At 49.8% G+C, this 143293-nt stretch overlaps 1 protein-coding gene and 1 non-coding gene across 4 annotated transcripts; one reads left to right on the forward strand and one right to left on the reverse strand.

Annotated features, from left to right (window-relative positions):
• Window positions 1–30775: 30775 nt before the first annotated feature.
• CD82 (CD82 molecule) lies at window positions 30776–89998 on the reverse strand. 3 transcript variants are annotated; one of them, XM_050757630.1, is made up of 11 exons: window positions 89870–89998; window positions 67333–67414; window positions 60614–60741; window positions 60162–60244; window positions 54225–54297; window positions 49245–49369; window positions 48999–49073; window positions 38784–38885; window positions 35758–35979; window positions 35404–35487; window positions 30776–35077 (listed from the first exon to the last, which is right to left on the reverse strand). In XM_050757630.1, exons 4-11 carry the CDS (start codon window positions 60222–60224, stop codon window positions 35000–35002), a joined length of 822 nt encoding a protein of 273 aa, XP_050613587.1. In that variant the 5' UTR covers window positions 60225–60244; window positions 60614–60741; window positions 67333–67414; window positions 89870–89998; the 3' UTR covers window positions 30776–34999. The 3 variants fall into 3 exon arrangements, with proteins under 3 accessions (XP_050613587.1, XP_050613586.1, XP_050613585.1); XM_050757629.1 differs by lacking the exon at window positions 60614–60741; XM_050757628.1 differs by lacking the exons at window positions 60614–60741; window positions 89870–89998 and adding an exon at window positions 89274–89518.
• Window positions 78962–79068, forward strand: LOC126936778 (U6 spliceosomal RNA). The gene has a single exon (XR_007719574.1). It is a non-coding gene; the product is annotated as a U6 spliceosomal RNA (small nuclear RNA).
• Window positions 89999–143293: the final 53295 nt, after the last annotated feature.

The raw sequence follows: 143293 nt of genomic DNA on the forward strand, positions 1-143293 counted from the left end.
CTGGCCAGGAGGGCAGTCCTGCATCAGCAAGGAAGGAGAAGTGGAGGGCTTCCTGGGGCAAGAGGAGGATGACCAACTCCCAGGGCTTAAAGGTTCCCAAGAGAGCCCTGGCTCCATCAGGAGCCCCCTGCCCTGAGACCTCCTTACCAAATGCTCTAAGTGGGAGTCATTGTCCCTCCCAGACCTTGGGTCCCAAGTTCCTTGATGGCAGTGACAGTCTTCTGTGGCCACCTTCCTGGAAAAGCAGGAACGAGTCAGGAACCTCTGGCTTGATTACCTTCATGTTCCCAAGGCCTGCCATAAATGGGTACCAGACAGTGTGCGCAACCCACGGCTTCCGGCTTTCATAAGTGGAAAAGCCGGAGAGGAGAGAACCAGCCAGAATGCCAGGGTGAGAGCGGGAGGGGAGCAGCAACAGGGAAGAGAGCGAAGAGCCCCCAACTTCCCAGGTTCTTCTTGGGGGCACAGAAACCTGACCTGACCCTGGAGACTCAGCCCCGTATTCCTGGCCTCCCCTATTCCATAGCCTCCAGGCTGATTCTGCCCCTTAGAGCTTGCAGGTGAAAAAAGACAGAGGGGAGCACAAGGCTGGCTGCAAACAGGCGTGTTTCTCTCCTTTCGTGCCTCCCGCACTTTGATCCAGGCAGGAGCAGAAAAGGCAAAGTCAGCAAAATCCACCCCATTCACTGCCCCCAGCCCTGCAGCTGCCTCCTCCCATCCCCTAGCACCCCAGGGCTGCCCACAGTTATGAGCTGGAAAGTGCTGGAAAAGCAGTGGCAAGGAGGCCACCCGCTGGGTGACAGGAAAGCCCAGCTCTTCATGGAGATTCCCGGTGTTGCTCCTCACCCGCCACTGTGCTCTGCGTTGGGGTGAGGGGGGCGAACCACTGTGTGGTTCAGAGCCACTGTGTGGCAAGTCATTTATGTCTCCATCTATCTTCACAATAACCTGTAGTAGGCGTCACTGCCCACCTTTTACAGATGAAAAGACTGAGGCTCCATGAGTTACACAGCTGGGGAGTGGCACAGTTGGGACCTCAGCTTAGATGTGTATTTCTTCAGGGTCTGCCCATCACGTCGGGGAGGTGGGGTGCAGGTTGCTCTCTATCATTTACTTTCCAAGTGCCACTGCTATTTGTTCTTGGTCGTCTAAGAGGAGAGCTCTTTGCCCAAGAGGGTCTGAGCGCATTTGCGGACCATCTTCACCATTTCCTGGAGAATGTCCATTTCACACCATCAGAGTGTTCTCACTGACAGTGCCTTCGGCCGCTGCCCACAATTCTCCGGGGGCATGGTTCTGTGTGGACAATGCAAGTGGCCTGAACAGAACTTCACAGCTTCAGCTCCCTCAGGCCTCATAACATGGGAGCGAACTCAGGGCCCATGGTCCCTGGCAGGTGGCTGCAGGGTCCCCATCCCCAGGACGCCCTGTGCTGATTGAACACCTGTGAAGGATGAGCAAGAAGATGCTGGTACTGTGAGAAGAAATGCACCAGAAGGTTGGTGTTAGATTCAGGAGACATGGTTCATAAAAGTTTTCTGCAGCTGTCCAAGAGAATTCATGCTGCTGTTTCCTGGAGAGGCGATTGGAGTCTGGGACTGGGGAGCCTTCACTTGGGGATCCCCACAATCTCCAGGCCCCATCACCACCCTTCAAACCTGTCTCCAGGAGAGACAGGGAGATGGGAGGTTCGGCTTCCCAAACATCCTCCAGCCTGGTAGCCCCTGTATCCTGTGCTGAGAAAGTATCCTTGGTACCTCCCAAGTTAACTTCAGCTTCTGACAGATTTACAATTTGGCGTGTTTTGTTTGGCTGGGTCTTCAGCCCGTCCTCCGTGGAACTCCAAGGCACAGTTCAGCTTGTATGCATGCGAGCCACCTACCCACAAAGCCACCTAGGAGAAAACACAAAACACCTTCCTTCCACAATCTGCCTGTGTGGGGACAGAAAATGCCCTCCGGTCCTAGAGCTCCATTAACGGACACTTCAACAGCCAGGACCCCAGGTAGAACAGGGTGTCAAAGCCAGGAAGCAGGGGAGGGGGAGAGGGGAAAGGGGGATGGCAGCCCCTGATCCACCCCAGCTGTTCAAACATCCAGGCCCCCTTCCTTCTTCCTTGCAAAATCCCCGGTCAGCACTCAGACTTGGCTCCTGGCCACCCTGGCTCCCTGGGTCCCTGCAGTAAACACCTTGCAGAGATTTCCTCCTGCAGACAGGAGGCTTCTCTCTAAACCTCAGAGGGCAGAAGGCCACCAGCTCTAGGGGAGCCACCAGGGCTGGGCAGAGCAGGGAGTGGAAGGCACAACTCCGCTGAGCTCAGAGGCAGACACAGTAAGGAGCGTGAGAGGAGGTCAGAGGCCACGGTGTTGCCATACCCAGGTCTCCTTGCCCGGCCCCTTCACCGGTGTGGCATCTGTGTGATGCCTGAAGTCCCGCCGTTAGTGACTTCCCCTTTCACCACACACAGTTCCACTCCATCCATGCTTGACTGCAGCCAACACCAATTCTCCTGCCCTAAACCCTCTCCATGCTTCCACTTCTAGCCATTGTCTACACTGTCCATAGAGTAGCCTTTAAGTTTTTTTTGAATGCCTACATTCTGCCCACTTTGAGGCCCCCAGTCAAGTGCTTCCAGATGGGAAGCAGCTCCTACCATTGTCTGCTCCTTCTGCCACCCCCTGTGTCTTTTCTCTTGTGACACTGGTCATTTTCTGCCTTATGTGGTAGATATTTGGGTGAGGATCATACTTGTCTTCCTGGAGCTCCAGAGGCCAAGGTGAGCTGAGTCCTGCCAAGTGGTCTCCAGAAGGTGCCTAAGCCAATGCCCAGGGAAAAAGGAGAGAAACTGACATTTGGTAACTTAGTAACTTTGCACTTGCTAGTTCTTGACTTACTTGTCTCACTTAATCCTCATGTAAATATGCTGAAGTAGGCACTGCTCCTCACATGCCACAGATGAGGCAACTATGGTCAACACTATCATTTTCTATTATTTACATTTTCTAATTGTTTGTATTGGGACCTAGAAATATCATGGATTTTTCCGTGTTGATTTTGTATCTAGCAACCTTGCTGAATTCTCCTTAATCCTAATAGTACATCTGTGAATTCCTTCCCGTTGTCTATGTAAACAGTTAACTGCACCATTTGCAAGTAGGTTTTTTCCCTTTCTTTTCGATCTTCATATCATTTAATTTTTAAAAAAATTACTTTATCTTATTTTTTCTTTTACTGTGCTGGACCGCCAACACAATCACATCTGGAAGTGGCATGAGCAGGCATCTTTGTCTTCTGCCTGATTTGATTTTTATTATTTCTAATGTTTATTTTTAAGAGGTAGAATCTCACTCTGTTACCCGGGCTGCAGTGCAGTGGCATGACCATGGCTCCCTGTAACCTTGAATTCCTGGGCTCAAGCCATCCTCCCCCATTAGTCTCCTGAGTAACTGGGACTTCAGGTGTGCACCACTACACCCAGCTAAGTTTTCTAAAATTGTTTTTTGTAGAGACAGGGGTCTCGCTCTGCTGCCCAGGCTGGTCTCAAAATCCTGGCCTCAAGCAACCCTCCCTCCTCAACCTCCCAAAGCACTGAGATTAGAGGTGTGAGCCACTGTGCCTTGCCTTGCTTGATTTAAAAGGGAATGTTTTCAATTCTTCTTCATGCTAACTGCTTGCTCCAAGGTTTCTGTTGGTACCACTTATTAGGTTAAATAAAATTTTCTTCTCTTTGCATTTTTCTGAGAGTTTTGTCATGAATGAATCTTGAAATTTGTTGTCCTCTTTTTCTGCACCTGTTGAGATTATTATGTAGCATCTGTCCTTTGACTTGTTTAATGTGAATTACATTAATCCATTTCCCAAAGTCAAACCAACTTTGCATTCTTGAGATAAATTGAACACGGACCTGATGTGTTGCAGTTTTCATTCATTACAATATTCTGTTTGCTAATACTCCGTCCAAAGTTTTGCATCCATGTTCAAGGGTAAGGAAGTGTCTTTTTCCATTGCATTGCATATAGTTTGGGTATCAAGGTTATACTAACCTCATAAAAATAAGCTACAAGGGCTGGACATGGTGGCTCATGCTTGCAATCCCAGCACTTTGGGAGGATACAGCAGGCAGGTCACTTGAGCCCAGGACTTGGAGACCAGCCTGGACAATATGGTGAAACCCCATCTCTACAAAAAATACAAAAATTAGGCCGGGTGCGGTGGCTCACGCCTGTAATCCCAGCACTTTGGGAGGCCGAGACGGGCAGATCACGAGGTCAGGAGATCGAGACCATCCTGGCTAACACAGTGAAACCCCGTCTCTACTAAAAAAATACAAAAAACTAGCCGGGCGTGGTGGCGGCGCCTGTAGTCCCAGCTACTCGGGAGGCTGAGGCAGGAGAATGGCGGGAACCCGGGAGGCGGAGCTTGCAGTGAGCCGAGATCCGGCCACTGCACTCCAGCCTTGGCGACAGAGCCAGACTCCGTCTCAAAAAAAAAAAAAAAAAACAAAAATTAGTTAGCCAGGGTTAAGGGCACACACCTGTCATCCCAACCACCCAGGAGGCTGAGGTTAAAAAAAAATGAGCTGAGGGGTATCCTCTCTTTTTCTGACCTCTGGAATGTTTTGTGTAGGATTAGAATTATATGAAACTTGAAATTTTTGTAGAACTTGCCTGTAAACCTGTCTGAGCCTGGTGTTCTCATTGAAGAAAATTTGAAACGTTGGGTTCAGTTTGAGAACTATTGAGATCAGTGGTCCCACACTGAGCCATTTTAGAGGACACTGTTTTACATCACATTTCTTTTGGCCTCAATTTTCAAGTTTTATTTTTATAATTCATTTATTGTTACATACTTAAAGAATGTATTTGGATTAAAGTTCATAATATGCTCTGATTATTTTAATAACTTAATTGAGAAATGATTGATATAAATTGACTTCACATATATAAAGCATACAATTTGATGAGTTTTAACACATATAATGGGATTCAGGACACACTACCCCAAAATATGGCACCTTGCCATTTGAGAAAACAGCAGAAACAAGGTAGTCTCTCTGACCTCCCACCCTTCTCCACTGAAGCAGATCATAAGACAATTCTCAAGCCATCCACTAAAGTCAGTCATGAGACCCTCATTCTAGAGAAGCACACACTATATCCAGAGAAAGGTAATCTCCTTCTCCTCAAAGACGCAGAGATGCCAAGAATCTGAACATATAAGGATCGCTAAGTTCCCCCCAGTTTGTTTCCACTAGATCATACCCCCTTTTGTCCGATCATATTTCTACATGACATCCATAAAAATACAGTTTTCTCTGTTTCTTTGGGTCTTCATTTCTGAAGTTATTTCTGCAATTTCATTCCTCAAGTCACATAAAACTTACATTAAATACAACTGCATGCTTTTCTCTTGTTAATCTGTCTTTTATTATAGGTGCTTTAGCCATGGACCTTGAGATAGATTCATGAGAAATCTTTCCTCCCCTATGTAAACACTAGTGAAACCGTCAATGCATTCAAGGTACTGAACATGCCCTCATGTGTCTTGATGCTTCCTCCCTGCTCCTCTCCCAACTTCCACCCAGGTCAGTATCGATCTGTTTTATGTCCCTATATATTTACTCACGTTTTCTAGAATTTTATGAAATGGAATAATACAACATGCACTGTATTTTGTCTGGCTTCTTTCACTCAGTGTCATTATTTTGAGGCTCAACTAAGTTCCCATGTGTATCAATAGTTCATTCCTTGTTAGGACTGAGTAATATTTTATTGTATAGATACACCATCATTTGTTTATTTTTCACCTTTCAATGGACATTTAGGTTGTTTTCGGATTTGACTACCGCCATCACTGCTGGTGTAGAAATTATTAAATGAACATATGCTTCTATTTCTACTTGGTTAAACAGAGGTTTATTGCCTGGGTCATATGGCAGATATATACTTAACTTTTAAAAAAACTGCCAAACTGTTTTTCAAAGTAGTTTCGCCATTTCACATTTCCACAAGCACTGTATGGCAGTTCTAATAGTTCCATAAGCTGTGTATGACAGTTCTAATCCTTGCTAACATCAGATATGGTCAGTCTTTTTAATTTTAGAGATTCTAATAGATGTGTAATTGTATCTCATTGTGGTTTTAATCTGCATTTGCTTATTTGCCTAGTGATGTTGAGCATCTTTTATGTGCTTAATTGACATTTGTACTGTACATCTTCCTTGGTGAAGTATTTGCTCAATATTTTTGTCCATTTCTAATTTTTATTTATTGAATTTTAAGAGTTCTTTAGGTATTTTGGATACAAGTCTTTTATCAGATATGTGATTCACAGTTTCTCCCTGTTTGTGACTTACTTTTGAGTCTCTTAATAATGTCTTTTGATACATGCGGCCAACAAACATATAAAAAAAGCTCAACATCACTGGTAATTAGAGAAATGCAAATGAGATTTGTTTTTTTAAGAGAATAAAAGACGATGTCTTTTGGAGAGCAGAAGTTTTTAATGCAACATCACTGATCATTAGAGAAATGCAAATGAGATAACACAAAAGAGGTATCTCAAACCACAATCAAATAGCAAAACCACAATGAGATACCATCTCATGCCAGTCAGAATGGCTATTATTAAGAAGTCTAAAAACAACAGATGCTGACGAGGTTGTGGAGAAAAAGAAATGCTTCTACGCTGTTGGTGGGAATGTAAATTAGTTCAACCATTATGGAAGACAGCATGGCCATTCCTCAAAGACCAAGAGGCAGAAATACCATTTGATCCAGGAATCTCATTACTGAGTATATACCTGAAGAAATTTACATCATTCTATTATAAAGAAACATGCACCTGAATGTTCATTGCGACACTATTCACAATAGCAAAGACATGGAATCAACCTAAATACCCATCAATAATACACTGGATAAAGAAAATGTGGTACATATACACAATGGAATACTATGCAGCCGTAAAAACGAATGAGATCATGTCATTTGCAGGGACATGGATGGAGTTGAAAGCCATTATCCTTGGCAAACTAATGCAGGAACAGAAAACCAAACACCACATGTTCTCACTTATAACTGGGAGCTAAATGATGAGAACACATGGACACATGGTGGGGAACGTCACACATTGGGGCCTGTTGTAGTCAGGGGTGGGAGAGCATCAGGAAGAATAGCTAATGGATGCTGGGCTTAATACCTGGATAATGGGATGATCTGTGCAGCAAACCATTGTGGCACACATCTATCTATGTAGCAAATCTGTACATCTTGCATATGTACCCCTGAATTTAAAAAAAGTTGAAAAAAGAAAAAAAAAAACAGTCTTTTGAGGAGCGGAAGTTCTTAATGTTGATGAAGTCCAGTTTTTCAATTTTTTAAAAAAATAGCTGAAGGTCAGAAATATCTTCCCTTATGTTGTCTTCCAGAAGTTTTATAATTGTAAGTTTTATGTTTAAGTCTATGACCCATTTGAGTTAATTTTATATGTGATGTGATATATGAATTGAAGTTATTTTTTAGTATGGATATCCAATTACGCAGCACCATATGTCCATGTGTCCACTGAATTGCCTTTGTACCTTTGTTCAAAATAAACTGACTATCTATAAGCGGGTCTAGCTACAGACACTTATTTGTGCCATTGTCTATTTTGATGCTAATATCACACTGTTTTGATTACTGTGACTTTGTATAAAGACTTGAAGTGAGATAGTGTAAGTCCTCTGACTCTGTATTTATTTATTTAATTTTTTCATCAAGACCGTTTTAGTTATTTTGGGTTCTTTGCATGTCCAAGTGAATTTTAGAATCAGCTTGTCACGTTTTTATTGGGGTAGAGTTGAATCTGTAGTTCAATCTGGGAAGAACTGACACTAACAATATTTGATCTTCCAATCCATTAATATGATATATCTCTCCATTTATTTTTAACTCCTCTCAGCAATATTTTCTGGTTTTTAATGTATAGGTTTTCATGTCTTTTGTCAGACTTATCCCTAAGTATTTTATGTTTTTGACATGTTTGTAAATGGTATTTTTTGTTTCAATTTCCTATTGTGACTAGTATATAGAAATACAACTGATTTTTACATATTGATCTTATATGCCACAACCATGCTTAATCCATTTATTAGTTATAACAGTATTTTTATAGATTCCATAAAATTTGTTGCATAGATCATCATGTCATCTGCAAAATAAAGACAACTTCAGTTTTAAAAAAAAATAATCTGGATGACTTTTATTTCTTTTTGTTACCTGAACGCACTGGCCAAAACTTCCAGTACTATGTTGAATGGAAGTGATGACAGCAGACATCCTTGCCTCGTTCCTCATCTTAGGGGAAAAGCATTCAGTCTTTCATCATTAAGTATAATGTTAGTCGTATGTTTTTTATAGTTACCCTTTATCAAATTGAGGAAGTTCCTCCCCTCCTCCCTTCTCTCCTCTCCTCTCCTCCTCTCCCCTCCTCTCCCCTCCCCTCCCCTCCCCTCTCCTCTCCTCTCCTCTTATTGCTGAGAGTTTTTGTAAGGAATAGTATTTGGATTTGACAAATACTTTTACTGCATTCATTCAGATGACCAGATGGCATTCCTTTTTTAGTCTGTTAATATAATGAATTATATCGATTGATTTTTGAATCTTAAGCTAAACTTATGTTTTTCTAGTAAAACTCCACTTGGTCATGATGCATTATAAATTTAATATATTGTGCTGCAGAAGGATGGTGTATTAAAAAATTAATATATTGTTATGCTTACTTCAATAACACTTTGGCTAATAATTTTTACACTTACATTCATGAGGGAGATTTATCTATGCCAAACACATAGTCTTCTATTTTTATAATGCCTTTATTTGGCTTTGGTAACAAAGCAATGCTGACCATATAATACGAGTTAAGAATATGTCACTTTTTAAGTTTTTGAAAGAATTTATGTAGAATTGGTATTGTTTTTTCCCATACAAGTTTGGTCGATTCCGCAGTGAAGCTGGACTTGGCATTTTCCTTGTTCGAGGTTTTGAACTACATATCCAATTTCTTGCTAGGAATACAGTTATTTAAGTTATTTTCTTCTTGAGTAAGCTTTGATAATTTGTGTCTTTGCAGGAATTTTTTTTTATCTAAGTTGTCAAATTTATTGACATAAAGCTCATAATATCCCTACATTTTCCTGTTAGTATCTGTAGAACCTCTAGTAATATGGCTTCTGTTATTCCTGATATTGGTAATCGAAGTTATATCTGTTTTTATCTCTACCAATCTGGCTGGAGGTTTATCAATTTTATCAATCTTCTCGATGAATCAGCTTTTGGTGTTATTGAATTTTCCTCTATTGCTTTTCTGTTTTATCATCTGATCTTCACTATCTTCTTTGGTTTAATTTTATTTTCTGTTTCTAGTTTCTTAAGATGAAAGCTGAGGTAATTTATTTCAGATGCTTCTTAATATATGTACTTAATAATGTAAATATCCCTCTAAATATTGCTTTACTGCATCCCTTAATTTTTAATATCGCATTTCCATTTTCATTTAATTCACAATAATTTCCTTTTGATTTCTTCTTTCACCAATGAGTTACCTAGAACTTTTCAAATATTAGTTTCCAAATTCTTCGAGATTTTCCAGGTGACTTCCTATTAATAATTTATAATTTAATTTCTTTATGGTCAAAAAACATACCTTGTTTGATTTGAATGCTGTAAAATGTATAGCAACTTGTTTTGTGGCCAAGAATATAGTCTATCTTGGTAAATTATCTATGTGTACTTTAGAAAAAGAATGTGTGTTCTTGTATTGTGAGTGGAGTGTTTTACAAATATTAGATTGAAGTGATAGACTTGTTCAAGTCATCAGTATACTTATTTAATTTCTGTTTTGTCTTAGTTGTCCTTGAGAGAAGACTGTTGAACTCTCCAACTGCAATTATGGATTTCTCTATTTCCCCTTGTAGTTCTGTCAATTTGGGCTTTGAAGCTCTTTTGTTAGGAGCATAAATATTTAGGATTGTTATTTTTTTTTTCCTTGATGAATTCACCTCTCTATCATTTTGAAATGACACTCATTATACTTGGGCATAGTCTGTGCTTTGAAATCTACGTTATTTAATATTAATATGCTTACTTCAGTTTTCTTTTGATTAGTGTTAGCCAGTGTAACTTTTTTTCATACTTTTAACCTATTTGTGTCTTTATATTTATAGGCATCATATAATTAAGTCTTGCTTGTCTATTCAATCTGACAATCTCTTCCTTTTAACTGGGGTGTTTAGACCATTCATATTAATGTGATTACTAACGGTTAAATTTAAATCTAGCATTTTGTTACTTATTTTCTCTGTGTCTCATATGTTCCTTGAAGATCCCAGTTTTCTCCTTTTTCTGCCTTCTTTTCAGTATTTTCATCTCGTTTTTTATCTTATTGCCTGTAATCCTTTGTTGTGTTATTTTAGTGTTTAGGTTTTATAGTATAGTATAACTATAAAACTTATAGTACGTAGTTATAGTATAACTATAAAACTTATAGTACATAGTTATAAATATAAAACTTATAGTACATAGTTATAGTATAACTATAAAACTTATTGGTTTACTTGCAAGTGATACAACACCACTTCATGAGTATAAAGTGTGTACAAGAGTATACTATTTCTCCTCTTCCTGTCTTTGTGCCATTTTTATCATACATTTTACTTCTACATGTACTATAAAATTCCACCACATTGCCATTTTTTTTTTGCTTTAAATGGTAAACTATATTTTAAAGATATTTAAATAATAATAAATACATTTTATACTCATATAGTTAACATTTTTGTGCCTTTTATTCGTTTGTGTAGATCCAGATTTTCATCTGGTATCATTTTTGTTCTTTTGAAGGACATTATTTAACATTTTCTATAGTGCAGGTTTGCTAGTCATGAAATGTGTCAGCTTTTGTATGTCAGAAAATATTTAATTTCACTTCTGTTTTTGAAAAACATTCCTGCCGAATAAAGAATTCTAGGTTGGCAAACATTTTTAATGCCCCTCTGCCTTCTGACTTGCATTATTTTCAACACAGAGTCTGCTGTCATTTTTATCTTCCTTCTTCTGTTCATAATGTGTCTTTTTTTTCTGGCTGCTTTTAAGATTTTGTCTTTATCAGTGATTTTAAATAACTTGATTATAATGGTGGCTTAGTGTCATTTTCTTCCTATTTTCTGTGTATATTTATATAATAAAATTTGGAAAAATTGTGGTCATTATTTCTGCAAATATTTTTTAGCCTCCCTTCCTTCCTTTGAAGATTCCATTTGCACATCTGTTAGGCTGCTTGAAGTTGTTCCCACATCTCACTGATACTATATTCATGGTTTTTAGTTTTTTTGGTTCCTTTTCTAGCCATGTTTCTTTTGGTTAATTTCTATTGCAATGACTTCAAGTTCACTTGCAGTGTTTAAGCTGCCATTAATCCCAGAATATTTTTATCTCAAGTGTTGTAGTTTTTATCTGCCTCCCTGGTAATTTTCAGTTGAATGGCAGACATTATGAATTGTATCTTGTTAGATGTAGCATATTTGAGAATTCCTATGACTATTCTTGAGCATTGTTTTGGAATTCAGTAAAGATGGTTGGAAACAGATGGATTCTTGTAGGTCTTGCTTTTAAACTTTATTAGGTGGGACCAGAGAAACATTGAGTCTTGGGCTAATTTTCCCTCAACACTGAGACAACTCTTTTGAATATTCCACCCATGATTCATAAATTATGACATTTTAAAAATCCTGACTGGTGCTAACAAGAACTATCCCCAGACCTGTGCGAGCTCTAATCTTGTCAAGTGGTTTTATACCCCCAGATTTGGGTATGTTCCTCACATGCATGCATGAATCAGTACTCATTTGAATATTCAAGGAGGATAGCCTACCTCCAGAATTCTCTCTCTGTACAGCTCTCTCTTTTCCAGGACTCTTCCCTGTGAACTTGACTTTTTGGCCTCTTGTAACTCCCAGTTCCATTACCTTAACTCAGGAAGCTGACAGGCTCCCCCAGGACTCCTCTTCCCTGTGTTATGGCCTGTAAACTCTCAATACAGTAAGTTGGAGACAATTAAAAATGTTCTAAAATTGTTGGTTGCACAAATCTGTGAATATACTAAAAACCATTCAGTTGTACACTTTAAATTGGTGAATTGTGTGGTAAATGAATTATATCTCAATAAAGCTGATATTTTAAAAAATATATAGGCCAGGCACAGTGGCTTATACTTTTAGTCCCACCACTTTGAGAAGCTGAGGTGGGAGGATCACTTGAGTCCAGGAGTTCGAGACCAGCGTGGAAAACACAGTGGGGCTGCCTTTTGTACAAAAAATAAAATAAATAAAAATAAAAATATATAAGCATGTAGTCTCAATGATAAAAATAAAATAACTAGCTTAGAGCTGGAATTTAATTTTTAATTTTGTCAGAAAAATTTATCTTTTCGTCAGAACACTGAGTCCATTTATATTGCTTGTGATTACTGATACGTTTGGGTGTGTTTCCATCATCTTATTTTGTGCTATGTGTACAGCTTTTTCAGTTTTTTTCTCTTTCTTGCCTCATTTTGAATTAAACGAATTTGATCCTCACTGAAAACATACAGTATGAACAACTAAAGGGAGAAAACTAACATTATGAACAAAAAGTAATGTTATCCACTAATGCCTAAAAACCCAGCACTCAAAATGTCTGTCTGTCTTTAGGTGAGTTTTGCCTTCTTTACGGGACTTAACCCATAAGTACAGCTCCTCTGTGATCTGCTTATCTGGTCAGTCATGATCAGGTCTAGTTTTGTATATGTGTTTAGTTCCATTTCCCCCTTACTAGTCAAGCAGTTTTATTTTCTCTATACAGTCATATGCCACTTAACGATGGGAATACATCCTGAGAAATTTGTCATTAGGTGATTTTGTCATTGTACAAACATCATAGATTATATTTAAACACTAAGTAGATGGTATAGCCTACTACATACTAAAGCTACATGGTATAGCTCATGGCTCCTAGACTACAAACCTCTACAGCATATTACTGTACTGAATACTGTAGGCAATTGTAACACAGTGATAAACATTTGTGTATCTAAACATACCTAAATGTAGGAAATATAATGCATTGTGCTACAATGTTATGATGGCTGATGCCTACGATATCACTAGGTGAGTAGGTGATCGGAATTTTTCAGCCCCATTATAATCTTACGGGATCTCCATTGTTTATGAGGTCTGTCGTTAACCAAAACATCATTATGTGAAACATGGCTGTATATCCTTATCCTTAACAGTTCAACATTCTTACTTAACATAACTAAGATAAAGTCAATATGATTTTACTCTCTTTCCAAACAATACAAAGATCTCATAACACTTTAATTCCTTTTATTCTCCTTCCACCTACCAGCTACTATTGTCCAATATTTTAGTTTTATTTTGTGAAATCAGCTCCCCACAATCAGACATTATATCTCGTGTACATGCAGTCATTATGTTTTGAGTTTAACCACACATGTATAATTATCTTTGCCCACCATTCTTTCTCGTATCTCAGAATTTCCAACTCTCAGATATTTTTCTTTCTGTCTAGGGTATATTTTTTAAAAAGCTTTATTGAGATATGGTTTGCATACCATAGAATTCATCCATTTAAATTGTGGAATTCAATGATTTTTAATATATTCACAGAGATTTGCAACCACCACCACAATCAACTTTAGGACATTTCCGTCATCCCAACGAGAAACTTTATAACCCTTGGTAATCACTCCACATTTTTCCTCAAATCTCCCAGCCCTAGGCAACCACTAATCTACTTTCTGTCTCTGTAGAGTTCCCTATTTTTGACATTTCGTGTAAATAGAATCATACAATATGTGGTCTTTTGTGGCTGACTTCTTTCACTTAGTATAATGTTTTCAAAACTCATTGTGTTACAGCATGTACTCCATGTTTTTTGTTCTCAAATAATAATCCATTGTATGAATATAACACATTTTACATATGCATTCATCCACAAAGTTATATTTAGGTTGTTTCCACTTTTTGGCTATTATGAATAATGCTCCTATGAGCATTTGTGTGTACATTTTTATGTAGATGTACGTTTTCAGTTTTCTTGGGTGTATATCTAGGAGTGAAATTGCTGGGTCATATGATTACTCTGTGTTTAAGATTTCGAAGAATCGTTGAACCGTTTGCTAAGGTGGCTGCACCATCTTACCTTCCCACCAGCAATGTGCAAGGGTTTCCATTCCTCAGCAGCCTTGCCAACACTTGATATTTTATTCTTTTTCTTTTCCTTTTTTTTTTTATATATTTTCCCTCCTTGTGTGTGTGAAGTGGTATTTCATTGTAGTTTTGATTTGCATTTTCCTGTTTTCATGTGCTGATAGGCCATTTGCATATATGCTTTTTTTTTTTTTCTTGAGATGGAGTTTTGCTCTTATTGCTCAGGCTAGAGTGCAGTGGTACGATCTCAGCTCACTGCAACCTCCACCTCCCGGGTGCAAGAGATTCTCCTGCCTCAGCCTCCTGAGTAGCTGGGATTACAGGGGCCCGCCACCACATCTGGCTAATTTTTGTATTTTTAGTAGAGACGGTGTTTCACCATCTTGGCCAGGCTGGTCTCAAACTCCTGACCTTGTGATTCACCTGCCTTGGCCTCCCAAAGTGCTGGGATTACAGGCGTGAGCCACTGTGCCTGGTCCATTTACATATATTCTTTGGAGAAATGTCTGTTCAAGTCCTTTGCCTATTTTTCAAATAGCTTATTATTTGTCCTTTTAATATTGAATTGTAAGAGTTCCTTATATATTCTGGATACTAGTCCTTTATCAGATATATGATCTCCACATATATTCTCCCATTCTATAGTTGTCTTTTCACTTTCTTCGTGATATCTTTTAAAGCACAAATGTTTTAATCTTAAATAAAGTCCAATTTATCTATTTTTTTCTTTTGCTGCCTGCGCTTTTGACATCATGGCTAAGAAGGTTTTGCCTAATCCTAGGTCACTAACATTGAAACCTATGTTCCTAAGTTTTATATATAAGAGTTTTATAGTTTTAGCTCTTTCATTTAGGTTTATGATCCATTGTAAGTTAATTTTAGTGCATGGTGTAAGGAAAGAATCCAACTTCATCCTTTTGCATATGGATATCCAGTTGTTCTAGCGCCATTTGTTGAAAAGAATATGTTTTCCCATTGAATTGTCTTGGCATCCACCCTTTTTCATAATGTATGATTTTATTTCTGGATTCTCAATTCTCTTCCATTGATCTCTATGTCAATCTTTTTGCCAGGACTACAGTCTTAATTACTTCAGCTTTGTAGTAAGTTTTAAAATCAGGAAGTGTGGGTCCTCCAACTTTGTTCTTTTTCAAGTCTGTTTTATCTATTCTTGGTCCTTTACATTTCCATATAAATTTTAGGATCAGCTCATCAATTTCTGTAAAACGGCCAGCTGGGATTTTGATAGGGGTGGCACTGAATCTGTAAATCAATTTGGGGTGCATTTCCATCTTAATAATATTAAATCTTCCAGTTCATGAACAGAAGCAATCTTTCCATTTATTTAGGTCTCCTTTAATTTATTTCAATCATATTTTACAGTTTTAAGGGTGCAAGCATTGTTCTTCTTTTGTTAAATGTATTCTTTAGTTTTAAAAAAATTTTTAATGCTATTGTAAGTGGAATTGTTTTTCTTACATCCATTTTTCTTGGATTATATATTACTAATGTATAGAAATACAATTATCTGTATACATTGATTGTGTATCCAGCAACCTTGCTAAACTTGTTTATTAGTCTAATAGTTCTTTAGTTGATTCGTTACCATTTCTATATAGAGGAACATATCATCTGCAAATAAAGATGGTTTTACTTCTTTAATTTTTTTCTTGCCTAATTTCCTGGCTACGACCTCCAGTACAATGTTAAATAGAATTGGTGACAGCAGACCTCCTTATCTGTTCTTGACCTTAGGAAGAATAAAGTACATTCTTTAGACTATCCTTTAGTGAGGTCCATTGTGGTAAACTCAGTTTTTTGTTTTTTTTTCCCCTCTTGAGATGGGGTCTCAATCTGTCACCCAGGCTGGAGCACAGTGGTGATCTCCCCACCTCAGCGTCCCAAGTAGCCGGGACTACAGGCATGCACCACCACACCCAACTAATTTTTGTATTTTTTGTAGAGATGGAGCGGGGATCTCACTATGCTGCTTAGGCTGGTGTTGAACTCTTGAGCTCGAGCAATCCACCCGCCTCTGCCTCCGGAAGTGCTGGAATTACAGGCACGAGCCACCATGCCCAGCCCCTACCAGTTATATTACATCTTTGTTCTTGAAATGTAGATTCACCAGATACAGACTTCTAGGTCAACAACTATTTTATTTTAGCAATATAATTTAAAATGCACTAAAAATATTATTCTACTGTCTTCTGAATTGAATTGTTGCCGCTGAGAAGTCAGCCACCTGTCTAAAGGCTGTTTCATGGAATTTTTTTTTTTTTTTTTGTCTTGCTGGCTGCTTTTATGATCTCTTTCTTTAAAGTATAATTTCTTTTTAACTGACACATAATCAGTCTACATATTTATGGGGAACAATGTGATGTTGTGATACATGTAAACATTGTGTAATGATCAAATCAGGGTAATTAACAAATCCATCACCATTTATCATTTCTTTGTGGTGAGAACATTCAAAATCCTCTCTTCTAGCTATTTTGAAATATACAATACATTATTGTTAACTATAGTCACCCTATTGTGCAAGAGAACGCTAGAACTTATTTCTCCTAACTGTAACTTTGTACCCATTGACCAATCTCTTCTCATTCATCCCTCCTCCCTACCCTCCCCAGCCTCTAATAACCACTATTCTACTCTACTTCTATAAGATCAACTTACTTAGAGTTCGCTTATGGGTGACAATCTCTCTTTCTTAATTCTGCTGCTTCACTGTAATGTGTATACTGGTGGATTTCCTTTTATTTTTAGTGCTTAAAAATTACGGAGTTTTCTGGGTCTAAGGTTGGATGTCTTTTGACAATTCTTGAAAACAGTCAGTTACCATCTCTTCAAATATTACCTCTTCCCCATACTTTCCCCCTTCTCTTTCTAGTATTCTGACTGAACATGTCAGATCTCTATCCTCCACATCTTTTACTTCTCTTTTCTACTTTCCAACTCTTTTTCGCTTTGGACTATATTCAGGATAATTTCTGCAGTTTCGTCTTATGTTTTACTAATTCTGTCTTCACAGGTATGTACTCTTATTTGACCCATACTTTGAATTCTGCCATTTCAGTGACTATATTTCCCATTTCTAGAAGTTTCATTTGGCCGGGTGCAGTGGCTCACGCCTGTAATCCCAGCACTTTGGGAGGCCGAGACGGTGGATCACCTGTGGTCAGGATTTTGAGACCAACCTGGCCAACATGGTGAAACCCCATCTCTACTAAAAATACAAACAAATTAGCCAAGCCTGGTGGCAGGCGCCTGTAATCTCAGCTACTCAGGAGGCTGAGGCTGGAGAATCGCTTGAGCCCTGGAGGCGGAAGTTGCGGTGAGCCAAGATGGTGCCATTGCACTCCAGCCTGGGCAGCAAAAGCAAAACTCCATCTAAAAAAAAAAAAAAAAAAAAAAAAAAAAAAAAAAAAAAATTTCATTTGATTAATTTCCAAATCTATTTTGTTGTGCAGACTCTGGTTACTTGTTCATATTTTCAAGCTTCTCTTATTTTTGAAACATCCTGTATTTTGCATCCAGTTTCAATGTCACTTGTCTTTTCTGATCTGATTCTCCTGTCTGTTGTTTATACTGACTCTTGTTCGTGGTATTTTGTTTCTTTGTGTGTTTTATAATTTTTCTACTGAGACCTCCTATTTCCTGGAACATTATCTGTAGGAGTCTTTACAATTACATCCCTCCAGAGAGAGTTTATATTTGATCCTGCGCATCACGTTTGAGCATTACGAACCTAGGGCCACATTAAACTGAAGTCTCTACTGGAAGTTTATTGATGCATATAGGTAGCACCAATTCAGGAGCAAAGCACATCAGGGCTGGCTTATGCTTCTGCATTCTCATTGTAGACGTTTTTCCTCTTCCACATGATGTCATGCTTAAGATGGATACATTTCCTTGCTTCCCGTCTGTGCAGTGGAGTTAGTTATTCTTTTTTATTTTTAAATGGAGTTTTGCTCTTGTCGCCCAGGCTGGAGTACAATAGCACGATCTCGACTCACTGCAACCTCCCTCCGGGGTTCAAGCAATTCTCCTGCCTCAGCTTCCCGAATAGCTGGGATTACAGGCACCCTCCCACCACACCCAGCCTTTTTTTTTTTTTTTTTTTGTATATTTAGTAGAGACGGGGTTTCACCTTGTTAATCAGGCTGGTCTCGAACTCCTGACCTCAGGTGATCCACCCACCTCAGCCTCCCAAAGTGCTGGGATTACAGGTGTGAGCCACCACACCTGGCTGGAGTTATTTATTCTTTACCCTTACACTAAGAATTGAGTTCTGTAGGATCCCAACTTCATGAAGAGTTCTCTTATAGACCCTCCACTTTGAGCAAGCCACATAACACTTACTATTATTATGTGATTTTTGGTGGTGGTGATGTGTGTAGGTGTGGATTTTGTCAAGCACCTGGCAAGACTAATGTTCTGAGGGACACCCTTGAAGTGTTGGTTCAATGGCACCTGCTGGGGCAGCCTGGGTGATCGTCCATCAGTCAGACAGGGATCTCGGGCAGGGCAGATCACAGCAGACCCTGTTGCCTTCTGATCTCCCTGGAGGAATGGGAGGAAGGTTTTCCCCCTCCCAATGCCAAGCCAACCAACCTTCAGCATTCTGAATCTTGGGGCTCCAGATCCCAGGTGCCAGGGGATAGATGGCCTGGTTCTATTTCAAGGTTGTTCCTGAATAAAACCTCCATCCAGGTATTTATTTGGGAAGAAGAGAGAAGAGAGCCAGTGTTGGGAGTTGGGACTGGGCCTTTGGCCACACTGAGGAGGGAAAATCCCTGCAACCAAAGTGAGGAGGAGTGCTTAGAATTTCCATGGGCAGCAAGGTCCAAGGCCTACTCCCAAGTGGCCCTCCACACTGCGGGACGGCTGCAGTGATCCCAGGAAATGGGTGTTGACCTCGTAGCTTGACAGCATTGGTGAAAAGTCCTTGTCGTTCAGCTAACACTGACAGCAAAGGACCAGCCATTTAGCTTTGAAATGGACCTTGAGGAATTAGGAGTGAGCGCCCCGCAGGCAACCAAGGCGGACTGAAGGTCCCCTTGTAAGTGGGGCAGGGGTTTGCGGTGCATGGTCTCATTGAAGCCTCACACCCGCACACTCGCCCCCAGAGGCAGGTCCTATTATCATCCGAGATGAAGCGGAAGGAGATAAAGTCCCTTATCCAGGGTCACCCTGGTGGTGAGGGGAAGAGCCTCAGTGTGCACTGGGGTAGGTCTGGTTCAGTCTCCAGGACTATAACTGCTGGAGCTGAGCAGCCTCCAGCTGGGGAAGCATCTGACCAGATCCCACCCACTGAGGAGCCTGGGTGGGGGAGGATCTTCACGTTGGTCCCAGGGCACAGCCCCTCCTCCACCCAGGATGTGTCATCCTCACAGGGGCAGCCAGGGGTGAAGGGTAAGCCGGCTGGGGGCGGGGTGGGACCAGGGAGGGTGACGTCACCGCTGGGCTTAGTAATGCTTTGGCAGAGCCTGAAGCACCCACCTTGGGAGGAAGGGGAAGGAGGAGGGGCAGCGCTGGAGCCAGCATCCAGGAGGCTGCCAAGTCGGCGATCAGAGATGGGCACCCTACCAGGAGCACCCCAGACCAGGCCTCTTGGGCAGGGGGCCTCTGGGAGAGGAGAGACACTCTTGGCGTGCTGGGAGGGGACCCTGCAAAGCGGTGTCTGTATCGGAGTGAGTGCCGAGTGATCCTCGGACTGTCTGTCCATCTGTCTGGCAAGGCTGGCGGCCAGCCGTCCCCTGATCAATGCCCGACTGTCTGACCGCCTGACCGTTGAGTCCTGTCGCTGGCAGATGGATTGCCTGACTGATTTATGTGACTGACACTTGGAGAAGCCATGAGGGATGGGCCAAATCTCTGTCCACATCCATGAGACCCTGGGCTACCCTCAGAACCTGATGCCACCTCTTATGAACACCCAGGGTCAGGCGAAAGAAGAGAGAAAATGAACATCTCCTGAGGTTTAGCAAATACCCAGCCTTGGGCCAGATGCTGGAGGGACACACCCAAATCTGACAGGGCCCCGCCCTCAGGAGCCCACATTCTAGCAGGGGAGACAGAGTCACCGCCGTAATGACAGAAACCAGTGCATCAGATAAGCAGACTCAGGGGAAAGGGAAAACAACTTTATTCTTGTCACCCAACATTTTTTTTCCCCACTTTTCACGGTTCCTTTGCAGGTGGAAGTTCGTCCCCCCGATTTCTGGATGAAAACTCAGGCAGCCCCACAAGTTTTCTGACCCCGGTTAGGCGATAAAAATTCTTAGGTCACTTTAAATTGCAAATACAGAGTCAGGTTGGCATTAAAAGTGTCTGGTCCAAGGTAGTAACCGCATCTTTGAACTTGGTTCAACGCTAACCCACCTTTCTGCCCTTGCTGCCCTCTGCCGGCAGCAAGCTGGAGAAGGGGCTTGGTTCTACTTTGCCCCTGCACATGCCCTTGCTCCGTGCCCCTCTTCCCCCATATTGCTACAGACTGAGCATCCCTAATTCGAAAATTCAAAATCTGAAATGCTCCCAAATTCAAACCTTTTTGAGTACCCATGACATGACACTACGAGTGTAGAATATTCCACCTAACCTCTGTTTTCTGATGGTTCAATATGCACAAACTTTGTTTCACGTACAAAGTTATTTCAAATAGTCTAGAAATTACCTCCAGACTATGTGTAGAAGATGCATATGAAACACAAATAAAGTTTGTGTTTAAGGCTTGGGTCCCATCCCCAAGATATCCCATCATGTATCTGTAAATATTCCCAAATCCAAAAATATCCCAAATCTTGGCCGGGCGCGGTGGCTCATGCCTGTAATTCCAGCACTTTGGGAGGCTGAGGCGGGTGGATCACTTGAGGCTAGGAGTTCAAGACCAGCCTGGCCAACATGGTGAAACCCCATCTTTACTAAAAAATACAAAAATTAGCCGAGCGTGGGGGCATATGTCTGTAATCCCAGCTACTTGGGAGGCTGAGGCTGGAGAATCGCTTGAACCTGGGAGGTGGAGGTTGCAGTGAGTTGAGAACCTGCCACTGCACTCCAGTCTGGGCAACAATAGCGACACTCTGTATTAAAAAAAAGTCCCAAATCTAAAACACTTCCGGTCCAGACATTTGGGGTCAGGGACACTTACCCTGTATTTGCAGTTCCAGGGGCTGCCAGGGGCGTAGCCCGGAAGGGAGAGGAGTCGGGAAGGAAAGGTTTTGTCTCACTGGTTCTGTCGTGGGATGGCTTCTGCTCACAGGGCACGGCAGAGGGCAGGGCTGACTCTATGGGTTCTTCTGGATGCCTCCTTCCTGTCCCGGGAACCTTTGGCTGCACTTCCCACACCGCAGGCCAAGGGCATCCTGCAGGTGGCTGCTGCCCGCTCTAACCCCGGCTTTCCACGTCCACCCCACACTCGTGCTGTGCTGTAACACTTCCCAGATTTACTTGTCCACATAATTCTGAAGAGGAGGAGGAGGAAGAGCTGTGTTTTGTGAAACTTCTTGGTAGACCAGGCCCATGTTTGGACCCCAGAAAATATTCCTGTTTTCTACCCTCTGGAGAACCCTGGGGAATCCCAGCCAGTCCCAACCTCAGATCCATCTCCTGCTTATCCCTAGCAGGCAGCAGCCTTTGCTGGCCGTTTTAGATTTTCCTGGTGGGAGCCAACTTTGTCTAGGCTTCTGCATCCCCAGCTCACTGGTGACACACGTTACCATCCTCTCACAATCCACTGGGAAGCTCTAACCAAGCCATGAGAGGGGCAGGCACTTCCAAAACAGCCCCTAATAGGGGCTAGAAATCTAAGCATCCCCAGATCTCCCTCCAAAGAAATCCTTTTGACAAACCATCTCCTTCTCTCTAGTCACTGGAGCTTTTATACCCTCAACAGTCAGGCCATTAGCCTGTTCTCGGCCCAAACTTCCAACATGGCTCTTATTCCATGATAGGACCCCGCATCTGTCCCCAGCTGCACTCCTTCCCCAGGGTCCCCAAGCCCAGGAAATAAGGCTTCAGCATACTCAGTTGCTCAAGCTGTATCTGTACCTTGCAGTCTAACTCCAGTGCGCCCTTTTGCTATGGACTTACCCATCTCACACCTCTCAGCCCTGGCACCTGCTGTGTCTCCTGCATTCTCTCTCCTCCAGGGCCTGGCGAATATGGCTCACCTTTGGCTGTCCAGGGTCGCTCTCGGTCTCCTGCCTGCAAATCCTTCTTGTCTCTCAAAACAGCCTGAACTCTTAAGGTTGTGCAAGTGCTGCCATCTCCGGAGCTCTGGGGAGGCTCCCCGGGTCCTACAGATCTGAGTTGCATCTGACAACACATATGTGGACACGCTGGAACTCACCCATTCATTTGCTGAGCACCTACTGCATGCCAGGCACTGTGCTAGGCACTCGGGATACAGTGGTAAAGAATCAATAACATCCCTGTACACACTCAGGAGCCCCGCAGCATACATGTGGACACACGCACACACACACGCACACATGCACACAGACATAAACAAACACCCCAGTTTACAACAGCTTTCCTGGGGTCTGGACTTCATGAGGCCTAAGTTCATAGTCAATATCTAACAATAAAATGTCCCTCTTGGCTGGGCACAGTGGCTCACGCCTGTAATCCTAGCACTTTGGGAGGCCGAGGTGGGCAGATCACCTGAGGTCGGGAGTTCAAGACCAGCTTGATCAACATGGAGAAACCTCGTCTCTACTAAAAATACAAAATTAGCTTGGCATGGTGGCGCACGCTTGTAATCTCAGCTACTCGGGAGGCTGAGGCAGGAGAATTGCTTAAACTTGGGAAGCGGAGGTTGTGGTGAGCCGAGATGGCGCCATTGCACTCCAGCCTGGGCAACAAGAGCGAAACTCCTTTTCAAATAAATAAATAAATAAATAAATAAATTAATTAATTAATTAATGTCCCTCTGGCTGCCTTCTCTCCTCCCCACCTGTGCTGGGCTGAAAACAGACTAATGGCGTGCCTGTGCTCAGGAGGTGGGAAGCAGTGAGGTGGGCATTTCATGTTCCAAACGTCCTCACCAAGTTCTAGTCCTAATGCCTGCCAGTGACTTCAGACTGGCCACCCCTCCTCCGGACCATGACAGAAATGGGAGATGCTGCCGACCATCACCAATCCCTCTTTCTTCTCCTTTCCCCAGCCCTTCTAGGCTGGGGCAGCTCTCCTTCCAGAGCCTAGGGTGCCACCTCCAGGAAAGGCCCACTGGGCTAATCCCAGGCCTGAGGTTTTGTCCTGACTAGGCCTCCTTTAGAAAGTGCTGCCCCCGATTTCCTCCTAAGTGGAGTGGACATAGGACATCATGCTCAGGGCGTCCTTTCCCCCAGGGGCATCCTGATTCATAGGACCCTGGACTTGTCACACGCTGGGACTGCAGCCACCTTCCTCCGACTTCTAGAGGTGGTCATTGTGAGGTTGGAGGCTGGTGCCCCATCCTTTTGGGACACTGGTGGCAACACCCCTTCACCTCTCCTCTTCCTTCCCTGGAAGACTGGCACCCATCCTCAACACTGCCTCCATGCCTCCTCCTTCAGGAAGCCCACCAGGTCCCTCTCCCTCTGCCTTCTATCTCAGACAGGAGGAACCCCAGGCCCAACCCTCTGAGACATGTAAGCAGTATATTCACTTTTCTCATCTCCAAGCTTTGCTCTAAGCCAGCATTTCTAAAACTGCCTGTGTATCTGAATCAACTGAGGTACTTTTAAAAGCCCAGATTTCCGGCCAGGTGTGGTGGGTTACGCCTGTAATCCCAGCACTTTGGGAGGCCAAGGTGGGTGGATCACCTGAGGTCAGGAGTTAGAGACCAGCCTGACTAACATGGAGAAACCCCGTCTCTACTAAAAAATACAAATTTAGCTTGGTGTGGTGATGCATGCGTGTAATCCCAGCTACTCAGGAGGCTGAGGCAGGAGAATCCCTTAAACCCAGGAGGCTGAGGTTGCAGTGAGCTGAGATGGCACCATTGCCCTCCAGCCTGGGCAAGAAGAGCGAAACTGTTTCAAACAAACAAACAAACAAAACAAAACAAAACAAAAACCAGCCCAGATTTCCAGAGCCCCCTCCTACCCAAAGAACCAGAATCTCCAGGGGTGGGGCCCCAGAATCTGGATTTCTAGCAGAAGGTGCAGGTGATTATCAGGTCACACAAGTATGGGACCCCACTCTAAAAGAACTCACCGTTGCCTGAGTTCTTTTCTGCATCACATTATTTCATTCTGCTACTGACAATGGGGCCCGTTATATTCATTCATTCATTTATCCAACAAATATGCATTAAATGCTCATTATGTGCCAGGCACAAGCTCCAAGCTGGGGACAGAGCAAGGAATGAACCAGAAGCCCTTGAGGAACTTAGGGTTCAGCGGAGAAGACACAGACTTCAAACAGCAATGATAACTGACTATCAGGAGAGCGCCTTTGGGGACGAAATGCCCATTGGGGCATGGCAAGCTTGCTCCACATCTGCAGAATTTCTTTCTTTTTTGTAATGACTCAAAAAGGCTTCATTTTTTTTTCTTTAGCTTTCTGAACTAAACACACTGTGCTTGTGCCTTCAACACTTTCCCAACAATTTCCTGCTCCTCCATGAGGAAAGCACATTGCCTCCTTTACCGGACACATTCAGCACGTGTGGGACCACCTTGGGCCTTGCTGATGTGTGTTTTCATTTTAGACAACCTCATAAGAACTGTGGGTTCTGCCTGGGCACACGCCACATGCAGATTTCGGTGCCTTTCGGACCGTCTTGGCATAAAAGTAAACAATTCTATTGCCAGGGACTCAGGACGCCGAGTTTTGTTGGAGGCTGTATCATAGGAAAGCCTACAATGGTGTGTCACACTCTGGGCCATGCTGAGTGCCTAAACTCTAGACATCTTTAAAAAACCTGACAGCTTTTCTAAGCCTGAACCTCTGCTAAATCACTTAGTCCTGGCAACAACCCTATGTGGTTGGGACCATTATTATGCTCATTTCCCAGAGGAGGGTCTAAAAGAGAGGGCAGAGTCTAGATTTGAACCTATGGGCCAGGCATTTGCACAGGGGAGGCCCTCCTCATAGAAAGGGTCGCGGAAGGGCAAGGCCACCTCTGTCACTGGGGCCATGCTCTGGGGAGTTCCCTGAAGGCGGATCTGAGGAAGGAGCAGGAGTTAGGTGGAAGAAATAAGGGAGATTGTTCCAGGAACCAAAGGAGCACAGCTCACTGATGATGGAGATATGGCAGAGGAGTTTAGGGCACTAGGAGACCCCGGCGGCCAGCAACTTCATCCAGGGCATCAAGCAAGCCAGTGTGAAGCATGACCTGACCTGCAGCTGGTGAATTGGGCAGGGCGTCTATACATTTGCAAGTACAACCCACCCTGAGAAGGGAGGCTGGTGGCCACGAGGCTGAACCCCTGGGCTGGGAGTCAGGGTGACTGAGTCCAAACCTTTTGTGGCCACTCACTCACCCAGACCCTGGGCAAGTTACTTAACCTCACTAAGAATTCAGGTCTTAGGATTGTTGTGGGAATAGCTAAGATCATGTGTGCAAAGTGCTGAACACTTAATTCATATTGCTGTCTGTGTGGTTATGTGGCTCTGAGAATATTTCTGTTCAGTTTCAAGATGAGGAGACGGAGGTCCAGAGAGGCAGGGTGATTGGTCTAAGGTTTCTCAGCCAGTCAGGGCCTCCAGGGCAGGGATATTTCCAGCACCCAAATTGCCCTAGGGGAAGGCAACCATGTGTGGTTGTGGGACAGTGGGTTGCCTCATTGCCTAGAAGACCCCCAGGCCTCTCAGCCTCTCACCTCTGTGTCCTCCTGTTCCCACACACAGGTGAAGGCTCCGTGCAGTTAGACTCTGGTCAGGACATCTGGGTGGGAGCCTGCTTCCAGTCTGAAGGAGGAACCCTGGGTCGGGGGTGGGCTCTGGGACCCTTGAGAGACCTGTGGCTAAGCCCCACCTCCAGGGAAGTGATGGCCCCGGGAGGAGAAGACAGCCTGGGCGGACTCTCCCTGAATTTCCCATTTGTAAACAGTGCAGCTGGGGAGGTGTAGGGCCCAGTGCCCAGTTTCTGGTGGTGGAAGATGGCAGCGGTCCAGCAGCTAAGCAGAGGGGTGGGTGGGGATGAGCGATGGCTGTGGCTGTCAGCTGCAGACACAAGGGAAGCAGGCTGGAGCCTGTGGCTATTTCTCCTCCCTCCAGGACATGTGACCTCCTGCTGTCCTCCTTGGCCAGCTCACAGCATTACCCAGAGCTTGAGCTTGAGCACCATGCCCAGCCCAGGAGCCAGCCACCTCTGAGAGTCAGTGGACATTTTCCAACAGCCCCACTAGCCTTTCTCCTCTCCACCTTCCAGCCCCTTACCTGCCATACACAGAACCCAGGGGAAGTTTCAAACTCCCTTTTTTAAAAAAGCCACAGCTGTGGTGATAAAGTAAGAAGAGACCCTGCCTGAATTCAGCCAAACCTGGAGTTGAATCTTGTTTTGGTCACTTACTAGTTAAGGGACCTCAAGGTGGCCACTTCGCCTCTCTGGAACCTCAGAGTTTTCTCAGCTGTAAAGTGGGGCTAATCCCAACGACCCTCAAGTTGCCATAAAGGCTACATGGGTGGAGTAAGAGCATGCCATAGGGAGCCAGAATATGTGTCATGAAAGAAAGAACACTCTGAAATAAGCACATAACAGGCCCTCTGTAAATATTTACTGATTAAATAGCAGGTGGAATCAAAGAGAAATAAATTATCCCGTCATCTGTGTCTTTTGTCTTTCTCTCCAGAAGCCTAAGGGAATTAGAGGCATTGACTAGGGGTGAGAGGAGAACAGGGTGAGACAGGGCATAATTCTTGGGGACGGAAGGCTGAGAACATTCTTAATGATGTCAGCTCCCGTGTGCAGAATACATTACACTCTCTCAAGTGATGCTGATTCTCTCTGACATTAAGGCTCTTCTGGAAGGGAGATTCAGACACCACACCCATGAAGACAGATTTTAGGTTCTCATCTGATCTCTGTCTCTTACTATTCAGCAGGCTTAGACCAGACTTATGTCTCCTCTGAGCCTCTGTTTTCTTATCTATAAAGTGTGCATCCTAATACCAACTCTCAGGGCTATTGTGAGGATTAAATGAGTCAGGGGACTCATGCAATGTATGTCAAGTGCTTAGTGCTGGGCCTGGTGTAAAACAGGCCTTCAGCAAATGGTAGCTGTCATTATGATTACCTATCCTATCAGTTAGCTATTGCTGTATAATAAACTACCCCCAAATTTAGGGCCCGAAACAACCACCATTTGTTTAGCTCATGATTCTGTGTGTCAGCCATTTAGGTTGGGCTCAGCTAGGTGGTTCATCTGGTCTTCTCCTGCGTCTGAAGTTGGCTGCAGGTAGGGTGGTGGTTCTGCTTCTGGGGGTAAGTTGGCTGTTGTCTGGGATGATGGAGTACTGACCCGGTTGCCTCTCATGCTCCAGCAGGCTAACTTGGGCTTCTTCATGAGGCAGTGGCAGGGTTTTGAGAGAGTGAGGCAATGAGACAGAAGAAGTGGGGACAAGTATGCAAAATTCCTTGAGACTTAGAATTGACACACTATGTTTTCCCCCACATTCCATTAGCCAAAGGAAGTCACACAACCAGCCATCAGAGAGGTGCTAGCTGCATAGTCATGTTGCAGAGAGCATAGATACAGGAAGGGGAATAAGTGTGACTATTTTTGCAAACAATGACCACATGCAACTAATTAGGGAACATCTGAGACAGAACCACGTCCCCTCAACTCCCAGTGCCATGACTTCCACCCTAGCTGCTCACTCTGCCCTGTGACACTGGCAGGAAAGCTGGTTGCTCTCCCACGAGGCTTCCCCACTATATTCTCTATTCCCCAGTCCGAGCCAGGCTGCCACCGTCACATTCCTTTTCCGAAGGAGATGGAAACCAGACTCCATATGGGACCAGGCACAGGTATCCTACACATGGAGTCATGGGGGTCTGATGACCTGCATCCCCCATAGACTGACGCAGGATGGAGTCCCTGCCCTGCTCAGTCCTCAGAGGAAGGAAATACACACAGCCCACCTGGACAACCCCTCTGCCCAGCTGTCTGCTAAATAAACTCATTAAGCAATTCCTGACGAGGCATTTTAGATCATCACAAGCTACAGATAGTTTCTGTTGACCTCTTGGAAAAGGTTTTCCTGACCACATAGACAGGAGGCGCAGATTAGTTCCCCTTGTGGGTAGGGGGTGCCTGGTTCTCATTTGTATTCACACTGTGATTGGTTCCCATGTATCCCCTTGAACTCTGGGCCAGTCAGCCCATAGGACTGGATTCATTCCTCCATGTCCTGGTGGAGTAGCAACCTCCACAATGCCCCGGGCAATGAGGACATCAAGGGACAACCACCAGCCTGGGGACCAGCTTGTCTTACCTTGTGCACTTCCTGGCAGGTAGAGACAGAGCCTTGATCACCTTTGCTGCCCTCTCTGTCCCTGACATGGGGCGCTTTTTCTGCTGTTTGTGTTTTTTCCCTGTGCCTCCCCTACAACTGGACTGTCAGCTCCACAAGCTTGTTTACCTTGGTGACTCCTGATTCCTTTCACAATGCCTGGCATAGAGTGGGTGCCTGATAAATTCTTATTGGATAGATTGATGGAGGAAAAGTTGGGTTTAACGGACTTGTACCTCCTTAGAAAAGGCCCACTCCTCTTCTCTTTTTATGAACCAGGGATCTTCATTCCCACTGGCCTTGAGAACTATTGGAAAGGATACGGAGTCACAGGCCCCAGGGGCCAACCCCAGTTTCTTCAGTCACTGTGACTCTGGATCTGAAGATAGATTTGTGAATCCAATGTGAATGACTCCTGGATTGTGTAGTGGGTCAGGGCTATGGCAAACAGCTTAGCTTTTCCAAGTTACGGTTTCCACACTCTAAAAGGGTGGGGGGAGCAAGTGTGGCTACACTGTTGGGGTGACAGGGTTAAAGCTTAACACTAAATCCATGGTGGCTGCTGTGACGATGATGATGATTTGGAAGGAGATAGGGTCCCATGGCTGCTGGGGTCCACCATGCCCTCTGCAGTGGCTGCCTGCACTCTCCTCTTGCTGCCCTGCTGCCTCTTTGCCTGCTGCGAGTCCCACCTCACCCCAAAGGGTCAGCCCTGCTCATCTTCCTAGCTCCCCCAGCTGGGGTCCTGCTTATAGCATTGTTCTCACTCCCACTCTCTGTTCCTCCCCTTTGTGGGCTCCCTTGGGTTTAGAGCCTGCCCCTCTGGGGAAGGCCTTGATTTGGTTTGGCTCTGTGTCCCCACCCAAATTTCATCTCGAATTGTACTCCCATAACTCCCATGTGTTGTGGGAGGGACCCAGTGCGAGACAAGTGAATCATAGGGTGGTTTCTCCCACACTATTCTCGTGGTAGTGAATATGTCTCAGGAGATCTGACGGTTTTATGAGGGGTAACCCCTTTTGCTTGGCTCTCCTTCTGTCTTCTCTCGTCTACCACCATGTGAGATGTGCCTTCTGCCTTCCTCCACGATTATGAGGCCTCTCCAGCTACGTGGAACTCCATTAAAACTCTTTCTTTTGTAAATTGCCCAGTCTTGGGTATGTCTTTATCAGCAGCACGAAAATGGACTAATACAGGCCTCTCTCCTTCCATTTAAGCAGACCCCCACCTACCCACTAAGTGGGTTCCCCGACAGCTTCCCCATGGAAAGAACTCAGACACCACCCCAAGTGCCTGAGTCCTCTATGAACCAGGACCAAGAGGATTGGGTGCTGGGATCACAGGGCCCCGTCACCCTGGAAGCCCCAAGCTGGGCTCACCCAGGTGTGTCATGCAAGGCAGGGCAGAGGATGGACCCCTCCACTCCTATCAGCTGCCATCAGCATCCCCTCCCACCCACACAGTCCTCCAAGAGGCTGCTGGGGACTCTCCAGCTCTCTCCTTCCACTCCCCACCTCCGCACAGCCCCTCTGCACTCCCAGCTGTTCCTGCTGGCCACCCCTCCGCCCCCAGCATCCTGCAGGAAGCCCACTCCTGTCCCAGGGGCTACTGCTTAAGGCATCTGAGGTCACTTGGGGAGAGGCACTTGGCTCTGGGCCTGACATTCCCCTTGCTCAGAAGGCAGGTGCTGGGGAAATGATGTCATAGGGGGCAGCTGGGGGCCGGGGTGCTCACAGCTCAAACGTCCCCTAATGGCCCTCCTACCTGCTCACCCTCCCACTAGGCAAGAGGCTGAGTACAGGTTCTTACCTGCCCCAGCCCCAGCCCCTTGGGCCAATCAACCATCCCTGCCCTGGAGGCACCAAGTCCTCAAGTCCTCCTGTGGGCCTCATTCCTGCTTAGAGAAGGTATCCCCAGGGGATGGGAAACCTCCCCTTGAAGGTGGTGCCAGTCCTGGAATGGGCGGCTTGGGGAACAAGCTCACTGTGTACGTGATAGCATTTGGCTCCCACAATAGCACTGGGAATGAAGAATAAGAGTCCCCATTTTCCAGATGAGACTAAGAGAGGTGAAGTCGCACAGCCCATCACATCCAGTGGCAGCTGCTCTGATTCTATTTGATTTCAGTTAGGAAGGGGATTGCCAGGGCAATGGCTGATTCCTGTACTGTGGCTGGAGGGGCCGGGGCTGAGCGGTGAACACTTCCTCCCACTTTCCTGTTTGTTCAGCGCACTGTTCACTCTACTTCCTTCCACAGGATGGGGCCTTGGATGGGCCCCAGGGATACCACAGCAACACTCGGCTTAGACTGTGCTGTCAGCAGTCGGCAGTGTGTGCTGGTATGTACCTGAGTACGTGTGGGAGGGTGTACTGTGTGCATGCATGTGCTGTGTGTGCACGTGTGTCCTGGTGCATCAGTTGTGTGCAAGAGTCTCTACACTCATCAGAATGCAGGTGCCATGTGGGCAGGGGTTTGTGTGTGTTCACTGCTGTGTTCCTAAGATCCTAGAACTGTGCTTCACAAATAGTCTGTGCCATTAAGTATTCATAGGATGAATGAATGAATAAATGGATAAACCTTAGCCTACAGCCCTAAAGACCCCAGAGAACAGCCAGACATTTGCCCCGAGGCAGCGTGGCAACTTGGGTCTCTGTCCCTCTGCAGAGGAGAAAGGCGATGGGAGCGCTGGCCCAGGAGATGCCTGGTGGCTAGATGCTCCAGCGTCACCAGTGTGCCCCTACATACGGCTCCTCTTAGCCTGCGGGACCTGCTCACCTGGAAGACCCAGGGCAGAGGCTGGAGGCAGCTCTGCTAGGAGACAGGATGGTGGTCAGTGGCAGAGGGGGCTCTGCAGTGTAGGCCCGGGAAAGCCAGGCAGGAAGACACTTGGGTCTCCCTGTTCACTACGGGCCACCCACAGCTTAGTCTCAGGGGAGAAGAGCTGGGGACCGAGCCCTCAGGGGTCTTCAGGGCCTTGAGTGTGTGCGTGTGAGAGACAGAGCGCATGCATGTATGTGCACATGTACCAGGCTGCCATTCAGCAGTACTCACCCAGTCAGCCATGCCAGTTATTATGAATAAAATGGTGAAATATTTCCATGCCAGTTGAAAATCCCCCCGCCAGTCCAACCTCTCAGAGCTCCAGCACCTCCTGCCAATCCACATATAAAGATCCTATTCCAGCTCAGGCCTGGCTTCCATTCCCATTGGTCAGTGGCCATGCCAATCAGTGCTCCCCAAAGTCCAGCTTCCTGGACACATCCTAGGCACTGCCTCTAACACCCTTTGCCCCAGCCATTCTTCCTGCCTGCCCCAGGGAGCTGTGGGTGGGCACTGCCAAGGAGCACCCTTGTACCCTCCTCCACACAGTACCCATGTACCAGTCCTCTGGGCCTGGCAGGGCCCTTGGCAGGACAGATGGCAGCCCACAGAGGGCCCAGGGAGGGCAGCTGGAAGGTGTGGAAGCCCCAGATGGGCGTGGGTGGATTAGCGGCTGCAGGGACGATTCCAGGTGTTAGATAGACATGGGTCTACGTTCCCTCTCTCCCAAAACCTCGCAGGTCAGAGGTAAGTGGGGTGCTAAAACTGGGTGCTCCCCAGGAGGTTGAAATGAGGAACCTAGCAGGCTCAGAGCTCACAGTGACCAGATTTCACAAAAGCGAGGGTCAGGGCCTCACAACACCACATGTCCTGAGGCTGTTCTGCGACATGAGAGGGCAGGAGCCAGTGGAGCCAGGAGGATGGTCTTTGAAGTCAGATACATGGGGTTCAAATCCTGGCTCCGGCCCCTTCCAGCTGTGAGCTCTGGGCAGGATGGACATGACAGAGGAAGCTTCGCTAACCTCTGACGTTTTCTCAGTCCTCTATTTTGTAAACAGCTTTGAGCCCACCCTCAGCCTGCCAGGCCCTGGGTCGCACAGGAAGATGGAGATGGAGCTGGACTCAAATTCAGGTCCCCTTGCTCCCAGTGAGAAAGCATTTATGAAAAGACACCCAATAGCTCTCTGCTACCCTTCCTGAGGGTGGAGGCTGTGGGGGGCCAGGGAAGTCAGGCCAGGTGGAACCATCAACATTTCCCTCTCCTCCCCCATCCCAGAGGGAGGCGGCCAAGGCCACAGGCGACCCCACTGCTGACACCTCCTCAGCTGCCACATGCGCTGGGAGGTCAGCACGTGGCTTGGGACAGACATTACTCCAGGTCTGAGAATCTTCCGGAATCACCGTGAAGGGGTGCAAATAGGCAGATTCCTTGTCGCCATCCCAGATCTGCAGTGCCAGAATCCTTGAGCCTTGGAATCTGCATTTTCACAAGTGCTTCCACTGGAGTGGGATGCCGGCAGGCCCGGGTTTGGTGAGACTGGGAGTAACCACGGAACCTTTGGGCTCTGCCGGGCTCCTAGGCTGAGGCTGCAGCGCCGCCTGGTGGTCCCCGCTGAGACACCACTCTAGCCGCCGCCCCGCCCGGCCCCACTGCAGGGAGACAAGAGTTCTGCTGCCGGCCGGCTCCTCCAGAAATGAGAGGAGAAGGCGGGGCAACTGCCCTCTGGGCTTCATGACGCTGGGCAAAGGGCATGCTGGGGCTCAGTCGTCAGAGCCGTGCGCAAGTAAGAACTAGCTTCTTTTTTCTTTTTTCTTTTCTCTCTCTGTCTGTTGTTTCTTTCTTTTTCTTCCTTTCTTTCTTTTTTTGACAGATTCTCGCTCTGTTGCCCAGGCTGAAGTGCAGTGGCACAATCTTGGCTCACTGCAACCTCCATCCCCCGGGTTCAAGCAGTTCTCCTTCCTGAGCCTCCTGAGTAGCTGGGATTACAGGCGTGCACCACCATACTCGGCTAATTTCTGTATTTTTTTGGAGAGATGGGGTTTCACCATGTTGGCCAGGATTGGACTCGAACTCCTGACCTTAAGTGATCCACCTGCCTCAACCTCCCAAAGTCTCACATTTCATCTTTAAAAAGTCCCCTGAATTCTGCACATCTTACTCTAACACATTTCTTTAGTATGAAAATGCTTCCTTCCACAAATCTTTGCAAAAATGATGCTCTAGAAAGCGAGACCAAGTTTATCCTGTGGCCCCTGTCCCCCATCACCAGCCCACATTTTGTGTACCTTCTGGGGGCATCCATACCCTAGTTTCAGAAGCGGGAATGGAGAGATACAATCTATACCTCTCTTAGCACCAAATCAAACTCCAGGCACCCCACCGTGCAGGCAGGCCCATCAGAGCCTGGCCCATCACCGTCCTAAGATTCAGGCTGCAGAGGCAGATGCCTGCGGGGAGGGCAGAGCCGTGAGGGGCCCAGCAGTCTCCAGCAGACCCAGCCACTCTGCTCACACCCTCTGCCCTGGGTCCTCCCCTGCCCCAGGAAGCAGCATCCCTACCATTCCAGACTAGACTGTTATAAATCTTCTTTAATAGTCTTAGAATCTTGAGTGTGTTTTACAGAATGGTGCACACAGAGCCCCCTCCCGTCTCCCCCCTACAAGGCACAGCCTCACCCACCCCACTCCCCAGGGGCCAGAGGACAGCTTGCCAAGAAAGGCCAGCCCACCTTCTCCCAGGAGAAGCCATCCTCCTCCTCCCTGTCCCTGGACAGCTCAGGGCCCTGGAAAACACAGGGCCAGCTCTGTGCCATGCCCCCAAGGACTCACCCGTCCCTAAGCAGCTCAGGGCCAAGCCAGATCTCGTTACCCAGGCAGACCCCCTCCGACCCAGCTCCCCTAAGCCCTGTCCCCAGGGCATGGCCCAGGCTAATCTGAGCTGTCTAGATGGACCTGCATCAGGCCTGGGGAAGGGGTGCTACCCCTTAATATCAGGTAAAACCCACCCTCTCCCACTGCCTTCAATATGATTGTGAAAAAACAAAGATATAAATGTCATAGTGGAAATAAGTTGACCCGCCCAGTAGGCAGTCTCCTGACAGCCCAGGGTGCCTTATCTAACGCCCCCCCTCCCAATTTTTAATACAGTTGCCCCCTATACAATATACACACACCCTTGAGGGCAGGTAGAAGTCCAGCCCACCTGCGCCACGGACGCTGCGGGGAGCGTTTTTCTCTGAGTTGCTAAGAGAACCCTGATGAGCGGTGAGCAGAGGAACCATAGAACAGCCAGGGCTCAAGGCTGACAGCGGATAGGCCAGGAGAGATCGCCAGGCCCCAGAAAGCCCCCTACTTTCAGTCAGGGTGGGCAAGGGGGTCTTTGAAGTGAGGTGGGAGGCGGGCCTGGAGGAGGGAGCCAGGGAGACCCCTGGGAGCCCTGAGGTCAGGGGCCGGGCAGGGAGATGTGGACAGCAGCTGCCTCAGTACTTGGGGACCTTGCTGTAGTCTTCGGAATGGACGTGCCGGCACAAGCAGATGGACAGGACCATCCCCAGGAGCTGTGGGGAGAGGCGGAGAGTCAGAGGGAGGCTGGGCTGTCCTGGTCTCAGATGCCCTAGCCCCGCCATCCAGGTTTAGATGGGGATTAAGTGGATCCTCAACTTGAGCCTCACAACCACCCTGTGATGCAGGCAGTAGAGGGAGGCCCAGAGAGGTGCAGTGCCTTGTCTGAGGTCACACAGCCAGACAGTGCTCAGGCCAGAGGGCCTCTGGAAGCTGATGGGGTGCTGGGGCCCTTGGCCACCACCTCCCCGAGGAGAAAAGCAGAGCAGAGACAACCCAGGAGGACCAGGGATGGAGAAGGGCTGGGGGAGGGGGCTCAGACCTCAATGACAGCCACGCCCACGCCCACGCCGAGGATGATGCCCAGGTTCTCCTGCAGCCACGCCTGCACCTTCTCCATGCAGCCCTGCAAGGGGAGAACACGGTCACACCACCCCACCCTGCACCATCCCGCCCCACCATGCAGAACCACCGAGAGCCCCCCAGTCCCAGTCTGGAAGGGTTCTGCCTGTTCCTTGAATGAATACATTAACAAAGAAGTAGATGAAGGTACAAATGACAGGTGAATCAAGGGAAGGAACTAAATGGAGGAAGGAAGAGCTGAGCAGTAGCCCAGACGGCCCCCAACACCCTCAGATCCCAGCCCCCAATCCGCAGCCCCCCGCCCACCGCACACCTCCTGGTACACAGGCCAGTCCTCAGGTTTGTTGCCACCCCGGGTCCTGTTGCCCGCAGTCTCGCAGAAGCCCTTCCTCATGGAAAGGCTGTTGTCCTCTTCCCCTTTGTCTTCGCAGGAACAGGGGTAGGTGACCTCAGTGCGATTCTTGAGCTCAGTGCGATTCTTGAGCTCAGCGCTGTCCGTCCAGTTGTAGAAGCTGGCCCAGCCGCAGCACTTCACCTGGGCGAGGCAGGGGACACACTGCTTATGCTCACTGCCCACCGCAGGCAGGCTGCCCTCCTGGCAGAGGCGGGGCCTCCCCAGGACAGAGACTCAGATATGCCACTTCCAGGCCCCTGGTCCCAGCTGAACCATCACAAACTACAAGTACAGCAGAAAAATCAAAACCAGGATCAGCAGAAATACAAAGCAGAGTAGGAAGGAAGTTCAAGTTGAAGGAGCGCAGCTGTGCAGCGCACAAGGAGAATGGACGGCAGACCGTTCACAGTGCAGGGTTTAAAGTCAGGCTACTGGGTTATAATCCCCGCCCTGCCACCTACCAGCTGAGCAACCTCCGTCAAGGAAATAGCCTCAGTTTCCTCATCTGTAAATGGGGATAATTAAAATTCCCAACTCGCAGGGCTATCACAAGGACTAAATGGGATGAGTCAGGCAAAGTGCCCAGCAGAGGTGTGGGGAGCACAATAAGCTTAGGAAAGGCTGTTTGACTTTAGAGCAGGAGTTGAGATTTGCCTCTGAGCTTCCTGGTGAAAAGGAGAAAAAGTGAAAAGTGAAAAAGGATACAGCGTCAATTCTGCTTTTTTTTTTTTTTTTTTCTTTTTTCTGAGGCAGAGTCTTGCTCTGTCACCCAGGCTGGAGTGCAGCGGCGTGATCTTGGCTCACTGCAACCTCCACCTCCCGGGTTCAAATGATTCTCCTGCTTCAGCCTCCTGAGTAGCTGGGATTACAGGCACTCACCATCCCGCCCGGTTAATGTTTGTATTTTTAGTAGAGATGGGGTTTCACCATGTTGGCCAGGCTGGTCTTGAACTCCTGACCTCAAGTGATCTGCCCGCCTTGGCCTCCCAAAGTGCTGGGATTACAGGTGTGAGCCAGCTCGCCCGACCGGTCAATTCTGCCACTTTAAAGGAGAAAATGCTCTAGTTCTAGAGAGAAGAAAGCCTTTCTGGGCTCTGTGTGCTAAAGGAGGTCTCTGTGTGCAAATCCCCACAATGCTGGGGGTTCCTGGGAGGATTCAGTGGGATAGCATTGGTCACAGCAGGGGTCAGTTCCTGGACCGCTTCCTTCCTATCTCCCGATGTTGCCCGACCAATAGCCAGTGGACAGCAGGGGGCGTACCAGGCACACCCAGAAATGCTCAGCTCCAGGCCATTTCTAATCCAGCTTTTACAGGCGCTTGTTCCAGCAGGCTGGCTGCCTCCTCTCTCGAACAAAAGGCTGGCACCTCTGAGGGGTGCACAGGTCTGCAAGCTGGGGCCACCCACAGGTCATCCTGCACCAGAGCAAAATAAGGCAGGTCTCCTTGGCCCGTCTATGGCAGAGCCTCCTTCCAAGCAACGCTTTGCCCTGACCCCGGCTGTACCTGTTCCCCAGCAGCACATGCCATCTCCGCCTGTGTCTCCACGGATGTGCATGGTGACTAAAACATCACCACCAACTTAGCACATAATAAATGCTGCCTAAGTGCTGGAGGCTTTAACAATGTATCTCACACGGCATGGGTCAGTAGCCCCATTGCATAAACAAGGAGGCAGGCTCAGCAAAAGTCTAGCGGCTGTGGCAGTGTTAGCACTCCAGGCCTTGGGAGTCTCACTTACCGCCAGCCCAAGCAGCATCTGACAGCATCGGAATCATCTAGAACCAGCCAATGACTTTCCAGGGTAGGATGCTCACCACCTCCCAAGGGACCCACTTCTCCTCCCAGGTCCCTTGTCAGGTGGCGCTGGTTTATGTCATTGGTGACATCAAGACTTTGCTAAAATTAGCAAAGTCTCAGCAATTGTGGGTCAAACTACATAGGCGACCAAAACATTTCCCTGTGTGAACCAAGCCTTCCAGCTGCCACGACCCCCACACCTGATCTCCTATGTCAGGGCCAGAGAACATCGCTCTCCCCTTCCTCCGCTCAGAAGATGGCCAAGTCCACGTCGCCTAGATGGAGTGTCCTATCTGCAAACTCTCCTGGTGCCCCAGAGTCAGGCTTTCTCCTGCTGCCCATGCCCCTTATACCCCACAGCCCTCCCCTGAGGTGTCAACACCTCAGGGACCTCCCCTGAGGCCCTACGTGATCACTGTGTCCTGCGCCCTCACAGGATTACAGATCAGAGACGGCAGGTTCCAGCCAAGGGCACACACAGCATCCGGGACCACAAGAAAGGAGAGCCAGGTGGTCACTGGATCACTGTGGAGACAGGCTGGGAACCTGGTCAGTCTATCTGTTGGTCAGTCGGGCAGTCCATCCATCCGTCCACCCACCCATCCACCCATCCATCCATCTCTCTCACTGTAACGGAGGTCTAATACACGTGAACTAATGGGCACACGTTCAGCTTGGTGCATTTTTACGTATGTGCACATACTGGTGAAACCAGTATCAAGATTTGGCTAGAATACTCCTTTCACCCTAGAAGGTTCCCTCAACACCTCCCCAGCTAGTGCCCCTCCCGGAGGCAGCCTCCACTGGGACTTCTCACTGCTACTTGGCATCCAGTTTCCTAAAACCCAGGGTGGAGCTCCCAACGCTCCCCAGTGTGGCTTGAGATAAGAGGGCTGACAACTGCCCCCGTGCTCTCTGCCACAAATGGGAGCACCGAGTTATGAAACTGTCTCTGAGTCTCTGGGCCCCCGAGCAGGGAGCTGCGGTGCTAACTGGGGTGCCCTGCCCCCATAGAAGCACACTCTCCTACAAACTGTCAGGCACACACGAGCACTGCAGATGCCAGTCCCAGACACGCGGGCGCGCAGAGCCCCAAATTCAGGGCCACCCAGGCGAAAGAGCCTCCCATAGCCGCGCCCCACCTCACCTGAGCTTGCACGTAGTCCCAGGCGTCCTGCAGGCTGTCCTCGCGACTGCTGTTGTAGTCTCGAATGAGCTCCATCACGATGCCGCCCATCTCCTGCTTCAGCTGCAGGACAAAGGTCAGGGTCAGATTTCCTGAAACGCGTGCCCACCTGTGGTCACCGCTACTTAAACTGCCTCCCCCCTGTTCCCTTCAGCAACCCTGTGACATGCTCATGGCTCCAACCACTTTCCTGGCGCTCCCAGGGTGCCCGATGCAGGCAGTGCCAACCACTCCTGCCCCACTGTCTCTTCTGCGATCGGCAGCAGCCTGGCCCTGTAAACATCAATATTCTCATGTCACTGCTGAGAACCCTGTAGGGGCCTCCCACCACCAAGGCAGTTCCCATCATCAGTGTCCTCGTAACAGCCTAGGAGGCCCTATGCCACTTGTCTGTCCTCCCTGGACCTTGTGTCCTCTGTTCTTGCTCCCTCTGCTTCAACTGTGTGGATTTCCAAGCTGTCTTTGTGCCAGGCACACTCCTGCCTCAGGGCCTTTGCACCTGCTGTTCCACCGCCTGGAATGCTCTTCCCCCAGACATTAACATGGCTCACCCTCTGCTTCCTTCAGGGCTCTGCTCCAATGTCACCTCCTCAGAAAGGCCTTACTAGACCACTCTACAAAATACCAGCCCTTCCCCATCCCCTCTCCCCCCACCAATCAAACCCCCCCTCCCCTGGCCTCCCTTATCCCACAAGGGAAAGCATGCTGTATTTTTCTTTAGAGCACTGACGTTACATGCTTGTTAGTTTTCAGGGCTTATCATCTCTCTCCACTAGCACATCAGCTCCATGGGGGCAGGGACCACATCTGGCACGCTCACTACAGGGTCCCCCATGGCCAGCGCCAAGCCTGGCACAGAATAGGTGTGCGGGGTACGTGAATGCTGAATGCACACCTAACCACTGCGGTCTGCCAGGCACCAGAGCCAGACCCATGCAACTTCTTGGTGAATCCTTATGCCTCCCACAGGGCAGCTGCAGGGAGAAGGAGGGACAGGGAGGAGAGCCCAGCTCAGCTTCCTTCTTCCAAGGACCAGAGTGCAGCCTCTCCAAACAGGGTCCCCAAGGGTAGATGCCTGGAGGGGGCCCCAAGACTAGGGGACCTGGAACTTCGGCATCAACTATGTGATCAAAAGATCCTCCCTCTATGCAGGCGTGGTGGCGGGTGCCCGTAGTCCCAGCTACTCAGGAGGCCGAGGCAGGAGAATCGCTTGAACCCAGGAGGTGGAGGTTGCAGAGTCTAGATCGCACCACTGCACTCCAGCCTGGGTGACAGAGTAAGAGTCCATCTCAAAACAAAACAAAACAGAAAAGATCCTCCCTCACCCCTTCCCAAGCCCTAAGCCAGCAGCGCCAGCCAGCCGGAGTGTGAGGTCAGTTGCTTTTCTGGCACCTGGCTGCTTGTCCCAGAGCTCCAAAAAAATCTCTTTTTTTTTTTTTTTTTAAAGACAGGGTCTCCCTGTCACCCAGGCTGGAGGGCAGTGGCAGGATCTCAGCTCACTGCAACTTCTACCTCCTGGAGTTAAGCAATCCTCTCACTTCAGCCTCCCAGGTAGCTGGAGCTACAGGCGCGTGTCACCACGCCTGGCTAATTTTTATATTTTTAGTGAAGACAGGGTCTTCCCACGTTGCCCCGGCTGGCCTCGAACTCCTGACCTCAAGTGATCCACCCACCTCGGCCTCCCAATGTGTTGGGATTACAGGCCTGAGACCCCAAGCCTGGCCCAAATCTACATCTTGCCTACACTGATCCTCACCCTGCTCAGGAATTGAGGGTCACTCTCCTTGTGGTGGAGAGCAGCACCTGCTCTCGGCTAACCCCACAGAGAAAACCCTCATGTACAAAGCAGGCAGAAGGGGGGTTTTGAAATAAGTCAGTTGTGCAAAGGGAGGCAAACCCAGAGCCAGCTGAGGGCAGGGCCTCCCTCCGCAATAAGCAGACCTGGGTGGGAGGGGGGCCTCCGAGAGCCAGCCCCTGCCTGGCTCCACCTCGCCTCTCAAACGGACCTTGCCCAGAGGCCTTCCAGGGCACATGCATGGATGGGCTGGTCATGGCAGTGGGAAGCCCCAGGGTGAGGGACTCTAGAAGGCAGGGATGCCAAGGAGAAGGCCACACACCTTCCCACCTTGGTTCCTGAGAAGGAAGAATTGGGAGAAACGGGATAGGTACTTCTAGATGGGGTTTTAGAGCCTGACTCCCAGGGAACCCTGTGGGTGGGGCTTCCTGCAGCTCCCCACAGGCAGCCCTCGAATGAACAGAAAACTCATATCCTGCAGATGGACCTGCAGCCCTGGCTCCTCACTCTTGGTTAAATTAATGCTGGGGCCAGGCATGGTGGCTCATGTCTGTAATCCCAGCACTTTGGGAGGCCGAGGTGGGCGGATCACGAGGTCAGAAGATCGAGACCATCCTGGCTAACATGGTGAAACCCCATCTCTACTAAAAAAAATTACAAAAAATTAGCTGGGCTTGATGGCAAGTGCCTGTAGTCCCAGCTACTTGGGAGGCTGAGACAGAAGAATGGCTTGAACCCGGGAGGTGGAGCTTGCACTGAGCTGAGATTGCACCACTGCACTCCAGCCTGGGTGACAGAGTGAAACTCTATCTCAAGAAAAAAAAAAAAAGAATGCTGAGAAACCAGCCTCCGATGATGCTCCCTGCCCTTCTCTCAATAAAGCTCTCAGCATGATACTTTAAAAAAAAAAAAAAAAAAAAAAAAAACACCTTATACAGAGTTCTGCAATTTACAAAGCTTTCTTGTCAGTAATTAATCACAACACTAATAGTAGTTAACTTTTATCAAATGTTTGTTATGTACCTGGTGCTGTGGTAAGCACTTTAAATGTATTATCTCAACTGCATCTTCACAGCAGACCTATGGCCTAGGTATTCACCCCATTCCCTCATTATAGAGACATAGAAAACAAACCCAGAGAGGTTAATTAACTTGCCCAAGGTCACACAGCCAACATGTGGAAGAAGTGACGTTTGTACCCAGGCTTGGCTGATTTCAGAACCCAGGTTTTTACCTATTAAGCTTTATTGGCATTTAAACCACATGGCCATACCCAGTTTTAACCAGGGCCCAGAAAAGCTAAGTGGTTTGCCTGCGTCACATAGCCTGGGCTGTCTGCCAGCCAATCTGACATCTCAGGTCCACCTCTCAACCCCAATGGGTGGGTGATCCCCATGGTGTGGAAAGGATGGGTTCTCCAGAAGCATCTGTGCAGAAAGCTGCCTCGCCCACATCCTCCCCACCCACCCAGCTTCCTCACGACATGTTGCACTGAGGCTCTGTTTAAACCCCAGCGTGGCTGTCACAGCAGCCTGGACTTCCCTGTTTCTCCCCCAGGCCCCCTGAAACGAGAAGGTGATGGAAGCTGGGTGGTTTCCACCTAGACAGGTGGTTTCCATGGAAACACCACAACATCTTTCAGTCCAGAATGTGGTTGAGGGACACACCTGGGCCACGAGGACCATGGCCACAGGGGCTGGTTCAGCTTGGAGCTGATGCCCTGGGACCCCAACGCTCAGGAGGCCTGTGCTGGGAGTACAGGGAAGTCACCCTGGCAACCAGGTAGCTACTGAGACCAAAAGGACATGGAGGTAGCAGGAGCAGACATTCATGATCTCCCTCCATCCACCCAGGGACCGCTCCACTGTTTCTGCCTGCCCTGCAGAAACCCACTGCTTGGGTGCAACCACCCTTCTATTTCTCCATGGAGCTGGGGAGGCCCCACTCCCTCAATGCCAGAGGCAGGCAAAAGACCTGGGCTGCCACTCAGTGCCATCCACATCGCAGGCACGGTGAGTGGTTCAGAGATGGGCTTGAGATCCACGCTCACACACCTAGCCCTCTTTCCATCCATGTGGTAGGATGAGGACCTGGGCTACCCTCAGGCTCCACGGGGGACAGCCTGCCCGAGAAGGGAGCCAACAGAGGAGGGCAGGGCTGAAGGGTGGAGAGGGACAGCAGCAGCCTTTGGGAACCTGGATACAGCTGAACCTTCTGCTGGCTCTAGCCACTTTCAGTTGAGTCACTGTCACGTGCCATAAAGAGTCCTGCCCAGGGTCAGCTGCATAATTTACACCTAGTGCAAAGTGAAAATGGAGAGCCCCTCGTTTAAAAATTATTAAGAATTTCAGCCGGGCGTGGTGGCTCACACCTGTAATCCCAACACTTTGGGATGTTGAGATGAGCAGATCACTTGAGGTCAGGAGTTTGAGACCAGCCTGGCCAACATGGTGAAACTGCATCTCTACTAAAAACACAAAAATTAGCTGGGCATGGTGGTACGTGCCTGTAGTCCCAGCTACTCGGGAGGCTGAAGCAGGAGGATCACCTGAGCCCAGAAAGTGAAGGTTGCAGTGGGCTAAGAACTCCAGCCTGGGCAACAGAGCGAGACTCTATCTCAAAAAGAAAAAAAAAAAAGAATTTCAATACAGCAACAGCAGAGCATCCTGTGCGATTGCATAGGTTGGATGCCGAGGAAGCCAGCCTTGTCTTCCCTGTCTCCCTCCTCCCCATTTCTCAGAAGAGAAAAGTGAGGCTCAGAATTGGAGCAACTTCCCAAGATCACACAGATAGAAAGCAGCGGAGACATGACCAGATCTTGATCTGTGCAGCTCCAGGGCCCCAGGATCTTAGCCTCGGCAAGCTGCCCGCCGCCTCCCCGTGACCCTGCTGTCCTCTGCGTGGCTCTACTCACGTCCCACCCAAATGCTGCGCTTTGACCTCCCCTTTTAGTGTGAATTTTCACAGTCAGAATTAGGAGAGACCTTTGAATCCAGAAAATCATCCAAATGTAAGAGTCACGCTTTTCTAGGCTCTGCTTAAATGCTCCCTGTGATGGGGAACTCAGTAACTCACACGAGAGCATGTTGCGGAGTTGGGAGGCTCTTGATACAATTTAAGTTCTGCTCAAATGACTTCTACCCACCTGTATTAGTTCACATCCTCCTCCTCTCCCAGCTACCTAAGTCCCAGCTGGGACCACAGGAATAAATCAAATCCCTCTCTTGAAGGACACATCTCATCGAGATACTTGAGACCAGACTACGTCTCCAGGGTAACTTTTCAGGCTTCTGTGCCCGCCTCTTGGGGTGCTGTGCAGACCTCTCACCATGCTCTTTAAGGTGTGAAATCACCCCTTATAATGAGGTACCAATGCATGAATTGGACCCACATCTTCCTGTCCTCTCCAGGTTTCCCACAGGAGATGCTGGCAAATGCTTTGCTAGAATACAGATACACCAGCTCAGAAGCTGCATCCCAGTACCCTGATAGGAAATGAGGGCCCTTGGCCATAAAGGGGGTGGTGGGAGCATTTAGTCTTTGTGACCACCTGTATCTTTCCTGCAAGTCCAGCTGCAAGCCCCATAACTAGCTACCCCAGAATTCGGAGCCAGTGACCAGCATGTGCTTCAGAGATTCTAGCCCAAGTGTCTTTCCATAATCCTTTTCCAGAGGAATGGCCTGGACTCCTCCATTCCCTTCTCAACAGGGAAGAGAAAGGTCACCTCTCCCTGTCCCCAGCTCCAGCTGCCCTTCCTCCCTCTGCCCCATCACAAGAGAACCCCAAGCCTGAGAATCAGGAAGTTCTAATTCAGCAAGCAGACAGCTCACAGAGAACCACACTGTCCCCTAGGAACCTGTCTCGCCACCTGCATCTCACACATGAGAGTATATGCGCACCAGCAATTTGGAGCTTTCAGGGTGAGAGCGAGGAGGACGAGAAGGAAATCACAGTTCCCCTGACCAACATCTCTGGGGAGCTGTCTGACCAGCCACTGCCACTGTTACAGCCCCCACCTCTGGCTCCCAGCCAGGCCAAGTGAGCCCCTTCCCCTCCAATGTCTTCTCCTTAAGCCTGATAGCTCTCAGAGCCTCAGGGGCCTCCCTGGCACAGGTAGGGCCAGCCAAGTGCATCCAGCTCAGCTCCCGCACACCACAGGAAAGGGCAAACTGCATCTGCTTCCTTCTCACCCCTCCCACCCCCACTGTCTAGAGAGAACAAGTCAGAATCCCTGATTGCCTGCACTGGGCATGGCCCAAGAGCTCACCTGTGGATCAGAGGGGCTGGGTAACTTTTCCAAAGCCACACAGCAATCAGCGGCAGAGCCCACACTAAAACATAGGGCCCCTGAATCCCAGAGCTGGGCTCTGCTCACCAGAGGCTGGATAAACAAGCAGATGAGGATCTTAGTGCCACGCCCAAATCCTGGTTCCCACAGCCCTTGCTCTGCTGACAACGAGGGCAGCAGGAACAGCTGCCACCTATTGAGCCCTTACCAGGCCCTCATGAAGTGAATAATGGCAGCAATAATAATAAACACTGGCAACGATGCCAGCAACATCGGCCTCCGGCTGGGCGCCGCACGACACCCTTCTCGTATGTTAGGGCTCTTCATCTCTCAAGTGCTGCGAGGCAGCCCCTGGGGGCTCCAGCTCCAGACAGGATCAGGTTTTAGAAAGGGCCTAGGGGGACAGATCACACCCACCAGTGGGGGCTGGGGTAGCAGCCTGCAATGACTCCCATTTCTATTTCCCCAGGGATGCCCTAATGGGGCAGGCAAAGCCCATACACAGCCTTGCTTCTGTTCAGGTTCAATTTTGCCATCAAATCAGTTGCAAATGCTACTTTTGGTTTTCTTTTTTTTTTTTTTTTTTTTTTGAGACGGAGTCTTGCTCTGTCTCCCAGGCTGTAGTGCAGTGGCGCGATCTCGGCTCACTGCAAGCTCCGCCTCCCGGGTTCACGCCATTCTCCTGCCTCAGCCTCCTGAGTAGCTGGGACTACAGGTGCCCACCACCGTGTCCGGCTAATTTTTTGTATTTTTAGTAGAGACGGGGTTTCACCGTGTTAGCCAGGATGGTCTTGATCTCTTGACCTCGTGATCCGCCCGCCTCGGTCTCCCAAAGTGCTGGGATTACAGGTGTGAGCCACCGCTCCCAGCCTACTTTTGGTTTTCAAAGTGCTTTTCTGGATTTCAGAATTGCAGAGAAGGGACAGTGAGCGGGCCTATATTGTTACTAGTTTGACAAATGAGGAAACTGAGGCACAGGGAGGCTGAGTAGCATGCCCAGAATGTCAGAGCAGTGGTTCCATAGTCGAGACCCTTGGATACCACTCTGCATGTTCATAGAAGTATCACAGTCTGTGTTCACTCCAGCCTGGGTGCTAGGGCAGGGAGAGGCAGGTTTATTCTCAATTTATAGAAGCAGAACCCAAGGCTCCAGAGGTGACATGCCATGCCAAGGTCCCCAACCTCCCCATCGCTGCCCTAAGAACAGTGGCTGCGGGTGGCAGGGGCAGGAAGGACGGAGGGCAGCCCTGGAGACCACAGCAGGGTCGCTCCCACCCACCTGCACAGGAGCCCTATCTCCTTTCAAAAGGCCTTTCTTCCTTAGGTTCAGGCAAGTCCCACCCCCATGCCGAGCCTTGTCTGCCAGAATAAACACCATCAAAAGTATGTTTAGTCTTCCACTGAGATTTACGACGCGTTGGGAAAGAAGAAAGAAATCGTTCATTCCAACTTGGGCAATACAGTGGCATCAGAACTTCTTCAGCAAAGCCAGAAAATGTCCCCCTGCCTTCCAGAAAAGGTGGTGGTGGACGAAAGTGAGGCAGGCTGCGACTAGGGGGTGTGGACTCTGGAGGGGAAGATGGGGGCGGTCGTGCAATGCACAGAGCCTGGCTGGGGTTGGGAAACCCAAATCTCCAAACAAGTCCTGTTCTGGGACTGACAGGACACCTGTGAGTCTAAGCTCATCATCATCAGCCAAGCAGAGTTAACAGCCCACGGGAGGGCAGCACGGTGTACAGGGAGGCATGGGCCTCGGACTCCGAGGGAGCAGGATGGAAATCCCCACTCTGATGCACCAAAGCTGCGTGTGTCAGTGGCCGAAAGTCACTTGCTTTCCTGGGTCTCAGTTTCTTCAAATAGAAAATGTTTGTAAATTTGAAACGTGTATTTCAGCTCACTTTTCTAGCTCAGCTCCTGGCATGTGGTTGGTGCCAACGCGGTGGGTGCCATCTTTATTACTGAGAGATGGTGAATCACACAGACTGCACGAGATCCCTGTAGAGGCGACCAGCTTCTGAGTCATAGAAGCTGGCTCACTGGGGCCTGATTCTAATCCACCCTGTTTATATCACTAACTGGGTACTAAAGAAGCTCCAGTGCCATAGGGCAAAAATGAAGACCTGACCCCACAACCATTTTTCTGGGAAAGGAATTTCCCTCCCTTAACTGCTGGCTTCCTGCCTCATAGCCAAACAAGCTACTTTTCATCTACAAAATCCACTATTTTCCACTTTTGCCTTGACTGCCAGGAAGCTCAGTGCCCAAGTTAGCCCTTAGTTACCAACAGTATCTTGTCTTGTTGAAGTTCTATTAAGTTCTAAGTTCTATTAAGTGTTCGTTGCTGATGTTGATGTTGGTATAGTGTTTTCTCAGTTACCTTCCAAGAGGGATCTCAGGCAACTTGACCTTCAAGTGGTGACGTGCAGGAGCCCAACTGGCTGCCAGCTCTGCCACCCTCACTGGTGGACAAGAACTGGTGGCACTGGAAGCAGGGACCCCAAGGGTCTGCTAGGCCACAGGCCACGTGCAGCAGGGTCTGGGGACAAGTGAACTCAGGAATCGGAGTCAGGGAGCCTAGGCTGACCTTACTTCTTCATCTGCAGGACGGAGATTCTCCCATGACCTTGAGAGGGTCTAGTGAGGATCAGCGAGAGGACTGTCACGTGGTCAACACTGTACTTGGTATATACTGTGCATGAACTCAACTGGAGGGATGGTGGGGGTTAGAGCCACTGTTATCAATGTTGTTATTGCTTTTCATCTCAGAGCATCTGCTTCTCCATCTGTCAACATAAAACCCTGCAGAGCCATTGTGAGGACAAGATGATGTATGGAAAGCTTCTAGAAGATGCCACGTGCACACAGTAGGTGCTTCTTACACAATAACTGTGACTCACAATTAACTGGCTCACCCAACAGCCATTCTTGGCTCCTTTCTCTCTTGTGCCTCTGTCTTTAGAGTCTGAAAGTTTGATACTCACATTCTCAGCCTCCTTTACAACCAGGGGTGACTTTGTAACCCAGTCTGGGGAAGTCTGTTGGAGGGTTTTGTTTTGTTTTTCAGACAGGGTCTCACTCTCTTGCCCCAGGCTCTGTTTCATGGCTCACTGTAGCCTCAACCTCCTGGCCTCAAGTAGCGGGGACCACATGTGCACACCACCATGCCTAGCATTTTAAAACATTTGTTTGTAGAGATGGGGTCTCACCATGTTGCCCAGGCTGGTCTCAAAGCAATCCTCCCACCTCTGCCTCCCTAAGTGTTGGGATTATAGTCATGAGCCATTGCGCCCAACCAGGGCTTGCTTTTCTGATAAAAGGGATGGCAATGTCTGGCACTGCCCACTTCCCCATCTTCCAGCCACAGCAGCACAGACGCCGTGCCTGGTGCTGTGGCAGCCATCTTGGAACGACGAGGTAAGTGTCATAATGCAGGAAAGCCATCCCAGCGAGGATGCTGAACAGCCAGAACCACGGCCTCTGAGCTTCGAAACCAGACTTCCGGGCAAGTCAACCACAGATGTCCTTCAAGTTTAAGCCGCCGTAAGTCTGATATTCTGTTTCTGAAAGCTGAACATCTCCCCTCGGACACAAGACTGATGTTTTTATTAACAGTCTCCTTCTAAACCTCATTTGTGGGTGAGTGGCATGGATTGAATAGTTGCTAAAGTATCTTCATAATAACAAGAATGACATTTATTGAGTACTTATGGTGCCATGTGTTATGTGTTTCACTCAGATAATCTCGAATAATCTTTGTAACCACTCAGAGAGTTCAGTTTTCTTACTGTTTCCATTTTACAGATGGTGGAACAGGCACATAGACGCAAGCAGCTTGCCCAAGGCCACACAGCTAGAAAGCAGTGTGGTCAGGCTGAGATCCAGGCCCGGCAGGCACTGCCCACACCTGCTGCCTTCTCCTCTAACACTCCCCCATTTGATCACAAAGAATAGTGCCCAGAAGGCCGTCCCTGACACCTACTGAGTCTGTCTGTGACAACTGGGGGGGGGCTCCATGTCCATCCCCCACACTCAAGGTCAACCCCCCACATGGCTGGTCCAGCCCAGTGAGGGGGAAGGGAGAGAAGGGCTTACCTTGCCCATGTTGAAGTAGAAGAGGGCCCCGGCCGTCACCTGGGCAATGAGGATCAGGAGCAGGAAGGCAAAGTACTGGGGACACAGAGCAGGCACAAAGTCAGCTGTGGGTCCCCGACCAGGTGCACCCAGCCCGCATGCCTCGGGAGACGCTCTCCACCCGGCGTTACGGCCAGTGACGTGCTCAGGCTGCACTCGGCTGGATGAGAGGAAATGGGCATCAGCTGCGGAGGGATCCGTACTCACCAGCCCCAGCAGACAGCGGACCTCATTGACGGCACCAATGCAGCCCAGGAAGCCCATGAGCATGGTGACTGCCCCCACGCCGATGAAGACGTAGGCCCCCATCCTGAGCGAGCTGGAGGAGGTTTCTAGGGGGAAGAAGAAGCACACTCACTAAGTACAAAATCAGTGGGCCCAGCAGGTATGAACACCTGGCCTAACCGCCCAGGTCTGCTGCCCGATCCCCTCTTTGGAGCCAGGGTGTTGGGGTCAGCTGCATTCCCCTGCTGGCTTCTCACTGCCCAACAGGGAACCAGCTCACCCCCATTCCCACCTGTGTCCCTCCCCCAGTAAACTTGCAATCCGCACCCTCATCCAGCCTAAGCCCCTTCCCGGCTTTATTATTTTCTTCGTAACGCTTCTCAGGATTGAACAGACTACATTTCACTGATTCTTCTTGCTCATTGTCTGCTCTTCCCCTCCACCAAGGACCTGAGGTGCATGAGGGCAGAAGCTTCGCTGTATTCCCAGGAAACCCTCAGCTCGAACAGCGCCTCTGGCAGTGAGGTCCTGGGCACAGTGAGGATCTGCGGAATTGACAGACAAGGGGCTGGCTGCTTCTCCAGGGGCCACGGACGTTAAGATTGCAAGCTGATTTTTAACCCACCTTCCTTCTTGTCCATATAATAACAAACACCAGCCTTTCTTGCCCACTCACTGCGCCTTAGGGGGTTTCTACACGCCGTCTCCAATTCTGACATCACCCTGCCTGGCAGGCACTAGCAGGGCCCTTTCACAGATGAGAAAACTGAGGCTCAGAAAGGCGCATAGGCAAGGGCCTGAGCTGGAATTTGAAAATATGCAAACCTCCAATGCCACACCCTTTCCGCTCAAGCACAGGGCACATGTATTGCTACAGGTGTGATGCATGTTCATTCAGCCAACAAATGTTTACTGGGTGCCCACTTCATGCCAGGCACCGTGCCAGTTGCTGGGGATGCAGAAGAGTGACTAACAAGGTCTGACATTTGGGGGTGGGGAGTGGAGACAAAAAGTACACAATACAGGTTTTCTGGTTGTGTTGGTCGCCATGAAGATACCAAAGCTGACTCATTGCAGAGAACTGCCAGTCGGGGAGAGGGTCGGAATGGGTCGAGGAAGGCCAGCCTGAGCCAGTGACATTTGAGCCAAGACGTGAATGAAGAAGTCAGCCAAGCAAAGATCTGTGGGAAAAGCATTCCAGGAAGGGGGCACAGCAGGTGCAAAGGCCTGAGGAAGGAGGAGCTGGGTGTATTTGAAGATTGGAAAGAAGGCGAGAGAATGGACCAGTGAGAGCAAGAAAGGAGCCCGGGAGGAAATGACGCTTAGGAGGTGCAGGAATGGGCCTGATGGCTAAGACCTTCTTTAGAGTCACCTGTGGACAGGCCCATTCCGGGAGGCGGAGGTCAGGAATCCAGCAGGGGCACTTGGCCAACATTTCCTAAGACACCCAACCCATCACACAGGGTAAAGCTCATGTCATCTCTAGCTCACCAGCATGGGTACGCTGTACCCCCAGCAGAGGACACACCTGGAGGGTGAAGATGCTGGCATCTCCAGAAGGCTAGAGAGCAGTGTGGATCAGAGGAGCCTCTTAGGGATGCAGATGCTTGCGTCCGTTACAACCCGACCAAGATGCTCCCAGCAGAAGGCCAAGGACCTGCGTTTTTAACCTGCGCCCCTAAGCACTGAGGCACAGCCAGGACCAACCCCTTGACCATCAGCAGGGAGAATACAGGCCTGGGGCTGGCCATGACTCCCTGGGGATCCTGGAGAGGCTGAGGTCCCCACCTTGGTCCCCAACAGGCGTTATTGCCCTTAAGGAATAACGATCAAGCTGGAGGATGGGAGGGAGTCTGTGGGATTCAGCTCCGCTTCCTGATTACAGACAGAATGTTCTGGAGCTCAGGAAGAGCTCTGGCCAGCCCACCCTACTCTCAGGCTTCCTCCACCCAGTTCCTCACAGGAGCCCCCCACCTTCCTCAGGGTGAGTGTGGGGACCTCCTGGCACTGAGCCCCAGCCACCAGCGTGCGCAGGGAGAGGCTGTCAATTCCACTTTGCCTAAACTTCCTGGGTTTGGCTTCCAACAATTTCTCCCAGTGACTACTCCCAGAAAAAAGAAACTGGCACTGCCCAGACAGCCACTGTGTGCCAGCCCCAAACAAGGCCCTTTATCCAAAGCATCCTGCCTAATTTCACCAACCGCCCTCTGCGGCTGTACTCACATCCTGATTTGTCTGCAAGGACCCCGAGGCTCAGAGAGGCTAGCAGGCTGTAAGCTGCCTGGCAGGCAAGGCCCAGGGCTGAGACCCCAACTCAGATCCTTTCCCTGGGAGACCAGACGAACTGCGAGGTCTCCGTATCTCAGAACATTTCATTGATGCCTTTCCCTGTTCCCCCAGGATCCCAGGCCTACCCCACATCTGAGCAAGCTGACTTAGGAAGTAGGTGACGGTATGTTCCGGGGTAGGCCATCCACAGGGCATGGCAAAAACAAAACAAAACAAAACACCTTTTAGTCTTCCTGGGCCTAGAAGGGACCAGGAAGGTAGAAAGGAGGTGGCCCAAACAGAAAGGGACGAGGGATCAAGAAAAGTAGATTCTAATCCCAGCTCTGCTGCCAACACGCTCTGACCCTGGCAAGCCATTTTCTATTTCTTTCTCTGTAAAATGGGTCTAAAGCCTGCTACTTGAAGATGGCAAAAGGATTAAATTGTATTATAAAATGTAGCTAACCATCACGTATGTAGGGTTTTTCACTGGTGCCTGTCCTAAACTCTTTTCAGATAAAAACGAGAGGCTCATTTAATTTTCTCACAATAACCACAGAAAGTGCACTCTACTACGATCCTCATTTTATAGGTGAGGAGGCACAGAGAGGTGAAGCAATGTGCTGAGGGTCACACAGCTAGTGGACAGCACAGCCGCGAATCAAACCCCAGCAGTCAGGCTCGAGTCTGCTCTTCACTGCAGAGTGCTTCCTCTTACTAAGGTACTAACCAGTGGCATGTGGCTGCAGAGCCATGTGGTCCAGGGGTTCAAGGCACGGGCCCGGAAGCTAGGCTACCTCATCTGCAGCCAGCTCCCCTACCTGCTTGCTGTGTGCAAGTTACGACGCCTCTCTGTGCTTCAGTTTCCTCCTCTGTAAAATGAGGATAGGAACGCCCAGCCCCATGAACTCAGAGCAGGGATTCAACTCGGCAGGGAAAGAGCTATCCCCAGTTCTGCCCCTCAGCTGCTCCGTGACTCTTAGCAAGTCATTTTCCCCACCTCTGGCCTCAGTTTACACCAGTGCCTAGTGACCCAGCTAGAGGATCAGTGTTTCTGAACCCTGGCTGCCTGGGGAATCCACCTGGGGAACTTTTTAGAGAACACCAGCGCTCAGGCTCCCACGCACACTGACCCACTGACCGTCAGGTCCCTCGGGGCGGGTGGGGCTCGGGCTGAAGCATTTGTAAAATGCACCCTCTACTGCAGACAGTAGACCTTTAAGATCTGGCCAGTTTGAGATTGTCAGACCCGAACAGGGAGGAGGCCAGAGCCGCAGCAGGAAGCTCTCCCCACCCAGCAAGCTCACCCCCACTGCACCAGCCGTGGGGCAGGGCGCAGAGGGCAGAAATGTGGGTGGGCAGGCTGGGCCTCTAGACTTTGCCCTGGGGTGCAGAGCCTGCTGGGTTGGGCCATGACTCAGGAAGTAGACAGTTGGCCTCATGGGGCCAAGGAGGGTGTGTCACACAGGCCAGGAGAGTGTGGGGGGCATGGGTCGCCCACCCACCTTAACCCCAGAATGGAGGGTGAAAGGGGGTAAGACTGAGAGCCCCGGGGTGCATCAGATGTGGCTAGAGTGTGGATCATCCTTGCTTTCCATCTCCTGGAGAGGAGGCCTAGCCCCTGGGGCTGGGGGGACAGATGTGGCCTCTCCATCATCACATCCTAGCCAGGTTCCGCTTTATGTAAATCAAGCAGCTGTCACGGGCCACATTCCAAACCAGCTGCCTTGGGCAGCTGCTGGGAGAAGTGAGCCAAGGCCGCACTCAGCGAGGGGAGTGGCACGGCTGTCCCCTGGGGGCTTCTGCTGTACCTCCCTTCCACCACAGGGAGCCCCTGAGAGGTCAGCGCAGCAGGCCCTGACGGCTTCCTGGAGGAGGCTGAGCAGGCACGGAAGGGCTCTTATTCCTGTAGAAGTGCCTTGGGCCTCTTTTCTTCTGCCTCTAAAGAGTGAGAGAAGGGGTTTCCACACTGTGGCTCACCCTGCCCTGGGCTGCATTTAGGACCAAAGCTCTTGGAGTTCGAGTCCCACACCCACCATTTAGAAGCTGTGTGAACTTCAGCAAGGGACTTAACCTCTCCGAGCCTCTGTTTCTTCATTGGTAAGGCGGGAATAGAAACGTATCTACCTCACAGGGCTGTGGTGGGATTAAGACAGTTTATCGGTACAAACTGCTTGGCACATGAGGAGCATGATAATTGGTGACTGTGCCTGGAACCTTCCTCATCCGTGCACACACCTGACCCACCGAGCTGCTGCCGGGCTCATAGCGAAGCACCACTCACAGCAGGTGCTTCATCAGCCCCCGACTATCTTTCTTACATCTCTATGAAATGGGAGGGACTGTTGTCTACATTCTGCTGGATGGGCAAGTGAAGGAACAGAGAATATAAGAGGCTTTCCTAAGGTCAGGGCCAAGGAAAGGGGCCAGGAAGAGAAAACAAGCCTCCCTCATCTCCAGTGTTCCCCCAGACAACAGCAGCTTTGTTTGGGGAAGAAGAGAAAATTCCTTTTGGAAACCCTTGCAGAGAAGAGCCATGGGCAGTGGTCGGCAGCAGGACTTGGCTACATCCCTGAGGTCAGCGGGAAAAGCAACAGGCATTGAAGCCGAAGCACTGATGGGAACAGCTGTGCCTGCGCCCTGGCCCTCCCTTCTCCAGTGAGCCTGGTTCTGGGGAAGCTGAGGGGTTCTTACGCAGGACAGAGATGAAACTGCTCTTGTCGGCCAGGATCCACACCCCGAAGCCCAGAATCACTGCGCCCAGGATCTGGAAGGAGAATGGAGCTGTTAATGGGGAGCCAAGCCAAGATGGGGTGAGAGCCCTCCCCCGCCAGCTGTCCCTGCAACCCAAGTCAGAGTGGGCAGGGCAGGGGGCCACAGAGGGTACCACCTCTACCCTTCTCCAGCCCAGGGATGTCCAGATGGCCTCAGGTCCCACACCGCAGCAAGCCAGACACCAGGACCCTGGGCAGGGAATCCCTCCTACCTCCCATCTTGCCCGGCTCCACCATGTGTGATTCAGCCGAGCCTCCTGGTGCAGCCTCCTGCCAGGGGCGCCCTTCCTGCCGCATCTCCTGGCCCTTTTCTCAGCTCATCCCCCCCACTCCACCCAGTTCAGGGCCTAGGAGCTTCCCAAAAAAGAAAAGCTCTAAGGAAGACCCTCCGTGGACTTGAACATCAAAGCCCAACTTATCCCCAGGTCTGAACAATGGGGCCACCTGCCACAGGAGCCTTCTCTGACCCCCTCAGGCAAACTCAGGTGCCCCCATTCTGCTGCAACCACTGTCCGGCCCTTCTTAGTCATTCCCACTGGGTCTAACTGCTGTGTTAGTTTATCTGGTTAGACTGAGAGCTCCCTGAGGGCAGGGCTGGTTGGAGACAGCTCTGTATCCTCAGCAGCTCTATAGCACTGGGTGCTAAGCAGCTGGGGGAATGAACGAGCTCATGAACCAAACTGCAAATGCAGGACTAGAAAGGAAAATGAAGGTCAGGCGTGGTGGCTCACGCCTGTAATCCCAACACTTTGTGAGGCCCAGGCAGGAGGATCACTTGAGCCCAGGAGTTTGAGACCAGCCTGGGTAACACAATGAGACCTCGACTCTACAAAAAATTTTAAAAATTAGCCAATGTGGTGGTGCACGCCTGTAGTCCCAGCTACTGGGGAAGCTGAGGAGAGAGGATCACTTGACCCTAGAGAAGTCAAGGCTGCAGTGAACTGTGTTCATGACACGGCACTCCAGCCTGGGTGACAGGGCAAGACCCCCTCCTTCTGCCCCCCCATAAAAGAAAAAATGAATGAGGGGTTACAAAAAAGGATCCCAAGCCCAGGGATTCCCTGTCTCTCTCCCATCTACCAGGGCTGAGCTCATGTCCCCAGGTGGAGTCCCAGCCAAGATCCACCATCCCACAAAGCTGGCGAAGACTGGGCAAGTGCCTGCCATCTGGGCAAAGGTGCAGGTTCCCTTTGGAGGTGGGGGTGGCCCTGTGTCAGTCCACAAGGCTGGCCATTAATGGGGGCCTGGACGGGACCCACCTGGTGGATGACCCATCTTGAAACTCCCACCTGTATCACCAGCCCTGGGTTCCCACCTCAGCCATCATCCCATAATCTCAGGTCTGAGGCCAGCAGCTGCCTTAGAGCCCTGAGCCTGGGGCTGGCCTGGGTGCAGGGTCTCTATCAGTCTCATTCTATCATTATGAAAGACCAGAGCCAGGACCGGCCCAAGGCACAAGGCACCTGCCTCAGGTATAACACATGAGGGAGCATCAAAAACTCAGGAATCAAGAGAAATAATATTTTGCAGCAATCCTTTATTTATTTATTTATTTATTGAGATGGAGTTTCGCTCTTTTTGCCCAGGCTGGAGTGCAATGGCGCGATCTCAGCTCACTGCAACCTCCGCCTCCCGGGTTCAAGCGATTCTCCTGCCTCAGCCTCTTGAGTAGCTGGGATTACAGGCATGCACCAGCATGCCTGGTTAATTTTTGTATTTTTAGTAGAGACGGGGTTTCTCCATGTTGGTCAGGCTGGTCTTGAACTCTCGACCTCAGGTGATCCACCTGCCTCGGCCTCCCAAAGTGCTGGGATTACAGGCATGAGCCACCAAGCCCGGCCATGCAGCAATACTTTAAAAAGAAAATTAAGGGCCAGGTGCGGTGACTCAACCGTAATCCCAGCACGTTGGGAGGCCGAGGCAGGTGGATCACCTGAGGTCAGGAGTTCAAGACCAACCTGGCCAACATGGTGAAACCCCGTCTCTACTAAAAATAAAACAAATTAGCGGGGTGTGGTGGTGGGCGCCTGTAATCCCAGCTACTCAGGAGGCTGAGGCAGGAGAATCACTTGAACTCAGGAAGCGGAGGTTGCAGTGAGCCGAGGTCACCCCATTGCACTCCAGCCTGGGCAACAAGAGTGAGACTCCATCTCACAAAAAAAAATAAAATAAAATAAAAGGCCAAAAATCCATGATTAATGAACGATTAAACTTTGAAATAAAATGTGGACAGTATCAGTATTATTGATGTTTCCTTTTGCCCCAGGGCCCAGGTGGCTCGGTAGGGGTTTGCCTCTCTCCTGTTACCCTTGTACTTGCTGCCTTAAAGACCACTGTGGCTGATGACTACAACCACAAAGGGATAGTGATGACCCCATGTCTGCCCCCCAGTGTCTCCCACCAGAATCATCACTGAGGTATTATATGTCCTCTCCTCTCTCCCAGTGAGACGGGCCTTGTAATTGTCCTCATTTTATACACAGGGAATTTTATATGAGGCCTTGATTTTATCCATCAGGTACTGGAAACCAGATGGTGACAGGTGAGCTGTAGGGATATTTTGGATCCATCCTCGGCCTTCACCCAGAAAGCCAGTCTCGGGACCGAAAAGCCCCTGAGACACTGGGGAGGAGAAGGGTCTGCTGGAAGGTGGGTCCACCTTAATTTGCATAGCTGGGGGAAATGGGGGCTTTCCAGGACCTGGGAGTTTGGTTCCCCAAGACTCCTGCAACCCTACTCAGCCCACCACCACCCCACAGCACAGCGAGGCAGGGGCCAGTTCTCAGGCCCACGTCTGCTCCCTCTGCACCTCAGACCCATGTGGGCAGAGCCCCTGCCCCGTTCCCTCCCGCATTCACAGGGTGGGACAGGAGGGAGGACAGCCCCCACCAAAAGGGAATGGGAGGCAGGACAGAAAATCCCCTCTGGGCACACATAATCCCAGGTAGATCAAAACCCCACACTACTCAGCTGGCTCCTCAGCTTGCCAAGAGGAATCCAGAGAGCAAAGTCCCCAGGGCTACCCGTTCAGTCCCTCTGCAGGTCTGATGACCCCAGCCTGATGGGCAGGTGTGGCTGGATCAGCCACGGGGCTGTGGCAGAGCCAGAGCCTGGCTGGACAGCCTACCAGAATGGGCAAGGCACCATGGCACCCGCTTTTTCTCTGTGAACCAAGACTGGGGCTGTGGGGCAGGCCCCATGTTAATCACTCCCCAGACCTTCTCCAGTCCCCAGATGGGACCCAGCCAGGAGGCAGGACCCTCAGAGCAGAGAGCTTCCTTCCCCAGCATGGCCGCAGCACCAGCGCCTCTGCATTCCCTTGGACCTGAGAAAAGTGGCAATGTGCTGGGGAGTCTGGAGTCTAGAGGAGTGTAGGCAAAGACATATAGGTGCACATGCGCGCAGGCGCGAGCACACATAGCAGCCACGGGGATTTTTCCAAACCACAAATCCAACCACTTAACCCCTCCTGATGTGCATAAAACAAAGAGGCAGGCTGACCCAGTCTGTGCCTGGGGAGGCGCACTCTGCCTTCACTGGCTGCCCCCGCTGCCAGGATCCGCCTCTCCAAAGCCACACCCAGAACCCCAGAAAGCCTTTGCTGACCTCCATGACCAGGCCAAGAGCCTCATCTGCTTTCCAAAGAGCCTATCTGTTCTCAGTACCCCCAACAACTGCAATTTTTCATGCATTTGAGTAGTTATTTGATGGAAGCCCACTGCTCCCTAGGACACAGGCTCCGGAAGTATAGCAATCAGGGCTCTTCCGCCCTGAACATCTGAAGATACTGAGGTGTCACATACACATTTGTTGAGGAGTAAACAAGCCCGTTGTGCCTCCTCCAGCTTTCCTTTTTCACTCTCACCCTCCTGTTATACAAGCTCCTCCTCTCCCCCTCCAGCCTCCTGATGGATCACCCTGGGCCCCAGTACACAGACAGTTAACACCTGACTCCTGCCAGCCCCCTGGAAGAGCCAAAAGGAGGCCACGCCCTGGCCAGAGAGCAGCTTTTCCAGTCCCTGGTTCCATAGGGCAGCCTGAGAGCAGGACAGAAAGGGACGCCCTGGCCGAAACCACCAACCTCACTCCGTTTCTCTACTGGGGTCTCCCCAACCCCCACTGCATGAAGGAAAGTTTCTCTATCCCTGAAACCCAAGCTCCGTGACCTAGTACTAGGCCAGAGCCCAGACCCATCTCTCTAGTCCCTAAAGCCCCCAGGAATAGAGCGACAGCGCTCCCCCTCTCCCCGACCCTCCAGTCCTGGCCTATTGGCCTTTATGCTGGGTCTCAGCCCAGACACCAAGTGCTTGCCAGGAAAAGCTTGGCTTTGCCTGCATGGGCAGCTGCTTCCCAAAGTCCTAGGGCAGCCAGGAGGGACCTGACCGCCAAGCTGGGGAAGCCCAAGCCTGGCTTGGGGTGGGTTCCAGGCCCGGCTGCCATGAGCAGAGGGCCAGAGCCACAGTGGGGCCTCACAGGGTCCTCTAGGAGGGAGCTGGGGCCAGGGCCAGGGTGGACAAACAGCAAGGCAGGCAGTACCAGGGCTTCCTGTGTGTGTGCATGCATGTGTGCACACTTGTGTGCAGGTGCCAGGAACACACGTGTACATGTCTGTGCATTGGGTTAAAGTCATGAAGGGGAATTTTTTAATTTTTTTTTTTTTTTTTGTAGAAAAACAGGGTCTTGCTACATTGCCCAAGCTGATCTAGGACTCCTGGCCTCAAACAATCCTCCTGCCTCGGTCTCCCAAAGCACTGAGATTACAGGCAAGACCTACCATGTCTGGCCTGAAGGGGAATTTAGAATGATTCTTGTTTATTTCCCAAACTTCCCATGAACCATGTAACTTGTAATGTACCCCTCCCCCTAACAAGCAATTCATATCTACCGTAGAAAACTGGGAAAATACAGAGATGCATAAAGAATAAAATAAAAATTCCCAAGAATTCCAACATTAACATTCAGAGGTATTTTCTTCTCCTCTCAAAAATACTCACTTTTTTATGAATATGTACATTTAAAACTTTGGATCATAAGAAACATCCTACTGTACAACCTGATTTTTTTTTTTTTTAACACTATCGGGTAGACCATCAACATGGAGAAGCCAGCGCCCCCAATGCTACTCCTAGGCTATGAAGTTCTCTCTAGGGCACTGCCCCCTCACGACACACTCTCACACTCACACACACCCCACCATCCCGGCAACTCCAAGGCGAGAAGCGGTCCGTGCCAGGCCAGAGAGGAAAACCGAGGCCCTGGGAAAATCAGCGGTCAATGTCCACAGAGCTGACCTCTGGACGGCCCATCTGCTGGGGTAGGTCTGGGGAAGGAGGTACGTGCCCTTCGCTAGCCCAAAGCCTGGCGTCCTGTTGGTCACTCTATGAGAGCTCAGGGACATACCTTCCCACGACAGGGATGGGGGTGTGATGGGGCAACTGGGGCCTCGAACTGTAACAGGTCAGTTCTTCACATGGGCAGGGTGGGGTCCAGGGCAGGACTAGAGAGATGCTAAGAGGCTTCTTCTAGCAGCTCCTGCTGTTGAGTTAGGGGGATGCCCAGGGGCTCTCCTCTCCCTCCCCATACCCACCTCCAGCCCTGGCCAGCCCAGGCTTTGGGTGCTCTAGGAGAGGGGAAGGCCGGGTCAGGAATCTAGTGCTTTGTCAAAGGACCAGCTGGGAATGCCGGGGAATCTCCTTGCTACCCCCAGCAGGTTCCATTGGAGATAGTTCGTCCTCAGTCCCCACCCACCAAATCCCCCCAGTCCCCGGCCCAGTCGGCTCTGGAAGGAGTCAGGCTGGGATGCCCCTGGGAGGAGAATCTTTTCGGAGGTGGTCAGGGCGGCATGGGACATACTTACAAAGAAGATCAAGTTGAAGAGGAAGAGAAAGTATTTGGTGACTTTGATACAGGCTGAGCCCATCCTGCCAGTCCTGGAGCTTCCTAGGGGAAGAGAGAAGGCAGGCAGGCCAGTGAGGGGATGAGCTCGGTCTGCCCTTGCAGCAACCCCAGGAGATGGGTACTAACTCTGTCCCTGTCTTACAGGATGCAGAGGCCCAGAGAGGTTAGACAACTAGCCCAAAGCCACACAGCTAGGAAATGGGGTCCCACGAGTAGTCTCATGTGCCAGGCACCTGATGCTTGGCAGTTAGGATCTGGGTCAGCCACTGCACTGGGGTTGGGGCTGGTGGGAGCAAAATGACAGAGGGAGACCCTCACCCCTCACCTCCATGACCCAGGCTCTGAAACTTGCACAGATAGACTCTGTTGGAAGACAGGGGGCTAGGAAGTTAGTGATCCATTGACACATACCCTGAGGTGAGACCTGTGCTTGTTCCACAGACTCCCTCTGGGACTAGGGGCTGGGAGTTGTGGGGTCTGCCAAGGTGAGAAGGGGAATTCTGGCTTCTCAGAAAATGGGTGAGTGTCCCGGCTTCTTACTACAAAGGGAATAAACATGCATTGTAGAACACCCAACAAATACAGAAAAAACAGAAATCAAGCAAAATGTATCTCACCCCAGAGATTAAAAACTGGCATCATTTTAACAGCTATAATTCGTGTGTGTGTGTGTGTGTGTGTGTGTGTGTGTGTGTGTGTGTGTGTATAACAAATGGTTCTAAACAAAATTGGGCTCATTCTGTATAGTGTTTTGTAGCCTGTTTTTTTCATTCTATGATCTTCACTCTCTGTATGTTGATAAAATGCTCTTCATAGTTTCATATGCTGCATAGGCTTCCATCCTATTAGTACTTATTAACATTTGGGGGCTCACAGAGTCCCCCCAAAAATTCATGTGTAGTTAGCATTTTGTGATGCTAATAATTTCTGGGAGCTCGTGGACCTCAGGAAACCCATTCAGGAACCCCAGTGGCCCCAGGTTAAAGTCCCAGATGTGGCCATCCCGTAAAGCATTTAACTGATACTCTAAGATCGGACACACAGGTTGTTTCCAAGTTTTCACAGTCTCCCCGATGACACAAGCTGTGCTTCTGAAATGACACAAACCATGCGTTGGCATGCTGTGCCCCCTCCACTCCAAAAGACCCCAGGCGAGGGGAGGGCCCCGGGAGGAAGAGGGAAGCTAGAAGCTGACTGTCCTCACCCTAACTCAGAGGCCAGAAAACCCAGGAGTGCCAACCGCCAGCCTTCAGACCCTGTGGGGCAAAGGGAGCCAGGACCGCCGGGCAGCTGGGGCCTGGACAGCTGGCCTGGGACAGCTGCATGGGCAAAGCTGGGCTCGGGGGGTGGAGGGGAAGGCACCAGGCCCACTTGTGTTTCCCTGCCTTATGGAGGGGGAAGGGCAGGCCACAGAGCAAAGGGAAAGGAAAGCCAGAGCCTGGGCTTCACTCCTTCTTCCTCCGGCACCGCTTGAAAGTCTTCAATTTCCCCAGCTACACACAGGTTCCCTATTCTTTTCTGGACATGCTAACCATCAACAATCCTCCATCCTCCTTGTCAAGTGGGAGCTCAGCTTCCACTTCACACATCTCCGGTGATGGGGAAGGTGGCTAATGAGGAGGGCTCATGACCTCCCAAGGGGTCCAGTCCAGTTTTCTTTCCTCTAACAGCTTTGTTAGAGGACGGTTTCTTTAAGTGCCTTTCTAAAGGGCAGATTTGGGAGGTATCACCTGAAGCAAAGCTGCCCAAGTTAGGAAAAAGCTGCCTAGGTGGTAGTGAGCTTCCCATCACAAGCGGCATGGAAGCAAGTCTAAAAAAATACTCATGGGGGATTTAAGTGCTACATAGGGAGATTAGACTAAATGGCTCTTCCAGTCTAGGGGGCTCCAAGGCCTGGATCTGAGAATTGCAGAGATGGCAGTGACTCAGGAGCCAGGGCAGTGCAGCCTGGGCAGCTCCCCAGACCTAGAGAGGAGAAAACATGACTGTCCTGTGCCCAGAAAGCCATCGATCTTCGATGCCCAAACCCCGTCCTGGTCTAGGAAGGCCTCCTGGGGCTCAAGGATAGCTATTGTTTTTCCTCTCTCTCACCTCCCAGCACAGAGCCTGACATACCGCAGGCACTTCACAAACTTCAGGAACAAGACAGCAAGAGAAGAGAGATTCTTTCCCAAAGCCAGGCGGCATCTGTTTTTCTTTCCTACCATGGATCTGCTGTGTTTCAGCCTGACCAGGTCTCCTTCTAGTAAACAACATGGGGCATGCCCCGAGAGACCAACCCAGGTTCAGTGCCCAAGCAGCAGTAGCTAAGCCACCCCTTCACCACAAGAACATCCACTAACTGCAGTCCAGCAACTAACTATGCGTCTCGGCAACGGGGCCATTGGCATCCTTGTGAAATTGGAGAAGTGTGGAAACCGTTCTTTGGCAACCCTGAGTCAGATCCATGGTGTTGCAGTTTCAGAAAGTCCGGGAAAGGGGTTTCTACACTTTCCAGCTCACACGTCCTCTGCTCAGCCCCGCGGGGGGGCATTCAGCAAAGGGCAGCTTTTAGAAAAAGAGTAAGTATAGGCTGGGCACGGTGGCTCACGCCTGTAATCCCAGCACTTTGGGAGGCCAAGGCTGGCAGAACACCTGAGGTCAGGAGTTCGAGACCAGCCTGACCAACATGGTGAAACCCCATCTCTACTAAAAACACAAAATTAGTCGGGCGTCGTGGCGAGTGCCTGTAATCCCAGCTACTTAGGAGGCTGAGGCACAAGAATTGCTCGAACCCAGGAGGCGGAGGTTGCAGTGAGCCGAGATTGCGCCACCGTACTCCAGCCTAGGCAACAGAGCGAGACTGTCTCAAAAACAAAAACAAAAACAAACAAAAATAAGAGTAACTATGACGTCTGTAAGGAGAAGGAGTGGCCGCCAGGGATTAGCAACCACTACAAGTGGCCATTTTCAGACATCATCCCCCATCATCCTCACAACCAGCCCAGGAAGTGAGTATTTCTATCCCTGGCAGACCAGAGGCTCAGACAGGTTCAGTAACTTGTGCAAGTCACACAGCTCATAAGTGGCAGTGGTTTTCAGAGCCCAAGATCTTTCTTCTGTGAAGTGGTCCCTTCTGGGCAGTAGCTGGGATTATAAAGGGATCTCTAGGGATGGCTGGGTTTCCTTTGTCCAGTTAGGTGTAAGGATGAAAGGGCTGCTCAGAGGAGCTCTGCTCGGAGGGCAAGGAGGAAGCTGGGAAACCTCGTCACCAAGGCTGACGTGGCTGGGCTGGTATTCCCATGATATTCCAGATCCCAGGCAAGCTTGGCTGGTCCCTTGGTCACGCACACAAATTGTATCAGGCACTGGGCTAAGCTCTTCAGAACCTCTACGTGCAAATGGAGGCACAGAGGAGAGAAGGAGCCGCCCAAGGTCACAAGTAGGAGGACCGGCAAGGACAGGGCCCAGGCCGCCTGGCCCCTTACACCACCCATGGGCTCCATCCCACACAGGAGGCAGCTGGGTGGGTCTGAATGCTGAAATGAGAGCCAGGCAGCCCAGTCAAGTGGGACAGACCCAGAGGTACCTGGACATCACCCGAGGGAGGAGAAGGTGCTGATAACTGGAACCTGGGATGGGCGGCTCCCAGGCACACTGGCCAAGATCCAGAAGACAAAGTCTTCCTGCCCTGCAAGTGCAGATGCTTCTGCCTTCAAAGTGACAGGGAGCAGAGGGTGAAGAACAGTCTCCACACTCAGCAGGAGATGGGCAATCCCACACAGACAAGGGAGTCAGCTCAGCCCGAGGCGGGGACACACCCAGCTCACCCATGATAGGCTGTGGCATCAACTTCAAGGAATCCACAACCACCCCCAAGGTTCAAGGAGCTCCCAAGGTTGAATTCAGAAGGTCAGGGGTTATGCCTGGATCTGCCCTCCCATACTGAGAGCGGAGTCTCAGTTTGCCATCCATGAGACAGAAATAAGGATTGGTGTGGAGCCAGGGTTGGTAAACTGCAGCCTGCAGACCAAATCCAGCCCCACTGCCTGTTTTTTATACAGCTTCTGAGCTAAGAACAGATTTTTTTTTTTTTTTTTTTTTTTTTTTGAGACAGAGTCTTGCTCTGTTGCCCAGGCTGGAGTGCAGTGGCACGATCTCGGCTCACTGCAAGCTCCGCCTCCTGGGTTTATGCCATTCTCCTGCCTCAGCCTCCCGAGTAGCTGGGACTACAGGCACCCACCACCACACTCAGATAATTTTGTTTTTGTATTTTTAGTAGAGACGGGGTTTCACTGTGTTAGCCAGGATGGTCTTGATCTCCTGACCTTGTGATCCGCCTGCCTTGGCCTCCCAAAGTGCTGGCATTACAGGCATGAGCCACTGTGCCTGGCCCAGATTTCATATTTTTAAACAGTTAAAAGAAAAATAAAAAGATTCTTTAATGCATGAAAATTACATAGAATCTAAATTTCTGCACACAGCCATGCCTACTGGTCTCTCTGGCCCTTTACAGAAAAAGCCTGCCGGCCCCTGGTGTAGGGGATCAAATGGTGCACCCGAAAGTCTCTGTAAGAGGCAGCGAGGGTCGCCGGGCGCGGTGGCTCACTCCTGTAATGCCAGCACTTTGGGAGGCTGAGGTGGGCGGATCACGAGGTCAGGAGATCGAGACCATCTTGGCTAACATGGTGAAACCCCGTCTCTACAAAAATATAAAAATTAGCCGGGCGTGGTGACGGGCGCCTGTAGTCCCAGCTACTCAGGCGGCTGAGGCAGGAGAATGGTGTAAACCCAGGAGGTGGCGCTTGCAGTGAGCCGAGATTGCACCACTACACTTCAGCCTGGGCGACAGAGTGAAACTCCGTCTCAAAAAAAAAAAAAAAGAGGCAGCAAGGGTCAGGACCACCCTTGGCATGGGAACTTTGGAGAAAGAAAACAGTGGGGTGGCAGGAATTGATTGTGACTTAGAGAGAGAAGACACAGGATCCTTGAACAAGGGTTCAAATCCTGACTCTGCCAATGTGTGGCCACAGAGGAGGGACTTCCTGGGCCTCATTCATCTCCTAGGGGAGTGGAACTCCCAACTGGACTCCCGTCCTGAAGAGGGAGTGAGGTCAGCGCCTGGTACAGTCAGGACTCGGTGACCCGGAGCTGGGGCCGACATCTGTATCATCATCAGTTGGCTCAGTACTTGCAGGAGAAGCGAGGGATGAAGATTTAATTTACAGATGATCTTAAACCAAAAGAATGTCCTCCAATGTTATGCTTTCTTGTGTATACTTTTGGTAAACACTGCAGAGTCTGCTCAAGCTTTCCTGTGTTAAAAACACCGACAATTCAAGGGAATGAGATGCAAGCACATCTTATGGAAACTTCCAGAACAGTCACAGAGAACCGTGAGCAGCAGGATGGAGGTACTGATCTTTGTTATGGTGGTGGTTGTTGTTTTGAGGCACTCTCGCTCTTGCTCTGTCACCCAGGCTGGAGTGCAGTGGCACGATCTTGGCTCATGGCAATCTCTGTCTCCTAGGGTCAAATGATTCTCCTGCTTCAGCCTCCAGAGTAGCTGGGATTACAGGTGTGTGCCATCATACCCGGCTAACTTTTGTGTATTTAGCAGAGACGGTTTTGCCGTGTTGGCCAGGCTGGTCTTGAACTCTTGACCTCAGGTTATACACCTGCCTAGGCCTCCCAAAGTGCTGGGATTATAGGTGTGAGCCACTGTGCCCGGTGAGGTGCTGATCTTATGTTATACTTGACACCAGGTTAATTGACCATTTCTGAGCAACTACAATTTTAATTGACCAAATATATCATTTTATGCCAGATCAGTTTGTATAATAAAATTATTATATTCATATTTTGCCAACTTCTACTCATCGTTTAACACTCATCTCCGAAATCACCACCTCCAGGAAACTTCCTACTCCAGCCAGCTTTGTCATCACTACCACTGCCAACCCCTGACCCCCAAGACACATGCTGGTTAGACGCACTCCCTCTCTCCTTCCTTCCAGTGGCACTGGAGACCAGAGCAGCTCCATGAACAGGCTCTGGCATCAGGCTGCCTTGGATTTGAATGCAGTTCTAATGCCTCCTAGCTGTGTGACCATGGACAAGTGACTTAACCTCTCTGAGCCTCACTTTACTCATCTGTGAAGTGACAAAGATAAAACCTATTTTGCAGCCTGGGTGCGGTGGCTGAAGTCTGTCACCCCAGCACTTTGGGAGGTCGTGGCAGGCGGATCACGAGGTCAGGAGTTCGAGACCAGCCTGGCCAACATGGTGAAACCCCTGTTCACTAAAAATACAAAAATTAGCTGGGCATGGTGGCGGGTGCCTGCAGTCCCAGCTACTCGGGAGGCTGAGGCAGAGGAATCGCTTGAACCCAGGAGGTGGAGGTTGCAGTGAGCCGAGATCGCACCACTGCACTCCAGCCTGGGTGACAGAGCAAGACTCCATCGCAAACAACAACAACAACAACAAAAAACCCAAACCCTACTTTGAAGATTTGTCCAGACGTTAGATTAGATCATATGGGCAAAATGCCTGCCACACGGTCGGCTGTGGATAAACGGCAGTTCCTATAATGAAGTGCTGCACAGTCACTTTCTACCTGCCTGTCCATTTCCCCTGAGGACTGTGATACCTTGAAGGGGAGACTATGTTATTTATGAGAACAAGGCAGACTTCCAACAAACGTTGCCGAATGAAAGACTGGGTGGATGCAGGGATGGATGGGTAGGTAAGTGGACGAACGGATGGACAGACAGATGGAGGGACTGCCACAAAGAACACCAGGGCCTTCAAGTTCTCGGCCACTTGAAGGTAGTCTAAGATCCACTGCCCCTGAGTCTGCAGGGACTGTTCTCAGGCCTCTTCTGTCCTTGCCCACAGGGCAGGTTGGGGGTGTGTGAGGTGCTCAGCCCTGGGATAGCTGTGAATGCCAGGACCTGCTGCCGAGCCTCCCAGGGACCAGCACTCCAGGACTCTAAATGCTGTAGGAGTCAGAGAGGGGGAAGAAATGGTCCCTCCGTCCACCAGGTGGCTCAGACTGAACACCTGAGGGCCACGCTCGGTCTCCGCCTTCCTTGCCCCACAGCCCAAGCGTGTCCCCTCCAACCCACCACTCCTCTCGGCCCAGGACTTACCTTCCACGAAACCAGTGCAGCTGGTCACAGGACCCACGTCTGCCCGTGCCCACGTGTCGTCCACACAGCAGCAGGGAGGACTCTGAAAAACACGGCCCAGATCTTGTCACTCCTGTCTGTGACTCTCCAAAGGTAATGTGGCTGAAGATATATTCACTATAAACCCAGGCTCCCTGTGTGGCCGGTGGGGCCCCGCCAGGGTTGCCACTCCTCTGTCCTCTTCCCCCTACAGGCTCACGTGGCCTCTTTCCTGTTGTCCTGGTATATCAGGCCCTTATGCCCACCTGAGGGCCTCTACAAAAGGGTTTCTCTGCCAGAATTACTCTTTTCCCATATTTCCCCACAGGCCTTGGCTCGGAAGGCTGACATCCCTCCTCCCAAAGGCCCCCCTAAACACCCAATCTATTCAGAAGGCCTCAACTCCAGCTGCTCATTACAATCAACATAGGCCATGCCCAGGCCCCCTGCCCCAACCAAGTCATCAGGATCTCTAGGGGTAGGGCTGGGCTCCCCAGGAGACCCAAAGGAGCAGCCCGGGTTGACATCTGGGTTGTTACACGGCACCCTCACTGCAGTAGCCTATTTGTTCACTAGTGATTTCTGCATCCGCCACTAGAATATGGGCTCAAGGGGAGGGGCTGCCCCTGTCCCACTCACCCTGTGTCCCGGAGCCCAGAACAGTGCCGTGTGTATAAGAAGCTCTCAGTGTGTGTTTTTAGGAAGCAGGAGAAAAAAGGGAGGTCTAGAGAGATCGGGAAAGATTTCTTAGACCAGAATTGATCCTGCAGCTGGAGGTTTCTGATCCTTAGAATGATATCGCTGGATTGGGGTAGAGATGGGTTGCTTCCCCCTAAGATAGGAATTTTTTTTTTTTTTAGATGGAGTCTCGCTCTGTCACCCAGGCTGGAGTGCAGTGGTGCCATCTCGGCTCACTGCAAGCTCTGCCTCCCGGGTTCATGCCATTCTCCTGCCTCAGCCTCCCGAGTAGCTGGGACTACAGGCGCCCGCCACCATGCCTGGTTAATTTTTTGTATTTTTAGTAGACGGGGTTTTACTGTGTTAGCCAGGATGGTCTCAATCTCCTGACCTCGTGATCCACCCGCCTCGGCCTCCCAAAGTGCTGGGATTACAGGCGTTAGCCACTGCACCCAGCCAGGATTTTTAAATATATATGTATTTGTTGAGACAGGACCTCACTCTGCTCTGTTGCCAAGGCTGGAGTGCAATGGTGTAAACACAGCTCACTGCAGCCTAAACCTCCTGGGCTTAAGTAATCCTCCTGCCTCAGCCTCCCATAGAGTTGGGACCACAGGTACACTCCACCATGCCTGGCTGATTATTTTGTAGAAATGGGGTCTCACTTTATTGCCCAGACTTGTCTCAAATGCCCGGGGTCAAGCAAGTATTTTAATCTCCTTTGGGTCAGAAAAGCTGACGGAAGCTGTGAACTCTCCCTAGAAAGATGCACACAGACGGGCAGGCACACGCTTCCTTCCAATTTCAGGAGGTCACAGACCCTGGAAAGCCCACCTGAGGCCAAGGTTTTCTCTGCCCCCATCTCCTAAATGCCCTAGAGTGGTGGTCCCCAGCCTTGGCTGCACACAGGAATTGCCTCGGGAGTTCTGAAAGTTATTGATGCCCGGCCCCCACTGCCAGAGACCCTGATGAGTTGTTCTGGGCTGCAGCCTGGGCATCAGGGTTTCTTCAGTTCTCCAGGGGGTTCCAGTATATTGGGAGCCACTGCCGTGGCTCCATTCCTTACACAGGCCAGCCCCTCTGCTCCTCAGTGGGGTGCAGGCAGGCCTGGGGTTTCTGGTGCAGCAGCGCCTGGCCAGAGAGAATCTGCCTGGCACTCTGGCATCTGAAAAACAGTGTCACATGAAGCTCCCTGCACCATCTTCCAACCTGGGCTGCCTCAAGGCTCCTTCCACTCCAGTCTGTTACCCCAGAGCAATATTACTGTGCATGAGAAGACTTTTGAGATCACTGCACTTTTCAGAGGAGCCAGAGAGAGCAAGAGATGGCAGGTGGCACAGCAAGCTTGAGCTAAACATGAAGTAGAGAACTGAAGATTCCCAGTCCAGAGCTCCTTTCTCTACCTGCGGCCCTGTGTCTGCACACTGGGGCTCCCACATGGGAGGGATAAGAAACACTGGACTCAGAATCACAGAGATGGCCCTCGGCTCCACCCCTGGCTCTGCCGGGTATCTGCCACATGACCTTGGGAAACACTGCAGAGCTGCTCCCTTATCCACAGATGGGGATGCCAACCCAGCCCACCCACTGCAGGCGTGAAGGTGAATCACCATCAGGCTAGTGCATAGTAGGGCGCAATCTATGCTGGTGCCTGGCCCTCTCCTCCCACTCTCCCTGCCTGAAGATGCCACATCTGCCACACCTTGCCAGCTGTGTAGCCTTGGGTGATCACCTTACCACTGTGTCTCAGCTTTCCCACCTGTAAAATGAACTTAATAATGGGTTGTGGTCAGGCTTAAAGAGTTTGTATCTATAAAGTGCCTGGCACCCAGTAAGTGTCACATAAATGTTACCAACTATGGTGATGATGATGATCTGGAAAAGTTGTTGTTTTCCTGACCAACAGTCTGAAGCCCTCTGAGGCCTGATCTAGTCTCTAGCCATGTGCCCACCCTGGAGAGGCTATGTGCCGGAAGATGACCACTGCTGCTCCTGGGTGAGGGGCTGGCAGACAAGCAGGACCAGGCTGGGCCACCTAAGGAAGGAGGAGCCTCTGCCCCTAGCCTCCAGGCTGTGCCACTGGGAACTGCCTGAGACCCAGAGGTCCAGCCAGTTTGGTGAGTTGGGCATCCGATCCCGTGGGAGCTCAGTCTGCCCAGTCGAGCAGAAAGCGGAGTGAGAAAGCCTGGCTGGGCTATTGTGCCCTGGATGCCAGCCCATCCACAGGCACTCCACCTGCAAGCTGGTTCTTGGCCACCAGCTCTCTGGTCCTCTAGACTTTGTCCTGATCGCTCATGGGAAGAGACTAGGCACAGACGGCTGTGTTTGTTTTCATGTTGGACAGGTGATGTGTTTCCTGAAATCCCCGCTGACACCAGTGCCTGGCTTTTTGACCTCTCACTATCTTATTTTTCAATCTCTGGTCTTACTCTTATTGTTGATATTAACCCCCACCCACCAGAAAAAAAAAATAGCTGCTACTCTGGGCAACAGAAGAGTGAGCATAAGCAGGATGAGGGCCTCAGGTTTCCTTTAAGATCTAGGGTTCAGCCCAGCCACAGTGGCTCATACCTGTAATCCCAGCATTTTGGGAGGCCGAGGCGGGCAGATCACCTAAAGTCAGGAGTTCGAGACCAGCCTGGCCAACATGGTGAAACTCCATCTCTACTAAAAATACAAAAAATTAGCTGGGCATGGTGGCAGTTGCCTGTAATCTCAGCTACTCAGGAGGCTGAGGCAGGAGAACTGCTTGAACCCAGGAGGCAGAGGTTGCAGTGAGCTGAGATCGTGCCACTGCACTCCAGCCTAGGCAACGAGAGCAAAACTCTGTCTCAAAACAAAAACAAAAACAAAAACAAAATCCTAGGCTTCAATCCCAGCTCTGCCTCCTCCTAGATGTGTGAGCTTGAGCAAGAGAGTTATTAAACCCCTCTGAGTCCCAACATTCCCACCTCTAACCCCAAGATGCTGGTGGGATCCCCATCTCATGGGATTGTTGGAGGAGTAGGAAACGACACGGAAGGAACTTTGGGGTCACTGTCAGCTCCTCACCACACAGTGAGGAGATCCTGCCACTACTACCACCACCAAGGTTGGAAGAAACACATCCAAATCAGACCTTCCCAGGAATCACAGGATTTCAGAGCCCAAAGAGCCTCCCTGTTTGTCTTAGAGATTAAGGAAGGGACCCTGTCACAGGATCCCATGAACCAGTGAGACAGGCTCCGTCTCTCCTGAGAGAGCTGGGATTGACAGCTGACATTTGGGAAAAGGAGGCCGGGGTACAAGAGCAACACAGGCCAGCAGGCATCCCTGTATATTATGCCATTACTCACCGCATCCATGCAATCTCCATAACATCCTCACCTGCTGCCCAAATGAACAAGGTAAATGGCGCAGCCCACCGTCCCACCCTTCCATACCTCTGCTGCCTACTGCCTGATCCCCCAACCCTACCCCAGATCCCTGAGGCCTGACTCTCAGCTTCCTTTCAGGAAGGAAAAGAGCAGCTCCACCAATCCTGACCGGGACATTCCTTCAGTTTGGCTGATGAGGCTGACAGATGTGGCCCTTCTCAGGAGGTTTTGCTTTGAAACCCTAGCAATGAGACTGGAGGGCCTTTAGGTAAAGAAGGGGGCCACTCTGACAGGAGAGTGCAGAGTGGGAACCAGCAGATACCTTGAGCCCACCAGCATTCCTGCCTGGACCCCATGCAGCCAAAGAATCAAGCTGAGGCTGAGCCATAGCCTCTGACCTCTTGCTTTCCACAGCCCCCTTGCTTGACTGTTTTTGGCTTCTTAGCCAGCTGCTTGGGCCCCAGACAGCCCCCACTCTCTCCCAATGCTAGGTGCCAAGACTCATGCACTCAGATTCACAGTGCCAGAATGGCCTTTGACATCACTAGCTCAGCCCACACTCCTCAGATGAAGAGACTGATGCCCAGAGAAGAAAACGAACCCCTACCCCCAACCCTTCTGGGGAATGCGCATGTTCAGTGTGTATGTTGGGGAATAGGGAGGGGACTGTGTAGGGCAGTCAGTGTGTCCCAGCCTGTTTGGCATCATGATACACATTGAGAAGTATACCTATTTGTTCAGCTCACTGGGACGGACAGATAGAACTACATCTGGCTTGAGGTTACTAGCCTAGGGCTCTGTTCTCAAGGGCTCCAGAGATAACCATCTCGACAGCTCATTGATCGGAAAGCTCTAACCTAAAGGGATATTTAGGAGCTAAAGAGAGCCTGCAAGAAGCCTCAGATTCCAGAGGACCTGACAACAGGATTCCCAGGTGGGCTCTCAGGGGCCAGCCACCTTTTGAGGCCCTCTCCCCAGTGCCATAACTGGGGGCAGTTAAATAATGGGCCCTGAGAGAGACCTAAATTCCAAATCTCATTTCTCAGTATCCACGTGACCTCTGGCAAGCTGCCTGCCTGCATTGAGCCTCAGCATTCTCATCTGTAAAATAGGCTATCTAGAACCCTCCAAGAGGAAACCAGAATCAGCGTGCCAAACCCAAGGTTGTCAGCATGACAGAGACAGAGGATTCTGGGAAGAGGTCCTGTTAGGTCCCACAGCAAGGAAGTTGCATAAAGATTGTCCCTTAAGGCATGGGATGGAGACAGGGTTCCTGCAGACTGCTCCAGGGAGGTCACCACCACCAAGAACTTGAAATGAGGTTGGGCAGAGGGAAGACCTAGGGGCAAAAGGAACATTCATGAAAGCATCCACTATGGGAGTGTTGCTTCACTGATCTTATCTCATTCAGCCCTCAAACCCCAGGCAGGATTCAGGAGGGTGGCAGCACTGGCCCCGGTCACACAGGGGACAGTGGTGCAGCTGAGCTCTGCCCTCCAGACTCTCTGACTCTGGAGTTCAATACCCTACTGACTTTGTAACATTGCTTCCCACCACCAAGGTAATCGCAAGGCAGGCAGCGGGGGTCACTGCAGCCAGGTATTAAAGGGGCAAAGCCTTGGTCCCAGGACTGTAAAATCAGAGCATCCAGAGGTGAGGCCAGGCACCTGCAGGTTTAGCAAACACACAGCATTTCAGAATTCTCTCCCTCCACCAGCCAGCCATGAAGGAGGTGGACACGGAGGGCCGAGCTGAAACAGCAGGACATGAAACCAGTCCTAGCCCTCAGAGGGGACCTCATAGGGCACACTGTCCTCTCAGAATACACAGCTCATGATCCAGAGGGCCTAAGGGGCTGCCCTCCCAGGGGCCTCCCAAGTGGCCCTTCTGTGCTCAGTTTCTCTCCTGAGCCACCATGCACTGCAGTTCACCAAATCCCCACTCCAGGTTGGCCCGGAGCTGGAGTGAAACAGGAAACAGATGACTCCAACTCATCCCTGCCCTCAGGGAGCACCCAGTCCAGACAGGCACAGACATGAATGTGAGCAATTATACAAAGCAGCCTGCTGACTCCATCTCCCTCCGAAGGACAAAAGGGGCTCTCTAGAACACAGACTCAAGTGTTTAACAATGACAAATGCGAACATGTTTGCATGATTACTAGCTAGACATTGTGCCAAGCCCTTCACGTGGCTCAGTTTATCCCTGCAATGATCCTATGAGATAAGTACTGTTCATCACCCCTCTATACAGTTGCAGAAACTGAGACTCAGGGTGGTCAAGGGCCTTGCCCAAGGTCACCTTGCTGGTAGGGCAGAGAATTGAACCCCAACAGTCTGACCCTCCCAGAGCCCCTGAGCTTTGTTGTCACACCATGCTGCCTGCAGAAACAAAGTTGTAAATGACAGGTAATGAAAATTACCCCACCAAGGCCCAGCCTAGATTAATTGAGCTTTATGGCCCAGCTTCCAAACCCAACCAACTGAAGACACTCTGGGGCGACACTAGGCACCAGTGACCAGCTTGCACACTGATCCCAGAGCCTAGCCAGCTAGAGTAGGTGGCTAACAAAAGGGTGGGGGCCCTGAGTAAGGTGATTAGAGAGAGGGATGGGGACTCTAATCAGGGACCCCACATGGCAGCAGGCAAGCCTTTTGTCACATCGTACCCTCCCCAGGCACTGAGCTCAGGAAGGTAGAAACAGGGCTGCTGAAATGCTACCTCCTCGAGGCAGCCTTTCCAAAACATTCTCCAGCACAGACTTTCAGGCATCACCATATGGCAGCCCTAATTATCTCATCATGAGAATTTAGGATAGACATCAGACAGGCATAGGTTCAAACTCTGGTTCTATTTATTTACCCTTTTTATTGAGACAGAGTCTCACTCTATCGCCGAGGCTGGAGTGCAGTGGCATGATCTCGGCTCACTGCAACCTCTGCCTCCCGGGTTCAAGAGATTCTCCTGCCTCAGCCTCCCATGTAGGCAGGATTACAGGCACACACCACCACATCTGGCTAATTTTTGTATTTTTAGTAGAGACAGGTTTCACCACGTAGACCAGGCTGGTCTTGAACTCCTGATCTTAAGCGATCCACCCATCTCAGTCTCCCAAAGTGCTGGGTGGGATTATGGCATGAGCCACTGTGCCTGGCCTGTCTACCCTTTCCCAACTGTCATTTAACTTTTCCGAGCTTCAATTCCTTCATCTGTCCAATGGGCTGATCCTTCCTGCCTCCCAAGGCTTAGTTCTCAGTACTCTGCAGGCCTTTAGGAGTATTTGATGGGCAGAGAGAAGAGTAAGTGAGACACAGTGAAGGCAAAGTGATGCACATAGGTACGGGGACTCTGTCTTTACAGATGCTTGGGTAAAAGCACAGAGAGATGGGCCAGGGGTAGAGGGTAGGGGTAGGGGTAACTCCAAGAACTTGGGGGTAGGGGGTCTTCTTGGCTGAGAGCTAGCTGAAGGCAGCTCAGCCCAGGTGAGGAGAGGACAGGGCAGGGCTCTGTGGGGCCTCAGCCCTCTCTGAAGTTCTTCTCCCTCACCTGTCTCTTCCCTTCTGTGGGGGTCCCTATCTCCATCTGTGGCTCCCTGGAGCCATCCCCTCTTCCTTGTCACTTGCTGTTTCTGTCATCATCTAAGTCTCTCCCTTTAACATCCCGAGAGCCTTGGAATACCCAGTGTCCAGGGCAACCTCATCCAGCCCACAGGCCCCAATCTCTAGCCTACTGAGCCCTCCCCATGACAGGAGCCCAGCTCCTGCAAGGGGTGGCCCTGAGAGACCCACTTCCACGGTCTACTGCAGAGATCTGGGCCCGCCGAGGCGGGAATAAAGGGGTTGTGCTTCCCACAGAGGGCCCCTGGTTCCCAGGCAGAGAAGCAGCCATTTAAGCAGCCCAGACACTTGGCAGCTCCAGCAGGAACGCTGGTAACAAAAGGAAACCGGCATGGGCCTGTCAGGCCTCCCTCCCCAGGGCTCCCTGGGCCTCTCCTCTGGGTTTGCTGAGGGGCTTGGGCAGAGCAAGGTACAGAGGGGAGAGTGAGAGAGGCAGGGACAGAGAGACTAAAAAGAAAGACACAGACAGACTCGAGGGTGAAGGGAGCCTCTGGTCCCCCGGAGCACCAACCTGCAGACCCTGAGGCCCTGTCAGGTCTCACCAGGAAGTCTAGGGGAGCCTGCGGTGAGGCCGGCCTGGGAGCGCAGGCCCTGCTGACCCAGGAGGACCCCACATCCACCCCTGGAGCCAGGCCAGCTCCCAGCTCCTGCTCTGGGGCCACCCCAGAGACTGCCCTGCATGTTCCGTCTCCCCCTGTTTTGTAGCCAAGAGTCCTGTTTCCTCTGTGCCTCCCAAGGAATGGGCCCACCCTCTAGCCTCCCCTACCCTGCCCTCTCCCTACCTCCCATTCACAAAGACCCTTCCCCAGCAAGTCTTTCTCAGCCTCGGCCTCCCCGGGATTCTAAGAGCGGCAGTACTGTGCCCTGGGAAAAAACCCAGTCCCCCACCAAATGTGGTTCCTGAGCGGGCTGCTGGCCAGGCCTTTACGATGAGAAAGGGCACGGCAGTGCTCTGAGCCAGCCACTCTGAGCCCCCTAAGGAAGCTGAGGCAGACAGAAGGGACCTGACCTCAGCCCACAGCAGCTAACACAAAATGAACATCTGGGTCCCAAACAGCCCCATCCAATCCCTTCCACTAGAGCAACTCAGGGCCATGGGGAGGAAGAGAGAAGGGGAACGAGCCCAGCCAGCTTTAGGCTGTAATCAATCACTCCCCTTCCCCAAACCTCAGCTTACCTGTCTGTGCAGTGGGGACAGTCCCTATGCCAGCTCCTAATGCAGGGTGGAAATCTGGGACCCCATCCCCGCTGGCCCAGTCCTGAACCTAGCCCTCTGCCAGCCTCTCCTCTTCCCAGGGCCAACCAACTTTCCATTGCTGATGGACTTAGCCAAGAATTTGGCATCCAGTGAGAGCTGGGGCAGGCAGAGAGGGTAGTGAGTCCGGCTGTGGGCCTTGGGCGAGTTCCCCTCTCTGGGTAGTAATGGTTCATTCCTGTCCTAGAGGGAGGCGTGTGGTTTGGGGAGTAAAACGCTCTAGCACAATAAAGGGAAGTGTGGTGATCATTATCACCATGAGACGGTCCTGGGCCACAAGGAGCTAGAAAGGGGGTGTATAGATGTTCAGACAGGTGAGAAGGAAAGGTGCTAGGTGCTATTGGAAGTGGTCTGTCCCCAGGGGCCAGGCATGGGACATGTGGCAACACCATCGTGGTCTCAGATAGAACCAGGCAGGGCCTCACACCTGGGCTGGCTCCCTGGCTCTCTTCCCACAGGAAGATAGGGGCTCAGAGAGGGGCTGCCTCCTTCCCTGGGCGACCCAGTAAACCAGGCACTACACCAAGAGCATATGGGCCTGGAGAGCCTCCAGGTGTCCAGAGGAAAAGGGGACTATTTGTTCCCCAGTAGGAAAATTGATATGTAAATAAGCAGCCACTGGCCTGACCCAAGCCTCCTGGGAGGCCGCCCTCAGGTCGCCTGGGCCCCATGCTCTGGTCTCCTGTTTGCCGATCATGTGTGATCCTGAGAACACAGGACACAGAGTTATCTCTTTCTACAGATCTGGAAATTGAGGCTCAGGGGGGTTAGTAACGTGCCCGGGGAGGGTCACAACTTGGAACTGGCAGAGTCTGATTAAATCAGCCTGATTCTGTCCCTGTGCCCAATCCTTGGCCCATTATCCACCGAGGACACCCCCTACCTAGAGCAGATATAGTTCAGGCCTTAGGCCAAGCCCAACCAGGCCCCCCACTAAAGGGGGTCGGGGTGGGTGGCGGCAGAACGTAGCCTGAGCCCACTGCAGGGGAAGATGAGGGACTGGCATTTCCTGAGTGCCATGAACCCCCAGGCGCCAGTGCTAGATGTTTTGCACTTTATCTCCTGCAAGTATCAGAAGTTATCAACAAGGAAAGTAGCTTTCTTACTTTCCGACGAAGGAAACCAGGGTTCAGAGAAGGTAAGTGACTTGCTGAAAGTCACAAGCCTGAGAGTTCCAGGTCTGAGGCTAACCTTTCCCTAGCATGCACAGACTCAGCTGCACGCCCTGCCAGACCCTGCAGGGGCTTGGACCCACACCAGCCACAGGCCCTGCTCTCATGCCTCACTGGGGAGTTAACCAACCCGGTCAGCCAGTTCGCCCACTGCACAGAACCCGAGAGAGTTGAGTTGGCTTGGCCAGAGGAGCAAGGCTTCCCCAAGGGAAGAAAGTGGCTGGAGCCAGGTGTGGAAGAATGAGGAAGACTTAGGAGGAAGTGATGGCATTCAGGTGAAACTGCAGGGCCCAGGCACCCACGTGTGAGAGACTGGAAAATTCTGCATGACGTATTTTAGAAGAAAGGCACAGTTCCCAGGAGAAGCAAGCAGCTGAGCTGGGAGGAAAACCTGGGCTGAACCCCTCCTTCCCCTCAGCACCAAGGACCTCATGTGCAAGGCCTGGGCAGGAGTCAGAAACAGAGACAGCCTGGACCACCCTGTCTTGCCTCCCCATGGGTTCTTGGCCAACAGCAAAGATTCCGGGCCAGCCCTTTCTGGGATCCTGGGCCCCTTGCACCCAGGACCCACCAGCCCAACTAAAAGCCCTGGGATCCTTCATCCTAAGGCTGAGAAGAGAGAGAAAGAGTTCTCCCGTCTTCAGGGCTGGGCCCAAGATGGGCTGCAAAGACAACCCAGGTTCCAGTCTTAGCTCTCGCACCATCCCTCAACTGCCCGCGGGATTCTGGGCAACTCACTGCTCTGTCATCCTCATCCTCTGTGAACATGGGCTTAGTAATAATGCCCGCCCTATTTCACAGGGTGCTGGAAGGCTTGAGGGATCGGGAATAAGTACATGAGAAAATGTCCACTGCCAAGAGCTATAAAGCATAAGGGATCATTATGAGAAAGGAGGACTCAGATGTCCCAAGCCGGGAAGTGACTTGCCCCCAGGCCACACAGCTAGGCAGTAGCAGAGCAGGATTTGAAAGGGGTCTCCTGCTGACCAGCCAGTGCCCTCCCACTGCAAGACCCTGAATCCCAAGAGAGCTTTGACCCTCGGGCTGACCCTCTCTGCGTGGATGGCGGGTGGGGCGGAGGCTGCTTACTCCACATTCTGGCTCCCTCCAGAACAGGACCTGTTGCCGTCCCAGACCAGACCCCAGCCTTGAGTTCGAAATCAAAAGCCCAGCTCTGCCCCTTTCAGTTCTGTGACCTTGGGTAAGTTATTTCACCTCCTGGACCCTCGGTTTCCTCATCTATACAATGGGACCTGGTGTTAACCCCTACCTGGGGTGGCTGACCTGACATCATGGCTGCAAAGTGCCCAGGATAGGGCCTGGCACACATTAGATGCTCAACAACTGAGGCTTCTCTCTTCTCCCTCTGTTGTGCCTGCCGGGTGAAGCCCAGGTTTGACAGGAGAAAGTTCCTGGCTTCCTGGAAAAGCTGCCCAGAACACTAACTGGGAACATAAACTGCTGGAGAACACTAGACCTTGGAAGAAGATCACGTTACTGAAGAGTTAGTCGGGGGATAAGAAGTGGAGCAAGGTGCTCGCTTCGGCAGCACATATACTAAAATTGGAACGATACAGAGAAGATTAGCATGGCCCCTGCGCAAGGATGACACGCAAATTCGTGAAGCGTTCCATATTTTTATACCCAAAGGATTATAAATTATGCTGCTATAAAGACACATGCACACGTATGTTTATTGCAGCACTATTCACAATAGCAAAGACTTGGAATCAACCCAAATGTCCATCAGTGACAGACTGGATTAAGAAAATGTGGCACATATACACCATGGAATACTATGCAGCCATCAAAAAGGATGAGTTTGAGTCCTTTGTAGGGACTTGGATGCAGCTGGAATCCATCATTCTTAGCAAACTATCACAAGAACAGAAAACCAAACACCGCATGTTCTCACTCATAGGTGGGAACTGAACAATGAGATCACTCGGACTCAGGAAGGGGAACATCACACACCGGGGCCTATCATGGGGAGGGATTGCATTGGGAGTTATACCTGATGTAAATGACGAGTTGATGGGTGCAGCACAGCAACATGGCACAAGTATACATATGTAACAAACCTGCACGTTATGCACATGTACCCTACAACTTAAAGTATAATAATAATAAATAAATAAAAATAAATAAAAAAAGAAGTGGAGCAAGATCCCAGCGCAGAGATGGTGTGGAGGAACCTGCCTCCCCAGGCCCCTCACTTGGGGCCAGCACAGTGGTCAGGGAAGGCCTCTCTGCTTCCACACCAGACCTGCACTGGAGAAGTTGAGGTGGGGAGCGTGAGAGGGCCAGGGTTCCAGTACTAGCCCTCCTACTTTCAACATCCTCAGACACAGCAGGTCACCTGTCAGAGACTCAATTTTCCTTTCTGTAAAATGGAGATGCGGATGATCCTCTTGTCCTCCTGCACAGAAAGTTCCCAAAGGACACATGGGAGAAGGGGTGGGGGCAGGAGGGGAAGTGAGTTCAGGCCTCACAAGATGAGCCTTTATTAAACAGGACAAGGTTCCTACTGTCAGCAGCACCAGGAGCTGAAACTCACCACAGAACCCCACCCCGCCCCATCCCACTACTTTACTGGTACCCAAAGTATGGTCCAGGGCCAGCAGCTGCAGTGTTCCCTGGGAACGTGTTAGCAATGCACATTCTCAGGTGGTACCCCAGACCCACAGAATCAGAAACCTGGGGGTGGGGCCAAGCAATCTGTGCTTTCACAAGCTGTCCAAGGGACTGATGCATGTCAGAGTTTGAGAACTACCGCAACACCCGCCACCCACTCTGGAGAAAGTTTCCCTCACTGACTCATCTTCCCACCTCCTCCTTTCCAGGAGACTGTTGGGGAGGAAGGAGTCACTTCGGGGAGAGGTCATTAAATAGTAAAGAGAGTCCATGATTAGTTAATGACACCACAGGCTCCCAGAGAGGAGAGGGTCAAAAGTCAGACTGTAATTGAAGAGAAAACACTCCCCTATATCTATCTGCCTTTCTCCATCTCCTTCTCTTTCACAGATACACATACCCTAAAAGCCTGCTCCTCCTCCTCCTGTGGGTGGGCCAACTAGAACCAGGGACAGAGAGAACGCTCCCCCACCAGTAGGGCTGAAGCGAAATTGGGAGACCGGTTAGGGTGGGAGATTCTGGTCCTCTGGCCTTGAGTTTAAAAACCATCTGACTTGGAAAGCCACTTCTAGGAATTCATTCCATGGAGCTCATTAGAGTTGAGTACAAAATATACATAGGGACAAGGCGATCATTATAGCAAGGGGAATACTAATGAAAAATTCAAAGGGCCTAAATGTGCAACGGCTGGGGAATGCTTAACCAGGTCACAGCAGATTCCTATGGTGCAATACTACGGAGCTGGGAAACTTGCTGGAGAATGCTCAATCACATGGGAAAACCCTCCCTATACAGTGTTCAGTCAAAAGTGGCAGTGCAGGAAGTGGTTTGTGTGGTACAATCCCAATCTTGTATGTGTGTGCTTTTTTTTAAGGCCAAAACACCAAACTGTTCACAGCAGTTATCTCTGAGCAATTATTTCCTCCTGCAGGTCTGTTCTTTACCGCCTGAATTTTTCCACAAAAAAAAAAAAAAACCCTCTTTCTTCAATAATCAGAAAGTTTGGGGGGTTTCAGAAAGTTTGGGGGGTTTCTTGGGGTAGCCATTTGGTTTAGATAAAGTTTTTAAAAGAAAATATCTCCTTCCTATGTCAGAATCGCTGGCCTGGGGTCTTCTGCTACAAGATTTGGTTCCACCAGGGAGTTTCCACATTGTGTGTAATTCCAACAAGCAAGATCAGGATCAACATGGGGAAGCCAAGGGTGGGTGGGTTTGCTCAGATTCCATCCCCTATTTTCTAAGAGTCAGTTCTTTCCAGAAATAAAAAATCATGAGCTCTCCAAGACTTGAGGTGCGTGAGCAAACGCTGGATGTGGTCCATGGGATCAGACTGGGCAGGTAGGTTGACTGCATGGAGCACAGAGCTGCTCACACCACCAAGACCCTGTGACTCTAGACATAAGCCCTCAATTTTGCCCTCAACTCTATGCCAAGAGCACCCAGGTCAAGGCTGGGCTCAGATAGTCTGGGTACCAAGACTGCAGAGACCTAAGGCCTCTGCTGACCCCCCACCAGAGCTCCACACAACCCCGGAAAGCTCCTTCACTCCAGACTGGGGACCTCAGCCTTCAGAGAGGAAGACTCCCTGTCATTTCCCCCGAAGTAATGACAGGAACAGCCTTTGTTCATCATCACCACCCTTATCCTCTGGTTTCATTGAGGGTGCACTCTTCCCTGGGTCTGCCACGAAGCATTTTACCAGCATTATCTCATTTAATCCTCATAAAAACCAAGGCTCTGAGAGGCCAAGAAACTTGCCCAGAGGTGAGCAGATACTGTGCCCATAGCTAGGTCTGGCTGACACCAATGCCTAAGAAGCTAGAAGAACCCCAAGCTGTAGGCACAGCCCCAGTGGTTCCCTGACTGCAACTTGCAGGGATCGTTAGGGATTCCTATATGCACAAATTTTGAGAACCATAATGCCATGCTATACCATCTCCTGGCAAACAAGGAGACTTGCTCAACCCTGCCAGGAGAGGGTGTGGGGCAGAGAAAGTGGATAAGAGGGGCTTTCAGATGGAAAACAAGTGACTAGTTCAGAGTAGAGGACACATCCTCCCTGCCTCAGTTACCCCACTGCTGTGTGTTCAGAAAGGCCGGGGTCAGGGAGGTGGGCTACCTACATGTCCAAAGGTGACTCAAGGCCTAGACACTCACTTGCTCCATGACCTCAGATAAATCAAACCTCCCCTGCCGGTTTCTATTTCCTCTATATACGATGATGTCTCATAGGTCCCATTGCAAAAGCATTCTAATATCCCACTTTTTAAGACAGTGAGTGGGAGATGGTTTTCCAACTGTACTAGTAGAATTTACCAATTGTTATTATTACCAGCAACAACAAACATTTATTGAGTGTTTACTTCATACCAGGTATCATTCAAAACGGTTTATGTGTACACGTGGGAACACAGACTCCCCTCTCCATTTGTTTCCCAATGGAGGGACCTCTGCCAGGGAAACACCTCAGGCCTTGCTCCGCTGCCAGCCCCCCCGTCCCCCCCCCCCACCGCCCTCTGGCTTCACGCCATGCCCCAGGCGGCTTATGATTGGTTCGTCTTAGAGACACATAGGGCAGGCTCAGTAGGGCCCTGCCCCTCGAAGAGCCAAGTTGCCCGCAGGGAGAGTTCTGTCTGGGCTGTTGTCTGCTCCTGCTGCCTGGTCCTGCAGGAGGCTGGTTCCTGTCCAGCACTTCCTGTGGCGGGACGGGTAACTCTGCCAGGTCCAGGACAGGCCAGTCAGCAAGCCCTCTGGGCCCCAGATCTAAAGCCACGTTCTTCCGTCGGCTTCCATTTGGGGCTCTGTCTTCAATGTGTGTTTAGCTCATTTAACCCTCACAGTAGCCCATCCCTATTTCACAGATGAGGAAACTGAGACTCAGAATGGTCATTAAGGCACTTGATCTCAACTACTGTTCAAAAGCTTTCTAAACACCACCCAACACTCAGGGCGTGTCCACCGCAGGGGAAGGCAGATTACACTTCTATTCTATTACACTCCTCTAACTCTTGTCTCCCAGCCTGGGTGGTCGAGGGCCACAGACACGACCACAGGCACTCCCTCCAAGTCTTCTGAGGCTTGACAAATTGATATTCACTTCAAACCAACATCCCATCCCTCCTTCGAAAAAATATGATTTATTCACAAAAAGAACTTCAATGTAATCCCAAGTTCGTATAATACATTTTTTGTTCAAATATGTATGGTATGTTTTTTATAGCTTCATTGTAGGAATGGGTTCTTTTTTTCTTGAGCATAAAAAAATATGGGCTCACTGTAGATTTGGAAAATAGGGGAAAGTAAAAAGATAATAAAGGTCTATAATCTAATCTATATAATTGCATTTCATAACGGGTGCATTACATGTAGTTGTCTACATTTTGGCCTGATTGAGCAGAGTTGTAAGGGAGCAGCTCTGCCATTCAGTCTCTGCAATGGTTTAGGGCAGCAGCTGGGACCTGCCCACCTACAGCCTTCCTTCCTTCCTAGGCTGCAGGAGAATAAGCCAGGCCCCCAGGAGTCCTTCCCCTGAATAAAACCCTGCAGCCGTCCACTGTGGCATCACATTGTGCCTCACTTACAAAATCCAAGTGCAGCAAATGCAAGATAATATAGTTTTGTAGCCCAAGAAGGGCTATAACTTACCCAAGGTAACACAGCAAGTAAAAGATGAGCTGGGAACAGAGCCCAGGTCCCCTGATCTCCAGACTCAAGCTCTTCAAAGACTTACAACCTGCTTCCTATTAATAGCACTACCAAAAACACCGAGCACAGTAGCTCATGCCTGTAATTCCTTTGGGAGGCCAAGGCTGGAGGATCACTTGAGGCCGGGAGTTTGAGACCAGCCTGACCAACATGGTGAAATCCTATCTCTACTAAAAATACAAAAATTAGCCTGGCGTGGTGGTGCATGCCTGTAATTCCAGCTACTCAGGAAGCTGAGACACGAGAATCACTTGAACCCAGGAGGTGGAGGTTGCAGTAAGCCAAGATTGCACCACTGCACTCCAGCCTGAGCAATACAGTGAGACTCTGTCTCAAAAAAAAATAAATAAAAATAAACGCTACCAAAAACAGCAGGAACGTACATAGCGCTATGTGCCAGGCACTGTTTTAAATGCTTCATGTGCATTAGCTCGTATATCATTCTCAAACAACCCTATGAGATGAGTACTATTGTTGTCTCCATTTTACAGATGCTGAAACTGATGCACAGAGGGGTAAGACACAAAGTCACGCCCAGCTGGTAAGTAGCAGAGCAGGAATCATCCTTAGGCAGTTTGATTCCAGAGTCTGTGATCTTGCCTAGGCTTTCTTCCCCACTCCCCTGGGCCCAAGCCCAGCTGGGACTCAGGAAGGCTTCTGGAGCACTTGCTGCCTAAAAGGAAGAAAACCAGCCTAGAAGTCACCTCTTTTGGCCAAGGTCACGCTGTAGTTCCATGGCAGAGCCAGGATTTGAACCCGGGCTTCCTAATGCCCAGCCCTCAGGGCATTGTTCACTTCTATACATTGACCCTGAGATCCAAGGCCCAGAACTCTGAACAGCTCCCACACCAGATCACCCGTCCACAAGGCAGGGAAAGTCAAGGGGGAGAGAGAAGGGGCAAAAGCCTCCCCTGCAGGGTAGGAGGCCAGAGGGGAGAGTAGGGCTTCCCAGAGCTGCCCACCTGGGGGTCTGCATGGATGATGTCCAGGATGGGCTTCCTGGAGGCCACCATCCCATTTCTCCAGGCCCCAGCTTGAGTCCCCATAGGATAGCAGCACCTTCTACAAACAACTGTTGACTCCAAGATGCTCTTTCTGGCTGAGTCAGAGTTCACTAAAGGCCAGAGTGGCCCCTCACTGGGTTGGGGCTGAAGGAAGTCATGCTGCTCCCCTCTCAGGAGGGTAAAGGCCAGGCATCAGCAGAGAAGCAGAAGCTCTGCCGAAAGCAATCCCAGGGCAGACAGCGCGTTCCCATCTCCCTGGATCCAGGTTGCAGAAGTGGGGCCCGCGGACCTGAAGCGCCGGGCAGCGGCATCCAGGTCCTGCTTCCTGGCTCTGCCTTTGCCAAGGAGTCACCTGGTATCTGGCACCAAGCTGGGTCCTGCTGATACCCCCGACCCCACCCAAGAGAACCACTTACCTATTCATTCAGTCATCGATCCCCAAGTGCCTGCTGTGTGCCAGGAATCAGAGATACAGACAGGACAGGGCAGTGCCTGTCCAGGAGAGCTCGTGGAAACACGTCACACACCACAAAGCGACAGTGTAAACAAGCACAGAGGAGAAGGTAAGGGGCAAGGAGGGGCTTGGGAAAAGCAGCCAGCAATGTTCAGACCTACTGCCCCTCAGGAAGCTGAGCGTCACAGTGAGGAGACCCAGCCGCCCCCAGGAAGAGCCAGAGAACCCCACATAGCCAGACATGACCGCCGTCTTGGGGCACACACGTATTGGAGAGGCGCAGAGGCCCTGTGCAGAAGGAAGGTGTTCTGGGAATGTCCCTGGGGGCCTGAGAAGGAGCCTGGCACCAGCCTTGAAAGACCAACTAGACGCAGCAAACAACAACGGCTCTCCTTTATCGAGCATTTACTATGTGCTAGGGATAACAATTCTAAGCACTTCATGTGTACTTTTTTGTCCTCTGCTCATGCCCTATGAAGCCATGACCATCATTATCCCCATTTGCAGGTTCAAAAACTGAGGCTCAGAAAGGGTTGCATAGCTAGAAATTGGCAGGGCCGAGATCTCAACTCTAAAGTCCAGTGCTTTACTGCCATGCCGCACCATCATCTCTCTAATCTGTGAACAGGCAGAAGGTAGGTAAAGGTGCTTCAGGTGGGGGAAACAAGGTAAGAACAGGGAGGCAGGATCAAGTGCTCTGTCTGAGGGGAGCTGCCCAGCTCCACTGTGTTGGGGTTGTTTGTGTGTGTGTGTGCACGCCTGAGTATGGGTGGGTATTCACAGATACGCCCTATTTTGCAAAGGATAGATCCCAGGTCCCAGAACTCCCTGGGAGCCAAGGAAAGAATGGGGCATCCTCAAGTCAGGGAAGGAATCCCAGAGAGGAGACGAAACTTATCTAAAGTCACACAACACACAAACAGCAGAGCAGGAGCCAACTCCAAGGACCAGAACATGGGTCTCTTTCCTCTATCAGCTGCCTCTCCTTGTCAGCACAGTGAATCAGCTGCTGACAGGAAAACCACAGTGGAGGGGAAGCCCGGGGGTGAGTCAGGAGCCAGCCAGCCTCCGAGAGACAGCAGCTGGGCCTGTTGCAGAGGCCCCAGGTCTGTGGTTGTCTGCCTCTTCTCAGGGCAGCGTCAGGGGCGAGGGGAGCAACACGTCCCACACCACTCGCTCCATGTTTACCTCTGGGCTTTCCCCTCCCAGCTCCTCAGACCCCGGCTTAGTGGAGGGGAAGCGGGTGGGTAGGGCAGTTCCTGCTAAGATTAAACGGGTCCTGTCCCACGGAGAGGCCCAGGCCAAACAGTCCAGGCTCTTCCCTCCCTTCCCACCTCTCACAGAGCCAGCTTCTGGCCGTTTGATCTTCTTGATTAAGTCATAACCGCCCCCTGTGAGCTTCCCGTGGGGCGGAGGAAGTGGGTATAACGGTTTGGAGCAGAAGGCCAAGGCCAAACCAGAAGCAGGGATGCCAGCTGGCCCCAGATGCTCCAAATCCAAAAGAACACTCAGGACTTGGGGCTGCTCAGCTATGGGTTGAGTGGGAACTGTCTGGTCCTTGGGGGAACCCCAGGGTAGAAGGGGATAGGTGATGGGAGATTCCAGGCTGTGACTCTAAAGTGTGAGGCCTCAAGACAGAGGGGGCCACCCCCACATAGCAGAAACTTCAGAGGAGCCCAGGGAAGCCAAAATCCTGCCCCAGTCCCCCTACTGTGGGAAACTTGTACCTTGACTGCTCACCCACTGCCAGAGATAGCACATGGTGACCTCTCACCCCTACCCTCCCTGGGCTGGGATGGGAAGGAGGGACCAGCAGGCACTTCTTCCAACCACCCCGCCCCCACTCCCAAACTTACTGCTGGCTGGCACAGGCTCCCACTTTTTGGCCCAGATGCCTCCCCTTCATGGGCAACCCCCCCCCTTGTAGCATTCATCACCCTCCCAGTGCCCCCACCACTCACCCAATCCAGCCACCTTCCTGAGCCCCTGGTATGTACCAGACAGGATGGGGAGGAGAAAGAAGTGCAAAGGTGCTGGAACAGTCCCCTTCCACCCCTCCAGTGGCGCCTTCGCTATCCCCGTGACTGGTGTCTCTTCCTTCACTCCCAATTGCAGACATCCCCAAAGCCACCCAGACCCCTTCTTCCCTGTCACTGCAGCCATTGGTTCATTATTCCTTGACTGCTGGATCCTCCACCCCAGCACATCTGGCACAGACTGACTTTCCTAAAGTGCTGCTCTGTTGTGTCACTCCTCTCCTCAGAAACCTTCAGTGGCTCCCACTTTCTGCAAATCAGATCCAAAGTTCTTACCCTGGCATTCAAGGCCCTCTGTAAGCTGATTCCACCTACTGGTCCCACTGTGTATCCCCGCCCAGTCCCAAACTTCAGCCAGAATGAGCAACCTAGCAGTTTCTTGAGACTTCTCAGGACAGGTTGACCTCCCTGCCTCTGCCTAGGCATTTTCCTCTCCCCAAGACACCATCTTCATTCTGGGTGCCGAAATCTTCCCAGTCTGTAAGGCTCTGAAGATCCCTCTAATCCTTTTTTCATTTATCTTGCATCAGAGTCACTGGTATTCTTGTGTAAGCCCCTGCCTGGATGGTAAGCAACCTGAGGGTGCAAGCCTTATGTGGTTGCTTGTCATTCATCCAGTGGGAAGGGCAGGTGGTGATGGCGAGGGCTTTCTTTTAAGGCTCACTAGGTAGGCTCTGTTGAAATGAACGTCTCCTCCTCCCCACCTCAGGCACCACCTACCAGACCCTCTCCCTCCCCACCATACCAAACTCCAGTTTATGCCACTTCAGTGCTTGGAGAGACTGTGGTCCCATGTTGATCCAAGCCAAACCAGGACCAGGAGCCCAGGCAGAAAGTCCTATTCAAGTCTCACCCCCTCCAGGAAGCCTCCTTACCCCCACCCCCTGCCCTGGCTTCTCAAGTGTCTCACTCTTCTGAACACCTCCCCCTGCCCTACATACACACACGGTCTCCTGCACACAGCGCAGCCGCCAATCCATCTCTGTCCCACAGCACTTTCCAGTTTGTTCCATACTGTACAGCTTATCTCCCAGAAGATGCAGGGAGCCAACATAATGCAGCACCTTCAGTGTCCTTCGGTGCCCAACCCTGCTTACATATCAGGTGCCCACATTGCCCCTCGCCTCCATCCCAAGCCAAGTGTGCAATGGTATAGCTGGATTCCAGCCACTAGGGCAGCACAGACCCATGAAATCTCATCTGGTCATAAGCCCTGGGTGTGACTGATCCTCTCTACAGGGACATGGTAGGGATGGGGGAGCCCTCATTGTCAGCAAGTCAGGTCTGGCTAGTTCACCTCTGTACCTCTAGCTCTCTCTAGCATATAGTAGGTGCTCAGTAAACATTTTTAGACGTATTTAACTCAACACTCACCAACCTCAAGCAACATTACAGAAAACTCAGCCACTCTTTGTTCCAGATGACACAGTCCTCATCCCTTAAATAGAGTGATGTTGGTAGCAGGTGGCAATTTCTGGCTCTCACAAGGTCAGGAGGGGCTGTAGCCAACCCCATCTCTCCAAAAAAAAAAAAAAAAAAAAAAAAAAAAGGCTTATTCCGCATAGGAAGCAAGCCCATCACCTGCCCATCCGCATCAAAGCAGCTGTCACGGACGGAGGTCTCACTGGTTTCCTGGCGCCTTGCTAAGTAGTGTATACACAGTATTCTATTTAGTGCTTGCTCCTGCCATTGGATGTTGCCATTATCCCTGTTTTACAGGTGCGGAAACTGAAGTTTGGAGGGGGAATGGAATCCAAATCAGTTTGATCCCAAAGCCCAGGCCCTTGACCACAGAACTAGGCTGCCCCACTACTGGGGCCCAGCACAGAGCACCCACGGCCACCAGGAACAGAACCTGTCAGCCGAGAAATTAACCCTGGGTATGCTGCAAGAGCCACTGGGGCCCTGGGCTTGACCCTGGGCGCAAGGATTGGTGGCGTTTTCTCTTCTCTTCCCCAGTCACCAGTGTAAGAACTGTTCCCGTTTCCAACCCCCTGCTCAGGCCAGCTCACCTGGAAAAGCCCCACTGCGTTTCCAACTTGAAGTCTTAGGGGGTCCGACTCAGCTGAACTGTCAGAAATTGTGGGAAGCAGGTGAGGCGGGAAATGGAACCTCCTTGCTTTGGCCTCCTGTTCCCCAGAGTTCATGGGTTACGAGCCCCAACCGAGGAACCAGTGCACTCTTTAAAGCAATTCGCTTCTCTTAGTCCCATTTTGCAGGGAGAGAAACTGCAGAGGGCAATGCGATGGGAACACCTGTGGCGACCTGCAGCCTGCGCTCACCTGCCAGGTCTCACCTTCCGGCGTTTTAAGTGAGAAAGGGCAACGGCCGCGTAGAATTAATCTGGTTCACTTCCTCCTGCTGGAACCTGGGAGATCCAGAGCCGGGTGGAGGGACGGACCCAGGATCACGCAGCTGGTGCAAGCCCGAGTGTGAGAACTGGGGGTTCAGGACTGGGGGCTAAAGCTCCTTTTCACCCACCAGCTGCCCCGACCTGTCACTAGTTCCGAGGAAAGCTGTCCGAGACGGACCGCAGAAGCGGGGGTCAAAACTAACTTTGCCTCTGGTTGTCGGGCAGGCTCCCCCGGCCTGCTGCCCCCTTGCTCACCTGCTGGTTCTGCTTTCTGCTCCGCGCTGCAGGCCCAGCGTCGCCCGCTTGTGCCCCAGTCAGTGTCGGACTGCGCAGCCCTGGGCTCAGTCACTCCTCGGCCCCCTCCTGGCTGCAGCCGGGGAACGCCGCGGACTCGGCAGGCCCCGCCCCCCGGGGACACGCCCCCTCGGCGCCCCTCCGCCGACCCCGCCCCCGAGCCCTTTGAGAAGGCGGTGCGCTCCCGCCGGCCAGGCCCCGCCCGCTATGGCCCTACCCCGACCAGCCCCGCCGCCGGGCCCTGCTGGAGTTGAGGCCCCGCCCCTCTCCCCGCCCCGCTACGGCTTCTCTCTTCTATCCCGGCAGCCCCGCCCCCAGGTTACACAGGGGATGAAGCCAGCGCCGCTCCAGCCCTGCCCACTCACGGCGCTGCCTAACGGTCCCGCCCAGCTCCCGCCTACCTCATCCTTCCCGGTCTCCCGGGCCCTCCCAGCGCCCCTGCCTCCTTCACTTTCTCTTTCGTGCCCACCCCATCCCTCGGCCTTAGTAGGGTGAGGCCACGCCCCTCCCCGCCCCAGCCCCGGCTCAGCGCCTTCCTAATCCTGGCCTGCCCTGCCCCTCTCAGCTCCGGGCGGGTAGCCCTGGGGCCCCCACGCTGGCATTCCAGGGCGGGTGTATCCGGGTGCAGCCGGGGAACGGCGTGGGAGCGGTTTGTGTTCCAAGTCGGGGCCTCTATCAGGAGGCGGCCTGGGCCCAGGCACTTTTTGAAAATACTGACTACCATTGATTGAATCCTTGCCAGGGGCCAGGCTCTATGCCAAGCGCTGTATAAAGTTCTAGTCCTTGAATTCCCACAACTCATGGGTACTCTCGTTGCGCCTATTTTACTAATGTGCAGTTTAAGGCTCACAGAAGGGAAGTCACGGCCTCTGAATATCATGGAGGCGGGCGTGAGCGGGATTCAGCCTCAGGTCCTGAGTCACAGGCTTGAGCTGCCCCAGCTTGCCTGGACTGGCCCCTGGGGAAGTAGCCCAGGCCAGCCAGTGCTGGGGCAGTGCCCAGCAGCTGCCTGAGGTGAGGGAGGAGGTGTGGGTTGAGAAGAGTGGCAGGAAGGACTGCGGGCCTAAGCCCTCAAAGCTGGCTTTCTCCCTGAAAAAAAAGTGACCCAGAATTGAGGTGCGCTGCAAGAATTCTCTAGATGGCTGCGGTGCCCACCCTGTGTCCCAGCCTTCTGCGCCCCCCCAGCCTCCGGGGGACTAGCTTCAGGCAGATTAACTGGTTAATGACCAGGGGCATTCATCTGGGCAGCTGACGAAGCTCTTTCACTTCCATTATCACATTGGCATCTCACAACACACCATTGTGGGAGGGTATGATTATGAGCGCTTTGTCTGGGTGGAGTAAGGGCGGGAGCTGGATCCCAGCCCAGCAGTGTAGTTCTCACAGCGTGGTCCTTGAACCAGGAGCAACATCATCTGGGAACTTGTTAGGAATGTGGATTTTGAAGCCCCATCCCAACCTACTGAATGGAAAACTGTGGGACAATTGGTTTGAATACGGCCTCCAGGTGATTCTGAATCACATTCAAGCATGAACCACTGTTGAGAAATTGTAAAGAAGTTAGAGTGGTCTGAGAATCACACAGACCTAGGTAGCTTCCTGGTTGCTTTATAACCCCAGGACAAGGCAAGATACTTAACCTCTCTGGGATGAGCCCTTAAACAGGGAATAATAATAAAAAGAGCCATAACAATCATGCCGATCTTGACGGTGGCTGTTGAAGATTACATGTGACAGCATTCATGAAGTATTTGGCCCACCATCTGAATGCCGTACATGCACAGAAAATGTTCTCTTTTTCAGCAAAAAGTCTCCATAGAATTCCCACACCAAGTCAGAGGAGTGAGGCTGGGGAATCCTTTAAACCCAGCAGCGTGTCCTACCCGCAGAGAGACACCCTCTATCCTGCTAGTGGTTCAGATCCTAACAAGCTCCTAGGTGATGTGGATGCTGGTCCGGGGACCACACTCTGAGAACCACTGTGCCATTCTGTCTTGGGCTGGGTTTCAGATTCCCTACCCTACCCAGCCCATGCAAAATGGGCATAAAATATCCTCCTATTCCACCCTACTCCACACCCCGTCCCTCCGAGGTGGGGGTGTTTGTGATGGTGTATGACAGATGCTCCTGACAGCGATAACTTGACTTAAGCATACCCTGAGAATGGTCCTGTATGGCAGATGCACCCAAATGTGTGTTTGGACTTTTGAGCTAAGGAACTCGGGAGTGACCAACCTGGAGATTCATTCCTTATCTGTGAGGAACATTTGAACCCTGGCCCATCCTGTGGAATGCAGGCTGTACAGGGGTTCAAGGTTCTTTGGGGCCAAATGAAAGTTATCAGGTGGAGGTTGTTAGGGGGAGGGTGCTAAGTGAGAATGATGTATAAACTGTATCCTTTTTGTAAGCGGTTGTGGCTCTCTTGCCCAGCCTGCCATGGGACTGTACAGTTCTCCTTTCCAGCCCACTGCCACCTGCCATTCCTGTGTGTAAGCTTCCCAATAAACCCCCATGTCCCAGTTGCTGGCTCTGGTCTCTCCTTCAGCCTCTTGAACCTAGTGCCATCCCTGCTGAAGTTAATAGGGCTCCAGCACGACAGATGGGACTGGCCATTGGCAAAACAGCTGGATCCCCTCACTGTCCCCTTCTCCCATGAAGACATTCCCTCATATTAGTCCCATCTGCTATCCCTTGCTGCCCTGCCACTCCTGGTTAGAGATAGAGGCAGCTGTGGTGACATTGAGAGCAGTCTTCAGGCAGCTTCTGGAATCTCTGCCATACTCCCTGTCATTGTCTGAGCCCCACAGAAGAGTGTCTCCCTGTAGGAGTGCAGGGCCTGGGGCACTGGTCCTGTTATGCTGACCTACCCAAACACGGAAAGCCCAAGAGTGCAAATCAAGGACCAGATACCTTGTATCCAAACATTTAACAGACTGTGAAATAAAATGTGTATTTTCCTGCCTTGACAAATGTTCTTTCTAATGACCAGGAAGACCATGTTCAAATTTAGAATTATTGGACTCTTTAGAATTGTATGCAAGAACATGGCAGTGCGGGAGGATAGCCTGGCCCTAGCCCTCAGCCCACCCACTCCACTTCTTTTCCCACCCCATCTCTGTCCTATGTCACAAGTGGCCTAGGACTCAGGCATGTGGACACTCCAGCCCACATACCCAAACTCTGCCCACACGCCTTGCCTAGAGCCACCTCTTGGTTACCTCTCTATGGGTGCACGCTCCAGGGACAGGATGTATCCTCAGGAGGATGGACCTGGGCAGGCAGCTTTGTAAACCTTAAACTGACTGGGGGGCTGGGCACAGTGGCTCACACCTGAAATCCCAGCCCTTTGGGAGGCTGAGGCAGGAGGATTGAAGAGCTCAGGGGCCAAGACCAGCCTGGGCAACAGGATGAAACCTTGTCTCTACAAAAACTACAAAAATTAGCTAGGCGTGGTGGCAGACGCCTGTGGTCCCAGTTACTCAGGAGGCTGGGGTGGGAGGATCGCTTGAGCCAGGGAGGTGAAGGTTGCAGTAAGCTGAGATTGCACCACTGCACTCCAGCTGGGCAACAGAGCAAGACCTTGTCTCAACAAAACAAAACAAAAAAACCTGCTAGACCTAAAAACCTAGGTCTAGGTTTTTAAACACCCAAAGCATGATCAAGGTCAGGTGTGGGCTCTGGGTGACCACAGGTGCCCTCTTGTCCAGGTCTATGGTGACACTGCCATTTGGCCTTGTCTCCCCAGCTTCTAGCACATGTCCAGAAGCTTAAGGGACAGTTGTTGAGTAGATGTGCATCTGAGTCTAACTTAGTCCATTTTCTGTTGCTATACTACAATACCATAGGCTGGGTAATTGATAAAAGAATTTTATTTCATGTAGTTCTGGAGCCCGGGAAGTCCAAGGTCGAGAGGCTACATCTGGTGAAAGCCTTCTTACTGCCTCATCACATGGTGAGAGGGCAAGAGCATGCCACCTCAGGTCTCTCTTCCTCCTATTATAAAGCCACCAGTCCTCATCATGAGGGCCCTATCCTGATGACCTTATCTAATCCTCCCAAAGGCCCTACCCCCAAATACCATCAACATATGAATATGGGGATTCAGTTTCCAGTACATTCAAACCATAGCAGAGTCATTCACTGAAATATCACATGGGGTTGTCTCCCTCAGCATTGTTGCTGTCTCCTCTCTTCCAGCAGAAGGCAGGCTTTGTCATGACTCACCTTGGACATTTTGCCAGGCAGAGAGCACAGACACTTCTAGTGAGAGACTTCACCTCTGGAAATTCTTTAGCCCATTCTAGAGGTGGAGCCAGGAGTTCTGGAGGTGGGAAAAGGGTTTAGAAGAACCACCCTAGAAAGCCTTGAGAGAAGATATCTATGGCCAACTTGGAGGTGGGGAAGATGGTGGCATGGCAAGACCTCAGAGAGGTATGGCTATAGGATTCCCAGACTCTCAGAAGATTCCCTCACCCCAAAGGTGGAAGAGGAACAGCTGAGCAGGAGACTTCGAAGAAGTTGTAGGCAAGAACATGGGGGCCAGTTCCCTGTTGGTGTCTGGGCCTAGGTTAAGGCCCCAAGACTTTTGCACAACTCTGGTGGAGGAAGGTAAAGAGAATAAGTGGGAGTATCTGTTTCCTACTGTTATGTAACAAACCATCCCACTCATTTATTTTGCCCATAAACCTGCAGTTTGGGGTGGGCTGAGCAGCAAAGGCTTATCTCTGCTCTATGCAATGTCAGCTGGTTCAATTGGAGGTTAGAGATCCATTTTCAAGATGGTGCACTCACACACCTAGCAAGTTGGCACTAGCTGCCAGCTGGGAGGTCAGCCAGAGCTGTGGACTTGAGCTTCCTCATAATTAGGCTGCTGGTTTTCTAGGACAAACAAAGACCCACTTAGAAGTGCATGGCATTTTGTGACCTAGCCTTAGAAGTCACCTAGGATCACTTCCTTTGCATCCTATTAGTAGAAGCAGTTACCAAGGCTTACCTGATTCAAGAGCAGGGTACATAGTCTCTTTCTTAACCAGGGGGTAACGAAATTCTAGAAGAATTTTCAAGAAAGGAGATATTGTCACAGCCATCTGTGAAAAATACTATCTGCCCCAAGCGAGTCCTCAGAATGACTGGAGGAGAGTTTCCCTGATGGGAGCTTGGGAGCTGAGAGTTCAAACTCAACTGATTGTTTTGAAAAACGGTATGCAATATGTATCACACAAGCATTTGTGCACAAATGAATAAGAAGTTCAGCAGTGGACAATTAGTCTTGAGTACTTGGATTTTTTTTTTTTTGCGATGGAGTTGCATTCTGTTGCTCAGGCTGGAGTGCAGTGGCGTGGTCTCGGCTCACTGCAACCTCCACCTCCCAGGTTCAAGTGTTTCTCCTGCCTCAGCCTCCTGAGCAGCTGGGACTACAGGTGCATGCCACCACACCTGGCTAATTTTTTTGTGAGACGGGGTTTCACCATGTTAGCCAGGATGATCTCGATCTCGTGACCTCGTCATCCGCTTGCCTTGGCCTCCCAAAGTGCTGGGATTACAGGCGTGAGCCACCACGCCTGGCCTAGTAATTGGATGTCTTAAGATCTTTCTTCAAGAGTCCTCAGAATAGAGTTAGCACCTCCCTCCCTCAACCTGCACAGTTTCCTTAAAGTTACAGACTTAAAAGTTGCACTCATTTAATCCTGATAGCAACAACCCAATGAGGCACATACCATTATGAGGCCCATTCCCAAGATGTGGAAATGGAGCACTCAGATGCTAAAGTCATACAACTAACCAGTGATGGCGGAAAGTGAAGTTGCAGCTTATATATAGCTAACCCAATTTTTAGTTCCTGAAATTGAGCCCTAGGGGAAAGGCCCAAGTTGGGACCCAGTGAGCGCCCAACACTGAATCGCAAACCTCGCACTGGGTCAAGGAGGTTCCCCAGGGCCTTGAAGGGACCTTGCTTCCTGCTTACAGAAAGAAGGCTGGCCCCAGAAAGCTGGGCTCCAATGCTTGCCTGGCATAACTCCGTCCCATCCTCTGTCCTCTTGCTGAGTCTCAGGTCAGGAAGTGGTTAATAGCACTTTCTAAATGCAGTCATTTCTGCATTTGAATGGGCTCAGCAGGACCACCGGCCTTTATTTTTTCTCCAAACCACTTAAACCGGCTCGGAACCCTAAGCCCATTATAACTGGGTTGTAGCTGGGGACAGGGGCTGAGTTCCCACAGAAGAGACTGAGCCATTGATTTGTTCCTGTCTCAATCATTTCAAAAAGATCAGTGAGGCCCCTACTCAAATCCTGCCCTGCCACCTACTACATCTGAAGGTCCAGGGGTTACTCCCAGCCAGCCCTGGCCTCAGGGGGCTTTTGGCCCCTGCACATTGCCATCTTGCCATAGCAACTACGACACTAATAATGGCAGCCATCTTTTTAAAAGTAAGCTGTAAAATGACTAATTTAAATATATTTAACTAATTTGATAACTAGGATTTGTGTAGCACTTTACATATTCTAAAGCTTATTTATATTTATCTTACAACTGTGGCACTTGGGTAAGTCTTTGAAACTATTAAATCATGTCCCCTCCTCCCCATCCACAATTCCCTGTTCCACCTGTTTATTTTTCTTTTTAGGCATCAGCTTAATCCCATGGTAGGGGTTGGGTACCCCAAATATATGTTGGGCCTACATCCCAATATATGTCATTTATTTATAGTAGATATGTATGTACTATTTTATTAGCCGTTTTACATATTATGAACAATGTGCAAAGACAAATATTTTATTTACTATTATTATTATTATTTGAGACAGAGTCTCACTCTGTCGCCCAGGCTGGAGTGCAGTGGTGCAGTCTTGGCTCACTGCAACCTCTGCTTCCTGGATTGGAGCAATTCTCCTGCCTCAGCCTCCCAAGTAACTGGAATTACAGGTGTGTGCCACCACACCCAGCTAATTTTTTTGTATTTTTAGTAGAGACGGGGTTTCACCATGTTGGCCAGGCTGGTCTTGAATTCCTGACCTCAGGTAATCCACCCACCTCGGCCTCCCATAGGGCTGGGATTACAGGTGTGAGCCACTGCGCCCAGCCAAAAAACAAAAATTTTAAAAGATAATTATTTAAAATATTATATATATATCTAAAAAATAAACAGAAAGCAGTCCTATTATTTTCTCCTTGAACCCCAGCAGATCACATTGGAGACCATCAGCCATGCCCTTAGGGAGGGATTGTTGGAATAGCAAAGCAGAAGAAAGGGGACTTCTCTGGGCAGTGCTTCTTCAGAGTGTCCAGATAGAAGCACACCTTGGAGCTGTTGCAGGTTCCTTTCCAGACCACCACGCTAAAGTGAATTATTGCAATAAAGTGAGACACAATTTGCATTGGTTTCCCAATGCATGTAAAAGTTATGTTTACACTCCACCATAGCCTATTAAGTATTCAATAGCATGTCTAAAAAATGTGCATACCTTATTTTTAAAATGTTGATCCTGGCCAGGCACGGTGGCTCATGCCTGTGATCCCAGCACTTTGGGAGGCTGAGGTGGATGGATCACCTGAGGTGTGGAATACGAGACTACCCTGGCCAACATGATGAAACCCTGTCTCTACTAAAAATACAAAAATTAGCTGGGCGTGGTGGTGGGCGCCTGTAATCCCAGTTACTCAGGAGGCTGAGGCACGAGAATTGGTTGAACCCAGGAGGTAGAGGTTGCAGTGAACCGAGAGTACACCACTGCATTCTGGGAAACAGGGCGAGAGATTCAGTCTCAAAAAAAAAAAAAAAAAACGGTTGATTCAAAATTCTGACACAAAGTGAGTGCATACTGTTGGAAAAATGGCACTGATAAACTTGCTCAGTTCAGTTGCCACAAACCTTCAGTTTGTAAAAAAACACAGTATCCGCAAAGTGTAATAAAAAGCAATGTACGCCTGCACTCATAAGCCCCTGAGACGGATGAGGAGGTGCTGCGGGAAGGTGAACTCTCATACCTGTTCTTCGGTGGAGTTGCACAAAATCAGTTGGGAGATCTTTCCCTGAATCTAGGCCTGAGATCTAAAAGAACACACTTGTGGCCCGAGAAGCTGATGGTGTAGACATTCATTCTCTCCCTTATACAGTTGAGAAGGCCAAGGCTTAGTGAGTTGAGTTGAAAAAGTTTTGAATTTGTGGCCAGCATTTAAAAATTGGGGAATTTTATGTTGATTTTTAGATGTATAGGGATAGGGGGACATCTGAGCCTCCTGCTGTGCCTTCTGATGGGGCCCACAGCAGATGGACCTGAGTTGTGGCTGACCTCTTCAGTTGTGACATACACCCTCCAGCTGGCTACAGTCCCCACTGCGCCTGTGGCTCATCTAGCCTGCTTCCCTCATTTCTGTGACCTGCCTGGTTCCCATGGGCAACTGAGTTTGCAATCCGGGGAGCAATACTGGCTGAATTCACGTTCATATTGAGAGCATTCTGAGTAGCTGGCAGGGCCACACAGACCTTAGCAGGAAGACAGGGACACCACACTGTTTTCTTTCTTTCTTTCCAGGATGATCCCTGTGAAAGCTGCCATGTTTGCACTGTCCTCCTCTGTGAGACATGGTTTAGCTCAAGTCCTGGCTCTGATAACTTTCAAGCATGTGGCTTTGGGCACATGTGACTTTCACCTGTCTGGGTTTGTTTCCTCACTGCTTAGGCTGCAGGCAATGCACGGACAATATTTGCTACTTTAGGGCTATAAGATGAACTAGTTAGTTGTGTCCGAGTCATTCCTTTTACCAACAGAAATGAAGAGAAAGAGGAGAAAAAAATAAAATAAAACCAAAAACCTCATCTTCTCTCCAAAATGAGCGTTTATCGCCCTCTGGTGTCCACCACAGCGCTCAGTGTGGTCAATTAAGAGTGGTTTGAAGGTCGGGCGCGATGGCTCATGCCTGTAATCCCAGCACTTTGGGAGGCTGAGGCAGGCGGATCACCTGAGGTCCGGAGTTCAAGAACAGTCTGGCCAACATGGTGAAACCCTGTCTCTACTAAAAATACAAAAATTAGCCGGGTGTGGTGGCATGAGCCTGTAATCTTAGCTACTCGGGAGACTGAGGCAGGAGAATTGCTTGAACCCGGGAGGCAGAGGCTGCAGTGAGCCGAGATCACTCCCACTGCGCTCCAGCCCAAGAAACAGAGTGAAACTCCATCTCAAAAAAAAAAAAAAAAAATTCAGCTGGCATGGTGCCTCACGCCTGTAATCATAATCCCAGAGTTTCGAGAGGCCGAGGAAGGCAGATCTTCTGAGGTCAGGAGTTCAAGACCAATCGGGCTAACATGGCAAAACCTCATCTCTACTAAAAATGCAAAAATTAAGCCAAGTGCGGTGGCTCACACCTGTAATCCCAGCACTTTGGGAGGTCGAGGTGGGTGGATCGTAAGGTCAGGAGATCAAGACTATCCTGGCTAACACAGTGAAACCCCATCTCTACTAAAAATACAAAAAATTAGCCGGGCATGGTGGCAGGTGCCTGTAGTCCCAGCTACTTGGGAGGCTGAGGCAGGAGAATGGCATGAACCCGGGAGGCGGAACTTGCAGTGAGCCGAGACCACGCCACTGCACTCCAGCCTGGGTAGCAGAGTGAGTGAGACTCTATCTCAAAAAAAAAAAAAAAGAAAGAAATACAGCAATGGGCTCACGCTCATGGAATTCACTGGTTTTACCCTGTTCCCTATTATCTTGAAGCAGCTGGATTGATAGAATGGTGGAGTGGACTTTTGAAGTCACAATTACAGCACCAACTAGGTGACAGTACTTTGCAGGGCTGGGGCAAAGTTCTCCAGAAGGCCATGTATGCTCTGAATCAGCATCCAATATATGGTACTGTTTCTCCCATAGCCAGGATTAATGGGTCCAGGAATCAAGGGGTGGAACTGGAAATGGCACCATTTACCATCACCCCTAGTGATCCCACTAGCAAAACTTTTGCTTCCTGTTTCCACAACATTACATTCTGCTGGCCTAGAGGTCTTAGTTCCAGAGGGAGGAATGCTGTCACCAAGAGACACAACAACGATTTCATTAAACTGGAAGTTAAGATTGCCACCTGGACACTTTGGGCTCCTCCTACCTTTAAGTCAACAGGTTAAGAAGGAAGTTACAGTGTTGGCTGGGGTGATTGACCCAGAAAATCAAGATGAAATCAGTCTACTACTCCACACCAGAGGTAAGGAAGAGTATGCATGGAACACAGGAGATCCATTAGGGCATCTCTTAGTATTACCAAGCACTGTGATTAAGGTCAATGGGAAACTACAACAGTCCAATCCAGATAGGACTACAAATGACCCAGGCCCTTCAGGAATGAAGGTTTGGGTCACTCCACCAGGAAAAAAAAAAACACACACACACACAACCTGCTGAGGTGCTTGCTGAAGGCAAAGGGAATACAGAATGGGTAGTAGAAGAACGTAGTCATCAATACCAGCTACGACCACATGACCAACTGCAGAAACGAGGACTGTAATTGTCATGAGTATTTCCTCCTTCTTTTGTTAAAAACATGTTTGTGCATGTATACACTTGTACTAAGAAAATATCTTCATTTTATTTCCTTTTCCTTCATCATGTGACATAAGATTTATTGACTTATTCATATCAGCATTGAAGTATTGTTAACTTTATGTAATCGTATTTGGGTTGGGGATTGGTGCGTTTCCTGTTGTATGAAGGATAGTTGTATTATGTCAGACATAATTATGACATCGCTATTGTCTTTATTTGAAGATTATGTATGATGTGTGATGTTTTGTGTATGATCTCAGGAGATGTGTACGGGTTCAAGTTGACAAGGGGTGGACTTGTGACGGTTAATACTGAGTATCAACTTGATTGGATTGAAGGATGCGATACTGATCCTGGGTTTGTCTGTGAGTGTGTTGCCAAAGGAGATTAACATTCAAGTCAGTGGAGTGTTGAAGGCAGACCCACACTTAATCAGGTGGGCACCATCTAATCAGCCTCCATAGAATATAAAGCAGGTAGAAAAACGTGAAGCAACGACACTGGCCTAGCCTCCCAGCCTGAATCTTTCTCCCATGCTGGATGCTTCCTGCCCTTTAAAATTGGACTCCAGGTTCTTCAGTTTTGGGACTTGGACTGGCTCTACTCGCTCCTCAGCTTGCAGGTGGCCTATTGTGTGACCTTGTGATTGTTTAAGTTAATACCTAATAAACCCCCCTTTATATATATATATAATATATATATATACACACATATATATACACACATATATGTATATATATCCTATTAGTTCTGTCCCTCTAAGAGAACCCTGACTAATATATAACCTATGCATATTCCCCCATATACTTCAAATAATCTCTAGATTACTTATAATATCTAATACAATGACTATACAGCACTTCATTCACGTGGGTTGAAGGTAGTACTCAGCACTTGGAAAATTCAAGTTTTGCTTTTTGGGATCTTGTGGAATTTTTTTTTTTTTTTTTTTTTTTTTTGACAGGGTCTCGCTCTGTCATCCAGGCTGGAGTTCAGTGGTGCGATATTGGCTCACTGCAACCTCCACCTCCCAGGTTCAAGCAATTCTCCCACTTCAGCCTTCCGAGTAGCTGGGACTACAGGCACATGCCACTATGCCCAGCTAATTTTTGTAGTTTTTGGTAGAGACAGGGTTTCACCATGTTTTCCAGGTTGATCTCGAACTCCTGACCTAAAGTGATCTGCCCACCTTGGCCTCCCAAAGTGCTGGGCCACTGCGCCCAGCCAATTTTGTGGAATTTATGTCGCCAAATATTTTTATTGTGTGGTTGGTTGAAGCCATGAATGCAGAACCCACAGATATGGATGGAGGGCTGACTGCCAGCAACAATAACAGTAGTAGTAACAGCAACAGTAATAATAGCAGTGGTGGTGGTTAGAACTGTAGCAGGAGCAGCAGCAACAGTATTTCTTAGTGGGTATCATTTCTTTTTGGGATGCTGACCTGACAGTCCGTGGACTGAGTCATTCCATGGGTGGGAATAGTGATGGCAAAGCTGCTGTTGATGGTAATGAAGATGCTGATAATGATTGTGATGACGATGATGAAGATGGCAGTGATGATGCTGATGATGTCATTCATGATGACTTTGGTTGGTGCAGTGATGATGGGGATGATGATGGTGATGATGACAAACATGATAGAGATGGTCGTGGTGATTGTGAAGGTGCTGATAGTGGATTGTAATGGTAATGGTGAGAATGTTGATGGTGTTGGTGGTGACACTGATGACATTGATGATGGTGACAATGGTGGTGGTGGTGGTGGTTATAGTGATGATGCTGCCAAAGTTAACTTCTGTCTTATGTTAATATTTAGTTTGGTGGACAGCAGCTGAGAATGCAGTTGAAATCTTGTCTCCTGTCTTTGTTGCTCGGTCTCCTCAATATTTGGCTCTACCTTGAGGTCTAATATGGCTGCTTCAACTCTAGCCATCACATCTCCATTCTAGCCAGTGGGAATTCAGGGAAGACAGGGAGGGGGGAAGCAAAAGGCAGCCTCTTGTCCTTTTTTTTTTTTTTCATTCTAGCTATATTTTCATGGGTTTTGTGTGGGTTTTAAAAAAATGTTTTATTTCCATAGGTTTTGGGGGGAGCAAGTGGTATTTGGTTACAGTAAGTTATTTAGTGGTGACTTATAAGAGTTTGATGAACCCATCGCCTGAACCTCTCGTCCTTTTAAGGGCATAACCTGGAAATTTTTGAAGTAGAACTCAGATAAAACATTATTTTAAATACTGCTGTCATGGATAAAGTTTATCATATGGCCCAGTGACCTGATACCTAAAGACCCCAGCAAGCAAATTCCTCTTAGATCCAGGATAAAGGTGATCTCTCCTGGTGAAGTAGAAGGTTTTCTTTTTTCTAGCTCTTTCTTCATTTCTTCTTTCTTCACTTCCAGCAAAGTGCTTGGGCTCCAGAGACAGCCTGCAGGCTTCCTGGCTGGGATGGTGATAAAAGGGCCACACTGGGATCTGGGACTGACACCATAGACTTGGGGCCCTAATAAGGCTTCTAGCAGAATGGAAGGGAGAGATCTTGGCAGATAACATATGTTGCTTCTGCTTCTTAAAACATGTTCCTAGTGGGCCAATACTAACATGTGATGTCACTGTTTGAAATACTAGTGCTATGGTTTGGATGTGCAGCCCCTGTAAGATTCATATTGAAACTTAATCCCCACCTTGGTGGTAGTAAGAGGTAGTAATCACTTCTTTTTGAAAAGTGACTAAATCATGAGGGCTCCAACCTCATGAATGGATTTGTACCTTATAAAAGGACTGGAAGGAACCAGCTTAGCCCTTCTTGCCCTTCCATCCCTTCTGCCATGTGAGGGCATCTAAATGGTGCCATCTATGAGAAGCAGGCCTTGCCAGACACTGCATCCACCAGGGATTGGTTTTGGACTTCCCAGCCTCTAGAACTGTGAGAAATCAATTTATATTATTTAGAAATTATGCAGTCCCAGTTATTTTGCTATAGCAGTACAAGTGGACTAAGTCACCTCGTTAAGACAATGGAACAAGGAATCACAAAGACATTTTCTAACTTTGGCTCCAGCATAAACTGTTTTACAACCTTAGGTAATCCTCTGATTCTGACTTTTCTCTTTTTTCCTCACATGGTGGAGAGAGAGAAAGAGCTCCAGTGTCTTTTCTTATGAACACACTAATCCTATCAGATCAGGTCCCCATCTTTACCCCTTAGAGGCCGTTTCCAAAAATAGCCACACTAAAGTTTAGAGCTTTAATATGTGAATATCAGAGGGGACATAATCATTTAGGACATAATACTAACCTATCCAAAAATCCCAATCGATTTATCCAATATCATACAAACATGCACAGTATTACAATCCTCTGAGGACTTCTGCATAATAGAGAGCATCTGAAACACCAATCGCCTAATTACCCAACCCTAAATGGAGTCATTAGTGGGTTTGTGTGTCTGCCAGCTTAGGGACTCTTTGGTAGATGATGGTTTTTGGTCTACCACTTAATCTGTTTTTCTAGGTTTTTAGAAAACACCTGTTGTGCCTAGGAAATGTGGTGGTGTATTCCAGAACCAACAACACTTTTATAATCATTCTTTACTTTCTTATTCATGAAAAAAATATGCACAGTATGCAGAGTCACACACGGCCAAATGGAGGCTCACCGGTGCATTTCTTTCATTGCCAAATATTTCTATGAGTGCTTAAATTTCCCAGGTCTCCTGGCTCATCTGCTTCCTCCACAGCCTCTTCCTCTTTCTTAGGCAACAGTTACACCTAATAATGAGAATGAGCCTATAGTAGGCCAGGCACAGTGACTTAAGCTTGTAATCCCAGCATTTTGGAAGGCCAAGGCAAGTGAATCACTTGAGGTCAGGAGTTCGAGACCAGCCTGGCCAACATGGTGAAACCCCGTATCTACTAAAAATACAAAAATTAGCCGGGTATGGTGGCCGGGACCTGTAATCCCAGCTACTCAGGAGGCTGAGGCAGGACAATAGCTTGAACCCAGGTGGTGGAGGTTGCAGTGAGCCGAGATTATGCCATTGCACTCTAGCCTGGGTGACAAAGTAAGACTCTGTCTCAAAAACAAAAGAGAGAGAGAGAGAAAAGAGAATGAGCCTATAGTGGTGGTTACACATTACACTGTGAACATTGGATGTAGACCTCCTGGAAGAACTACTGAGATACAACTCACACTCATGTGTCTTCTTGCAGTAGCCACCCACAACCCAAATGGTCTAGCCTCCATTTTTGTGTGAAATCATTACAGTAGGCTTTTTGTTCATGAGTCAGTGCTATGGTCTGAATGTTTGTGTCCCCTGAAATTCATATGTTGAAACCTACTCCCCGATGCAATGGTACTAAGAGATAGGGCCTCTGGGAGGTACTGGTCATGAAGGTTTCACCTTCGTGCATGTGAGCAGCACCCTTTTAAAAGAGGCCCAAGGGAGCTTGTTAGCCCTTTCAGTCATGTGAAGATGTAGCTAGAAGGTGCCATCTGGGAAACAAAGAGTGGGCCCTCACCAGATGCCAATCTGCTGGTACCTCAGTCTTGGACTTCCCACCCTCCGGAACCACGAGAAATAAATTTCTACTGTGAATAAATTACCCAGTCTAAAGTATTTTGTTATAGCTACTTGAACAGACTAAGAGTAAATTTGGGGTAAATATTTTTTCAAATCATGATGGCAAATATGTACATATTTTTACTTACATATAATTTATATGTAATATGTATCCAGATATATATTCAAGAGGGCAAAGGCATTGACTGCTATATCCTCAGTGCTAGAATGTCACCCAGGACACAGGAGGCACTCAATAAATAATTTGTGAAATGCAGAAATGAAATATAGTCAAATGAGAGCTACTATGAAGCATGATTTGTGGCATTCAGTGGCTTTGTAACTGATGTACATGGTAGCTGTGCTCCCCAGAATTCAGCTATCAGTGCTAGAGGGACTGGTACGGGTTTTCCTTTTCTCCAACGAGTCCCTTCCCATTCCTGTAAGATTAGACAGCCCCGTCCATTGTCATGTGACTGGTGACAACTCCCTCTGGGAGGACACTTCTCTGTCGATGATATGGAACTCAGCCTCGTGACTTGCCTTAACCAATGCCATGTGGGCAGAATGACAGATACCACATCCAAGCAGGAGCTTTGAGAGCCACCATGTGGCTTGACCACTGCTTTTTCTTTCCTCTCCCATGAGAAGACCCTCAATAGAGACGGATTTTCCATCTTGGATCTGGGAATAACAAAGACACACGAAACAGAGTCTCACGTGACCCCCAGCAATCTTTAGCAGTCATGTAACATAAGTGGGGAATAGGGCCTTTGTTGATATAAATCAATGCGATTTGGGGAGTTCTTTGTTACTGCAGTATAACCTCACAGAAGCTGTGACTCTCCAGTCAACCCCAACCCCATGCTCAACAATTTGGGAGGCTTTGCAAGAGCCTTTAAATAAAATTTTTCTGCACAAACAACTAGATTTCACTTGCCATGCTTATAACTAATACCTACTGTGGTTAATGTTATTTCATCATGATTATTAAATGCTGTGACTTTAGGCCAGTTATCATTGGCTTGTAAATCCCATGCCTCAAGTGTCCTTATCTGAGCCGGGTGGGTGTCTGCAGTTGAAACTTGGTGTAGAGACCTAATTCCATGTCCCCCCTCGCCTGACCCTGCAGCCAGGGGGATTAAACTGAGACCATGAGGAATGGGGCAGGCCCTATTCCCCTGGCCCCAAGTCTTTCATCTCCAAGCCCCCCACCTTTTTTTTTTTTTTTTTTTTTTTTTTGAGACAGAGTCTTACTCTGTCGCCCAGGCTGGAGTGCGGTGGTGTGACCTCGGCTCACTGTAACATCTGTCTCCAAAGTTCAAGCGATTCTCCTGCCTCAGCCTCCCAAGTAACTGGGATTACAGGCACCTACCACCACGCCAAGCTGATTTTTGTATTTTCACTGAGGATGGGGTTTCACCATGTTGGCCAGGCTGGTCTGAAACTCCCGACCTCAGGTGATCTGCCCACCTCGGCCTCTCAAAGTGCTAGGATTATAGGCGTGAGCCACCACACTTGGCTTAATTTTTGCATTTTTAGTAGAAATGAGGTTTTGCCATGTTAGCAAAAGCCTGCTGTACTTCTTCAGCCATAAAGTGATTGCCTTGGTCAGAGGCAATGCTGTATGGAATACCATGATGGTGGATAAGGCATTCTGTGAGTCCATGGATGGTAGTCTTGGCAGAAGCACTGCCTGCAGGATAGGCAAACCCATATCTAGAGTAAGTGTCTATTCCAGTGAGGACAAACCTCTGCCCTTTCTGTGATGGAAGAGGTCCAATATAGTCAACCTGCCACGAGGTAGCTGGCTGATCACCCCAAGGAATGCTGCCATATCGAGGGCTCAGTGTTGGTCTCTGCTGCTGGCAAATTGGACACTCAGCAGTGGCCATAGCCAGGCAGGTCAGCCTTGGTAAGTGGAAGTCCATGTTGCTGAGCCCATGCATAACCTCCATCCCTGCCACCATGGCCATTTTGTTCATGGACCCTTTGGGCGATGACGGGAGTGGCTGGGGAAAGAGGTTGAGTGGTATCCACAGAATGGGTCATTCTATCCACTTGATTATTAAAATCCTCTTCCACTGAAATCACTTGTTGGTGAGCATGTACATGGGATACAAATATCTTCACAGTTTTTGACCACTCAGAGAGGTCCATCTGCATACCTCTTCCTCAAATTTCTTTGTCATCAATTTTCCAATCATGCTTCTTCCAAGTCCCTGACCATCCAGCCAAACCATTGGCTACAGCCCATGAATTAGTACATAATCACACATCTGGCCATTTCTCCTTCCATGCAAAGTGTACAACCAGGTGTGCTGCTCAAAGTTCTGCCCACTGGGAAGATTTCCCTTCACTGCTGCCCTTCAGGGATGTCCTAGAAAATGGCTGTAGTGCTGCAGCTGTCCACTTTCTGGTGATGTCTGCATATCGTGCAGAACCATCTGTGAATCAGACCCTAGTCTCCACTCCTCTGTCAACTGACCATAGGGAACTCCCCACGAGGCCATCAGTTCAGCCTTGGGGAGAGAAGGCAGGGTGACAGGAGTGGAGACCATGGGCATTTAAGTGACTTCCTCATGTAACTTACTTGTGTCTTCAGGATCTACTCGAGCCAGATCACGTATACACCACCTCCATTTGATGATGGAATGCTGCTTTATAGCCTGATGGGTCAGAAAGCACCCAATTCATGATACGCAGCTCAGGTCACATGGTGCTTTGATGACCCATAGTCAAACGTTCAGTTTCCATCAAAGCCCAGTAACAAGCCAAGAGTTATTTCTCAAAAGGAGAGTAGTTATCTTAGAAGATAGCAGGGCCTTGCTCTAAAATCCTAGAGGCATCCACTGCGATTCACCTATGTGAGCCTGCCAAAGGCTCCAAATGGCATCCCTATCTGCCACTGACACCTCAAGCACCATTGGATCTGCTGGGTCATACGGCCCAAGTGTCAGAGCAGCTTGCACCACAGCCTGGACCTGTTGCAGAGCCTTCTCCTGGTCTGGACTCCACTCAAAATTGGTAGCCTTTCGGCTCACTTGACAAAGGGCCAGAGTAACACACCCAAATGAGGAATGTGTTGCCATCAAAATCGAAATAGGCCTACTAGGCATTGTGCCTCTTTCTTGGTTGTAGGAGGGGCCAAATGCAGCAACTTATCCTTTACCTTAGAAGGAATATCTTGACAGGCCTCACACCACTGGAACCATAGAAATTTTACTGAGGTAGAAGGTCCCTGAATTTTAGTCGGATTTATTTCCCATCCTCTGGCACGCAAATGTCTCACCAATAAGTCCAGTGTGTTTGCTACTTCTCGCTCACTGGATCCAATCAGCCTAATGTCATTAATGTAATGGACCAGTGTGATATCTTGCAGAAGTGAAAAGTGATCAAGGTCTCTGCGAATAAGATTATGACACAAAGCCAAAGAGCTGATATACCCCTGAGATATGACAGTAAAGGTATATTACTGGCCTTGCCAGTTGAAGGCAAACTGCTTCTGGTGAGCCTATGGACAGGAATGGGGAAAAAGGCATTTGCCAAGTCAATGGCTGCATCTCAGGTACCAGGTGATTGTTAATTTGCTCAAGCAATGAAACCACATCTGGTATGGCAGCTGCAATTGGAGTCACCACTTGGTTAAGTTTACGAAAATCCACTGTCGTTCTCCAAGATCCGTCTGTCTTCTGCACAGGCCAAATGGGAGAGTTGAATGGGGATGTGGTAGGAATCACCACCCCTGGATCTTTCAAGTTCTTGATGGTGGCACTAATCTCCACAATCCCTCCAGGGATGTGATATTGTTTTTTATTTACTATTTTTCTAGGTAGAGGCAGCTCTAATGGCTTCTATTTGGCTTTTCCCACCATAATAGCCCTTACCCTACCAGTCAGGGAGCCAATGTGGGGGTACTGTCAGCTGCTAAGTGTGTCTACACTAATTATGCAGTCTGGCACTGGGGAAATGACCACAGGATGAGTCCGGGGACCCACCGGACCCACCGTAAGTCAGACGTGAGCTAAAACTCCATGAATTACCTGACCTCCATAAGCCCCTACTTTAACTGGAGGACCATAATGACATTTTCAGTTCCACAGAATCAACGTCAGCTCAGAGCCAGTGTCCAGTAGTCCCCAAAATGTCTGATCATTTCCCTTTCCCCAGTGTACAGTTACCCTGGTAAAAGGCCAGAGGTCTCCTTGGGAAAGGATGGGAGAAAGATTCACTGAATAAATTGTGGATAATGTAGTGGGGTCCTTCCTCAAGGGGACCTGGCCTCCCCTTCATTCAAGGGGTTCTGGGTCTATAAACCGGCTGGGTCTGTAAATCAAGTTGGGAAATTGATTGAGGGACCATGATTCTCTGTTTTTATAATTCAAATTAGCCTTTTGTCCGTTCGACCTAGAAGTTTTCTTCTTGCATAATTTAAGTGGAAATGCAGTAGGCTTCCTATCAATTTTACTTCTAGGAACACCATGATTAATTAGCCTATGCCAGAGCTCTACATGAGTCAGACTATTCTGATTGCCGTTTTGCCTCTGCTGTGGTAGGTACACCCACCTTGCCTTTGAAAGTTGAGTGCTGCCACTTGGCCCCTGCCACCTCAGGATCCAGTTATTCCCATTGTATTTAAATTTTGTAGTTGAGTGACTGCAGTTCCCACTGTTAGATCTGACATACAGAGAAGAGCAATTACAGGGTTCTCCAAAGATGCAGGTGCTGCCCTTACAAATCTATTTCACAAGGCATTGGTCAAGGGTATATCTTCTGGACCCTCCCAGCTGGGATGAATAGGTCTGAAGTGACTAATCCTCTCCACCATCCCCATATCCCCAAGCCTTTGGATCCCTTCCTCTACATTAAGCCAAGGGAGATAGGCATCTCCAGCTAACTCACAGTGGGCCATCTTTTAATCCATAGTTCAGCTAACCAAGCAAACAGAACCTCTTTGAGCTTCTCAAGCTGCAATATTAAATTCAGAGTCCCTACTTAGTGGGCTCAAGTCAATAAATTCAGCCTGATCCAACTCTATGTTCCTTCCACCATTACCCATACCCTTAATATCCACTCCCATGGATGTTCTCCAGATTGCTGTTTATATAAACTGGAGAACACAAACAGTTCTTTTTGAGTGTAGTGCACCTCCTCATGGGTCACACTCTCAACCTCATCTCTAGCGGCCCACCAGGACTTCAGTCTAGTTACAGGTCTAGAAGCAAACAGAGGTGTTGGGGGTGGCTTCTGAGGAGAAACAACATTACCTTGCCTGGCAACTGCCTCGGGTGAGGCCATCACTGTTGCCTCAGGCAGTGCAGGGTTAATCTCCTCAGACAAAGGTGTAAAGGCTGATGGCAGCACGGGTCAGGGAGGGGATGTTGCCACTACAGGGGATGGGAAAGCTGTTCCTTCTGGCAAAAAAGGTTCATTAGAGTTCACAAACTCAGTGTTCCCAGCTTCATCAGGTTCCTCCCACCTGTCACCATTCCAAGTTGCAGGGTCCCATTCTTTTCCAATCAAGAGTAACACCTTTAAAGGAGATAAAGGAGATGGAGAGATGGAGAGAGACCTTCTCTTCCCTTTACTCCATTTCCATTGCTTGGAAAGCAGACCCAACAGACAAACTGGTCATTTTTCTTTAACTGCATGAAACTGCATGTTGGGGATGATGGAGAAACATGATAGAATGTCTGGGTCCTTGCCAACATTAAGCAGCCATGCCAGAGAGAGAGATTTCCATTTTGCTGAAGCCACTGAACTTGGGGTCTTTTGTTAACAGCAGACTAATCTATATCCTTGCAGTTTCTCTTGGTTTCATTTGCTTTACATGGATTCAGAGAGTGACCTTTTTCCTAAACTCATCTTCAAAGTTTAGGGATCCTTGACTCTAATCCTCATTGCCCAAATGAAAACCTCCATGTTTTACTCCATGGCTATTTCTCAACAAGGTACCTCCTCCTCTTTGAGGCCCCCCTCAACCTGTAAAGTAGGAAAAGTGAACTCAGCAACAGTGAAGAACAGTGCAGATGAGTGAGGTCACAGATCAAGGGCTTTCAGCTTTACAGAAAGAATAACATTTAATAACAGATGATGAGGAGGATGACGGTGATAGAAATGATAATGCAAGGGTAGCTGTAATCGAGATACAGGTCTGCGGTTTCTGATGGTGATGGAGTTGGTGATGGAGGAAGTGGTGATAAATGGTTGTAAGAGTTGTGATGAGAATGAAAATTGTGGCGTTACTAGTGACACTGATGGTGGGAGAGGTGGTGATAACATTGATAGCAATGATAACAATGCTGATGATGGTATCTGATTAGAATGATGTGGTTGCTGTGGTGATGATGATGGAGATGGTTGCTATGGTGATGACAATCGAGATGGTGGTTGCTATGGTGATGGTGATACAGATGCTGGTTGCTACAGTGATGACGGGAGTGATGACTGTAGTGATGAGAAGAATGGTGAAGTGTGATGGTGAGGTAATGAGAGGTCATTATGGTGATGATAACGATCATGGTGCTGGTGATAGTGATGATTGTATTGCTGATGATGGTGGTGATCCTGATGACAACAATGGTAATACAAGAATGGCATTGACATTGGTAGTGTTAATAGCGATATCAATGGAAGCTCTTTTTATTGCTGGATATAGAATTGTGAATAACTTCTCTCTGGTCATGGATCACCTTTTCTTCATGAGATGACAGCCAGATTTATAATTCCAGATCTGATCTGTTCAACAGTTCCTGGACTCACATATGCATTTTTACGTCTCATCTCTTCTCATGCAATCACATGTGGAACACTTGTTCCCCTTAGCATCTGCCCCACACCTGTTCTTCCTGTCATCCTCATCTAAGTAAGTCACAACACCATACATCCACAGTGCAAATTCTAGGACATACCCTTGGTTCCTTCCTTTGACATATCTTCCCCATCCACCTGGATTTCCAGCCCTTCAGTAAGCCCAGCCACCTCTACCTTCCATTGCTTTTGATCTGCATCCTTCCACCCTCTTGTTCCAAGTCACCATCATCTCCCTCCTGGCTTAATGCAATCATCTCCTAACTGGACAACTCAGCTCCCTGGTTTCAGTCTTTTTTATTTTTGTTTTTTATTTTTGGAGATAAGGTCTCACTCTGTTGTCTGGGCAGGAGTACAGTGGTGTGATCACAGCTTACTGCAGCCAGCCTCCAACTCCTGGACTCAAGTGATCTTCCCACCTCAGCCTCCTGAGTAGCTGGAACTACAAATGCGCCACCACACTCAGCTAATTTTTAATTTTTTTTTAAGAGACAGGGTCTTGCTATGTTGCCCAGGATGGTCTCAAACTCCTGGCCTCGAGTGATCCTCTCACCTGGGTCTACCAAAATGTTGGGATTATGAGCGTGAGCCACCACACTTGGCCTGGCTTTCACTCTTGCCACCCTACAATCCTTCTCCTCTCAGCAGTCAGAGTTATACGTTACAAATGCAAATTAGACCCCTCCACCACCAAACAGCTGACCCAGGCCCTCCACTACCAAACAAACAGCTGACCCAGGCCCTCCACCACCAAACAAACAGCTGACCCAGGCCCTCCACCACCAAACAGCTGACCCAGGCCCTCCACCACCAAACAGCTACTCAGCTCCTTAAGCTGACCCACAAATACAGACCAGAGACAAAGCAAGAGAAGAAGCAGAGGCTGTTGGCCCAGGCTGAGAAGAAAGCTGACAGCAAAGGGGACATCCTCACTAAGAGACCACCTGTCCTTCAAGCAGGAGTCAACACCGTCACCACCTTGGTGGAGAACAAGAAGGCTCAGCCGGTGATGACTTCTTGTGAACAGACGTTTGGTTGCCAGCCTGCTGCCTCCCGCAGAGAAGAGTGTGCATGCTAGGCCAGTCACCTCTCAGTGGGTAGCTTGGAGACAATGGGCCTAACCATTTTGAGTAGCACTTGACTACTCATTGAGCTTGTTGTCTTCCTGCCTGCCCTGCATTGTAAAATGGGGGTCTCTGATTGCATTATCAAGGGGAAGGCACGACTGGGACGTCCAGTCCACAGGAAGACCTGCACCACTGTTGTCTTCACACAAGTTAACTCAAAAGACAAAGGAGCTTTGACTAAGCTGGTGGAAGCTATCAGGACTAATTACAATGACAGAAATTATGAGATCCGTCATCACTGGGGAAGAAACGTACTGGTTCCCAAATCTGCGGCTTGCATTACCAAGTTGGAAAAGGCAAAAGTTAAAGAACTTGCCACTTAACTGGGTTAAATGTACACTTTTGTTTTCTGTACATAAAATTTATCAAAATGATACAAATTCTCCTTCAAAAAGAATTTGCCTTCTTCCCTGCTTAAGACCTATCAATGTCATGTATGCATGGATTTCCACGCTGGGGTCAGCAGCTTTTGATGGTTCCTTAGGAATCCAGAGGAGGTGGAGGATGGGCAGAGCAAGTGTGGTTCCTAACTTCACATCCCCCCAACCCCTACTGCCAGAGAAGCCTCACTTGTACCAGGTGTACAGAGAGGCAGTATAACCTTGAGATGAAGGACAAGGTTTCAAAGTCAGTCAGCCTGCATTCAAAACCTGACTCTGCATCTCAAGCTGTGTGACCCTGGCCAGGTTACTCGTCTTCTCTGATCATTAGTCTCCTTATCTGTAAAGTGAAGCTAATGTTGTACCTGCTTCCTAAGGGTTGCTGGGAGGAATAAATGAGTTCATTTGGATAAGGCACTTAGGACCACGCCTAGCACATAGTAAGTACTCACTAAATGTTGGCTATTATTGTCAATTACTTTTTTTCATTTTGCTTTTGGTTTTCTTGGTGACAAGGTCTCACTCTGTCACCCAGGCTGGAGTGCAGTGGCACAATCTCAGCTCACTGCAGCTTTGACCTCCAAGGCTCAAGCAATCCTCCCACCTCAGCCTCTGGAGTAGCTGGGACTATAAGAGCATGCCACCACACCCTGCTAATTTTTGCATTTTTGGTAGAGATGCAGTTTTGCCATTTTGCCCAGGCTGGTCTCGAACTCCTGAGCTTCGGCAATCCTCCTGCCTTGGCCTCCCAAAGTGTTGGGATTACAGGTGTGAGCCACTGCACCTAGCCTGTTAACTACATTTTCACACAGGAATTTATTTCCACTGATTAAAAGGGAGGAAAAAAGTGAAAACCATTAGTTTTCATACTTTACATTGCAATTATTGCTACGCACCTTCTATATTTGGCTGGAAATTTCTTGTGGGGGAAAGACCAGGTTTCATTCAGTGTCTCTGACACCTCAGAGTCGCTGCATCTAGCAGGCCTTCAATAAATACGCACCAAGGGAGGAAGGAAGCCAGGCAGTGCATGTGTCCCCGGCCTTCCCCGGGTGACACGCCACAGCATGTCATGCTCATGTGTCTCCAGCAGGTGTTGTCCTTGTCTCTGAAACGGCTGTCTGGGCCCTGCTCACTGCAGTCCAGGCCCAGGGAGGGTCAGATGAGACCTGAGGCATATGCTGTGGACCCAGCAGATCTGGGTTGTTCTGTGTCGGGTAGGAAAGAGGCCCTGGGAGAGGTGCGAAAAACCTCACCAGAGTAGGTCACAGGCTGCTTGGAGCTTCCAGGCTTGGGTTCTAGTCCCAGCGGGGGACACCAGGAGCACCCGTTTCCTCTCTGAGCCTTGGTTTCCTCCCCTCCAAAGAAGGGGCAATCCTGCAACGGGACATCGTGATGTTGTCAGGCCCCACCTGACAGACGAGAGGCGTTGGATTTGCGGTTTTGTTTCTTTTTTCCTTTTTTCTTTTCTGTTTTTAAGTTGCACCTCCCAGGGAAGTCCAGAGGCATCTCCAGACCTCCCCAGCACATGGATTCTGCCTCTCTGAGGGACAGCGAAATGAAAAGCTCAGCAGCCTGGAATTCTGAGGAGGGAGAAACCAGGGGTGAAGAACATATGGAGCTGCGTAGGTTCCTACGGAAGATGCCAGGAGAGCCAGTGGTCCAGGCGGACTACACCTTGGACACACTGTTCTGCGCTGGCGTGAGCACATTTGGGTAGGCTGCGGGTCTCTTTTCCTCAGAGGCAGACGCGCTGGAGTTACACGGATAGGGAGGTGGAGGTGGCGCTCCTCTGTTGCCGCGGTCCCCTCAGCCTCCTTGGCTGTGGCTCAAGCAACCCCTTCCCCTCTCTGGGCCTTTCTCTCTGTGAAATGGGGCTGGCCTGGGTCAGGCATTTTCAGGCTTAGCAGTAGAGGCCTGACTCGGCAACACCCAGTGTGGAAGACAGATATGGAGGTAGACAAAGAAAGCTGTTGGAGCCTAGGATGACGGGACAAGGACCCCACTCCCCTGGCCACCCTTTCACTGCAGTGATCCTAAGTGACTCAAACCACGGGCTAGCTCTCCAAGGCTCTTTCTTTTTTTCCTTTTTTTTTTTTTTTTTTTTGAGAAGGAGTCTCACTCGGTCGCTCAGGCTGGAGCGCAGTAGTGTGATCTTGGCTCACTGCAACCTCTGCCTCCTAGGTTCAAGCGATTCTCCTGCCTCAGCCTCCCAAGTAGCTGGGACTACAGGCATGCGCCACCATGCTCAGCTAATTTTTGTATTTTTAGTAGAGACGGGGTTTCATCATGTTGATCAGGCTGGTCTTGAACTCCTGACCTGGTGATCTGCCTGCCTTGGCCTCTCAAAGTGCTGGGATTACAGGCATGAGCCACCCAGCCCTAAAAGGCTCTTTCTAAGTGCAAGTCTTCATGACGCTGCAGTCCTCTCCCCGGCTCACCTCAGCTGTCCTCCCACAGGCCTCGCCCTGCGTCCCCGGCCTCCAGGGATGTCCCATCTCCCTGACCCCTCCCCACACTCGCAGGCCCAGGGAATGTGAGGTTTGGAAGGGGGCCCATGGAGGGGGCTGCCAGATTCATCTATCACTGGGATAGATGGGGAAACTGGTCCAAGGTCCCATAACTCCCAGGGCAGAGCTAGGTCCTCCCCGCCAATCTGCACCCCACCTCTGACCCTCAGACCGAGCCTCTCTCCAGGCCTGCATGAGAGCGGGCCAGATGTTCGTGGGTGCTGGGCCTGGTGTCAGGGCCAGCGGGATGTCGGCCCGCCCCCTCAAGGTCGCTGCCCTTGCACTTCCCCTCCCAGCAGCTAATTAGCTCCAGGCCAGGTCCACCAGAGCTCCCAGGATGCTCCTGAGCTGGGACCTCACCCAGCCTGCTGAGGTCACGGCCCCTCCTGCTCGCCCTTGCTTTTCATCCAGGCCCATCTCTCACCCCTCAGACACCCTCCTCCTTAGCTCCCCTTTCATTCCACAGAAGAGGGGTAAGAAGCTCCGAGTGGAGATCACACAGCAAAGCAGAGGCAGAGCCCGGAGGAGACCTGCCCCGATTCTCAGCCCAGCACGCCCACTCTTCCCACCTGCGGAGGGCAACCTGGAGGGTGGGTGAAGGTTCTACTCCTGTCTCCACCACCTCCCAGCTGCGTGACCTTGAGAAAATTACTTCCCTTCCGTGACCCTCAGTCTCTTCATCCCTAACAGGGATAATAACAGTTGTTGATGATAGGAATAAATCATCAACAATATTAAATGTCCTGAACATGTGAATATTAAATGAGATAAAATGCATAAGCACCCAGCACCTTATATATTGCTAGATCGTTTCTCTCTCTCTCTTTTGTTTGAGATGGAGTCTTGCTCTTGTTGCCCAGGCTGGAGTGCAGTGGCATGACCTCAGTTCACTGCAACTTCTGCCTCCCAGGCTCAAGCAATTCTCCTGCCTCAGCCTCCTGAGTAGCTGGGACTGTAGGTGCCCGCTAATTAGCCGTGCCTGGCTAATTTTTTGCATTTTTAGTAGAGACAGGGTTTCACCATGTTGACCAGGCTGGTTTCGAACTCCTGACCTCAAGTGATCCGCCCAGCTTGGTCTCCCAAAGTGCTGGGATTACAGGTCATCCTGGAACTTTCCTGAGTCCCCGTGCGCTGCCCCTCCTCCCCCTTCTGCATCACAACATTCTCTGGCTGAGCTTTTCCTGCAGGCCTCATCACTTGCTCCCTGTGTCCAGCTCAGGGCCAGGTACAGGTGGTGTCCATCTCCTACTCCCATCTCTGCCCGTCCTCACCACGTCATGTCCCTCCTGAAGCAAACTCCTTCTCCAACTCAAGGGCCAAGGAAAATAATAATAATGACCACAACAGTATTTATCATGAAAGCTAACATGTATTGAGGACTGACAGTGTAGGCCCTGTTCTAAGTACTTTTTTGTATTAACTCATTTAATCTGTCCCCATTTTACAGATGGGGAAACTGAGGTACAAAGAGTTTCTTTTGTTTTTTGTTTTTTAAAGCAGTTGGCCGAAGGTCATACAGTGGCGACATAGTAAAGCCAGCCTTCAGCCCTAGCCCAGGCTAGGTCCAGTGTCTGGCCTTTCAGGAAGCCCTTTTGCTATAGGCAGAGGTCGACGTTAGACACAGCTTAGCTCCCCCTTCCTGGCCAGCACCACCAGGCAACCCAAAACTCAGGACCTCAGGCAAGGCTGAGCATTGCATAGCCCCAGCAGGTACCATTTCATAGAAGGCAACACAAGGAGCGCCCCCAGGAATTGTACCACCCATTGGCCTAGCCCGGGGTGAGCGTTGAGGGTCCGCCTGCCCTGCCCAGACTTCTGCCGGCTTCTCCTGTCCTCACTGGAATTCTGCCATCTCACAGCCGCCTTGGGAATTAGCTGTGCCCAATCGGCTTGCAGGTTATTTAGTTAACATCTTATATACCCACCAGGCTGGCCTCTGAACGGGACAACAAGGTTTCAGTATGACTAAAATCCAGCCCCGCCCTCGAGGCGCCCAGACCCTCCAGTCATCCATCCACAGGAGCAGAAGCAGGTCCATTCCAAACTTCTATCAACCCTCCCTCCAACTGGATGCCTGATCAGACTCTCCCTCTGTCCCATCTGCACCAGACTCCAGCCCCCACCAGGGACCATCTCACCTGGCTGGGGCAGGAAGCAAGGGAAGACAAAGTGCAGATGTATGGGATGAAGAGGGGGAGGTAAGGGAAAAGGGTCCCTCTAGGGTATTTACAGACCACTTAGATCACTTCTTGAGCTGCTTTGGATGCCTGTGTGTTCAGCTTGGAAACAGAGCAAGAAAGAAACCTAGAGACCCCCAAAGTGTGCTCCAGGGAAGGTCAATATTCACATTCTGGAGTTCCCCAGGCTGATTTCAGAGAGCTGTAAAGACCCGCACTACTTAGCACAGAGTCACCCAGACAGAGAGTTGACACTTTACTCTTTCCCTTTCTTCTGATTAAACCAATGAGGAAGTTTCTATTTGCTGCCCCTCCGACCTGAACCCTTCTCAAGGCTCTAAACCTTCCCTGCTAACAGCAGTCTCCCTGGCAATGGGGGGCACCAGACAACTAAAGTTTCCTTTTAAATAGAAACAGAGCAGAGGGATGGTCATTTTAATGAACACCTACTATGCATCAGGCACACAGCAACTTTATTCTACAGGCCCAGAGAAGTTAAGTTACTTGCCCAAGGTCACATGGCTAAGGAAAGAGGTCCAGGTTCCTAAATGGGCTTATCAGACTCCCAGTTCATCTTTATCTTGTTAATCTTCCTCCCTCACCTCAGTCCCTGTTAGCTCTTTGATCTCAGATCCTGTTCATTCCTCACATCTGCTGGCACTCCTGCCTCAGGGCCTTTGCACTCGCTGTTTTCTCCACCTGGAAGGCTGTTTTCAGATGCCCACATGTCTCACTCCCTTGCATCCTTTCTCAATTTACTCAAACTCACATCCAGTCCATCCCTGACCATCCTGGGTAAGGTACTGACCCTCCCCTGCTCGCTTTTCTTGGTCAGTGCTTCTATTACATGTTATTTTACTTATTTTCTCTCTGCCTCCACTAATGTGTGAGCTCCACAAAGGCAGTGACTTTGTCTCCTTCTTGTTAACTGCATTATCTCCAGCACCAGCACAGCACCTGGCTCATGGGAGGAGCTCAGTGAAGGCTTGTTAGGTGAATGAATTGGAAGAGAGAGCAGGGCATGGGATCCTGGGCTCTGGCACAGTGTAGTTTCCAGTAAAGCCAATAACATTGTTTTGTTTTCATCATACTTCTTTTTCTGGTTACTTTTTCTTTTGAGACGGAGTCTCGCTCTGTCGCCCAGGCTAGAGTGCAGTGGCATGATCTTGGCTCACTGCAAGCTCTGCCTCCTGGGTTCACACCATTTTCCTGCCTCAGCCTCCCGAGTAGCTGGGACTACAGGCACCCGCCACTACGCCCGGCTAATTTTTTGTATTTTTAGTAGAGACGGGGTTTCACCGTGTTAGCCAGGATGGTCTTGATCTCCTGACCTCGTGATCTGCCCACCTCGGCCTCCCAAAATGCTGGGATTACAGGTGTGAGCCACCATGCCCAGCCACCTTTAATTTCTTATGGCAAATGATACTGATTATTGTTTTCATTTGTAGGAGTGATATAATTTTTTTTTTTTTGAGATAGGGTCTCACTTTGTCCCCCAGGCTGGAGTGCAGGGGTTCGATCACTGGTCAGTACAGCCTGAACCTTCCTGGGATCACATGATCCTCCCACCTCAGCCTCCCAAGTAGCTGGGACTGCAGGTGAGCACCCTATGCCCAGCTAATTTGTGTGTGTGTGTGTGTGTTTTGTTTTGTTTTGTTTTTTTGTTGTTTTTTTTTAGAGGCAGGATCTCACCATGTTGCCCAAGCTGGTCTTGAACTCCTGGGCTCAAGAAATCTGCCCACCTCAGCATCTCAAGGTGCTGGGATTACAGGCATGAGCCACGGTGCCCAGCAATATAAATTTACCTTTTAAAATAAATGTATTTAATTGGAAAAGGTACATTTATCTAAAGAACAATCTTTAATAAAGAGAGTTACAGGTGGGCATGGCAACGCTTGGGAAGCTGGGACAGGAATAACCATGGCTGTATGATTGCTGGAGCCAAGGTCTTCTGTTCGTCAGATGGGGAAACTGAGGCCAGAGGGCACATGATTTGTTCAAGGTCACACAGCACGCTAATGGCAAGTGAGCATTTGCATGCTGGTCTTGTGGTTCCAGATGTGGCTTTTCTATTTTCCCTGTCAATCCTCTGTTCCATCCATCCGTGGACACTTGGGGGAGGAGACTGCCTAGGGGACAGCCTGTGTTGAAGACAGTAGGACTGACGATATAGTTTGTTTGTTTGTTTGTTTGTTTTGAATGGCTTTGTCTCCATCACCAGAGCAATGCCTGGCACGAGATAGGAGATCCAGAAACCCTTATTAGGTGCAGGAATAGAAGAGAGAACAGAAGACTTGGAACCCCAAATCCCACCCTGAGGAGCCCCCAGTGAGCTGAGGAGTCAAGACCAGGCCTGTGGCAATAAAGTCAGGCTATGGAGGTCATATCTCCAATCTCCCTCTCATATCCAATCCAGGGAGTGGGTGCCCCAGTGCAGAGGAGCAGGGGACATGGTGGGTGCTGGAAATAGGGAGGTGCACACACCTTTTAGGACCTGGGGAGAGGCATGGGCCTCATGTGGCTGACTGGGTTACAGAAAACAGCCAAGAGGAAATGGTGGAGGGTTCATTCTTCCTGGGGACTCCCATGGCCTTGGGTGGCACAGAGCAGTAGTGAAGACTCAGGCCTCCAAATCTGACAGCTCTGACTTTGAGCCCAGCCTCTGCCACTCACCAACATCATCTTCTTTATCTTCCTCATCATCTTCCTCTCTCTCCGAAGGGCTGATGTCAGGACTAAATGAGAACGTCTCCATGGACCACTTACTGCACCATCTGGTTGGAAGACAGAGCTAGGAAAATACTAATGGCTGGTATTTTAGGGTAGGGGTCAGGTTCAAGGATGGGTTAAGGGCACTGAGATGTCTGCTTTGCACATTTCTTGACAACCGCTCTCTAAGGGTGTCCATTTCCATTTTTAAGAAGAGTCAGTGACATTCAGAAGCCCTATATACTCCTTTGGAGTTGGGACTGGGGAGGTGGGAGGCTGGGAGGCTGAATTGGGGCCTAGAGAGAGCCCAGGAGTAAAGGGGTGGTGGAAACAGAGGCTCCAAGGGGTCAACCCTGCAGCCATGACTACACAACTGATTAGGGGCAGAGCTGGGACTGGAGGCCAAGCATGTGGGTCCCCTGCCCCACGCTCTGTCCATAGCTCCTAGCTGCTTCCAGACTCGAGAATTAGAAATTCACGTGAATTGGTCGGGCCTTTGAGACATGACGGCTCCTCCTGGCATTGTGGCTGAGTCGGCCCTGAATGACTCTGAACTTGAACCTGAGCCTTGGTATGCCCTTCTACAGAAGGGGGAGAAAGGTACTGCCCAGCTTGTCTCACTCAGTGTCCTGAAAGTCAAATGATGAACTCATTCTCATTTCCTTTTTCTTCTTCTTTGAATTATCCTGACTATTCTGATTGCTTAGTTCAGCCTCTGAAGGTCCAGGGGACACCTGAAGACAGAGCTGATGTCCTGTCCACCTGGAGACTTGGAAAATGGGGTCTTAGACGCCGGGTCTTGGGGCTCTGAAGAAGCATGAGGAGAGCTTTCCCAGGGCCCCGCCTGAGAAGGATTTATGGTTTGGCTTGCAACGTGGTGAACTGCTAAATATGCAGATTATGGCTACAAATCCGGGGGTGGCAGGAAAGGCAGCCAGGCAGGGTGGGGGGCGTGCTGGAGGTCTGGCTGCCCGACCATGTGTGTGGGTGGGGCTCGCTGTTCCAGATGGAGTAGCAGATGTGCCTGCTGCGAGGTTTGGGCAGGGCTGTAGCACGTGGCCTCTCCTCCACCTCCTCAGCCTCCTCCAGGCCTCCAGGCCAGGCTGGCTCTCCTCATCAGGGAGCAGCCACTGCAACCCACAATTCTGGTTCCTTTCAGTGTCTGGAGAGGTGGGTGGTGGAGATGAGGGATACCATCATTGTTCAGATGGGGAAACTGAGACACAAAGACACGAAGTTATGTATCCCTGGCCAATGGCAACTTAGAGGGCAGGCTTGAAACCAAAGGCTGATCTCTTGACCCTCTGCACTGGGCATGGCTGGGCAGGAGGTGGCTCAGGTTCTATTCCAAACAGCCCAGGGAACAAGGAGCGGCCATTGTCATCAGAGACACTAAGACGCCCCTGCCCCAGGTGGCTGACTCCAATGTGGTGGGGTTGTCAGAGGTGTCTGAACCAGAGCTACTCCATCTTGAATAGGGGCTAGGTGAAATGAGGCTGAGACCTGCTGGGCTGCATTCCCAGGAGGTTCGACATTCTAAGTCACAGGATGAGACAGGACGTCAGCACAAGATACAGGTCACAAAGACTCTGCTATTACAATAAGATACAGTAAAGAAGCCAGCCAAAATCCACCAAAACCAAGATGGTAATGAAAGTGATCTCTGGGCATCCTCACTGCTCATTATATGCTAATTATAACATATTAGCATGCTAACAGTCACTGCCCCCCAGCACCATGACAGTTTACAGACGCCATGACAATGTCAGGAAGTTACCCTATATAGTCTAAATATAGTCTAAAGAGGGCAAGAGTCCTCAGTTCCGGGAAATCTCTGCCCTTTTCCCAGAAAACGCACGAGTAATCCACGCTTTGTTTTGCATATAGTCAAGAACTATAAGTATACTCATTCAAGTAGCCCGTACTGCCGCTCTGCCTTTGGAGGAGCCATTCTTTCATTCCTCTACTTTATTAATAAACTTGCTTTCACTTTACCCTATGGACTCGCCTCAAATTCTTTCTTGTGAGAGATCAAGAACCCTCTCTTGGGGTCTGGATCGAGACCCCTTTCCGGTAACAGACTTGTGACTTGACCCCACATCTGAGCTTCTCCACGTGAACCTTGTTACCTTTGCAACAGCACTGGGAAGGGACGCCTTAGGGAAGAACAGATCTCCGCAATGAACACAGGAACACATGGGTGGGGATGCATTTCTCAGATTAGCTGGAAGTTTTACAGAAAACAAAGCCTGGTTGCCTGCGAGGAGAGGAATCAGGATGTTGTCGTATTTTAGAGGAAGGATGAGGACGATGGAGCGAGAGGGGAGGCTGAGGTTCCAAAGGGGCCTAACGAGACAGAGCCTTCCTCTTTTTCAGGTAGAAGAAACAGGGCACAGAGAGGGGTAGCAATTCACACAGGGAGCTCAGCCGTTGAGAGCAAACAAACTCAGGATCTTGGTTCCTTCCTAGACTGCCTGGGGTGAAGGAAGTGGCGCTGAGCACTGAGACCTGAAGTCTTCTTATCCGTTTTGTTTTTTTTTTAAATGGAGTCTCACTCTGTCGCCCAGGCGGGAGTGCAGTGGTGCAATCTCGGTTCACTGCAAGCTCCACCTCCCATGTTCAGTGATTCTCCTGCCTCAGCCTCCTGAGTAGCTGGGACTACAGGCACACACCACCATGCTCAGCTAATTTTTTTGTATTTTTAATAGAGACAGAGTTTCACCATGTTGGCCAGCCTGGTCTTGAACTCCTGACCTCAGGTGATCCACCCACCTTGGCCTCCCAAAGTGCTGGGATTATAAGCGTGAGCCCGTGCACCTGACCTGAAGCCATCTTATCCTTAGCTAAAGTGCAGCTTTGGGTATGGTGTCTCCTTCCTGCCCCAGCCCAGGGCTCCTTCAAATAACCCCTCAACTGGTCCTGAGAATTATGCCAATCGGCAGTCACCCAGGCTCTCAGAGGGCCCATCCTTCCTCCTGATCCTGCTAGTCCCCATGCCCCCACCTACAATACAGAAAAATCCGCCAGTGAACGTAGCTCTCCCCAGCTTCCTGTTTCTGGGTCCTGGACCCCTCTTGCTGTTGGCCTAAGGGGGACCAAAATGGCCTCTGAGAAGCGGGACTCAAAGTGGCACACGGTCAAGGTGTAAGGACAAATCCACCAAAAGAAACTAAAAAATAGAACCAGAAACACTGGGCCCTGGGAAACGAATTCCACTCAGGCGTGGTATGTGTGTGAAAAAGATGTTTTCTCCTTAGAGGAAAATGGCCCTGCCCAGAGCATGACTGCTCCAGGTGAAGGCAGAGTCCCCCAGTGTGTTCAGCCAAGGTCACCGGAAGGAGGGCAAGAGCGGTAGGGCCTCAGCCCTGACCCTTCCCTCCTTCACAGCAGGGGCGGCTGATGGATTTCAGCAGTAGGGGCTTCCTGTGCCCCACTCACCCATCAGGACCCACATTCCACCCTTCGAGATTCATTCCTTTGCCAAGGGTGAAGAAAACTAAGCATGAGCTGGGAGTCTGGTAAGCCCAGGTAGGAACTTGGTCCTCTTTCATTAGCTGTGTGACCTTGGGCAAGTAACTTAACCTCTCTGAGTCTGTAGAATAGGGTTGCTGTGTGCCTGATGCACAGCAGGTGTTCATTAAAATGACCATCCCTGTCCTTTGTTTCCACTTGAAAAGAAGCTTTTGCTGCCTGGTGCCGTCCATTGCCAAAATCCATGGGCTGCTTCTTTCCCCAGCAATGACAGACTTTAGGAAAGTGAGCAAGTAGTATCAGTAGCCACCAGGCACTGTGCTGGGTGTTTCCATCACTGCAGAGGAAACTGAGGCACAGAGACAGATGAAGTCACTTGCTCAACATCACACAGCAACTAAGAGACCAAGGAGACTCAAGTCTAGATCTGCGCAATTCCAAGACCTTGGTCTCTGCAGCCCACCCTGCCATCTGCCTCTTCTTATGATTCCCAGACTTCAGACTCTAAGATCAGAGGCATTCCGACAGGACAGTAAGAAAGTGGCAGTGGCGGGGAAGAGGCTTTGGGGCCTCAGGAATGAGGGCTCAGGCTGGTGAGGCCTGGTGGAGCAGAGGAGGGGAACTCACGGTGGAGGGGGCTCCAAGGTCAAAGTATGTCTCCTCATGGCTTTGCAGAGGGAGGGCCTGCACCACGCTCCCGGGTGACTCACATGAAGCGAGTTACTGGGGGAGGATCAGGCTGGGGCCAGTAGGGAGCTGAGCTGTCCCGGAGGAGCCAGGAATGGACCCACACCTCGGACATTCACCTGCCTGGCCCTTTGCTCCCTGGAGGGCAGGGATTTCTCCTTTGCCTTGGGGGAAACTGGGCACCAACCGTCAAGCTGTGTCTTCTCCCAGCCTCAGAAAGCTTGGTTCCCCACCCGCTCCAGGCTGATCACAAAAGGAGGGCTTCTATCCTGGGAAAGGACCCCTTCCCCCATCCCACTTGACTGAATTCAGCAGAGCCTTTTATTTCTAATTCAGGAAGTGTCCTGACAATAAAGACATCATCGATATATTAACTCACCTCTTCAAAATTTCAAGCACATTCTGGGGAGAGATTTTCCAAATGGAAAACAAAACTGCAATAAAATGAACAATGTGGTCCCGGCTGTCATTGCTTTTATGGTTGGGATTTGAGCGGAGGGCACCAGGGGAGATGAAAAAAAAATTCGCAAAACAACCCGGAAGGGTGAACTCCCACTGTCAAGACGTTCATTCCAAAATCGGCCTCCACGCCTGGGCATTGCTTCATTTCCATCTGCCTTTGCAAAGAAATTGCCAAGAAGCAACGGCTATTTGCTATTTGTTCACAGTGGCCGTGCTTTTAACCCTATTGACAACCTCGTGGAAAAGCATTCCAGTGCATTCTGGTATCTGTGAGGTTGCCGGTATCTGTGAGGTTGCCGGTATCTGTGAGGCCGTCTTTGTTGCACACAGGGGCTGTGCTAGGATTTATCTGTGGGACCTGGTTCAATTCAGGGCTCACAGTACACTGTGGAGGAGACAGGTCTCTCCCCACGACATAGGTGAGGAAAGCTAAGGTTTGAAGAGGGACTGGCTTGTCCAATGTCCACAGCTAGAAGGCAGCAGGGTCAGGATGAGGTCCCAAGGGCTCTGACCCGAACCGCCTTGCTGAGAGGAAGCCAGAGGGAGGCGATAACAAAGGAGCGAGGCCCCGAGGCTCTGGTTTTGGTGGAACTATCAGGGCCCCTCCAGTCCCACACCTTCCTTCACCTTCTGAGTCAAAGTGGAACCAATTTCTCCTTAGTGGGAATTCACGAATTCATACATTCACTCAACAGATATTTACAGAGAATCTTCTAGAAGCCAAGGCTTATGCTAGTGCAGGGATGGCATCATAAATAAAACAGCAAGTGTGGAAAGGTAGCAGGCAGGCCCCCAGCCTCACCGATTTTCAGGGCTCAGGCCCCTCCCACCTGTCGCCCCCAGGGCCCTCTTAGAGGATCTGCCTCAGGTTCTTCTCCATGCAGGAGGAGCAGCCCCCAGACAGGGGTGGGCCGAGGCTGCTGGGGAGCCTTTGCTGGCTCCCCTCATTGCTCCCCACATCCCACCAGACCTCTGCCCCAGATCCTTATGGTTTTATCTCTGCCTGGGACAGGCCAGGGGCAAGGGAGCCCCCAGGGAGCCTGGGTCAGCTCGGATGAGGGGGCGGGGAGGAAAGCGGGGGCGAGCAGAGGTGTGTTTTGAAATCTGCTTCCTTTTGGCCACGCTTGAACTTCCAAGCGGCAGGGTTTGACTGACAGGCGGGGAGAGGGAGCGCCTGCTCCCCACGGAGCCGGGGCAGAGATGGAGGGGCTCTGCAGGGGCTCAGGCCCCGGGGGCTGCGTCCTCTGCCCTTCCTCCCCTACTCTCAGCAGGGCCTGGAGACGGGAGTGGGTCTGGGCTCCCTGAGCCCAAAAAAGGCCAGGGTTGGGGTGAGGATCTTGGGGTCAGAGACAGAAAAATCTCAGAATCACAGCAGGTCTGAGCCCCTTGGAACGCGTCTGACCACAAAAACAAAAGCACCATCAACAAGGATGGGTATCATTTACTGAACTCCTGCTGCTCATTCGTCAAAAGCTCAGAACACTGCCCTGCGTGCCTCCTAAATGCTGTACGCATTTGTGAACCAGTAAATAAGGGGAGCCCTGGAGCTACCATTTGTCCTTCCCTCTCAGACAGCGAACGGATGGATCATCTGCTTTCCCCTGGCCCTCCCCTGTGACTCGGGGCTGACTCCTGCCAACTCTACTGATATATTTCCCAGGCTCCTTTGCCTGCTGGCTTCCTGTTAGTCTTGGCCAATGGGAAGAACTGGATGGAGATCAGCCGGCGGGGTTTAAGGGAGGAGCCAGTGTCTTCCTCCTTTTTTCTCTCTGCTTTAGGGGCAACTTGGGAAGTTGTCGGGTCACCGCCAGGGTTCCAGCTCCCATGGGCAGCCCCCTGCCTGACTGTGGTTCTGGTGTCCCACACCTAGTCCGGTTCCCAGGCTTTAGGTATGGACACTTCCTCCCACATCTCTGGAGTCCCAGGTTGTCACAGCTGCCTGCCGCTGCTTGTCCGTGGGTGGCTCACCATCCCGTTCAGGCCTTTCAGCTCCTCCAACCCCTTCCGAACTAGCTCCCTATATCACATGCCCTCTGTTGAAATACCTGACTTGAGTTCTGGTTTCCTGGCTGGATCTTGACTAAGAGAAGCTCCTGCTATGTGCAAGGCTCAGATCCCTGCCTTCAAGGAGCTTACAATCTAGTGGGGGAAAGGGACGTTTATCAAATCATCCCATGAATATGCATAAAAGCTCAGACAGCACCCAGTGCTGTGAAGGCCACTGCTAGTGAGGGAAGACCCTAGAGAGGAGGCTTGATCTCACTTGGGGCCTGGCAGGTGCCTCGAGGAAGGGATGTATCTAAGAAGCAGCATGTCTGATGCTCTGTGTACACCATTTCTCAACCTTGGGGCAATCCTCCAAAGTCAGGGTCACTGTCCCCGTTTTGTAGATGATGACATGGAGGCCCAGCGAGGAGCACCCTCTGTTGCAGCCTCAGGATCCCGGGGAGACGGGCTGTGACTGGGACTCGGGTCTACCCACTCTTTGCTGCCTACTCTCTGGAACTGACATTTTCAGAAGAGGGAATCAGCCTAGAGAAGCACAGTGACTCCTCCAGGGCCACCAAACCAGGGGAAGCCAGGTCACCTCATCACCTCGCGGAGATCCTGGGGGCTGCCTTTGCCCTGTGAGATTTCCCATGTCACTGCTCATTTGCACACTCAGCATTTCCTCCTCCTCCTCCTCCCAAGCTTCCCTCCAATTGGCGGCCGAGGCAGCATCAGAAACCACAGTGCTGGGCCCACTGCCAGAGCCTCCCCCTCAGTGACCCCCTTCCCACGTCCTGAGTTTCTGAGACTAGCACTGTCCGGGGGGGAAGGGGGGGAAGCTTTTGCAGCTCTCCCGAGCCCACATGCACTGGAGAGTATGTGTGAAAACGTGCACTTACCTGGAGCATGTCTTCCCTGTGCTGTGCAGCGAGGGGCAAATAGGGCTTTCTCTAAGATTAGCCTCCAACGCCCCCCTCCCCACTAATTTCCACAAGTACGGGCAGGACTTTCTGCTGAAGTCATCACAGATGGGTGGAGTTCGGGGGTGCTTGGTGTCCTGGGGGCTTTTCAGGGCAGCGTAGCCCCTGCACCAGGCGCTGCGTGCCTGGGGAGAGGCCAACAGCTTGCTGGCTAGGTGCGGGCCAGGCAGGGACAGAGAGCAGGCCCAGAGGGACCCGGGGAGGCAAGACTCCAGGACATCTGGGCTGGGGGAAGGTGGAAAGTGCAAAATATCCGTGCAGGAGGTGAAGGCCTGGATGTGCAAGGCCCTGAGGTCTCTGATGGGAAGTGAAAGCCTCAGGGAACAGGAAGCTTGGCTGGGAACAGGCTGTGAGAGGGAACCTCGGCCACATGGAGAAGCTGGCAGAGGCTTCCTTGAGCAGGTGGGGACACTGAGGCTGAGAGGCAACTGCTTTGCTCAAGGGACTGGGAGTCTTTTTTATTTTCCACCCCACCGTTCCTAGATTGAAGCCAGCTGAGAATATTGCTTCTGTGACAGCCTGATCACCTGGGCCTAAATTTTCCAGCGGGTGAGGGGAGGCAGCACTCTGCTAACATAGCCAGCCTTTTTTTTTTTTTTTCCTTTTTTAGAGACAGGATCTTACTCTGTCACCCAGGCTGGTGTGCAGTGGCACAGTCAATGGCTCACTGCAGCCTTGAACTCCTGGTTTCAAGCAAATCTCCTACTTCAGCCTCCCGAGTAGTTGGGACCACAGGCACATGCCACCACACCTGGCTGATTTTCAAATTTTTTGTACAGACAGGATCTCATGTTATTTAGGCTTGTCTGGAACTCCTGGCCTCAAGCAATCCTCCTGCCTCGGTCTCCTGAAGTGCTGGGATTACAGGCATGAGCCACTGCAGCCAGCCACCAGCATTTGTTAGTCTCACCACGGATCAGGCTCTCATCTAAAAAACTTGAAGCTGTCATTCTATGCATCCTTATAGTAACCCCTCAAGGTAGGTGCCACTCTCATCTCCATTTTACAAATGAGAAAAATGAGGCTAACGGAAGTTAAAGAGCTTGCCCAAGATCACATAGCCAGAATTTTAATCCAAGGATCTGCAGCCTCTTTTGCAGTGCCATCAAAGGCTTGCTGGCTCCCCCTGGTGTGCCCTCGAGGCAGCTGCCTGTGACTGTCCTATAGGGGAAGCTTTGCAGATAGGGGACTTTTGCAGGTCGTAGATACCCTGGGCTCTGCCGGTGCTGTGGTTCCTTTGCCTGAAATACTCTTCCTGCCTCTTTTTTTTCTCCTTCTCCTCCTTCTTCTTCTATACGGAGTCTTCTTCTGTTACCCAGGCTGGAGTGCAGTGGCTCAATCTCAGCTCACTGCAACCTCTGCCTCCTGGGTTCAAGTGATTCTCTCGCCTCAGCTTCCTGAGTAGCTAGGACTACAGGCGCGTGCCACTACGCCTGGCTAGTTTTTGTTTTTGTTTTTGTTTTTGTATTTTTAGTAGAGATGGGGTTTCACCATATTGGCCAGGCTGGTCTCGAACTCCTGACCTTGTTATCTGCCTGCCTTGGACTCCCAGAGTGCTGGGATTACAGGCGTGAGCCACCGTGCCTGGACTTCCTGCCTCTTTTCTAGTGTCCTGGCCTGCTTTGGAGCTCAGGCTGAAGTTAGCTTCTGCTTTGGGGGTTACCTCCCCTGAACTCCAGGCTGGGCTGGGTTTCCCCGTTTTTCCTCCCGGAGGCCCTGTATTTCTTCTTTGTAACATTCATTCATTCATTCATGTTTCATTCAATAAGTATCTACTCAGCACACACGGTAGGTCAGGTGCTGCAGGCAGAGCACAAAGGGGTCACAACTCCCACCCTCGTGGTGTGCATTGTCTAGTGGGGAAGACAGGAAAACAAAGAAATGCACAACCTTGTACCAAATACTCACACTCCTACTTTTTGAAAAATCAGGAAAGGGGATGGAGATTGACAAGGTGGCATTTTAGACAGGGGGGTCCGGAAAGGTCACCCAGAAGAGATGACATTTGAGCAGAGATGTGAGCAAAGTGATTTGTCACAGCATGCCTTAATTATTCTCTGAACTTCTGTCTCATGCCTGTCTTTTCTACTGGGCTATAGCTGAAGACAAAATATTTGCCAGTCTTGTCATGAAGGTATTCCAATGCCTAGAACATTGTTCTTGCACACAGTAGGTGCTCAAGAAACAGGGCCTTGCACACAGTAGGTGAATGAGTAAATGAGTGCATGAATAAATGGATGAATGAATGAATGATGGAGGCAGAAAAATCTTTGCAGGCTCAAGTGCTGACTCTAGTCCTGTTCCCCACAACAACTGCAGACACGTCAATCTCCTCCTCAAAGCCTCCCTTTCCTCCTCAATAGGGAATAAATGGGGAGCTTGACCGATCCTTTGGGACAGGTGTTAAGAATCTCAACTGGTTAAACATCTGGACCCAAAACAGATGATTAAGAGACCCAGAAGGCAGTGGGGTTGTGAGGATGTGGAGGGCAAACAGCCATCCAGTTTGCCTTGCTCCAATTCCTCCCCAGACAGCCTTGATGGACTGTCTGTCGTCTACACTTTTTTTTTTTTTTGAGACGGAGTCTCACTCTGTCACCCAGGCTGGAGTGCAGTGGCTCAATCTTGGCTCACTGCAACCTCCACCTCCTGGGTTCAAGCGATTCTTCTGCCTCAGCCTCCTGAGTAGCTGGCACTACAGGAGTGTGCCACCACACCCGGCTAATTTTTGTATTTTTAATAGAGACGGGTTTCACCATATTGGCCAGGCTGGTCTCAAACTCCTGACCTCGTGATCCACCCACCTCAGCCTCCCAAAGAGCTGGAATTACAGGCATGAGCCACCACGCCCAGCTGTTGTCCACACTCTTATCTGAGGCAGAGTGCCCGTCAGGGAGGCTGAGGTGGTGGGCGAAGGCTGCTTCCTAACAGCTGTGCCAACTCCAGAGCTGCAGGTTCAGGCAGGCAGGCACCTCAACCCCAGCACAGAGGGATGTAGAGGGGTAGGAGGCCAGGGTGACTTGGGAGCCAGGGGCTTTATCCCACCAAAGGGAAGGATCTCTCCTGGGGCGGGGTCAGTGGAGTGGGTGTTAATGAGGGCCTGGGCTTTAGGAAGGCTCATGGATGACCCAGGAGTTTCATGCCTTAAGGCCCCTGTGCTCCCCCAGTGAGAAGGATCAAAAGTCCACCTGCAGGGTCTCAGCATTCCCCAGGTCCACCCTCCAGAGCTGAGACCTAGCTGAGAGAGAGGAGGCGTGAGAAGAGCCGAGGGACCTTGGAAAGAGCGTGGGACATCCTGGAACCCTGGGTCAGACACCTACTGGCTGTGACCCTGGCAGGGCCTGTCCCTTCTTCGGACCTCAGTTTTTCCACTCTGTAAAATGGGTTTATCATGATAACGCTGACCTCGCCAAATTGCTGTAAGGATCAAATGGGAGGACATATGTGAAGTCCCATTACTGTGCATATGTGAAGTCATATCACTGAATCTATTGGGTGCTAGACTCAGAAAAACAGTAGCAAGGGAAAAAAGAGAAAACTTGTTCCATGTTTGCTGATTTTCCCCAAGGCTGGCGCTTCACAGACTTGTCAAGCACTTTTGTGTTTTGGAATCAGACAGACCTTGGTTTGAATTCCAGCAAGTGATTCTCCAAGGCTCGGTTTTCCTGTCTATGAAATGAACGGATGAACACAGTCAGTAATAAAATACTGAAATGCTGAGCACAGCCTCTGGCTCATAGTAAGAGCTCAATAAATGGTTTAGTTAATACCACAGGTTAAAGATGAAGAATAAGGGGCTCCCTGCCTCGATGGACAAGGAGAAAGGCAGGGCCCTAATGAAGGAGCCCCACACTGACAGGATGGAGCAGGAATGTCAAATGAAGCCTTCCAACAGCGGTGGCACAGGCGCCAAGGCAGCAAGGAAGGGTGGGATCTCTGCAAGGCTCCGGGCACTCCAGGCAGAAGGACCTGCGTGGGGAAAAGCAAGGCAGCTGGAAAAAGCAAGCGGAGCTGCGAAGGCGCCAAGGTATAAACATAGACCAAGAGCCAAGGGTGGGGCCCGTACAGGGGGTCACTGGGAGATGCCAGCACCCTCCACCCAGACGTCCTCCGGGCCCAGCCGACCTAAGGAAGGAGGCCAGGCCTCACGCCCCTCTGTACCTGACCCCTAGCCACCACTGCCCCGTGGGGCCCGGCTTCGTTTCCCCTCCACTGCTCAGGGCGGAAATCCAGCAGGGGCAGCCAGGCCGACATCCAACCCTCCCACCGCAAGCCTGGCCTCAGCCCCTCTCCGGGCCTTTAACGAAGCCATAAATCCCCCGCAGGGCCGTGGGAGGGGCGGCGGCCCTGCACATGTCCCGGCGGCCGGACAGAGGCCGGCATCTCTGGCTGGCGGTGACTGAGCGCCCCGACACCCCATCACTCATCCCCCGCGCCCAGCTGCCCCCGCCTCGGCAGCAGCCAATCCATCTCAGCCGGCGGCTTTCAAGTCCGGCCCCAGGCCCCTCTGCTTAGTGTTAAGATGAGCCCGGCTCACGCGGACTGTTCTTATTTATCTGGAGGTTCGTCCCACTGCGGCCATCACTCTGCGGGGCGGCCCCAGTTCCCGGGACAGGCCCCCAGAATGCGATCCTCCTCCGTTTCCTTTCCCACCCCCACCTGGTAACGCACAGAGAAGGCCTGCAGCCCGAGGGCGGATTTGTCTCAGTCGCAGGTCGCTGGGCGTTTTGACCTCTGCTGTTTCTTGGAAGGCTTTCAGCAGCCCTTTGAGGCATCAGTGTCTGTGCTCTGTAGCGGTGGAAACTGAGGCACAGAGAGGGAAGCTCAGAGTTCTCTTGGCTGTCTGACTCTGAAGCAGGATCAGTGGCCAATCTTTGGCCAAATCCTGCGAGGCCGCCTGGGGCCTTTGCATGGCTGCCTTGCAAGTTTGATCACATCAATTTGCGTCCACATTCTCTGCTACACTGCAAAGTCCTCCAGGGCAAGGATCCACTCACGGGGGCTTTGCTGGACTCAGTCATGGGAAGCGGGAGATTAGTGTTGGGAAATTGGGCATGTTATGCATTGAATGTTTGTGTTCCCCCCAAATTTACATATTGAAGCCCTAACCTCCAATGTGAAGGTTTTGGAGGTGGGGCCTTTGAGAGAGAATTAGGTTGAGATGTCCTCATGAGGGTGGAACCCCTATCTTGGGATTCACGTCGTTATAATAAAAGGCAGAAACGCCAGAGTTACACCTCTCTGTCTCTCTCCCTGCCACTTGAGAACACAGTGAGAAGGTAGCCGTCTGCAAACCAGGAGGAGAGCCCTCACCAGGAACAGAATCTGCTGGCACCTTGATCTTGGACTTCCAGCTTCCAGAGCTAGGAGTAATAAGTGTCTGTTGTTTAAGCCACCCACCCTGTGTTGTCTTGTTAAGACAGGCCAAGCTGACTATAGCAGAAGGGTCGTTCTGGAATCAGATAGAACTCAAGCCCTGACTCTGCCACCTCCCAGCTTGGGGGAAATCATTGACATCTTAGTCTCAGTTCCTCTTATGCAAAATGAGCACAAGTGCCAGAGCCCTCCAGGTCACACGTGCAAACTTCTAGGAGCCATGTGGGGCTGTCAGGGAGCTCCATGAAGGCCCACAGCTTCATTTATGATCACCATCACCCTCTCAGGGGTGCTTGGCCTGGGGTCCTCAGAGGGCAGATGGCATTCTGGGTTTAATCCTGTCATCCCAACAGTTCCGGGCCCCTCACAGACCAGACATATTTTGCCTGTGGTCAAGGAATCTAGGCTGGGCAGAGTCTTCCATCTTGGAGGCGACTGAAATTCTGACAGCCAAGCATGGAAGCCACAGTCATCCCTCAGAGGATGACCACCTGCGTCTTTGAGGAATAAGAAGGGGGAACTAAATTAATTATTACTTTAAAACAAAGTTTGTTCAAGAGATAGAAATCTTTCAAAACACAGGATGACAAAAGCCACCTCCCTTGGGGAAAAATCCAGGAAGCTCTAACTTGGTCCTGCCCCAAGCCCCACACCCCTGTTGAGAGCCCTCTGAGGGGCGGTCTCCATTCTACAGGGGAAGATATTGAGTGTCAGAGGGGTAACCTGACTTGCCCTAGGTCACACCTTTAGAGGCCAGGCCAGGCCTCCACTCTGCAGAAGTAGGGGCCTCTTGCAGGAAGAACTGACCTGGCATAGGCTTCAGGCAGACCTGCATCCCAGCCTGGCTCTGTCCCCTGCTGCTGAGAGACTTTGAGCAAATCACATCTCCTCATCAACCAAAGTGGTGTGAAACCACTCGAGTGAGTTAAAGCACTGTTCTCTAGGTGACGAGGCTCTAGTGCACATTTTCAGAGATGGGGTCTGGTTCCTCCTGACACCCCAGGTTCTGGTGGCCATGGTCCGCAGTTCCCACAGCCTCCTTCTGCAGCCCCTGATGCCTGTTCTAGGGGCCGAGGGCTAGAGGTCTGGCTGCCAGGGTGAGGTGGTGCTTCCTAGAATAGGGTCCCTTGTCTTCTGCTGCTTCCCAGATATAGAGATCTCCTCCATCATGGAAAATGGGCTAAAGATACTTGTGTCTTTGAAGTTTTGGTTATAGTCCTTTTGGATCTTGGGGCATGGAAGACAAAAGAAGAACTGGCTTATTCATGGGGAGGCAGCACAGACATCTAGGCTGCTATTTTTGCACTTGGTAAATGGATGAGAGGGAGGTTGGTTAAAGGAGATGTTAGGAGCCTGCTTTCTGAGGGTTGGCTGCAGACCTCCCTGGTGCATCTCCTGCAGGAGGCAGGCTTCTCTGGGTCCCTCTCCACCCAGAGGGTGGCAGACCTCACAAAGCCCAAACCAAGAAAGATTCAAGTGACCAGCCCCTTAGACAAATCAGGATCAGAGAAGGAAAGTGGTTTACCCAAGACCACACAGGATATGCATGGAGAAGCCCAGGGAGCAACCCAGGTGTCCCAACCCTAGCCCAGGGCTCACCCGCTGCACCATGCCATGTGCGTTAAACAACCTGATTGTTGAATGAACGAACAAATGAAAGTTCATTTAGAAGCTCTAATCACCTCCCTCTCTCCTTCTCTCCCTCATTCTCTCCCTTCTTTTTTTCTTTATTCTTTCTTTTCTCCTTCCTCCTCTGCCTCCTCCATTCTCTTTACACACACACACACGCACGCACGCACGCACACACACCCCAAATGTCTGCTCTGGGCCAGGTCTCGTCCTAGCTACTGGAACACTAACTAGCTGACCACATGCCTGTCCTCTGGTGACTCTCAGACAAGTGGGCAAGACCCTCTCAGAAGCCCCCAGACCCTGCCAGGTGCCCGGGAGTCCCTGATCTCCCTGGACCCCAGCCTGGGCTGCCTTCTCTCTCTCCTGCAGGTCACGCCCAGGGTGTGAAGGGGTTAAAAAGCACAGGGCAGGGCAGGCCCACGCTCACTCGTTTGGCCCAGCCAGCTATCCAGGCCGCTTCTGGGGGCTTGCAGTGTTTCTTTTTCTCTTCCTCCTCTCCTTTTTTTTTTCTAAAGAAACATATGTCACTCGCCATAATTCATGTGCTTATTATAATTATGACCATATGCTTAATGGGATGTAATAAAACCACTGCTAACCTGGTCCCTGCTCACAAATCTCCCCCATCACTCCCACTCCGCTGGCCGATCTGCCGGTCCCTGGGCTACTTCAAAATGTTTTCATGGCAAGACTGACCTGAGGAAAGGGGAGAAAAAAGGGGGAGTGAGCTCAGTCATTCATTCTTTTGTTCATGTGTTCATTCATTCATCCATTTGCTATTTATTGAATACCTACTGTGTGCCAAGCTCCGAGAGGGCACCAGTGAATGGTACAGACCGAGCTGGTGGGAAAGGTAGATGTCTTATAAACAGGTAAGTGAACATTTCGTTAATTTCAGCTAGCCACAGAGGAGACTGTATTACAGGAAGGCCCACCAAGACTGAATTGTTGCTTCCAGAGCAGAACCACATCTGATGCATTAATATATACTGTCCCTAGTACATATTAGGACTTTTATATTAGTCCCTAGTAGGACTTTTATAAATATTTGTTCAATGAATAAATGAATGAATGAATGAGTGAGTTGTAGATCAGAAAAGGCTTTCCTGAAGAACAGAGATTGAGTTATAAAATAATGCCTCCTAAGAGGGGTGCCTAACGACAATCCATGGGGTACATGAAGAAAATAGTAAAACTTGCATTTATTGTTATTTGTCAGTCTTAAAAACGAGATACCAAAATTTTCTCTGATGTTTTATGTACAGATTGACGGAAAAGTATGTGGTATATGTATGTAAAATTTATAAATAGTTATACATACAGTTGGCGGAGGGTGTGCTCAATGTTTTTTGTTTTGTTTTGAGACGGAGTCTGATCCTGTTGCCAGGCTGGAGTGTAGTGGTGCAGTCATAGCTCACTGCAGACTAGGCCTGCTGGGTTTAAGTGATCCTCCTTCCTGAGCTTCTGAAGTAGCTGGGACCACAGGCACACACTATCACACCTGGCTAATTTTTTATTTTTTATTAGATAAAGGGTCTCCCTATGTTGCTCAGGTTGGTCTGAAACTCCTAGGCTCAAGTGATCCTCATGCCTTGGTCTCCCAAAGTGTTGGGATTACAAGTATGAACTACCATGCCCATCAGTGTTTTTACAGTTGGAGAGGGATACGTGATCAAAAGAGTTGGGAAACCTCTTGTCTTTCCCTGCTTGGGCAGCCACACAAAATATCTTAAGTATCTTAAAGAATACCTTAAACAATAGACATTTATTTCTCATAGTTCTGGAGGCTGGGAAGTTCAAGACCAAAGTGGTGGCTGATTTGGTTCCTGGTGAGGGCTCTCTTCCTGGCTTGCAGGCAGCCACATTCTTACTCTGTCCTCACATGACCTTTCCAGAGAGAAAGAGAGAGAGATCTTCCTCTTCTTATAACATCACCCATCCCATTGGATTAGGAATTCACCCTTATGACCTCATTTAACCTTAATTACTTCCTAAAAGCCCTGTCTCCAATTCATTCCCACTGGGGGTTAGGGCTTCAACATGCAAAGTTTAGGGCAACACATCTCTAAAGGAGGGAATAGTGAGGCTCTGGGTGAAGGTGCTCGGGGGAAGGAGAGTCCACATTCCAGAAGCAGTAGCTGCATCAAAGGCCCAATATGGGAATAACTTTGGGGTTAGAAAGAACGAAATTCTTTCATTTGCATCCTCTATTCTTGGAAAAGTATTACATCAAGTCGGACTTCATGCTGGTGTGAACTTAATACCCTTTCAGATGTCCAAAACAGTGTAGGAAGTAGAGACAGAGTAGGATATGCGGTTCCTGGACAGAGGGACAGCTGGAGGGAGGTAATGATAATATAAGAATGTAGCATAGATGGAATGTTACTGTGTGCGCCTCAGGCAAGCACCCAAGGCATAAAGCTCAGTTCTCCATTCTCCAGATGCCAAGAATCCCCACGCACTCCTCCCTCTCCAGTCTCTCCTTGCCTCAGCTGGGGACATTTCCTGAATTGTTCCCAGCATCCACTCAAGCTCTCCATGGTCTAAACCCTCAGAGCTTCCTGCCACACTCAGAATACATGCAGAGCCCTTCCCATGGCCCACAGGCCCTGTGTGAGTTGGCTTCTGGCCTCCTCTTCCATCTTCATTCTTACCCCACCCTTGGCTTGCCACATGGGCCTCCTTGCACGTGCTTGAACACATCCTGCTCACTCCCACTCCAGGGCCTCTGCACTCACTGTTATCTCTCCCTGGAGCACTCATGCCCCTCCACCTTTTATCCTCACAGCTCATTCCCTCACTTCACTCTGGTCTCTGCCTAAATGATACCTTCTAAGAGAGGCCTCCTCAGGCTACCCCATCTGAAATTTTTTTCTTTTTTTGAGAAAGGGTTTCACTCTGTTGCTCAGGCTAAAATGCAGTGGCATGATCTCTGCTCACTGCAACCTCCACCTCCCCAGCTCAAGCAATCTTCCCATCTCAGCCTCCTGAGTAGCTGGGACTACAGGTGTGCGCTACCACACCCCGCTAATTTTTGTATTTTTTTATAGAGATGGGGTTTTGCCATGTTGCCCAGGCTGGTCTTGAACTCCTAGGCTCAAGTTCTCTGCTTACCTTGGACTCCCAAAGTGCTGGGATTACAGATGTGAGCCACTGTGCCTGGCCTGTAAAATTTTTTCAGAGATGGGGGCTCACCGTGTCAACCAGGCTGGCCTCAGACCCCTGGACTCCGGTGATCCTCTTGCCTAGCCTCCTGGGTGGTTTGTATTACAGTCATGCCACACTGGGCCTGGCCTCTGGTTTCTTTTTCAATAGCACTTGTCACATTTGACATATTATACATGTATTTGTTCATTTAGGATATCGTCTCACTTTCACCAAAATGTGAACTTCTTAAGGCACGAATGTATGTCTGTTTGTTCCCTACTAACTTTATATGTACTGTCCCTAGTAGGCCTTTTATGAATACTTGTTCAGTGAATAAATGAATGAATCAATGAGTGAGTCGTGGATCAGAAAAGGCTTTCCTGAGGAACAGAGACATGGTTCCGCTCTGGAGGCAACAATTCAGTCTTGGTGGGCTTTCCTGTGAGGCAGCCTCCTCTGTGGCTAGCTGAAATTAACGAAGTGTTCAATTACCTGTTTATAAGACATGTACCTTTCCCACCAGCTAGGTCTGTACCATTCACTGCTGCCCCCTCAGAGCTTTTATAGGCCCCACTTGAGGGCCTATAAAAGTACCTGGCACCTAGTAGGTGCTCATTAAACTTGTGTTGAATAAATGAAAAATGTTTTTGCAACTTATTGAGCAAAGAGAGAGAACTGTGCAAGATGAAATGGGAGAGGAAGGCATGGGCCAGGCCCCCAGGTAGGGAGTTTGGATTTTGTTCCCATTGTGATGGAGAGCTATTGAAGAGTTTAACATGATTGGGTATTTTATTTTATTTTATTTTGAGATGGAGTCTCGCTCTGTTGCCCAGGCTGGAGTGCAGTGGCGCGATCTCGGTTCACGCAAGCTCCGCCTCCCGGGTTGACGCCATTCTCCTGCCTCAGCCTCCCCAGCAGCTGGAACTACAGGCGCCCGCCACCATGCCTGGCTAATTTTTTGTATTTTTAGTAGAGATAGAGTTTCACTGTGTTAGCCAGGATGGTCTCTATCTGACCTCATGATCCGCCCACCTTGGCCTCCCAAAGTGCTGGGATTACAGGCGTGAGTCACCGTGCCCGGTTGATTGGGTTTAGTTTTTAAAAAATAACTCCCCTTAGGTGTGCCAGGGAAGAATAATAGGATTTTAAAAACTATGGAATTGAGGAAAATTGGGGACAATCTCATAGGATTATGGGAAAACTAATAACTTCAACCTCAGTTTCCCCATCCATCCTCCCTCCTCACTCTCCCCCAGTGCCTGGGATCTCTCTCAGATCTCTTTTTGGTTAAAAAAAAAAAAAAATGAATAAATATGGGATGAGGGGGTGGTGGTGATAAAACATGGTCTTCTGTGTTTAGCCCTCTGTGAGTTTTAGATCTGTTCCCTGCATGTCTTTTCTGTTCCCGAGTGTGCAAGAAGAAAGCCCGGTCCTGATTTATGCTGCTGACAGAACATCTAATGAATTGAAGACATAAAAGCATAACAAGGTTCCCCCCAGGATAAATCCTTTCTGGATTCGAGCTTTTGTGAGGGGCACATGGCCGTGCTGACAGCCCAGTGTCCATGATGGATGTGGCCCTGAACGCTGAGCTAGAGGGCATCGGAGGAGCTCGTTGGGGGTGGTAACGGGAGGAGTTTATGTAGACTTAGGAGGCTCTAAACATCTCCAACCTTGTAGCAAAAGGAGCTTAAGGCAAATCCAAAACGGAGATTCCAGCATGTGTGGCCTGCAGGGCCACTTCCATTGCATGGAGAGTGATGCATGGGGACGGTGTGACAGATGGTGGACCAGAGTGAGGACCTGGGGACCTCGGTCCCAGCCCCAACTTTCCCCCTAAATGCAAACTTGGACAAGCCCCTAGCGGGCATCTATGGCCACTTGTAAAATAAGATTTCAAACAGTTCAAGGACTGAAAATTTTAGTGCTTATAAGAGCCCAAGACAGATTTTGCCAAAAAGAGAAAGGTGAATGGGGTAGGAGCTGCAGAAAAATGGAGAACCTTTATCCTGTTTATAAGAAACATCCACCACTCTGCTCCCACCAACGCGATTATTGTCAGAGCAGAATGTGGGCTGGGAAGGAAGGCAGGAGCAGCTCTTTTGCTGATAGAAGAGAAGTCAGAAAGTTGAATCCATTCCTATGTAGAATCTCTCCTTTAGAAAATGCTGACAGCTAGTTAAAATAACATCTTTAAATGATGCTGGCTGAATTCAGCCTTTGGGAAACCCATTTGAGACTTCTGAAATAGATGACCACTCAAGATCCCATTTCATTTTAATTCAGTTAATTCAACAACTTAACTGAACTTAATTCAGTTAAGTTCTTCTTGTTGAGAACTCAATATGTGCCAGGTACTGGGGATAAAGACAGGACAAGCACAGGGCTCAACATTCAACAACTATTTACCAGGTACAACCATGTGAATCAAGGCTCAGAGGCCTTAGTGTCAATGGCACATTTAGAGAACTGTCCAGAGGCGGCCAAGAGAGGACATGACTGGAGGTAGGCAGACAGTGGCAGATCTGAAGAGCCAGAAAGGCATGGTGGAGGATGGAGCCCTTGTCCCCCTGGTCACTGGGACCTGCAGACACTTAGAAGCTGGGGGTGAGGGGTCAGATTTCTATGTTAGAGAGGGTCCACTCACAGCTGTGTGAACAATTATTAAAGGAGCAACTGTGGACATAGGGAGGGCCAGGTAGTGGCCATTTTAATAATCCAGGGAGAGTTGCTGTGACCTTGAACTCAGGCAGAGACAGAGGGGGAAGGAAAAGATGGCACCTTTGAGGCACTGGTGATTCCCCTCATCTTTTGCTGGGATATTTTCCTGCTGGTTCACATCAACTACACAGAGCTCCTTGTAGCAGGCGACAGACACCAATGTGGCTCATTTAAGGAGACAGGGGTTGGAGAAGCAGGCTTGGAGGCTATGCAGTGAGGAAGAATGCCTTAATCCCTGGACAGAATGGATCCATTGGAGATGCTACCACCATCGCTGAACAAACCTCAAAGGTGCACAGCCAGCTGTGCTGCACCTGGACATCTAGGCTGGCTTTGGATGTCGAATTATCAAGAAAACGGGGAAAGTAGGATAATAACTCTCACTTCACTGGACTTATTTTGAAGATCAATGGCAATCACATTTTCAAGACATTAAGCACAGTACCCAGTGCCTGGCACATAATAACTACTCAGGAAACAGCAGCTATCACCATTGTCTTTGGCATGTCCATTATCATTACGATTACCTGCTTATTATTAGTTTCAGCAAGCCAGTTAGACTTGCCCTAAGGGCCATACCCTTATACCATTCTCCTTGTGCAACCAACAAAACTTTATACATTCTAGGGGCTCTACACCCCAAAGTCTCATCCAATGTCTGGCATAAAATGCCCGTTGAATAACAGAATGGATGGGTGGAGGGCTGTGTGGTTGGAGAATTATAGACGTAGCAAGTTCAAGGTTTCAAATGTTTTCTCTTTTGTTGAAAGGCCAATCCTTTTTTCCATTTACCTTGACCATATTCAAGACAAAGGGGGAACAGATATCCCCTTAGTCATACCAAGGATGCCCCATGGTTGGCAAGACACCATCTGTGGCTAGTTCCATATCTCCCACTAGGAAGGAGGGATTCTAAATGTCTGTGAGGTGCTGGATGTTCCACTGAGGAGTGGTGGGTGTGCAGGAGAGATGGTGGTCTCTGTATGTCAGCTGGAATGTGAGTGTGAGCAAAGGTGAGTGTCCAGGGTGTGGCCCTATTTTGGGGCACACACGTAGAAGGTGCTCAATGCTGGTGAGTTACACCCATGCATGTAGAGATTTCTCCAACCCAACATCATATCATGGAGGGTGAAAGAGACAGTTAGAACTCACCACATATTCCAAGGGCTTCTTCCACCTCCCAGACTCCCTTGCAGCTGGGTGGAGCCACGTGACTCCTTTGACTAGCAGAATGTGAATGGAAACTATACTTCCAGGCAGAGGCGGTCAGAGCCAAAGTGCCTTCCTCGTCATTCTCTCTCCTGCCTCAGGACCTGGAGGACACATGTTCCAGATGATGCAGCAGATTTTATGTGAGGGAGAAATATGTTGTTATTGTGCTAAGCCACCGAGATGTCAGGGTCCATCAGTTATATATTGCACAGCCTAGCACAGACTGACTAATAGTAACATTCACATCTAAATAGGTCTCCTACATTTTCCAGAGAGCATTTCATCAGTATGAGAGCTAATTGCAAGGATTCTCAAGATCTGCTAGTTCAACCATCCTTTTTTTACAGAGAGGGAAACTGAGGCAGGCCAAGATAGTGGAAGCAACATGTTCAGTGTCACTCAGTGCAATAGGGACCCAGGTGAGCCCACAGCTGTGGTCCCCTGATCATGCCCACACTGATCAAATATAAGTTCCATTGAAAAATATCCTAGGCCCGGTGTGGTGGCTCACGCTTATAATCCCAGCACTTTGGGAGACCAAGGCAGGTGGATCATTCGAGGTCAGGAGTTCGAGACCAGCCTGACCACCATGGTGAAACTCCATCTCTGCTAAAAACACACAAAAAAATTAGCCGGGCATGGTGGTGCACACCTGTAATCTCAGCTACTCGGGAGGCTGAGGCAGGAGAATTGCTCGAACCTGAGAGATGGTGGTTGCAGTGAGCCGAGATCATGCCACTGCATTCCAGCCTGGGTAACAGAGCAAGACTCTGTCTAAAAAAATATATATATATATAATATATGTATAATATATAGTTTATATATATATAATATATATATAATACATATATATATATATTTGCTATATATATATAGTAAAAGTTTGAGATTTCCTCCACAAAC

Source organism: Macaca thibetana, chromosome 14 (assembly GCF_024542745.1).
Source record: "Macaca thibetana thibetana isolate TM-01 chromosome 14, ASM2454274v1, whole genome shotgun sequence".
Lineage (NCBI taxonomy): Eukaryota > Metazoa > Chordata > Mammalia > Primates > Cercopithecidae > Macaca > Macaca thibetana.

What these genes read in the sequence shown, in the direction of transcription:
- CD82 (XM_050757628.1), bottom strand. Translation starts at nt 89,408, where the DNA reads ATGAACTCTGGGGAACAGGAGGCCAAAGCAAGGAGGTTCCATTTCCCG. An exon ending in CTGCACTGGTTTCGTGGAAG is followed by an intron (nt 60,245 to 67,332) that starts GTAAGTCCTGGG and finishes CTCTTCCCCTAG; the next exon opens with GAAGCTCCAGGACTGGCAGG. An exon ending in TCTTCAACTTGATCTTCTTT is followed by an intron (nt 54,298 to 60,161) that starts GTAAGTATGTCC and finishes TTCTCCTTCCAG; the next exon opens with ATCCTGGGCGCAGTGATTCT.